We start from the raw sequence: 144179 nt of genomic DNA, 5'->3' as shown, positions 1-144179 counted from the left end.
CAAAGCTATGGTTTTTCCAGTAGTCATGTATGGATGTAAGAACTGGACCATAAAGAAAGCTGAACATCGAAGAATTGATGCTTTTGAACTGTAGTGTTGGAGAAGACTCTTGAGAGTCCCTTGCTTGGACTGCAAGGAGATCCAATCAGTCCATCCTAAAAGAAATCAGTCCTGAATATTCTTTGGAAAGACTGATGCTGAAGCTGAAACTCCAATACTCTGGCCACCTGGTGTGAAGAACTGAATCATTGGAAAAGACCTTGAAGCTGGGAAAGATTGAAGGCAGGAGGAGAAGGGGACAACAAAGGATGAAATGGTTGGATGGCATCACCGACTCAATGGACATGAGTTTGAGTAAGCTCTGGGAGTTGGTGATGGACAGAGAAGCCTGGCCTGGTGCAGTCCATGGGGTCTCAAAGAGTTGGACACAACGGAGTGACTAAACTGTACTAATATGACTAAAGCAAAGGTGTTCTGCAGAATGTTATTATAGTTCCTAATCAGTTCCTATCAAAAGGGAAGTTATTCTCAGTGAGTCTGACCCAATCAAGTGAGCCTTCGACAAGAGGGCCCAGGACTTTTCTGAAGTGAGAGATTTGTAACAAGAAAGATGATGTGGCACACTTGAAGATTGAAATAGCCACACTGTGAACTGCTTATGCTGCTGCTGCTAAGTCACTTCAGTAGTGTCTGACACTGTGTGACCCCATAGATGGCAGCCCACCAGGCTCCCCTGTCACTGGGATTCTCCAGGCAAGAACAATGGAATGGGTTGCCATTTTCTGCCTATAAAGAGAGCCAAATGGAAAGACCTCTAGAAGCTGAGAGCAATTCCTGGTGGTCAGACTGCAAGGAACAGAAACTTCATTCCTATACCTCTAGGAACTGAATTCTGCTAACAAACTAAAATCTCTTGGGAACAGACTCTTTTCCAGCCAAGCCACCAGGTGGAAGGCAGCTTGGCTAATACATTGATTTGAGCTGGGGAATCCTGTTCCAATGAAGTGACATCATAATAAATGTGTGTTTAAGGCACTAAGTTTGTGGTGATGTATTATTCAACAATACGAAACTAATGCATTGCATTACCAAAATACCTTTATCAAAATTATTAAGAATTGTATTACAAAATCATAGATAACCATTGAAAACTAACACTTTTCTTAATATACATTGGCAGATCTCAAGTTTACTAGATTAGTGAATTATCCCTAAAAAGTTTATTTTTAAAGGTTCTGTTGAACTCAGTTAATTTATTATTTTTGAATTTGTGGCCTATGCTCACTTGATAAATGTGCCTAGTTTTTAATTTTATGTTTTCTTATCAGATTTGAAAATATAAATTTGGACCAGCCACAAAAAATTAATAGAGAAGGCTTTCTTTTTTTCAACCTTACTATATTTACTTGTATAAGATAGAAATCATCTGTTTTATGAAAATTTGGTGAGTTTATAAAAAGTTTATTTAAAAGTTTTATAAAAGTTTATAAAAGTATGTCCTTTCATAATGGGCATGCATATCAAATGATCATGTTGTACACCTTAAATGCATTACAATTTTGGTTGTTAATTATGCCTCAGTCATGTTATAAAAGTAATACAATAAACACTCCTCAAATTTGGGAAACATGGATAAGCAAAAATAAGAAAATAAAGTCGCTGGTCACGCCAACACTGAATTTAGCCATGATAGCACTTCAGTGTATTTCCTTCAGGTCTCTTATGTAATTTACCATTCACTTATTTTAAAACTATCCATGCACATTTAAGTGATGCTGAGCACAGTGTGAGGAGCAGGGATATCCTGGAACAAGACAAGCATGGTCCCCTTCTGGCAGAAGTCACAGTTTGATGATAGAGGCAGACTCTGAACAGGGTCCACAGGTGCAGCCATGCTGGGACTGCAGGTCCAGGAAGCATGGAGTGTAGGGATGTGATGTGACTGAAAGTCCAGGGAAAAGTTGGAATTAAATTTGAGACTGAAGAGGAGATGTTGGCTGGGGGAGAGGGAAAGAACACTCCACACGGAAGTGAGTGTGTGAAGGCACTAGAGTGGGGAAAAGGATACGCTTGTGAAGACAGAACAATATTCAGATATAGCAGACCACATAAAGTAAGGAGGAGGGGGCATGAGATGAGTTTGGAGACCTTGGCAGGACTTTGGTGGCTCTTTAAGCTGGTGCAGTTCCTTGTGCAGCAGTTATCTGGATACATGGGAATGTTTACTACATCCCTCTGAATCACACAGATTGAGGGGATGTGATGCATCTGATAAGAGGTGATGGTGTTCCAGTGAGTAACCATGAGACTGGGTTAAATTGGTGTCCATGCTGGGGGTTAGGGGGATGTTTCTTAGAGGGTGAAAGAAATTTTAATTACATGTTCAATTTCTTCAGGATAATTTTATCTAATCAACTTTCCCTTTTTATTTGTGCTAGTTTGTTGTTGTTGTTCAGTTGCCAATTGTGTCTGACTCTTTGTGACTCCATGGACTGCAGCACACCGGGCCTCCCTCTCCCTAACCATCTCCAGGAGTTTGCCCAGGTTCATATGCGGTGACACATCTAATCATCTCATCCTCTGTCAACCTCTTCTCCTGCTTTCCATCTTTCCCAGCATCAGTGTCTTTTCCAATACGTCAGTTCTTTGCATCAAGTGCCCAAAGTATTGGAGCTTCAGCATCAATCCTTCCAAAGAGTATTCAGGGTTGATTTCCTTTAAGATAAATTGGCTTGATCTTCTTGCTGTCCAAAGGACTCTAAAGAGGGTTCTCCAGCACCACAGTTCAAAAGCATTAATTCTTCCACAACTCTGCCTTCTTTATTGTCCAGTGTCCAGCTCTCACATTTGTACATGACTACTAGGAAAATTAAAGCTTTGACTATACAACCTTTGTTGGCAAAGCGATGTCTATGCTTTTTAACACAATGTCTAAGTTTGTCATAGCTTTCCTGCCAAGAAGCAATCGTCTTCTAATTTCATGGCTGCAGTCACCATCCACAGTGGTTTTAGAGCCCAAGAAGAGGAAATTTGTCACTGCTTCCACATTTTCTCTTCTATTTGCCATGAAGTGATGGAACCAGATGCCATGATCTTGGTTTTTTTTTTTTTTTTTTTTTTTTTTTTTAATACTGAGTTTTAACCCAGCCTTTTCACTCTCCTCTTTCACCCTATCAACAGGCTCTTTAATTCCTTTCCACTCTCTACCATTCAGTTCAGATCAGTTGCTGTATCATACACATGTCTGAGGTTGTTGCTATTTCTCCAGGCAATCTTGATTCCAGCTTGTACTTCTAGCTCAGCATTTCTCATGATGTGCTCTGTGTATAAGTTAAATAAATAGACTGACAATAAACCACCTTGTCATACTCCTTTCTTAATCCTGAACCAGTCAGTTGCTCCATACAGTGTTTTAACTGTAGCTTCTTGGTCAGCATACAAGTTTCTCAGGAAACAGGTAAGATGGTCTAGTTCCATCTCTGTCCACAGTTTGCTAGGATCCACACAGTCAAAGATTTTAGCATATTCAATGAAATAGAGGGAGATGTTTTTCTGGAATTCCTTTGATTTCTCTATGATCCAGCAAATGTTGGCAATTTGATCTCTGGTTCTTCTGCCTTTTGTAAACCTATCTTGGACTGAAGTTCTTGGTTCTCATAACATGTAAACCTAGTATATAGGATTTTGAGCATAACCTTACTAGCATGGGACATGAGTTTTTTACTTTATTGCTGTATTTTTAAAATATTCTAATTACTTTAAAAGCAATATATCTTGTTTATTTTTTTAATTCTGTATTTATTTCTTGTCTCTCCTTTTTCTTGTTAATATTTTTAGAAACTTTCTTATATATATAGTTTTATAATTAAATTTATTTATCTTTAATTGAAGGATAATTGCTTTACAATATTGTGTTGGCTTCTGCCAAACATCAATATGAATCAGCCGTAGGACTTACGTCCCTTTCCTTTTGAACCTCCTCCCACCTCCCTCCCCATCCCATCCCTCTAGGTTGTTACAGAGCACAGATTTGAGTTTCCTAAGTCCTACAACAAATTCCCATTAGCTATCTATTTTACATATAGTAATGTATATGTTTCCATGTTACTCTCTCCATACATCCCATTCTCAGTTTTCATTTCTTGTGTAGCCTTATGAGATTTTGAAAGTTTATGAAAACCATTGAGAAGTTTGCTAGTGTTTTTTGGTTTCAGAAATAATTTAATAATTGTGTTTTCATTAGCATTCTAATGCTTAAAATAATTCATTTGTGAAGCTAAGTGGACCTATCCCTTTATTTTATGAAGGTTTGTTTATTAAGATTCAATTTCTTTACCAGGTAATACAACTAGATTGTCTCCTCCACTGTGTCAGCTTTGGCAAGCTCTATTTTTCTAATAATTGGTCCATTTTGTCTAAATTTAAAATTTACTAGCAGAGTGTTGACATTCTCTGATGACCTTTCTTAATGTCTCTTTGATCTGGAGATATTCTCAACCTGATATTTAGTTTACTAAATTTTTCTTTAATCATGTTCATTATTTTTCCCAACCTACGTTCTTTCTCTGAATTATTAAATCATAATAACCAGTGTTTCTACATGGCTTCTTTTTATGACTTGTTACTTCAACATACAAAAATCTTCCCTTGTTTTGCTGGGGATACATATTGTATTTTTTAAAATTTGTAATCTATTTCTTCTTTCATTTATTCTTCATCATGTGACTTTTAGTATTCGATTTATTTATTTTGCTTTTATCATAGTTTTATTCCTTGGATAGGAACATTCCTCCCTGGCAGATTTAGTAAAGCTGCATGAGAAAGAACAAGTTTTAAGAAGGGGAAACTGATGTGCACTGAAACCTAAATAAAACCAGAGACACAACTGTGCTATGATTGTGACTCCCCTTCCCCTCATATCAGCAAGAATATGTGATATTCACTTTAAGCTCTAAAGAAAGCAGCTCTGGGAAGTGACAGTTTCTTTTCTTATAATCTGCCTGTCCTGGAAGTGTGAAGCAGGTGAGTAAATATAGGTGGAGGGGATCCTTGAAGCTGGTTGTTTTTGCTTATTCCTTACCCCAGCAGGTCATTAGCACTGCTCAGAACATCTTTCTAGGTAACTTGCCTCACATGTGTGAGCAACAGCAGCAACAACAAAGGAGCCCCTAAGGCTTCCCTGGTGGCTCAGAGGTAAAGAACCTGCCTGTTATGCAGAAGATCGCTTGCTATGCAGGAGACACAGGTTCAATCCCTGGGTTAAGAAGATCCCCTGGAGAAGGAAATGGCAACCCACTCCAATATTCTTGCCTGAGAAATCCCATGGACAGAGGAGCCTGGTCGGCTACAGTCCATGGGGTCACAAAGAGTCAGGCATGACTCAGCGACTAAACCACCACCAGGGCTACATGGGGCAGAAAGAAATATTACTCCAGCAAAATTCCTGAACGTGGGTACTTGTCCATACCTCACCCAAAAGATCTAATCAGAACTGCCTCCTAGATCCCAGACAGTCCCCACAACTCCTAGTTTAGTTCTCACATTCATACTGTTCATCTATCCAGAGTTTTAAGTCATTTCTGATCTTTCTCTTCCTCCCTTCCTTCCTTTCTTCTTTTTCTAATCCAAGAATAGAGTATAAATTTAAGAAACATTCAGAAGAAAAAAAAAATTTATATACGAAAGAAATGAGGTTTTGCATTGCAAAACAATAGAGAAATATTGGCTACCTATTGAATGTAATGTAAACAGTCTACTCACAGCTAAGATAGTCTTCATAAGTAAGTACCACAAAAGGATATTTTTACAGTGAAAGAATTCTGCTATCCATATATTTTAGAATATCTGAAATTATAGAATATCAGAAATTACTGAAAAATTATATATTTAACATTTTGCTTTATATAACTCTTGGTTCAAAGGAAAAAAAAAAAAAACTATAACCCTAAGAAAAGCAGAAGGAAATGAACACACAAATATAAGTTAAAAAAAATGATACATTCAAAAACATAAGTACAGGACAATAGATAAACTAACCCAATAACAAGTTGTTTTTTTTTTAATCTATAAATTAGTTGATCATCTGGCAGTGATCATTAGAAATTAGGAAAAATAAACACAAATCAATTTTTGAGTCTTAAAAAGAGAACAATAACAACAAAAAAAGAAATTGGCAGCAAGCTATACATGGTGTACTGCTTAAAGTCTAGGAATATGTGTGCATATCTTCCAAATTACCTGGTTAGTGTCTGGCTCCGTCTCTTTTCCAGGTTGAACATTTTTACATTCTGATTTTTCCACATCCATTAAACAGAGATTCTAGCTGGATATGTTTGTCTTTTAAAATTGTTTGCTGTTACTCTTATACAGAAAGTGTTGAATTACTCTATTTTTAATTCTGGGAATAAACCATTTTGGTAATGGTTTATTTGGTAAATTATCAATTGGTTTATTTGGTAATATAACAATCTTTTTTAAATTTCATTTGTTATTGTATTTATGTCTTTCATTTGTGTCATAATCTACAGTTTTAAAATCTATATTCTCTGGGTTTTTTTCTACTTTTTGTTTGGCTAGTTGGTTTTGGAGCTGAGCAATAATAGTTAGGATTTTAGGTATATTTTTTACATTTTGTGCTCTAGAAATTTGAAGTAGCACAAGAATTATTGACTATCCTAGGCTTTAGAAATATAAAATTGGACCTCAGATCTGTGGATTGAATTCTTAGGTGATTTTTCAAAATCTACCATGTTTCTTAAATATCTAGTGTCTCAGTTCTTGCTTGGAACAATTCGAGCTCTTATCCCCAAATACTTGAGCAGAATTGCATTTGATAATTTTGGCTATTTTTTTCCTAAATTATTCTTAAAAAAATATTTTTGTAATTTGTTTCTAAAATTGCATGAAGTTTATTGAGATATAATTTATGTAAAATAAAATGTGCAAGTATGCAGATCAAATTCTGACAGGTATATATGTCTGTGTAACCAGTACTCAAGTCATTTCATCACCCCCAAGACTTTCCTTATAACATTTGCAGTTAGTCCCCACTGCTGCCAGGTTACCACTGTCCTGGTTTATATCACTGTAAATCAGATTCACATGGAATATGTGTGCATGTTCTCAGTATAATAGTTTTGTGCTTTATTCATGTTATTGCATGTAATGATAAAATTAATTGCTTTAATTGCTGAGTACAATGCCAGCAACTGGAATTGCTGAGTTCCAATGTAATGTTGGAAACACATCATAATTTGTTCATCTGTGCTCCTGTTAAAAGATAATTGAATTGTTTCTGGGTTTTAGATATTATGAATAAATCTGCCATGAATATTAATGGGCATGTCCTTTGGTGGACATGTGTGTTTATTTTTCTTGATAAATACATAGGAGTAGAATTGTTGGATCATAGAGTAGATGCATTCAAAAAAAAAAAAAACCTACCCACAAAGGGACACAAAAAAACTTTTGGAGGTGATAGATGTCTGCTACATTGATTGTTATAGTAATCTCACAGATGTTTACATATGTCCAAACTCATCAGATTGTGTATATAAAACATGTGCAGTTTTTTGCATATAAACTGTAACTCAATAAAGTTATTATTTTTAAAAAAGAAAGTGCCAATCAATTTCCTAGAGTGATTTTACCTTTTTACATCTAATCAGCCAATCTTGCCCCAAGAGCCTGGCAGGGAGGCTGGCAGGCTACAGACCATGGGATCACAAAGAGTCAGACATGACTGAGTGACTAAGCAGCAGCAGCAGTCCAATGTAGGAGTTCCAGTTGTCCCACATCTTTTCTAACACCTAGTACTGAGTTGTCAATCTTATCAATTTTAGCCATTTGAATCTTTATACAGTAGCATTGAGTTGTGAGTTAACTTACATTTCTTAATGTCTAATTACAATAAGTACCAATTTAATGTGCCTATGGGATTTTTTTTTCTTCTTTTTTGAAATGCTTGTTCAAGAGATATGCCCACATATTTTTTAATTGGGTTGTTTGTTTTTATCAGCATATATTTTCCAAAACTTCTCCTTAGTGCTTACAGTTAAAAGTTTATTATTTCATGCTAGTAAGTGTGAATTCTAATAAACAATTCATCATGGTGATTAATAACAACCATATCTCATTTAATAGATATCACAAATAGTTGTTAAATTTCAAAACTCCATTTTTTTGTGCAAACAAAACATAATTATAAGAAGTAAAGGAATAAAAAATCGAGAATATTAGCCTCAATAAACAGCCAACATCATGCTTAAATGTGAAACTCTTGAAAATACACTTCACAAATCCTGCTATATAGTACACTGCTAATGATTGTGAATGGTCAAACTTTTAGAAAAATTTGACATTTTTTCTCACCTATGATCCTTAAAATGATCATACCATTGCTAACAAAATTTCACTTACAGAAATGTTTAGATATTCATGCAGAGCTCTAAAAATAATTTTATTATAATATCATTTATAACTGAATAAATTAAAGCAACTTAAATGTCCAGTATAGGATAGAAGTTAAATGTAACAAACTAAAGCAAAGTGATATTAGGCAAGCTTTCCAAATCATATTTTAATAACATGAGAGAATGTATAAATGCTGTATAAAATAAGACTCATTTTTGAAGTGTGAGAAATAAAAAAACATTCAAAGAATAAAGAAATTATATCTTATAGTTTTAACCAGAGATGAGATCATAACAAGAATTCTTTCCAACTGCATGGGAAAATAGATTTGTGATATTTGGACAGAGGAGCCTGGTGGGCTACAGTCCATGGGGTTTCAAAGAGTCAAACAAGACTGAATGACTTTCACTTTCATATGCTGCCAAATGTTATCCAGATTCTCACACCTCCAGTCCTGGAAGCTATACTTTCATAATACCTTAACACACTATTACTCAGTCCTCAATACTTAATTAAAATAATTTATATTAAACTTTGTCTGTTGACATAACTAGCATGGTTTCTTTATCTTGACTAGATCCTACCTGGTGGAGTGGGTAAAAATGTGAGTCCCTTCAGACGCAATCCATGATTGCCTACCAGCTTTGGAACTGTCCTGCAGCCAGTCAGCTGTCGCCAGCAGTAAGCTCCCCTTTCTGTCTCCTCTCCACCAAACGACACATTTGACATATTAGCCATGCATTTCTTTGGTTTCTAGCTGGAAAAGTACATCCTAAAATTATTGGCCATTTATTTGTTGTCTTAATGTATAATATTTCATGTCCTTTAACTCATTCTTTCTCATATTTTCTTTATTTTATTCTGGTTCTCTTCTATTTCTCAGGTTGAACCCTTGTATTTTAAAGTATATTTTAACAGCCTGATTTTAATTTTTCATTAAATCAACTTCTGATTTTTTAAAAATTTTTTAAGGCAAATTGCCCACTGTCTGATAAAGTCCTAATTGTGGAAACACTGTCTTCTTTGGTTCCATGTTTCTAGTTTTGTTTCTCAGGTAACATCCTTTGCCAGGCTTACCTCTTTCCTCTTTTGCTCAGTTCCTTCAATTCTCCTGTGAACTTGATTTTGCCCCCATGTGGCCTGCCCTTTCTCTTCAGCACTTGGAGACGCGCTGCCGCTCCCCCAACCCCCGCTCCAGCCCCCCGCCCCCCCGCCTGCTCCCCCGGCCCCGTTCCCCCTCCACCGCCGCCCCCCCCCCCACCGCCGCAGCACTTGGCATACCCAGGCTGCATGCTCACCTGGGGGCAGGTGAAGATGAGGGGTGAGCGAGGGTCTGTTCTGATATCTTCCCTTTGATCACATATTGCAAAACAGTTCCTCATTTAAAAAATATTTATTAAGTAGCAGATATGGTTTTTATACTGGAGACAATAGAGTGAAGAGAGAAACAATAAACAAATACACGTGTGTGTATCTCATTTTGCCACACAGAGTATTTTATATGTATTTCTGTGAGGTAGAAGTGCTGTGATCAAGAATGCATGTAACTGATTGCAGAGTAATGAGCATAAAATTTCAATAGAAACACGTAGAAAAATCCCAATGCCCACTGAAAGGAAAATGGAGAAAATTACAGTATTTTCAATGAAACATCAGCAACAGTAAATGTAAATGAACTGCAGCTGGGCACAGTAAAGGAAAGTTTCACAATATATAAGTGAGTGGGAGAGTTAAGTTCAAAATGATTACATAGTGCATACCATTTTTATGAAGCTTATATATATATATATATATATGTATTTTGTTGTTGTTGTTGTTACAGACTAAACACAGGATTCAGTATGCTTGTTACCTCTGGTGGGAGTTGCAGAACAGAGGAGAACTGCATATTCAGATATAAGTTGTCAGTAGTCTCAATCTATGTTGGGTGGTAACTTCAGGATGCTAAGTAAGGGACAGAAAAAGTGAGAAAGAGAAGAAGGAAACGTTCTAAAAATTATTTCACAAGGAAAAAGTTCTTTTCTCCCTGAAAAAAAATCAGTTCAAAACCCTACAGGCGGGGCTGGTGGAGGTAAGTTTCCCTAGAGGGCTGGAGAGACAGGGCACAATAATGGACCAGGAGGAGACTCAGAGTGTCCTGAAGGGGGCAGATCCATGTGTGGGCATTATAGATGAAATGTTTATGTCCCCAAGCCCTAATTCATACAATGAAGCCTAACTTCCAGTGTGCCTGCATCTTAAGCTGGGACCACTTTGAAGGCCATAAGAGTAGGGCCCCCTGATTCAATAGGATGAGGGTCCTTCCAAGAAGACTTGTGAATGTGTGAAGATCATAAAGTCAAGACAAGAGAGAAGAGCTGCTCCAGATCAAAGTGGACTAACAAGTCAGTTCTTTGCATCAGGTGGCCAAAGTATTGGAGTTTCAGATTCAGCATCAGTGGTTCCAGTGAATATTCAGGAATGATTTCCTTTAGGATTGACTGGTTTGATCTCCTTGCAGTCCAAAGACTCTTAAGAGTCTTCTCCAACATCACAGTTTAAAAGTGTCAATTCTTCGGTGCTCAGCCTACTTTGTGGTCCAACTTTCACATCCACATATGACTTCTGGAAAAACCATAGCTTTGACTATATGTGCCTTTATCAGCAAATTAATGTCACTGCTTTTTAATATTCTGTCTAGGTTGGTAACAGCTTTTCTTCCAAGGAGCAAGTGTCTTTTAATTTTATGGCTGCAGTCACAATCTGCAGTGACTTTGGAGCCCAAGATAATAAAATCACACACTGTTTCCATTGCTTCCCCATCTATTTGCCATGAAGTGATGGGACTGGATGCCATCATCTTCGTTTTGGAATGTTGAGTTTTAAGCCAACGGTTTCACTCTCCTCTTTCACCTTCATCAAGAGGCTCTTTAGTTCCTCTCCACTTTCTGCCATAAGGTAGTGTCATCTGCCTATATGAGGTTATCGATATTTCTCCCTGCAATCTTGATTCCAGCTTGTGCTTCAGCCAGTCCAGCCTTTCACATGATGTACTCTGCAGAGAGGTTAAATAAGCAGGGTGACAATATACAGACTTGAAGTACTCCTTTCCCAATTTGGAACCAGTCCATTGTTTCATGTCCAGTTCTAACTGTTGCTGTTTGACCTGCATAAAAGTTTCTCAGGTAGCAGGTCAGGTAGTGTGGTATTCTCATCCCTTTAAGAATTTTCCGCAGTTTGTTGTGATCCACACAGCCAAAGGCTTTAGTGTAGTCAATGAAGCAGAAGTAGATATTTTTCTGGAATTCTCTTGCTTTTTTCTATGATCCAATGGATGTTTGCAATTTGGTCTCTGGTTCCTCTGATTTTTCTAAATCCAATTTGAACATCTGGAATTTCTTGACTCATGGAATGTTGAAGCCTAGCTTGGAGAATTTTGAGCATGTCTTTGCTAGCATGGGAAATGAGTGCAATTGTGCAGTAGTTTGAACATTCTTTTGGAATTCCAGCTGAGCTATTTCAAATCCTAAAAGATGATGCTCTTAAAGTGCTGCACTCAGTATTCCAGATTTGGAAACTCAGGAGTGGCCACAGGGCTAAAAAAGGTCAGTTTTCATCCCAGTCCCAAAGAAAGGTGCCAAAGAATGTTCAAATGGACATAGTGTATCATTACTTTAGATGGGTGTTTGTGGTCGTTCAGGAGAATAATCTTTGCTTGTAGCAAATATACAGCACAGTGTTCAGGAGTCATAGGCTTCAGGTCAGCAGAGTATTCTCTTATATTTCAGGAAAAATATTATGCGTCCTGTTCCTGAAAATTTTTGGCAAATTTAAAGTTCTTTCAAAGTAAACAAATTTTTCAAAAGAAAGGAAAAAGAGAACTTTCCTGTGGTTAAGACTCTGCACTTCCACTGCAGGGGGCACTGGTTTGATCTCAGTCAAAGAAATAAAATAAATAAATTTCAGTGGGAATATATTTTAAAGAGAGAGAGAGAGAAACGGGAAATAATGATGGCAAGGATAGACCAAGATATACTTCTATAAAACTGTAACAAAACAAATAACAAAAAATAGCTGGGGGAATGTGGTATCAGAGGAAGATTATCTTAAGATGGGTATCAAGTATATCTAATGTGTTTGTAATCTACTCCGTGATACTGCAGAGGATGAAAATGTACCATTGAGCAAAGAAGAGTAGACTGGCTTTTGAATAGATTAGAAGAATGGGATTCAAGCATGAGAGCTGGAGTTACTAATACCTAAAATTAATCTACTGAAAGAAAGACAAGACAAAATTTATCAGTCTAGAGGAAGATAAGTATGTAGATTTAATCGCATTTCTTCTACTTTGTCAGTGGCATATAAACTTGTTATGGAAGTGAGAAAGGATAAAGTAAGTTGATTATGACATGGATAATAGAATATAACCTGGACACAAGGAGAAATAAAGAGGTAATTAGGAAGATGGGCCAATAAAAGGTAATGAGGTTAACAGATTGGAGGCTTTGATGGGGGTAAGTATTAGAGAGGCTGTGCTGAAAAACAGATGCAGGAAATTTAGGGATGAATATTTAAAGAGTGGGAAATCTGAAAATGAGATTCCCATCCTACTAAGTTATCTTTCATAATAATATCAGAAATAACAGAGTTCAATTATCTTAGAGCTGGAGATGTATCAGTATCAGAGATGCTGTGGATGAATAAGAATGAAAACATTTTGGGGACAATATTAGGTATTATGGACAGGATTATGGAGATGATGAATCTTAGGAACATCATTCAGGAAGACACTAGGATACAGGAAAATCAAGTCACTCACATTTTTTGGTATTCATGTTTTAGTTAAATATATAAGTATGGGATTTATAAATCATAAAATGAGTATTTTTAAAGTCACAGCCAGTAAATTTTAAAAACTACGTTTGAATCAGTTCTAATGAGGTGGATGAAACTGGAGCCTATTATACAGAGTGAAGTAAGTCAGAAAGAAAAACACCAATACAGTATATTAACGCATATATATGGAATTTAGAAAGATGGTAACAATAACCCTGTATACGAGACAGCAAAAGAGACACTCATGTATAGAACAGTCTTTTGGACTCTGTGGGAGAGGGAGAGGGTGGGATGATTTGGGAGAATGGCACTGAAACATGTATAATATCATATATGAAATGAGTCGCCAGTCCAGGTTCGATGCACGATATTGGATGCTTGGGGCTGGTGCACTGGGACAACCCAGAGGGATGGTATGGGGAGGGAGGAGGGAGGAGGGTTCAGGATGGGGAACACATGTATACCTGTGGTGGATTCATTTTGATACATGGCAAAACCAATACAATATTGTAAATTTAAAAGATAAAATAAAATTAAATTAAATTTAAAAAATAAATCAGAAAAAAAAACTATACAATGATAGAAATATATTCTGCCATCTTTCTTCCTTTAATTACTTGTCCTTACTAGGAATAGATTTATCTTACTAAGAAAAATCTATATCTTGCATAACGATTGCTGAAGACAGGTAAATAAAAATGAAGACAAATATTCATTCTGATAATGCTTATTTTGAGCCATTTAAAAATATATTTGCTAGTCAAAGTGAAAAGTGAAAGTCACTCAGTCATATCTGATTCTTTGCTACCCCATGGACTATAGCGTCCATGGAATTCTCCAGGCCAGACTACTGGAGTGGGTAGCCTTTCCCTTCTCCAGGGGATCTTCCCAACCCAGGGATTGAACCAGGGTCTCCTGAATTGCAGGTGGACTCTTTATCAACTGAGCTATCAAGGAAGTCACTTGTTATTCAAAATTTAGGGCTATTTTATCATTTCAGAAATAGGTGGAAATCTTTATAACAATGTGAGATCTCAAAGTCTGCATTCAATGATAAATAGTAACGAGAGAGCATGTTTGATGAAATAGCTTAGGTCTCTTTCTGTCACTGTTTTGCTTTTATTAGAGAATACACATCATCAACTGGGGACCTTTCTGGCCTGTGAAGTAAGTGCAAAGGGAAGGAGAGATAATTATTTTTTCAAAGAGCTGTGACTATATGTAAGTGGCTTAAAACATGAGTATTTCATCTATTGTTTCAAAATAATTAAATCACAAAACATTAATGGTGAAATATGTACATTTTAATGAGTTTCAGAGTGCTTGTTTACTCCAGACTAATCTTTAATGTATTCTAAAACTTTCTTCTTTTCTCTTAGTCATGGTTCATTAAATGTTGTTCACAGTTTCCATAGAACTTTGCATATCTCTCTTTCTTTTATTTTAGAGCTGAAATAGATTTTTTTAATTTCCATTTGTTCTATTATGCTTTAGAATGTCAGCAAAAAGAGGTGTAAAGGATACTTTTATAGGTCATTATTTTTCTAAATTAAATGTATAACTTTTAAGTCCTAAGTTCACAGATTTATAGGGTATATTCAACAGTTAGAAAGATGAATGAAGTTCTGTGCATTTGTGTGGTGGTTTTCAGGTTTAGGACCCATCAAAATCACTCTGGAGACAAAGATTGAAAATAAAAGCCTGGAAATCAAAGCAATATTCTTTAAAATTGATAGATTTAACTTAATAAAAATAAAGAATGGCCCAATCCAAGCAACAAATTCTTAGCTTCATAAAATATAAATATTCATTGCCTTTTAAATATATGATGCATAGCTTACATGCAGGAAAACATGAAATCTTAATTACAATTTATGAATTTTGACAAATATATACACATTTAACCAACACAAGATATAGGGCATTTCCATCATCACAAATGATTTATCAAGCTCTCTCCCATCAAAGTCCCCACCTCAAGAAGAGAAAATTATCATTGATTTCTATCATAGATTAATCTTTTCTCTACTGAATTATATATAAGCAGAATCATTCATTATTAAGTTATTATGTCTAATCTATTTTGCTGAACATTATAGCAATGTGGTTCATTCATGTAAGTTTGAGTAGTAGAAGTTTGCTCTTTTTTATTGTGCAACATTAATGCACAACATTAAAAACAAATAAGATCATGGCATCCTGTCTCTTCACTTCATGGCATCTGGCCTCATTACTTCATGGCAATGAAAGGGGGATACAGTGACAGATTTTATTTGCTTGGGCTCAAAAATCACTGCAGATGGTGACTACAGCCATGCAATTAAAGGATGCTTTCTCCTTGGAAGGAATGCTGTGGCAAACCCAGACAGTGTATCAAAAAGCAGAGACATCACTTTGCTGACAAAGGTCTATATAGTCAAAAGTATGTGTTTTTCCAATAGTCATGTATAGATGTGAGTTGGACCATAAAGAAGGCTGAGTGCCAAAGAATTGATGCTTTCAAATTGCGGTGTTGGAGAAGACTCTTCAGAGTCCCTCCCTTGGACTGCAAGGAAACTGAACCAGGCGATCCTAAAGGAAATCTGCCCTGAATATTCATTGGATGGACTGATGCTGAAGCTAAAGTCCCAGTAGTTTGGCCACCTGATGTGAAAAGCTGACTCACTAGGAAAGACCCTGATGCTGGGAAAGACTGAAGGCCAAAGAAGAAGTGGTCAGCAGAGGATGGGATGGTTAGATAAGATCACCAACTCAATGTACACGAATGTGAGCAAACTCTGGGAGGTAGTGGAGACAGGGAAGTCTGGCATGCTGCAGTCCAAGGGGTCACAAAGAGTAGGACACGACTTCATGACTGAATAACAACAATTCAATTATAAGAATATAGCACAAATAATGATATCCCAAGCTCTACATTAAGGACACTTGGATTGTTTCATATTTGGAGTTCTTAAGAATAAAGCTGCTATGAGCATTCTAATTCAAGCACTTCTGGGTGTATAACAAAGAGTAAGACTGCTGAATCACTTTGTTGTTCAGTCGCTCAGTTGTGTTTGACTCTTTGCAACCCCATGGACTGGAGTACTCTAGGCTTCCCTGTCCTCCACTATCTCCTAGAGTTTCCTCAAATTCATGTCCATTGGGTTGGTGATGCTATCTAACCATTTCATCTTCTGCAGCTCCCTTCTCCTTTTGCCTTCAATCTTACCCAGCATTAAGGTATTTTCCAGTGAGTTGGCTCTTCACATCAGGTGGCCAAAGTATTGGAGCTTCAGCTTCAGCATCAGTGCTTCCAATGAATATTCAGAACTGATTTCCTTTGGGATTGACTTGTTCAAGCTCCTTGCAGTCCAAAGGACTCTCAAGCATTTTCTCGAGAACCCGAATTTGAAAGTCTCAGTTCTTCAGTGCTCAGCCTTATGATCCAAATCTCATATTTGTATATGATTACTGGAATAACTATAGCTTTGACTATACAGACCTTTGTCAACAAAGATATGTCTCTGCTTTTTAATAAGCTTTCTAAGTTCGTCATAGTATTCCTATTCCTAAAAGGAGCAAGCATCTTTTAATTTCATGGCTATAGTCACCATCCACAGAGATTTGGAAGCCCAAGAACTTCCCCTTCTTTTTGCCTTGAAGTGATGGAATCAGATGCCATGATCTTAGTTTTTTGAGTGCTGAGTTTCAAACCAGCTTTTTCACTCTCCTCTTTCACCCTCATCAGGAGACCTTCTACTTCCTCTTCATTTTCTGCCATCAGAATGATATCACCTGCACATCTGAGATTGTTATTTCTCCCAGGAATTTTGATTGCTGCTTGTGATTCATCCAGCCCAGCATTCCACATGATATACTCTGTATATGAGTTAAATAAGCAGGCTGACAATATAAAGCCTTGTCATAATCCTTTCCCAGTTTGGAACCAGTCAGTTATTTCATGTCTGGTTCTAATTGTTGCTTCTGGATCCACATACAAGTTTCTCAGGAGACAGGTAAGTCAGTTTGGTACTATCTCTTTCTTAAAATATCCTCTTATTATTGGTTTGTCTGTAACATCTATAGTGATGTATCTATTTCATTTTTATATTGAAAATTTACATTTTCTTTTCTGTTTCTTATCTACCAGTCTTACTATGGATTTATTAATTTTATTGAATTCTTAAAAAAAAAAAAAAAACACTTCAGTTTCTTGAGTTGCTTTATTGTATGTCTCCTTTCTATTTTATTGACTTTTTTCCCTCATAGTTTTATATTTGATTTCAGTTTGATGATTCATCTACTGCCTTTTAATAGCTTCTTAGAATGAAAGCGTGAAAGTTTAGATCATTGATTTTCAACATTTTTTTTTCTTATATAGGTATTTAGAGCCATAAATGTCCTTGCAAGCATTGCTTCTGATATATCCCATAAGTTTGATATGCCTTGTTTATGTTTAACTTTTCACTTTAAAATATTTAAGAATTATAATTGTGATTACTTGAGTACACTATGAAAGTTATGAGTACACTATGTTAGTTGCTCAGTCATGTCTGACTCTTTGGCACCCCATTGACTGTACCTTGGCAGATTCCACTGTCCATGGAATTCTCCAGGCAAGAATATTGGAGTGGGTAGTCATTCCCTTCTCCACAAGATCTTCCTGACCCAGGGATCAAACCCAGGTCTCCCACATTGCAGGCCGATTCTTTATCCACTGAGCCACCAGGGGAACCCTGAGTACACTACAGGTTATTGAAGTTTGTTGCTTTATTTTCTACATTCTGGGGATTTTCTAATTATCCTTTGTTGTTGTTGTTGTTAATTTCTAGTTTAATTCCACTGTAATCAAGGATTATAATCTTTATTTTCTTATTCCTTCAAAATATGTTAGAACTTGCTTAATGGCTCTAAACAAAATTTTTTTGTTTTTTTTTTTAGGGGGAGGGTGAAGAATCTATGTGTCTTGGAAGATTGGTACTGACATATATTCACAACTAGGTATAAAATAGATAACTAGTGAGAACCTAACATATAGGACAGGGAATTCTACTCAGTGCTCTTGGTAACCTACATGGGAAGGAAATCGAAAAAAGAGAGGATATATGTATACATGTGGCTGATTCACTTTGTTGTACAGCAAGAAACTAACACAAAATTGTAAAGCAATTATATCCCTATCCCAATAAAACTGTATTAAAAAAAAACCAATAACAAACAAAAATGACAAAGTTTGAAAATAATGGCATGTCAAAAGTTATACTTGGTAGATGCAAAATAAAATTTTAGAGATGTAACAATTATAATATTAGACTATTTCTCAACATACAATGATTTAAGCAGATTCAAAAAGGATAAATGGAGGTATTTAATAATAATAAATATTCTTGTGCACTAGAAACACATTAATTGTAAAAATTTAAATACCTAATAAAAGCAATTTTAAAAAATCTATGTGCCTTAATGTATTTTAAAATAATTGTGAATACTACATTTGTACAAAGTGGTATTCTGTGTGTCAGGTAGGTCAAATTGTTGATCAATATGTAAATTGTGTTGTTCTAATCTTCTGCATTTTTTACTGACTTTGAGGTTGTTTTTTCTGTTATTAAGGGAGTGAGTTAAAATCTATAGCCATGATGATGAATTTATCCCTTGCTCTTTTTCTCTCAAACCTTTCGTTGCATATATTTGATATAATTAAATGCATATAAATTTATTACTTTTTTCTTCTTTTATCATTCTAAAATCTTCTTCTTTATTTCTAGAAATATTACTTACTATAAAGTCTAACTTCTCCAATAGTAAAACGACTGATATAGTAAGGTACCTGTGAAGCTCTGGTCACAACTGTCACAAATTGCTAACTACCTAACTCTGTTTTTACCCTGTTTTGTATGTGTTTCTATCTAAAGACCCCTTATGTAAAATATATTGTTGGTTCATTAACATTGAACTTTTGGGCAATAGCACTATGACATATGTCTGAAAGATGCTCATCTTAATTTCTCCAAAAGGCACATCACAGCCTTTTTTACCATTATGAGCATGAAACATCACTTCAATACTACTTTGGGGGGTCACTTAAATACGAAAATTCGCACACACACACACACACAAAACCCCACACAAAAATGGAAAATATGTAGCCCTATCAATAACCTCAGATATGCAGATGAGACCACCCTTATGGCAGAAAGTGAAGAGGAACTAAAAAGCCTCTTGAAGAAAGTGAAAGTGGAGAGTGAAAATGTTGGCTTAAAGCTCAACATTCAGAAAACGAAGATCATGGCATCTGGTCCCATCACTTCATGGGAAATAGGTGGGGAAACAGTGTCAGACTTTATTTTGGGGGGCTCCAAAATCATTGCAGATGGTGACTGCAGCCATGAAATTAAAAGACGCTTATTCCTTGAAAGGAAAGTTATGACCAACCTAGATAGCATATTCAAAAGCAAAGACATTACTTTGCCAACAAAGTTTGGTCTAGTCAAGGCTATGGTTTTTCCTGTGGTCATGTATGGATGTGAGAGTTGGACTGTGAAGATGGCTGAGCGCTGAGAAATTGATGCTTTTGAACTGTGGTGTTGGAGAAGACGTTTAAGAGTCCCTTGGACTGCAATGAGATCCAACCAGTCCATTCTGAAGGAGATCAGCCCTGGGATTTCTTTGGAAGAAATGATGCTAAAGCTGAAACTCCAGTATTTTGGCCACCTCATGTGAAGAGTTGACTCATTGGAAAAGACTCTGATGCTAGGAGGGATTGGGGGCAGGAGGAGAAGGGGATGACAGAGGGTGAGATGGCATCACCAACTCGATGGATGTGAGTCTGAGTGAACTCCAGGAGTTGGTGATGGACAGGGAGGCCTGGCCTGCTGTGATAAATGGGGTCACAAAGAGTCGGACACAACTGAGCACCTGAACTAAATTGAACTGAAGTATACTGCAAAAAGGACATATTTACAGTACAAGATCTGAAACAAGAAGGCAGAATGTCACCTTCTTCAACCTTGTCTGGAATCCTGTGTGTCAGGGGGTGCAGGTTTTTCACTGCTGTACAGAGAATTCAAGTTTATACATGACTTGAAAGCATGGGATCATTGATTTCAGTGTTACAAATAAATTGTAATGAGTAGATGAACTTTGAATATATGAATAATGAGGATCAAGTATATATCTTTTTTGTCCTTTCAAGTTAAATCTGTGTCCTAATATCTAAAATGTATCTCTTTTAAACAACAATGGTTGAGCTATGTTTGTTTTTTTAATATTGATCCTGATAATCTTTACCTTCTAATTGGAAACTTTAACCATTTAAAATTAATGTAGTAATTACATTAACTTTCAGATATAATTTTTGAGTCCATAATCTTTCTACTTTCTAATTGCTTTACATGTTTTATGTTCCCTTATTTTACCTTTCTTGCCTTCTTTTGGAATATTTATTACTCATATTACCTACATTTTAGCTATACATTTCTAAAACTTAATGTAATAGTTCCCTATATAGTACAATATTAGTTCTTTACCTGTTAGACTGTACCTTAAATGACTCTTTTAAAAACTTTCCAAGTAATGTAAGAACCTTATAACAGGATGGGGTCCTAAGATGGCAGAGGAGTAGGATGGGGAGACCACTTTCTCCCCCACAAATTCATCGAAAGACATTTGAACGCTGAGCAAATACCACAAAACAACTTCTGAATGCTGACAGAGGACACCAGGCACCCAGAAAGGCAGCCCATTGTCTTCGAAAGAAGGCAGAACAAAATATGAAAGCTAAAAAGAGAGACAAAAGAATTAGGGATGAAGACCAGTCCCAGGGAGGGATTTTCCAAACACCAGAAAGGAGAAGTTTCCAAACACTAGAAAACCCTCTCAATAGTGGGTCTGTGGGAACTTTTGGAATCTTACAGGGCAACATAACTGGAAGGGAAAAAATAAATAAAACTCACAGATTATGCGTCTAACTGCAGCTCCCAATGGAGAAGTAGCCCCGATGCTCACGTTCACCTTAAGCAAGCCAAGGACTGAACAAGGAGGCGCCAGCTGCATTGTTTAGGGTACGGACCAGGCCTGAATGCCCTGAAGGCAATCTGAGGGAGCTAACGTGAGATAGCAACCCAAACCGTGGGATAGCCAGAGAGAGAAAAAAAAGAGAGAGAGAGAGAGAGAGAACTTTCCTTCAAAAAGTGCTCATCTAAGGCACTGCTGGCACTCTCAGAGAATAAAGGACTGAGCGAATAACAGAGGAAAGCTAGCCAGCAGTGGGCTGGCCCATCCCCTGCCAGAGGCAGGGAGGCAGGCTGGTGAGAGCCAGAGCCAGAGCGCAAGGGGCAAACTCGGCCCCAGAGATGGCATCCTCTACCAAACTGCGAGCAGGCTCCCAGTTTCTAACCAAGTCTTCCTGGGATCCTGAACGGTTGACATCTGCCAGGAGGGTTGCAGCCAGAGATCAGCTCCCCAGAGGAGACACATGGCATGCCTGAGATGGTGCTCCCATTGCACACCCAGGAAACTGAGCATCTGGGACAGGGGAGGTTATAAGATACACCGCCTACTTGGGGAGAGTGCGCTCGCCAAGCACCTGGTTGCTTGAGCTGCTCTTACCAGGGAAGGACACAAAACGCAAGCCCAACTGAGTCTGTGCCTTTGTGGAGTACCCAAGAACCTGAACCTGAGCAGCTTAGACCTGAGAAGCACACACAATTCCAGGGCCCACCTTAGACATTTCCCCTGAAGATCAACCTGGAGCCTGAGTAGTATAGACCGGAAAAGCACACATGCTGTGAGTGGGGACAAAGCCAGTGTGGCTCAGACACTGTGAGCACTCCCCATAGATGTCAGTGATATTTGTTTTCAGTGCTCCTCCCTCCCTGCAGCACAATTGAACAAGTGAGCCTAAGTAAATGACCACCTTCTCCCCCTTGTGTCAGGGCAGAAGCTAGATACTGAAGAGACTTGCTAATAGCAGAAGCCAAAATAAACAAATAAGAGGGAACTGCTTTGGAAGTGACAGATGCAACAGATTAAAACCCTGTAGTTAGAACTGGGTGCACTGGAAGGGAGCTATAGTCCTTGAGAAGAAGTATAAGCTGGAACAAGGAACTATCTGAAACTGAACTGACCCCACATTGCCCTCAACAGCTCCAGAGAAGTTCCTAGATATATTTTACTATTATCACTTTTTTAAAATTTTTAAGTTCTTTATTGTTCCTTTAATTTTCATTTTTAAAACCTACTATTACCTTGCCCAAAAAAAGACCCTATTTTTAAAGCAAATTTCATATACTTTTTTATAACTTTTGCAATTTTGCTTTTTTTTTTTTTTTTTTTTTAATATTGTAGTTTAACTTCTACTCTAGATTTTTAATCTTTGCTTTTTGGTATTTGTTATCAATTCTGTACCTTTAAGAATCCAATATTCAGTGCCCATTTTACTTAGGAGTGTGATTACTGGCTTGATTGCTCTCTCCCCTTTTGACTCTCCTTTTTCTACCCCAGGTTACCTCTATCTCCTCCCTCCTCCTTCTCTTCTCTACTTAACACTGTGAATCTCTTAGGGTGTTATATGCTGTGGGGAACACCTAGGGAACTGATCACAGGCTAGATTGGTCTTGCTCCATTTGATTCCCCCTCCTCTCCTCCTGGCCACCTCTATCTCCTTCCTCCCTCTTCTCTTTTCTATGGAACTCCATGAACCTCTCTGAGTGTTCCAGACTGTGGAGAGTAAATAGGGAATTGATTACTGGCTAGACTGGACTCTCCCATTTTGACTCCCCCTCTTCTCCTCCTGGTCCCCTCTATCTCCCTCCTCCCTCTTCTCTTCTCCACGTAACTGTGAATCTCTCTGGGTATCCCTCACTGTGAAGAATCTTTTCACCATTAACCTAGAAGTTTTATCATCAGTGCTGTATAGATGGAGAAGTCTTGAGGCTACTGTAAGAATAAGACTGAAAGCCAGAGACAAGAGGCTTAAATCCAAAACTTGATAACACCAGAAAACTCCTAACTCAAAGGAACATTAATCAACAAGAGCCCATCCAAAAGCCTCCATACCTACACTGAAACTAAGCTCCACCCAAGAGCCAACAAGTTTCAGAGCAAGACATACCAAGCTAATTCTCCAACAACGCAGAAACATAGCCCTGGGCATTAAAATACAGGGGGTCAAAAGTCACACCAAACCCACAGACACCTCAAAACTCAGTACTGGACATTTCATTGCACTCCAGAGAAAAGAGATCCAGCTCCACCCAGCAGAACACCGAGGCAAGCTTCCCTAACCAGGAAACCTTGACAAGTCACTTGTCCAACCCCACCCACAGTGAGGAACCTCCACAATAAAGAGGAACCACAAACTTCCAGCATACAGGAAGGCCACCCCAAACACAGCAACCTAAACAAGACAAAAAGGTAGAGAAATATTCAGCAGGTAAACGAACATGATAAAATCCCACCAAACCAAACAAAAAAGGAGGAGATTGGGAGTCTACCTGAAAAAGAATTCAGAATAAAGATAGCAAAAATGATTCAAAATCTTGAAAACAAAATGGAGTTACAAATAAATAGTCTGGAGACAAGGTTTGAGAAGATGCAAGAAAAGTTTAACAAGGACGTAGAAGAAATAAGAGTCAATCAATAATGAATATGCAATAACTGAGATCAAAAGCACTCTGGAGGGAACCAACAGTAGAATAACTGAAGCAGAAGATAGGATAAGTGAGGTGGAAGATAGAATGGTGGAAATAAATGAAGCAGAGAGGAAAAAAAGAATTAAAAGAAATGAGGACAACCTCAGAGACCTCTGGGACAATGTTAAATGCTCCAACATTCGAATCTTAGGAGTCCCAGAAGAAGAAGACAAAAAGAAAGGCCATGAGAAAATACTTGAGGAGATAATAGTTGAAAACTTCCCTAAAATGGAGAAGGAAATAGCCACCCAAGTCCAAGAAACCCAGAGAGTCCCAAACAGGATAAACCCAAAGTGAAACATCCCAAGACACATATTAATCAAATTAATGAAGATCAAACACAAAGAACAAATATTAAAAACAGCAAGGGAAAAACAACAAATAACTCACAAGGGGATCCCCATAAGGATAACAGCTGATCTTTCAATAGGAACTCTTCAAGCCAGAAGGGAATGGCTAAGTTGCTTCAGCCGTGTCCTACTCTGTGTGACCCCATAGACAGCAGCCCACCAGGCTCCCCCATCCCTGGGATTCTCCAGGCAAGAATACTGGAGTGGGTTGCCATTTCCTTCTCTAATGCGTGAAAGTGAAAAGTGAAAGGGAAGTTGCTCAGTCGTGTTCGATGCTCAGCGACCCCATGGACTGCAGCCCACCAGGCTCCTCTGTCCATGGGATTTTCCAGGCAAGAGTACTGGAGTGGGGAGTCAGTGCCTTCTCCGGAAGGGAATGGCAGGACATACTTAAAGTGATGAAAGAGAAAAATCTACAACCCAGATTACTGTACCCAGCAAGGATCTCATTCAAAAAAGAAGGAGAAATCAAAAGCCTTACAGACAAGCAAAAGCTCAGAGAATTCAACAACCACCAAACCAGCTCTTCAACAAATGCTAAAGGATCTTTTCTAGACAGGAAACACAGAAAAGATTTATAAACTTGAACCCAAAACAACAAGTAAACGGCAAAGGGATCAGACTTATTAATAATTACCTTAAATGTAAATGGGTTGAATGCCCCAACCAAAAGACAAAGACTGGCTGAATGGATACAAAAACAAGATCTCTATATATGCTGTCTACAAAATACCTACCTCAAACCTAGGGACACACATAGACTGAAAGTGAAGGACTTGAAAAAGATATTTCACACAAATGGAGACCAAAAGAAAGCAGGAGTAGCAATATTCATATCAGATAAAATAGACTTTGAAATAAAGGCTGTGAAAAGAGACAAAGAAGGATACTATATAATGATCAAAGGATCAATCCAAGAATAAGATATAACAATTATAAATATATATGCACCCAACATAGGAGCACCACAATATGTAAGACAAATGCTAACAAGTATGAAAGGGGAAATTAACAGTAACACAATAATAGTGGGAGACTTTAATACCTCACTCATACCTATGGATAGATCAACTAAACAGAACATTAGCAAGGAAACACAAACTTTAAATGATAGAATGGGCCAGGTAGACCTAATTGATATCTATAGGACATTTCACCACAAAACAATGAATTTCACCTTATTCTCAAGTGCATGTGGAAACTTCTCCAGGAATGATCACATCCTGGGCCATAAATCTACCCTTGGTAAATTAAAAAAAAAACTGAAATCCTCTCAAGTATCTTTTCTGATCACAATGTGGTAAGATTGGAAGTCAACTACAGGAAAAAAAAAAAAAAAAACTATTAAAAATGCAAATATATGGAGGCTAAATAACACACTTCTGAATTACCAACAAATCACAGAGGAAATCAAAAAAGAAATCAAAATATGCATAGAAACAAATGAAACTGTAAACACAACAATCCAAAACCTATGGGATTCAGTAAAAGTAGTGCTAAGGGAAAGGTTCTGGAGAAGGCAATGGCAACCCACTCCAGTATTCTTGCCTGGAAAATCCCATGGATGGAGGAGCCTTGTTGGCTGCAGTCCATGGGGTCGCTAAGAGTCAGACACAACTGAGTGACTTCACTTTCACTTTTCACTTTCATGCATTGGAGAAGGAAATGGCAACCCACTCCTGTGTTCTTGCCTGGAGAATCCCAGGGATGGGGGAGCCTGGTGGGCTGCCATCTATGGGGTCACACAGGGTCAGACGTGACTGAAGTGACTTCGCAGCAGCAGCAAGGGGAAGTTTCATAGCAATACAAGCCTACCTCAAGAAACAGGAGAGAAATCCTAAAAATAACCTAACTGTACACCTAAAGCAGCTAGAAAAAGAAGAAATGAAGCATCCCAGGGTTACTAGAAGGAAAGAAATCATAAAAATAAGGGCAGAAAGAAATGCAAAAAAAAAAAAAAGAGAGAGAGAGAGAGAGAAAGAGAGACCATAGCCAAAATCAACAAAGCTAAAAGCTGATTCTTTGAAAAGATAAATAAAATAGACAAACCATTAGCTGGACTCATCAAGAAACAAAGGGAGAAGAATCAAATCAACAAAATTAGAAATGAAAATGGAGAAATCACAACAGACAACATAGAAATACAAAGGATCATAAGAGACTACTAGCAGCAACTATATGGCAATAAAATGGACAACTTGGAAGAAAAGGACAAATATTTAGAAAAGTATAACTTTCCAAAACTGAACCAGGAAGAAATGATAGACTATTTTAATAGACTATTTTAAGATAGATGGGTCTATATTAATAGACATATCGCAAAAATCGAAACTGTAATCAGAAATCTTCCAACAAACAAAAGTGCAGGCCCAGAAGTCTTCACAGCTGAATTCTACCAAAAATTTAGAGAAGAGCTAACACCTATAATACTCAAATTCTTCCAGAAAATTGCAGAAGAAGGTAAACTTCTAAACTCATTCTATGAGGCCACCATCACCCTAATACAAAAACCTGACAAAGATGCCACAAAAAAAGAAAACTACAGGTCAATATCACTGATGAACACAGATGCAAAAATCCTTAAATAAATTCTAGCACACAGAATTCAGCAACATATTAAAAACATCATACATCATGACCAAGTGGGCTTTATCCCAGGGATGCAAGGATTCTTCAGTATTTACAAATCAATCAATGTGATACACCACATTAACAAATTGAAAGATAAAAACCATATGATTCTCTCAATAGATACAGAGAAAGCCTTTGACAAAATTCAACATCCATTTATGATAAAAACCCTCCAGAAAGCAGGCATAGAAGGAACATTCAGTTCAATTCAGTTCAGTTCAGTCTCTCAGTCATGTCCGACTCTTTGTGACCCCATGAACCACAGCACCCCAGGCCTCCCTGTCCATCATCAACTCCCGGAATCTACCCAAACCCATGTCCATTGTGTCAGTGATGCCATCCAACCATCACATCCTCTGTCATCCCCTTCTCCTCCTGCCCTCAATCTTTCCCAGCATCAGGGCATTTTCAAATGAGTCAGCTCTCCACATCAGGTGGCCAATTTATTGGAGTTTCAGCTTCAATATCAGTCCCTCCAATGAACACCCAGACTAATCTCCTTTAGGATGGACTGTTTGGATCTCCTTGCAGTCCATGGGACTCTCAAGAGTCTTCTCCAACACCACAGTTCAAAAGCATCAATTCTTCTGCACTCAGCTTTCTTTATAGTCCAACTTTCACATCCATACATGACTACTGGAAAAACCATAGCCTTGACTAGATGGACCTTTGTTGGGGTACTTCAACATAATAAAAGCCATATATGCTAAACCTGCAGCAAACATTATCCTCAATGGTGAAAAATTAAAAGCATTTCCCTTGAAGTCAGGAATAAGACAAGGATGACCACTGTCACCACTACTATTCAACATAGATTTGGAAGTTTTGGTCATAGCAATCAGAGCAGAAAAAGAAATAAAAAGAATCCAGATTGGAAAAGAAGTAAAACTCATTGTTCGCAGATGACATGATCCTCTACATAGAAAACCCTAAAAACTCCACCAGAAAAGTATTAGAGCTAATCAATGAATATAGTAAAGTAGCATATATAAAATTAACACGCAGAAATACCTTGCATTCCTATACTCTAACAATGAGAAAACAGAAAGAGAAATTAAGGAAACAATTCCATTCACCATTGCAATGAAAATAATAAAATACTTAGGAATAAATCTCCCTAAAGAAGCAAAAGATCTATATGTAAAAAACTATAAAACACTGATGAAAGTAATAAAAAAAAAATGACACAAATAGATGGAGAAATATACGATGTTCATTGATTGGAAGAATCAATATAGTGAAAATGAGTATACTACCCCAAGCAATTGATAGATTCAATGCTATCCCTATCAAGCTACCGATGGTATTTTTCAGATAACTTGAACAAATAATTTCACAATTTGTATGGAAATACAGAACAACCTCGAATAGCCAAAGCAATCTTGAGAAAGAATGGAACTGGTGGAAACAACCTGTCTGACTTCAGGCTGTACTACAAAGCTACAGTCATCAAGACAGTATGGTACTGGCACAAAGACAGAAACATAGATCAATGGAACAAAATAGAAAGCCCAGAGATAAATCCACCCACCTATGGACACCTTATCTTTGACAAAAGAGGCAAGAATATACAATGGAGAAAATACAATTTTTTTTAACAAGTGGTGCTGGAAAAACTGGTCAGCCATGTGTAAAAGTGTGAAACTAGAACATTTTCTAACACCATACACAAAAATAAACTAAAAATGGATTAAAGATCTAAATATAAGACCAGAAACTATAAAATTCCTAGAGGAAAACATAAGCAAAACACTCTCTGATGTAAATCACAGCAGGATCCTCTATGACCCATCTCACAGAGTAGTGGAAATAAAAGCAAAAATAAACAAATGGGACCTAATTAAACTTAAAAGCTTTTGCGCAACGAAGGAAACTATAACCAAGGTGAAAAGACAGCCTTCAGAATGAGAGAAAATAATAGCAAGTGAAGCAACTGACAAATAATTAATCTCAAAAATATACAAGCAACTCCTGAAGCTCAATTCCAGAAGAATAAGCAACCCAATAAAAAAATGGGCCAAAGAAATAAACAGACATGTCTCCAAGGAAGACATACAGATGGCTAACAAACACATGAAAAGATGCTCAACATCACTCATTATCAGAAAAGTGCAAATCAAAACCACAATGAGGTACCATCTCAAGCTAGTCAGAACTGGTGCTATCAAAAAGTCTACAAGCAATAAATGCTGGAGAGGGTGCAGAGAAAAAGGACCCCTTACACTGTTGGTGGGAATGCAAACCACTACAGCCACTATGGAGAACAGTGTGGAGATTCCTTTAAAAAACTGGAAATAGAACTGCCATATGACCCAGCAATCCCACTGCTGGGCATACACACCAAGGAAACCAGAATTGAAAGAGACACGTGTACCCCAATGTTCATTGCAGCATTGTTTATAATAGCCAGGACATGGAAACAACCTAGATGTCCATCAGCAGGTGAATGGATAAGAAAGCTGTGGTACATATACACAATGGAGTATTACTCAGCCATTAAAAAGAACACATTTGAATCAGTTCTAATGAGGTGGATGAAACTGGAGCCTATTATATAGAGCAAAGTAAGTCAGAAAGAAAAACACCAATATAGTATATTAATGCATATATATGGAATTTAGAAAGATTGTAACTATGACCATATATGTGAGACAGTAAAAGAGACAGAGATGTAAAGAACAGTCTTTTGGACTCTGTGGGAGAAGGCGAGGATGGGATGATTTGAGAGAATAGCATTGAAACATGTATATTATCATATGTGAAATAGATTGCCAATCTAGGTTTGATGCATGAGACAGGGTGCTCAGGGCTGGTGCACTGGGATGACCCTGAGGGATGGGATGGGAAAGGAGGTGGGAGGAAGGGTCAGGATGCGGAACACATGTACACTTATGGCTGATTCATGTGAATGTATGGCAAAAACCACCACAATACTGTAAAGCAATTAGCTTCCAATTAAATTAAAAGAACCTTATAATAGTTCTAAAGAATAGGCTTCTGAAATATTTTAACACTACAAGCCCCCAGAACTTTGCAAAGTCATCTACATTCCTTTCTTAATTAGGTTCCCCATCATCACCATGTTGAAGAATGATTGGATATTTACAATAAAGCTTTGTTTTAAGGAAATCAACTGAGAATTGTATTGTGTCTAGCTTAAATTGTATTATGCAGCTCCTACCACAGGACTTGCCATTTACTTTTCTTATTGTTCAACATTGTTTAATCAAAGGTGAGGTAAACATTACTATTACATAAAGCCTAAAAAGTAATCTTATACAAAGCTTAAAAAGCTCTTTTAAAACGTACCCTCATTGCCTAAGTAAATTACAAAATATTGTATATTGTTGATCAGTTAATATAAATAAATTGAAATAATGTATTGTATAATTTTACTGTCAGCTGAGATTTTTTAATGTTTTATTGTTATAGGTGATTTACAATATTATAGTTTTTGCAAGTGTATAGCATAGTGATTCAAAATTTTTATAGAAATAAGTCCATAACCTTATGGTTAATTAATCTACAGTAAAGAAGATAAGAATATACAATGGAGAAAACAGTCTCTTCAATAAGTCATGCTGGGAAAACTGGACAACTATATGCTAAAGAATGAAATTAGAACAATTTCTCATACCATATAGGAAAAAAAAAAAAGACACTCAAAATCAATTAAAGACCTAAATGTAAGATCTGAAACCATAAAATCCCTAGACGATAACAAGCTGAACACTCTTTGACATAAATTATATCAATATTTTTAGGGTGATCTATCTCTTAAGGCAAAGGAAACAAACACAAAAATAAACAAACAGACCCTAATTAAACTTAAAAATTTTACACAGTGAAGAATGTCATCAGCAAAACAGAAAGATAACCCACTGAATGGGAGAAGATATTTACAAATAATATGTCTACTAAGTGGTTAATATACAAATTATACAAAGAGCTCAAATAACTCAATATCAAAAATAAACAATCCAATTTAAAAGTAGGCATAAAACCTGAATAGACATTTTTCCAAAGAAGATAATCAGCTCATTGCTGTCATTGCTGTAACTATCATCAAAAAATTTACGATAAATCCTGGAGAGTGTGTGGAGAAAAAAGGAATTCTCCAACACTGTTGGTGGGAATGTAAATTGATAGCCACCATGGAGAACAGTATGGAGGTTCCTCAGGGAGAAAATGAATCAGCAATTCCACTCTTGCATATATAGCCAAAGAAAAGAAAAATTCTAACTCAAAAAAAATATATGTACTCCAATGTTTGTGGCAGCATTATTTATAGCGATCATCATTAGATATAGATATGCATATATAGATATGCAATTAGTTTAGCTTTGCAAATTATTTTTATGCTGAAAGCTTCTTCTATCCTGTGCAATAAAAACTTTTTTAATCTTGATACTTAAAAACAGATCTAAACTACATGGTGAGGAATTACAAAAAAGTAGAGTGAGAGAGATGCAGAAATGTATACCTAGTTAGTAGTTACTGATTTTTAACACATAATTTGTAATCCCTAATTTTATAAAAAATTTTGTTTATATTATTACTATTTTCTCCATTTTTGCAGAGCTTTTTACATATTATCCTCAAACATATTGCATATGCATTTTAATCATGAGAGGATTAAATCCCATCATACTAAATTCTAAAATACATTACAAAAATGAAAAGTCACTATTAACCTTAAGCATCTGAAAAGAATCATTGTTAAACTTTTAGGGATTTATTAATCCAGTAATATTCATTCAGTCTACTCATTTCAAATGAGTTAATATGTATATTCATTCTATTTTATATTATTATGGATATGGATTAAAAAAGTTATAAAAAGATATGTTCAACATAATAATACTTAAGAATATCCAAAAAGGATAATTAAATTACATTCTGGGTACATACATGTATGGAAAATATATTGAAATAAATAAAAATTATAACTCTAAAATAGTAGTTAACTAAGGAAAGGCAGAAATAAAAGTGGCCTGATGATACAGGGTCTTTGAACTTTGTAACATTTCTTGGATTAAATGAAGAGCAAGTTGCAGCAAGTATGATAAAGTATGCTTTGTTAGGCTGACAAGTGTGCTGTTGCTTTTATTATTATTTTCTGGATGATTCTATTTTTATCCTTAAAATATATATTAAGCATATAAAAAAGAACCAGATGCTAATCATACTTAACAATTCTGTGTTTTCTACTTGCTAATTCAACAATTTTCCTCCTTAAAATTCCATCCCTCCCCCCACTTTCATGCAATTTTATTTTTGACAACTTCTTTCTTTGAATGTTGATTTTTTTTTAATTTTCTTGATTAGTAATAAAAATGTTTAAATTGAGAAAAATCTTTCTCAGTACAGTTTTAGAAAACTCCATGTGTTTTGGCATAAAGTATTCTTACTATTATAAATATGTAGAAATATACTTAAACAAATACCTTACAACTTTTGGATCATTTAGTAAACACTGATTATTTCCTAATATCATTGTTCCAAATTCTTTATTATACATTCATATATTTCACATTACTTAATATTCTAAAGAACACATTTTTAAAAAACCCAAAATAATAGAACCTTAAATCTGTTCCAAATGTGAAAAATTCATGGAGAACTCTAATGTAAATATTTAAGTTGTACAATTTTTGTAACCCTCATCATTTTTTACAATATTAAACATTTTTTACAACATTACAAAAAGTCAGAGCACAAAAGTCAGTGGAATCCTGTGAAGACAGTAAAACTGACTCATTAAAAGAATAGTAAAATACAGGTGGGAATTTTTATTTATTTATTTAAATTTTTTTTGAATTTTTTTTATTTAAAAACAAATTTCAATTTCACTATCATATTCTTATTACAGTCAGGTTTCCTTCAGCACAATTGTTTCTAGACTACCATAAGTAGGCAAGATCAGTTTTCCAAGTAAAACAGAAGACAGAAAATTAAATTATATAGCATCTTCCAGTTTGTTGTTAGCTCTCTAAGAAGACTCTTGAAGTACTTCTTTTAAGGTATTTGACTTTTTTATATGTTTAAATCATCCTGTAACTGTTAACATATTCTCCACAATACCTCTCTCCCATAAAAACAATTGGAAAAACCTCACTGACTGTGGGGTTCCCAGGTGGCACTAGTGGTAAAGAACTCACATGCCAAAGCAGGAGATATAAGAGATGCAGATTCAGTCCCTGAGTCAGGAAGATTCCCTGGAGGAGGATGTAGCAACCTATTCCAGTATTCTTGCCTGGAGAATCCCACGGACAGAGGAGCCTGGCAGGCTATGGAAAGAGTTAGACACGACTGAAGCAACACAGCACATACTAAACAAATTTGTTAATAAACAAACAAACTTCATATAACTTACTTCTAACCCACTGAAAGGAAAATAAGTCTAAAAATTGAAGAGAGGAGTCAAAATGAATTATATAGTTTATTGTATAAATTCGTCAATAATAGGGTACTATCAATAATATTTAATTTTCAGAATCAAAAGAATATACACTTTAGATATTTCCAACAAAGAGATACCTAATAGTTGACTCCACATGTGGACTACAGTCTATTTGGGGTTTCCTATAGTCTTAGCTTTCTACTCACTGCTCAATTCCATTCATTCTGCAAACAATGTTGAGAGTCTGCTGTAGCCATTGAGCTAGGTGCAGTGAATTCAGTTTTTAATAAGAGACATGTGGTTGATGCCCGCTTGGGTCTTATACTCTAGTATGAAAGAAAAGTATTAACTAAATCTATGTGCTAAGTCACTTTAGTTGTCCCCAACTCTTTGTGACCCTGTGGACCATAGTCCACTAGGATCCTCTGTCCATGGGATTCTCCAGGCAAGCATACTGGAGTGGATTGCCATTTCCTCCTCCAGGGAACCTTCCCAACCAAAGGATCAAAACTGCATCCATTACATCTCCTGCATTGGCCGGGGAGTTCTTTACCACTACAGCCACCTAGGAAATATGAAGAAAAACATTAGATCTACTAAATGAATAATTGCTTATCTGACATTGCAATAGACTCTGGAAACACATGGGACACAGAGTGTTTATAACAAGAAATATAAATTGGGCCACACAAATCAGCCCCAAGTGTCAGTAAAGAAAGCAATCATACAATTATGGGACAGTTATATCTGTCAGATTTATCTGCAAACAAATTGAATAAACAGAAAACTAGCAAAAATATTGGGACATCTATAAGGGAAATTTGGGACTTCTATAGAAAACCTATGGAGATATCCCCAAAATTCCAACTCATAAAAGAATACAGAGCTTGAGATATATAACAAGGGAAATGAACAATTTTAATGTTGTTACACTCTGTACAATTTAAATGACAAATTAAAGAAATGGGTGAAACATAAAAAACTATAGTATAAGACAACATAGCCTGAGATGAAAACAAGAGTAGCCTGTGATAACATTGAACATCAAAGCAGAATTGAAGATCTCACTAGGAACTGAGGACAGCCTACAAGGCATTTCAGAAAACTGAGTTAGTAATTCCAATTGGATCTTAAGAAGCTATTCAAAATGCAGCAGAAAAATCAGAAAAGAATACAATGAAAGAAGAGATAATAGATAGGGCAGACAGAAGAAGAGTGATAAACTATGTAAAAGGAACAAATCAAGTGGGTCTGAATTAATAATCAAAGTTAATAATGAAAATTTAGTTGAAGAAAAATGATGTAGGGTAAAATGGCCCATCAAATTCAAGATAACAAAATAGAGTGTACAAGTATTCTCTGTATACTCTTTCAATCTTTCTGTAAATCTAAATCTATTCTAAAATAAAAAGTTTATTTAAAAATACATGAAAAGACATTACTTTCAAAAATTATATATCCATTGGTACATGAAAAGATGTTACTTTCAAAAATTATATATCCATTGTAAAAATTCAGAGAATTATTGACAGACACAAAAATGAATTTAACCACTAGTAATTTTCTTTTCTTTTAAATTATTTTGTTATCTTGCATTCTGAAGGCTGTCTTTTCACCTTGCTTATAGCTTCCTTTGTTGTGCATTCCTATACTCTAACAATGAGAAAACAGGAAGAAAAATTAAGGACACAATTCCATTCACCATTGCAATGAAAAGAATAAAATACTAAGGAATATATCTATTTAAAGAAACAAAAGAACTACATATAGAAAACTATTAAAAAAAAAAAAACAGGTGAAAGAAATCAAAGAGGACACAAATAGATGGAGAAATATACCATATTCATTGATTGGAAGAATCAATATAGTGAAAATGAGTATACTGCCCAAAGCAATCTATAAATTCAGTGCACTCTATCAAGCTACCAAAAATACTTTTCACAGAACTAGATTAAATAATTTCACAGTTTGTATGGAAATACAAAAAAACCTTGAACACCCAAAGCAATCTTGAGAAAGAAGAATGGAACTGGAGGAATCAACCTGCCTGACTTCAGGCTCTACTACAAAGCCACAGTCATCAAGACAGTATGGTACTGGCACAAAGACAGAAATATAGATCAATGGAACAAAATAGAAAGCCCAGACATAAATCCAGGCACCTATGGACACCCTATCTTTGACAAATGAGGTAAGAATATACAATGGAGAAAAGACAATCTCTTTAACAAGTGGTTCTGGGAAAACTGGTCAATGACTTGTAAAAAAATGAAACTAGGACACTTTATAACACCATACGCAAAAATAAACTCAAAATGGATTAAAGATCTAAATCTAAGACCAGAAACAATTAAACTCCTAGAGGAAAGCATAGGCAAAACACTCTCTGACATAAATCACAGCAGGATCCTCTATGACCCACCTCCCAGAATATTGGAAATAAAAGCAAAAATAAACAAATGGGACCTAATTAAATTAAAAGCTTTTGCACAACAAAGGAAACTATAAGCAAGGTGAAAAGACAACCTTCAGAATGGGAGAAAATAATAGCAAACAAAGCAACTGACAAAGAATTAATCTCAAAAATATACAAGCAACTCCTACACCTCAATTCCAGAAAAATAAATGACCCAATCAAAAAATGGGCCAAAGAACTAAGCAGACATTTCTCCAAAGAGGACATACAGATGGCTAACAAACACAGGAAAAGATGCTCAACATCACTCATTATCAGAGAAATGCAAATCAAAACCACAATGAGGTACCATTTCACGCCAGTCAGAATGGCTGCTATCCAAAGTCTACAAGCAATAAATGCTGGAGAGGGTGTGGAGAAAAGGGAACCCTCTTACACTGTTGGTGGGAATGCAAACTAGTACAGCCACTATGGAGAACACTGTGGAGATTCCTTAAAAAACTAGAAATAGAACTGCCATATGACCCAGCAATCCCACTGCTGGGCATACACACTGAGGAAACCAGAATTGAAAGAGATACGTGTACCCCAATGTTCATCGCAGCACTGTTTATAATAGCCAGGACATGGAAGCAACCTAATGTCCATCAGCAGATGAATGGATAAGAAAGCTGTGGTAAACATACACAATGGAATATTACTCAGCCATTAAAAAGAATACATTTGAATCAGTTCTAATGAGTTGGATGAAACTGGAGTCTATTATACAGAATGAAGTAAGCCAGAAAGAAAAACACTGATATAGTATACTAACGCATATATATGAAATTTAGAAAATGGTGATGATAACCTTGTATGCGAGGCGGCAAAAGAGACACAGACGTGTAGAACAGTCTTTTGGACTCTGTGGGAGAGGGCGAGGGTGTGATGGTTTGGGAGAATGACATTGAAACATGTATATTATCATATGTGAAATGGATCGCCAGTCCAGGTTCGATGCATGATACAGGGTGCTCAGGGCTGGTGCACTGGGATGACCCAGAGGGATGGGATGGGGAGGGAGGTGGGAGGGGTGTTCAGAATGGGAAACACATGTACACCCATGGAAGATTCATGTCAATGTATGGCAAAATCTATACAATATTGTAAAGTAATTAGCCTCCAAAAAATAGATAAATAAATAAATTTTAAATAAAGAAAAAACAAGTTCTTAGAGAAAGTGTGCTCATTGCTAGTGCAGCTAGGCCTTCTTAGATGATGAAAATGGAAATATAAATGAGTGTGCACTAACCATGTATATACACACATATATTTCTTTGGGTAATCAATTGCATCTTAATTATGTTACTCATGAGTGCATACTAATGTCTCCAACTCTAACCCATGACCACATGATTCTTCATGGTTTTCCTAGCCTCCTCTTATTGCTTGTCTGAAACTTCCCAATCCAACAGTGAAAGATTGGCTCCCAGTCACCTGCCACCTTGTTCACATGAATTCCAGTGTAATATCCAGTGGCTTATGAAATGTTAATTCATGCCCTCAGAAAAAACAACTCTGTTAGCTGGAACACAGTGCTTGAGATCATTTCCTCTCCACTTTAGACTTTTCTATAGACTCTACTCAATTCCAAAGTTACTGAGCTCAAAACCTTTCCCCCACTACATTCAGCAACTTTGTTTCACACAAATGTGATAGAGTTAGATCCCTTTGTTATATTCTGCATTTTATCTTTGAATCTGAAAACCTCAACCAAGGCTTTAAATGTACATATGCTAAAGGTTATAATATAAAGTTATAGTACAAAGGCTCATACTTTATACTATAAATTTCTATGAGTTCTGAAAAAATAATATTTTATATCCACCACTACAGTATCATACAATATAGTTGAAAGTGAAACTGAAGTTGCTCAGTCGTGTCTGACTCTTTGTGACCCCATGGACTGTAGCCTACCAGGCTCCTCTGTCCATGGGATTTTCCAGGCAATAAAATTGGAGTGGATTGCCATTTCCTTCTCCAGGGGATCTTCCCAACCCAGGGATCAAACCCGGGTCTCCAAACATTGTAGGCAGACGTCTGAGCCACCAGGGAAGTCACAATATAGTTACATTACTCTAAAAATGTAATGTTCATATATTCAACCTTCTCACCCTCTTTGAGCCCCTGGCAACCACTGTTTTGTTTACATAATAATATATAACTGGAATCAAACTGTATACAGTCTTTTCAACTTAATTTTTTATTTGATAATTGCATTTAAGATTCATTCATGTTGTCATATAAAGATTCATTCATGTTGATAGTTAATTCTCTTTCATTGCTTAAGAATATTCCGTTATAGGGATGTCCTATAGTTTATTTATTCATTCACCTAGGGTTCCAAATAGGAAAAGGAGTACGTCAAGGCTGTGTTTTGTCACCCTGCTTATTTAACTTCTATGCAGAGTATATCATGAGAAATGCTGGGCTGGAAGAAGCACAAGCTCGAATCAAGATTGCCGGGTGAAATATCAATAACCTCAGATATGCAGATGACACCACCCTTATGGCAGAAAGTGAAGAGGAACTCAAAAGCCTCTTGATTAAGGTGAAAGAGGAGAGTGAAAAAGTTGGCTTAAAATTCAACAGTCAGAAAACGAAGATCATGGCATCTGGTCCCATCACTTCATGGGAAATAGATGGGGAAACAGTGGAAACAGTGTCAGACTTTGTTTTTGGGAGCTCCAAAATCACTGCAGATGGTGACTGCAGCCATGAAATTAAAAGACACTCACTCCTTGGAAGAGAAGTTATGACCAATCTAGATAGCATATTGAAAAGCAGAGACATTACTTTGCCAACAAAGGTCCATCTAGTCAAGGCTATGGTTTTTCCTGTGGTCATGTATGGATGTGAGAGTTGGATTGTGAAGAAAGCTGAACACTGAAGAATTGATGCTTTTGAACTGTGGTGTTGGAGAAGACTCTTGTGAGTCCCTTGGACTGCAAGGAGATCCAACCAGTCCATTCTGAAGGAGATCAGCCCTGGGATTTCTTTGGAAGGAATGATGCTAAAGCTGAAACTCCAGTACTTAGGCCACCCACCTCATGCGAAGAGTTGACTCACTGGAAAAGACTCTGATGCTGGCAGGGATTAGGGGCAGGAGGAGAAGGGGACGACAGAGGGTGAGATGGCTGGATGGCATCACGGACTCAATGGACATGAGTATGAGTGAACTCTGGGAGTTGGTGATGGACAGGGAGGCCTGGAGTGCTGCGATTCATGGGGTCGCAAAGAGTCGGACACGACTGAGTGACTGAACTGAACTGATTGTAAGATATCGTAGTTGCATCTAGACAATATAAATGAAGCTTTATCAATAATTGTACATTCTGGTTTTTGTGTGGATATATTTATTCAAATAAGCTTTGTAAATATCTGGAAGCACTACTGCTTATCATAAATTAAGGCAATGATTAGCTCTGCAAAGAGCTGTAAGCATGTCTTGTAAAGTGGTTATACCATATTGCATTCCCACAAGCAATGAATGAGAGTTCTTATTGCTTTGCATCCTCATCAGTACTTGGCATTTTTAGATTTGGGGATTTTAGTTATTCCAATAGGTATTGTAGTTTTATATCTTCACTTCTCCAATGACACATACACTGAATACCTCATCACAAGCTGATCTTCATGTTTTCTCTGGAGATATCCTCTTTGAATATCCTCCCCCCCTCTTTGGTGAGGTATCTGTTCAAATATTTTGCTATATTTTAATATTGTTGTTTTCTTGCTGTTGATATTTAAGAGTTCTTGGTATGTTTGAGATCAAATATTGTAAGTTTCTTATCAAATATGTTTTTTAAGTATTGTCTTCAAGTCTGTAGCTTGTCTATTTATTCTCTTAACAATGTCTTTCACATGGCAGATATTTTTGAGTTTCATGAGTTCCAACATAACCATTTTTCTTTCATGAACTGTGGTTTTGGCATTGTATCTAAAAAAAAAAAAAAATCACCACAAAACCCAAAGTAATGTTGATTTTATCCTGTTTTCTTCTAGAAGTTATACAATTGTTTTTAACCTTACTTAGATACTTTACTCAGTATTTTAAGTTATAGAATGATCAGTAATACAGACATCACTTTCAGTTTTGCCAGCTATAATCAACATAATACAGAGAATTAGATGCTAAGAAATACCACAGTGCATGTATGCTCAGTCACTCAGTTGTATCCTATACTTTGCAACTTCATGGACTATAGCCTGCCAGGCTCAGAAGTTATACAGCTTTGCATTCTAGATTTGTGTCTATCATCCTTTCTTGAGATAAATTTTGTGAAAAGTGTACTATATATGTCTAGGTGCATTATTTTATCAGTACATACAGAAGTCCAAGTATTAAATCACTGCTTGTTGAATACTGTATTGCCTCTATTGAGTGGTCCTTGTGCTTTTGTCTCTTCATTTTTTTTAAATTTATTTATTTAAATTGGAGGCTAATTACTTTACAGTATTGTATTGGTTTTGCCATACATCAACATGAATCCACCACAGGTGTACACGTGTTCCCCATCCTGAACACCACTCCCACCTCCCTCCCCATACCATCCCTCTGGGTCATCCCAGTGCACCAGCCCCAAGCATCCTGTATCCTGCATTGAACTTGGACTGACAATTCGTTTCTTATATGATATTACACGTTTCAATGCCATTCTCCCAAATCATCCCACCCTTACAGCACAAAGTAAGCCAGAAAGAAAAACACCAATACAGTATACTAACGCATATATGGAGAAGGCAATGGCACTCCACTCCAGTACTCTTGCCTGGAAAATACCACAGATGGAGGCGCCTGGTAGGCGGCAGTTCATAGGGTCGCTAAGAGTCAGACACGATGAGCGACTTCCCTTTCACTTTTCACTTTCATGCACTGGAGAAGGAAATGGCAACCCACTCCAGTATTCTTGCCTGGAGAATCCCAGGGGCGGGGGAGCCTGATGGGCTGCCATCTATGGGGTCGCACAGAGTCGGACATGACCGAAGTGACTTAGCAGCAGCAACAACGCATATATATGGGATTTAGAAAGGTGGTAACAATAACCCTGTATGTGAGACAGCAAAAGAGACACAGATGTATAGGACAGTCTCTTTATGCATTTTTAATCACTGATATGGACACATTCCCAAAGTCTCTTGAAGTAGGGATAATGGATTTAGATTAGTTTCATTATTTAACAAGCAATTATTTATCTCAGGCATTGAACAAAGATATATCCAGCTAGGTATATAACGTTTTACTGAATTTTATTTGCTATTCCTTCCCAGGGACATTTTTATTGTTAGACACCAAGTACTGAAGAAAAAACATTGAGCAAAATAACTCAAATTCTACATAAACAGAGCTAATAGCCTGTCAGGAAAAGCAAAATTTTAAAGAAACAATTGTCAAACAGTATGATAAGCTTTATAAGAGAAATAGAGAGTGATTAAAAATCATAGGACAAGGGTATTCTAGTATGAAAGGATCTGGAGTGCATTAGTTTTATGTTGAGTTAGAGTCACAGGCTAGGGGTGGGGACTAGGAATGTCAGGGATACGGGTGGGGAAGATACTGTTCAGAGGGAGAACATTGTGTGCTGACAAAGCACGGTTCATCACCAAGTATGAGAAGAAACACAAAATTTAAATGTGTCAGTGACAAGAGATAAGACTAAAGTGGTAGGCAGGAATCTGGTAGTAGAAATAACCCTAAGACTGCAGCAATTATTCCAGTGATCACGTTGAAACACTGACAATATCTGATTTACCCTTTCAGAAAATCCTTATTACTACAGAGTGGAAAAGACACGGGGTAGTGAAGAGTGGAAGGAGACAACCACATTCAAAAGTTTATGTGATTCAGGTAAGTGATTATAGTGCCCTGGTGTTGAAACTAAGAACTGAAATTCAAGTAATTCAAGCAGGTAAAATCAGCAGCACTTGTAGCTCAGTGAACAAAGGGAAAGGAAGAAAAAAAAAAAAAAAAAGCAAGATGACTTGGAGATCTTTTAATTGCAGAATGATTTACAGTATAAGGCCATTCCTGACTTAGAAAACAAAATAGGTACAAATTTGGGAAGATGTGAGCTTGGTGTGCTGGGAGATATTTTCAATAATCAGGTAATCCTAGATCTCAGTAGACATGCTTTAGATAAAATTATAGTCCTGGGAGTTGCCTATAGTGTAATGAGACTGAAAGAGCTGAAGTTGTTAAGAATTAGGTAAAGAATGAACAGAAGGTGGAATAGGACAAAGTGCTTAGCAGTACAGATCAGGGTGGAAAAGGGGGCCTTGAAAAAAAGGTTCACTTCAGTTCAATTCAGTCTCTCAGTCATGTCTGACTCTTTGCGACCCCATGGACTGCAGCATGCCAGGCTTCCCTGTCCATCACCAACTCCCAGAGCTTACTCAAACCCATGTCCACTGAGTCAGTGATGTCATCCAACCATTTCATCATCTATCATCCCCTTCTCCATCCTTCAATCTTTCCCAGCATCAGGGTCTTTTCAAATGAGTCATTCTTTGCATCAAGTGGCCAAATTATTGGAGTTTCAGCTTCAGTATCAGTCCTTCCAATGAATATTAAGGACTGATTTTCTTTAGGATTGACTGGTTTGATCTCCTTGCAGTCCAAGGGACTCTCAGGAGTCTTCTCCAACACCACAATTCAAAAGCATTGATTATTCAGCTCTCAGCTTTCTTTATAGTCCAACTCTAACATCCATACATGGCTACTGGAAAAACCATAGCTCTGACTAGATGGACCTTTGTTGGCAAAGTGATGCCTCTGTTTTTTAATATGCTGTCTAGGTTTGTTATATCTTTTCCTCCGAGGGACAGCCATCTTTTAATTTCATGGCTGCAGTCAGCATCTGCAGTGATTTGGAGTCCAAGAAAAGAAAGTGTGTCACTGTTTCCCCATTGTTTCCTCATCGATTTGCTGTGAATTGATGGGACCAGATGCCATAATCTTAGTTTTCTGAATGTTGAGTTTTAAGCCAACTTTTTCACTCTCTTCTTTCACTTTCATCAAGAGGCTCTTTAGTTCTTCTTCACTTTCTGCCATAAGTGTGGTGTCATCCACATATCTGAGGTTATTGATATTTCTCCTGGCAATCTTGATTCTAGCTTGTGCTTCTTCCAGCCCAGCATTTTTCATGTTGTACTCTGCATATAAGTTCAATAAGCAGGGTGTCAATATACAGCCTTGATGTACTCTGTTCCTGATTTGGAACCAGTCTGCTGTTCCATGTCCAGTTCTAACTGTTGCTTCTTGACCTTAACACAGATTTTCAGGAGGCAGGTCAGGTGGTCTGGTATTTCCATCTCTTTCAGAATTTTCCACAGTTTATTGTGATCCACATAGTCAAACACTTTGGCATAGTCAATAAAGCGGAATTAGATGTTTTTCTGGAACTCCCTTGCTTTTCCATGATCCAACAGCTGTTGGCAAATGAAATTAAGCAGAACACTGAAGGATCCTCATAGATATTTCTTGTTTGAACCAAAAGTTCTCTTCAGCCTTCCCTTAGCTCCAAAGAGTAGACTTATCTGTCTCCTCAGTTGTGTCTGACTCTTTGTGACCCCATGGATGCAGCCCATCAGACTCTTCTGTTCATGGGATTCCCCCATGCAAGAATTCTAATGTGGGTTGCCATTTCCTCCTCCAGGGGATCTTTCTGACTCAAGAATGGAACTCATGTCTCTGTGTCTCCTGCATTGGCAGGCAGATTCTTTGCCTGCCTGGGGAACCCAAAGCACCTTAAGCAGTTACTGATTAGGGAAGTGAGGGAATTCAGAAACAAAGGCAAACAGTCCAGCAAGAAAACAAATGGTAGCTTAAACAATACTCAGTGATAAAACAGTCCGAGTTCTTCCTCAAGGGATAAACAACAATCTGATGCATATCTTTAAGTTGTTCTGCAGAAACTAAGAAGACTCCTATCCAGGTAAACTTGGGTAGGAGACTTGGTGACTGTCTGCTGAGCACAAACACTAGACCCCAGACTGGTTGGAACCAGATGGTTGAGGATTTAAGATTCCTGTCACCTCATCAGTAGTCAAGCACAAGATAGTCATGCACCTTGCATCCCTCACCCCAAATATTGCCTTAAAAAATGGTTCCCTGGAAACTCTCAATGTCTTTTGATTTGGGGTAAGAAATCAAGCATATTGAAAAGCAGAGACATTACTTTGCCAACAAAGGCCCATCTAGTCAAGGCTATGGTTTTTCCAGTGGTCATGTATGGATGTGAGAGTTGGACTGTGAGCAAAGCTGAATGCTGAAGAATTGATGCTTTTGAACTGTAGTGTTGGAGAAGACTCTTGTGAGTCCCTTGGACTGCAAGGAGATCCAACCAGTCCATTCTGAAGGAGATCAGTCCTGGGTGTTCTTTGGAAGGAATGCTAAAGCTGAAACTCCAGTACTTTGGCCACCTCATGTGAAGAGTTGACTCATTGGAAAAGACTCTAATGCTGGGAGGGATTAGGGGCAGGAGGAGAAGGGGACGACAGAGGATGAAATGACTGGATGGCATCACTGACTAGATGGACATGGGTCTGGGTGAATGCCGGGAGTTGGTGATGGACAGGGAGGCCTACCATGCTGCGATTCATGGGGTCGCAGGGAGTCAGACACAACTGAGCGACTGAACTGAACTGAATTGAACTGAAGAAATCAAGAGAAAGATGTTCAGAAATCAGGGGGAAAGACCATCTGTGAAGAATGGGGTAGTCTTCAGAATGAAATGATGTTAAGAAGTCAAAATATAAGATAAGGCATGGAAAATGTCTAGGAGTTTTATTTTCCAAGAGTCATTGCAGTGAAATAATTTCAGGGATTTTTTTGTTGGCAAAATCCAGATTACACTGGATTAAATAGTGAATGAAAGTGGGTATAAGTCATCTTTTTCATGTGCACATAGATGGGTTTGTTGCACTGGAGCTTGCTGCACTTCATAGAAGTTCTTATAAATAAAATATATTACAAATAGGAGAGAGAGCTCATGAGGATGGTCTGGGAATAATGTGATTCCATTAGAGTGTATGTGCTGTAAAGAGTAGAAAATCAGGAAAAGCAGACCTAGAGGAATGTGCATTGCCCATAACAAATCCTCTGCCCATCCTCCTATTTGCCCTGTGTCTTTGCCTTTCTTCTATGCTGCTGTCTGGAATGCAGATATGGTTGTGTTGAACCATGAGGACAAAAGGTACATTCTGCTTTTCTGAGGCTCCCAAGAGTAGAAAGCCTGATGGGCACTGAACCACTGATATCCACTCACCATATTGTCTACAGGACAGAGTTGAAGTTCAATCTTGCTTAAGAGTATTGTTATTTGTTTGCTTTTTATCACTCTGAGCAAAACTTATGTCCTGTTTAAATAATTAACTTCAATCCTGCAGGAAGATTGTGTATATGATGACAGAAAATTGGGTGAACTTTTCTTATGATTGAGAGATTCTATTTAATATTTGGAGTGAGAGTAGCGTGTTCGCACATCATAAAAGAGGAGCTCTGAAGCTGATGGTTGAAGAAGCTGGCAAAAGTCTGAAATAGTAGCTGTGGGGAATGGGAGTAAACCAAATAGGAAAATAATAGATTTGCTATTACTTCAGTGAAAATAACAGAGTTACAGGCTTCACTGAGGGGCTGTTTGAAGCTGGTGAAAATGAATGTTTAATGATGTCAGTTTAATGGTAATGATTTTGAATTTCTTGTTAACTTTTCATTAAAGGGAACTACAGAAAACATAAATGTTTAAATCAATAAATTATCACACTGAGAATACACATAAAACCAGTTCCCAGGACAAAAAACAGATATGACCAGCCCTCTTCGAGTCTCTCTCTACAATTTCAATATTGACTTCAGCTCTGTTTTTTTATTTTTTTAATTGTATTGAATAGTACAATACAGTACATTATTGTTCTGTTTCTGACTTCTTGTGCTCAATATGTGCATGAGGTGTGTCAATTTTGTTGTTTATAGCTGTTTGTCAATTTTCTTTGATGTTTGCTATATGAATACACAATTTATCTATTCTACTGTAGATAAACATCTGGTTTATTTCTAGTTTTGAGTTATTAAAAGTAGTGCTATTGTAAATATGCTTGTACAAGTTTCTTAGAACACATTTATCCACATTCCTATTTTAATATTAGCATAGCTACAACTAAAAAAAAGTTGATGTTGTCAAGTGTTGGCTACTCATAAAGCAGCATAGGAAAGCTCATGCTGTTTAGTAGGAGCAGTAGCAAAATAGTGCTACTATTCTTAAACAGATTGATATGTCTATTAAATCTGTTAAGATGTGCTTAACACTACCAACTGTAATTTCTCTCCTACATATATATATGTACAATATAAATGTATGTATATCTTCATTCTTTCAAATTATAAATCACTAGAAAAACCTTTTTATCACAGAATTCTCTGGGTCTCCTTAAAGAAACTTCCTTACATACCAATACCTTGAGACCTAAAATGCCACCATAGTTCGCTAGTTTAGTAACTTATTGAAATCATGTCATAAATGGAATCTTGGATCTGGTGAAGCTATTAACCAATCCTATGACTATTTCCCTTGTTTCTGAATGAACATTAAACTAGACATACTCAGAAACTTGCAGAATTTTTATATTGGCATCTTTATATAACAAGTTAGGCCAAGACTAGTTAAAGTGATAGCATACTGAATCTAAGTTTGAGAGGGAAGGCAGGGAAGACTGGAGAAAATGATGTATGTGGAAGGGTCAGAAGAGGAATTTTGGATAGATTTTGCAAGATAGTTGACCAACCAACATTGTTGGGATAGTGAAGTAAAATGATTGAAAGAATAAGAGGTTTTGGTAAGTGATGATATGCCAGAATTTATTATTTCCAAGGTACAACTCTTCTAGAAAATGACATAGTTCATAATGAGACAATGAAATCAGGTAATTTTGGTAGGGTAAACAATATTTTTATTTTATATGAAACTACAGGTATGAGATACCAGTATTTGGAAAGCACCATCCAAATGAAGGTTGAAGTAACTAAGGGATGAGAGGATAAGGATAGGTCATAGGTTAGAGATTAAGAGATGAAGTGCTGAATCCTCAATAAATTAAGAAGGTTGGTGTACCTCTTCCATGGAGAATATAGCATGCTGGGACAAGCATGTTAGGTTTAATATAGTCATCTGGCCAAAAAGGATATAAGAAAGAGTGCCAGCTGCAGTTTCCCTTTACTCTTATATTTACCACCCTTTCCCCTGTTGCATTCCTTCCCTGTATTTCACTGCTGCAGTGCACCCTTTATGCATGTATGCATACTCACATGCATGCTCACACACACACACACACACAGCCCTCTACTCTCAAAATGGAGTTACGAATGCATATTTCATGATTTAGTAAACCTGTCCTCCCAATACAGAACAAATTCCAGGAAATTCTAAAGACCTCCTTTATCTGTTTTTTTTTTCTTTCTTAAGTTGCAAGTATTTTTTCAAAGTACAGTTTCCTGTACTCATATTTATTTAAACCCAAAGCCTTTTTGCTCTTTCTTAGCAATTATCAAGAGTAATTGATAATTCAGTCTAGCCATTGGGGGCTACTCCCACAGGGCCTATGGGTCTGTCCAAAGAGAATATAAGATGATTTTTACTCTGAGAATTTATACCACTCTGACTTCGAATCAAAATTTCCATTTGTCCAACCTCAAAAACAAAAAAACAAACAAACAAATAAAAACCTCACTACAAAATCCAATCCTTTTAAATAAGTCTTACCTTGTCTCTTTCTGGTTCAGGATAGCAGAGTAGAAGGATGTGCGCTCATCTCCTCTTATGAGAACATCAAAATCACAACTAGCTATAGAACAAACATCAACAGGAGGACACTTGAATCCCATGTGCGAAAACAAAGAAGAAGCCCCAGTGAGATGGTAGGAGGGGCAAAATCACGATTAAAAAAATCCCCATACCCACTGGGTGGGTGACCCACACACTGGAGAAAAATAATACCAAAGAAATTTTCCTACAGTTGTGAAGATTCTGAGCCCCATGTCAAGCTTCCCAATCTGAGAAGCCAACAAAGGGACCAGGAATCTCCAGGGAGTCTGACCTTGAAAGCCAGTGTGATTTGATTATAGGACTTCCACAGGATCGGCAAACAGAGGCTCCAACTTGGAGAGCACAGACTAAATCTTACATGTGCCAAGACCCAGAGAAAAGGAGCAGCAACCCTACAGGAGACTGAACCAAATCTACCTGCTAGTGTTACAGGGTCTCCTGTGGAGGCATGGCTTGTCAGGGACTCAGCACAGGGATGAGGGAACTGACAGCAGCAGTCATGGAGGACCCCCTTTGGTATAAGTACTCTTGGAATTCACCATTAACCCTACTAAAGACCCTATGGATCCCAGGGCTGGGTCCATCTAAAGCCAAATAACTAACAGAGAGGGAGCACAACCCCATCCATCAGAAGATAATTAGATTAAAGCTTTACTGAGAAAGGCCCTGTCCACCAAAGCAAGAGCCCGTTTTTCCTACCCTGTCCCTCCCATCAGGAAGTTTACAGAAGCCTCTTAGCCTCATCCATCAGAGGGTAGACAGAAGAAGCAAGAAGAACCACAATTCCACTGTGGCTATGAAAAAAAAAAAAATTACAGAAAGTTAATCAGGATGAAAATGTAGACAGTTATGTCCAGGATGAAGGAACAATATAAACCCCCAGAAAAAACATCTAAATGAAAAACAACTAAATAAACCAACCTTTCAGAAAAAGAATTAAGAATAATGATAGTGAGTGAAGATGATACAGGATTTCAGAAATAGAATGGAGACGATGCAAGAAATATTTACCAAAGGCCTAAAAACAAATAGAAATGAATGATTACACTAGAAAGAATCAATAGCAGAATAACTGACACAGAAGAAAAAATAAGTGACCTGGAGGACAGAATGGTGGAAATCACTGCCACAAAACAGAATATATAAAAAAATGAATGGAGAAAAAAGAGAAGATAGCCTAAGAGACCTGTAGTGCTAGAGAAGTCTCTTGAGAGTCCCTTGGACAGCAAGAAAGCCAAACCAGTTAGTCATAAAGGAAATCAACCCTGAATATTTATTGGAAGGACTGGTGCTGAAGCAGAAGCTCCAATACATTGGCCACCTGAAATGCAGAGTTGACTCATTGAAAAAGACCCTGATGATGAGAAAAATTGAGAGCAAGATGAGAAGGGGGAGACAGAGGATGAGATGGCTGGATGGCTGTCACTGATTCAATGGACTTGAGTTTGATAGTGAAGGGCAGGGAAGTCTGGTGTGCTGCAGTTCCTGGGTGGTTCGGGGCAGGGGGTCACAGAGAGTCAGACACAACTTAGCAACTGAACAGCAAAAGACCTCTGGGGCAACATTAAACCACAAACATTCATTATCTGTTCAGTTGCTCAGGTGTGTCTGAATCCTTGTGGCTCTGTGGACTGCAGCATGCCAGGCTTCCCTGTCCATCACCAACTCCCAGAGCTTGCTCAAACTCACGTCCATCGAGTCAGTTTTGCCATCCAACCAGCTTATCCTCTGTCATCCCCTTCTTCTCCTGCCTTCAATCTTTCCCAGTATCAGGGTCTTTTCCAATGAGTCAGTTCTTCTCATCAGCTGGCCAAATTATTGGAGTTTCAGCTTCAGCATCAGTCCTTCCAATGAACATTCAGGACTGATTTCCTTTAGGATTGACTCTTTGATCTCTTTTCAGTCCAAGGGACTCTCAAGAGTCTCCTTCAACACCACAGTTCAAAAGCATCAATTCATCAGCATTCAGCTTTCTTTATAGTCCAACTCTCAATCTATTCATGACTACTGGAAAAACCATAGCTTTGACTAGACTGACCTTCATCAGGAATGTCTCTGCTTTTTAATATGCTGTCTAGGTTGGTCATAGCTTTTCTTCCAAGGAGCAAGAATCTTTTAATTTCATGGCTGCAGTCCCCATCTGCAGTGATGTTGGAGCCGAAGAAAAGAAAGTCTCTCACTGTTTCCATTGTTTCCCCATCTATTTGCCATGAAGTAATGGGACTGGATGCCATGATTTTAGTTTTTTGAATGTTGAATTTTAACCCAATTTTTTCACTCTCCTCTTTCACTTTCACCAAGAGGCACTTCAGTACTTGTTCACTTTCTGCCATAAGGGTGGTGTCATCTGCATATCTGAGGTTATTGATATTTCTCCTGGCAATCTTGATTCTAGCTTGTGCTTCATCCCTCCCAGAATTTTGCTTGATATACTCTGCATATTAGTTAAATAAGCAGAGTGACAATATACATTCTTGATGTACTCCTTTCCCAATTCAGAACCAGTCTCTTGTTCCATGTCTGGTTCCAACTTTTCCATGCTTCTTGACCTGCATACAGATTTCTCAGGAGGCAGGCCTGCGAAAGTGGTCTAGTATTTCCAACTCTTTAAGAATTTTCCACATTTTTTGTGACCCACACAGTCAAATGCTTTGGCATAGTCAATAAAGCAGAAGTAGATGTGTTTGTGTGTGTGTGTGTGTGTGTGTGTGTGTGTGTGTAATGTTATAGGGAACTCAGAAGGTGGAGAAAGAAAGGACCCAAGACAACATTTGAAGAGATAATAGATGAAAACTTCCTAACATGGCAAGGGAATACTCAACCAAATCCAGAAAGCACAGAGAATCCCAGGCAGGATAAACCCAAGGAGGAACAGCCCAAAATGCATAGTAATCAAACTGTCAAAAATTAAAGACAAGAATAAAATATTAAAAGCTACAAGGGAAAAATGACAATGTACAAGGCAACGCCTACCTGATTTCTCAACAGAAACTCTCCAATTCAGAAAGGAATGGCACAATATAGTCAAGGTGATGAAAGGGAAGAACCTACAACTAAGAGTACTCTACCCAACAAGCCTCATTCAAATTTGATGGAGAAATTAAAGGTTTTCCAGACAAGCAAAAGTTAAGAGAATTCAGCAATACCAAACCAGTTTTGCAATAAATGCTAAATGAACTTCTCTAGGCAGGAAACACAAGAGAAGGAAAAGACCTACAGAAAATAAACCCAAAACAATTAATATAATGGTAATAGGGTCATACATATCAATAATTACCTTAAATGTAAATGGGTTAAAATCACCAGCCAAAAGACATAGATTTGCAGGTGGATGAAAACATGTGACTACATGCACTTCCACTTACCACATCAGTCTGCTGGACCCCTCAAGTTGTATGTAATTATTTTATATTGTAATTATATATTTTTATATTAGGTTAATAATGTTCCCATTGTGACTTGCAATTATAACTGTTATTATTATTATTTTTTGGTCTGGCTATTGATGTAAAAACTGATATCTTTTACTACTGTGATCATGTAACTATTACTCACTTAATACCATTGTATCATGATTTGTCAACAGAAAAATAATAGAATTCTATATCACCAAGACTACCATTTAATAGAAAAACCTGTAATCGCTTTTCAAAATCCCCATGCATATAAGAATTATCTTGGAATATTTTGAAAAACACAAATACCCAGGTATTGCTTTTTTCTCCAAAGCTCCAAATATGTTTCTAATGAGCAATCATGTTTAAAAACAACTGGCTTTTAGTATATCGATCTTTTACTTTTACCTAGATTGTTTCACTTTTTCTATTTCATATTCAGTGCTCCCATTTCATTTAGTTTATGTTTTCCAATATCTCCATCTGTTCTTTTTTTATATATTCTTTCTCAAGCCTTTATCAAGCATAGTAGAAAAGCCTATATATAAATATATATATATATATATGCATATATAGTATGTATAAAGGGTTAGAAAACTTAAAAAAAATAAAGAAGTATTAGTATTTCATCTCGTATCTTGCAAGTTACACAGTCACAATCCTGAAGCTGATATAAATCTAAAAGCCTCATTTTCCTCTTTAACTAGAATGGTCATATCATTTATCATACAGAAGGAGCTGGTTTCTTAAAACAAAAGTATGTGCTGTAAACAATTATGGTGAGACAACTGACAAGAACCAAGACCATTCCAGTGTGGTCATTATGTCTTTAACCATCATAGGACTTCTGGGACACTCCCTTAAAAGGCTTTGGGTTGAATTGGGAAGACACAGAGTTATTATGATGACAGTGATCCCTTATTTAACTCACTGAACCCTTTCTACTACAGCTAGACTGATTCCAATTAAGTTTATTGCTATAAAGATCTATTAATAATCACATTAACATATCTGGCTTGGTTTGCTGAAATTTCACACATACTGGAGTCATGCCAAAGCCCTTTCCCTAGTATAACTCTATGGTATAACAGGGCTAAACCAATTCTAGATCTCTGAACTGTTGTCTTGGCACCTCCTAATACACATCTCATGAATACAGGGTTTTATTTAGCTTTGATGTTTTGAACTCCAGTGTTTCTCTCAGACTTCAGGATCTTTATTTCAGAAATACAGTTATAATTTACCACTGCTTGCCTTTGGAGAAGCTGATAAGACTCCCATACTTTCCTCCTAACAACTCATTGTAAGATTTAACTAGACTTTCTTTTTCATTCATTCTGATTTTCATGAAAAGGTTCACAAGTCAAAATTAGGGATAAATGACAATAAAATAATAATTAGCTTTTACTGAGACTTTACTGTACAGTGGTCCTCAATATTTTTAGCATCAGGGACTGGTTTTGTGGAAGCCAATTTTTCCACAGATGGTGGCGCAAGGTTAGGGGGAGATTTGGGATGATTCAGTGCATTACATTTATTGAGTGCTTAACTTCTATTATTATTACATCAGCTTCTCCTCAGATCATCAGGCATTATGCCCTGGAGTTTAGGGACCCCTATTTTCCTCACAAGATATAAAACCCTATTTATGGGGAAACTGCATAATATCTAGGGAGGATGTCACTTGCTTGAGGATATAGCGATAAATACTGAGGAGAAACTTGAACTCAGTCTGCAATAGTAAATAATTAGGAGATGTATACTTAAAAATGTAAAGCTAGTTAAATGTCTATAAATTTATTTATTTTCTTGAAAGATTTTCTACAGCACCTTATAAGTTATTATTTATTTTATAAATATAGGCAAAGAACCATGGAAATTACAAACTCTACCAAAAATTACTGGTTTTCCTGTATTTTGGGTTTCTTTACCCAAATAATTACCCATTGTACAAAAATAGATTAGAAAGTAGTTATTCATGCCTAATCAACCTCACATGATTTTTAATGTATAAAAAGCATATGTTAAAATTAATAAATATCTCAAAAGCTGCATTTTGACTTTGAAATAAGAAATAGTCTGGAAATAGCAGATTTAGTTACAAGATCCTCAGCTTTCCTTACCTCATGGTTTCTAGTCATAGATATCTTACTATGGGATGGACATATACTATTCATGTTAACTTTTTTTCTAACGAAGAACTTAACAGAAAAAAACTTGTGGGTATAAGAGTCAATGAGTTTTGGGAAGGGCAAATAGGGGTGGGGGATTAAGTACAAACTACTTTGGGGAACTTCCCTGGTGGTCCAGTAACCTTGAAATGCAGGGGATACAAGTTTGATCCTTGGTCTGGGAAGTAAGATCCGACATGGCACAGAGCAACTAAGCCCACACAATGCAACTACTGAATTGGTGCCCCACACCTAGAGAGTCTGCACTGGAAGGAAAGATCCCACGTGATACAACTAAGACATGACATGCCCTAATTAATTAATTAAAAACTATTATGTGTAGAATAAATAAGCTACAAGGATATATTGTACAACACAAGGAATACAGCCAATAGTTTATAATAATTATAAGTGGAGTATAAGCTTTAAAACTGTAAATTACTTTGCTGTACACCTGTAATTTATATAATAATGTACATCAACTATCACAATCTTAAGAAAAGGGTCCATAGGTTTGTAGAGGACATCTAAGCAGATCATGATATTAACTTTTACCAAAAATGTGACACTTCCTTTGCTGTTTCCAGGGGCCACCGCCAGGCCAGATGTTACATTTTCAAAATGATATAACATGACCTCATGAATAATTAAGAGTTCTTACTTCATAAACTTCAATTCCAAAGTTACATAGAGCTCCACAGAATAATTTAGATCTAGGTAATTTATAGTTTAGTCATGTACAGAAAGAAAAGATAAAGGGAGAAATGTCATGCAGAAATTTTAAATGAACAGTTGTATGATGGACAATTAGAGTCTATATAGGCCATCTGGCTCTATGATATTGCTGTTCATTTCCAACAACCATCAATAACCTCACTCTCAGAATCATTTATAAGATGAGATATGAAACAACAAGTTGTATAGAGAAGATTTAAAGACTCAATTCAAAGATTCAAAGATTTCAGAGTCTGAAAATACAAATGACTTGTGCACTCATGCCTAGGAAAGAGTTTGAGTGGAGTTGATTTTATTTTCAATGCTGACTTTTTCAGTATAAATAGAACCAAGAGTATGAAAAACAAACTTTTGTTTGTTCGTTTGTCTTAAAATGTTTAATTCTCTACTAAGAGCTAAGAGCCTAAAGAAATAAAGCCTTGACTTGGTTTTGTGTGTGTGTGTGTGTGTGTGATACAACTGACTATCACTAGCAGCCCTAATCCCTCATATGTAGAATGGTTTGGATTCATTCCTTACTGAGTTCCATTCTGGTTCTGAAATTCACTTATTTTGTGAAGATATGCTGTGTATATGTCTGGAAAGTATATTATTCATATTTTTTGTCATTATTGTGTGTCCTTGACTCTGTCAATCTTTGGAAATCTGACAATGTGGAGGATACTGGTAAACCCAGCATTACCAAACCTTCTAGAATTCAGAGGAAAATAAATTTTAAAAGCTCATCTTTAGTTGATAGAAGTTAATGTCTTTCTCTTTGACATTTATTAGTTGGAACAGATTCTTTGAATTGTCAGTATTACTTCCATATTTAAAGACTTTATTATTATTTAATTATTTAAATATTGCTGCTAAGTCGCTTCAGTCGTGTCCGATTCTGTGTGACCCCATAGACGGCAGCCCACCAGGCTTCCCTGTTCATGGGATTCTCCAGGCAAGAACACTGGAGTGGGTTGCCATTTCCTTCTCTAATGCATGAAAGTGAAAAGTGAAAGTGAAGTCACTCAGTCGTGTCCGACTCTAGCGACCCATGGACTGCAGCCTACCAGGCTCCTCCATCTATGGGATTTTCTAGGCAGAAGTACTGGAGTGGGATGCCATTGTCTTCTCCATTTAAACATTAACATTTATTAATAATTAATATTATTTAATATTTAATTCCTCTTATTTTCCCAAATGAGGAAAAATAATGCAGGCATGAGGTTACAAATGAAAATTTTCTTCAATACCCTGCAATATTCTCTCTTACTCAGTCTTGAGCTCCTCCAAAGAATGTGTTCAAGACCACGGAGGGAGGCTCTTTAGGGGCAGGAATGTAAAAGTGTGTTCACTCCACAGCACTGTGAGATGTCTGCAAGAGATGAGAGATGAAGATGAAGAGAAGAGAGATGAAGAGATGAAGTTTATGCCTCCACCTCCTAAGGGTGATCTTCCTATTCCAGAATTGGCTTTAATGATTATTTATAAATAAAATACATAATTTTGTGACTTCCACTTACTCAGAAAATGAAAAATGTTTACATTGGGCATTTAAGCCCCAACTTAGGAGAGATGATGGAAATGTAATATAAAATATCACTCTATCACAAGTCTATGACAGTGAAATGTAGTGATTTCCCATTAAGTCCAAGATGCAAAAATGCCTAAAATCCTTCCAAGGAGAAAGAAATGATTTAGTCTATAATCACCGAACTTGATGAGCCCCCTCTCCAGTCAACTCTTGGATGGATGGATGGCTCTGAAGGCATTTGTAAAGGCCTACAGACTCATAAGGGAACAGTGTTTGAAAGACAAAAGTTAAACAAGTTTGTTTTTGTTTTTTTTTATACACACACAGGATAAATTCCAATGAAAATAAGAAAGGAAGGAAGGAAAGGAAAAGAAAGAAAAATAAAAACCAAAGGAGGACAATGGAATGAATTCAAGCTGAGAAAGCAGCATATAAACATTTCTAGATAGCATATTCAAAAGCAGAGACATTGCTTTGCCAACAAAGGTCCATTTAGTCAAGGCTATGGTTTTTCCTGTGGTTATGTATGGATGTGAGAGTTGAACTGTGAAAAAGGCTGAGTGCCAAAGAATTGATGCTTTTGAACTGTGGTGTTGGAGAAGACTCTTGAGAGTCCCTTGGACTGCAAGGAGATCCAACCAGTCCATTCTGAAGGAGATCAGCCCTGGGATTTCTTTGGAAGGAATGATGCTAAAGCTGAAACTCCAGTACTTTGGCCACCTCATGCGAAGAGTTGACTCATTGGAAAAGACTCTGATGCTGGGAGGGATTGGGGGCAGGAGGAGAAGGGGACGACAGAGGATGAGATGGCTGGATGGCATCACTGACTTGATGGACGTGAGTCTGAGTGAACTCCGGGAGTTGGTGATGGACAGAGAGGCCTGGTGTGCTGCGATTCATGGGGTCGCAAAGAGTCGGACACGACTGAGCCACTGAACTGAACCGATTATAAATCTTAGGGTTAAATAGCTGTGACAATGTTCAGTCACTAAGTTTTGTCTGACTCTTTGTGAGCCTATGGACTGTAGCATGTCAGGCTCCTCTGTCCTCCACTATCTCCTGAAATTTGCACAAATTCATGTCCTCTGATGGGCTTCCCAGGTGGCACTAGTGGTAAAGAACCTGCCTGCCAATGCAGGAGACTTAAGAGCTCCCTGGGTTGGGAAGATTCCCCTGGAGGTGTGTATACCAACCCACTGCAGTATTCTTGCCTGGAGAATCCCATGGACAGTGGAACCTGGCAAGCTACAGTCCACAGGGTCATGAAGAGTTGGACAAGACTGAAATGACTTAGCACACACATGTCCATTGATATTTAAACTTTGAAAAGAAAAATAAAAGAGCAAAAGCTAATTCAAAGAGCAAGAACACAATAATAAAAACGAGATCATAATTTTTTGTAACATCTATTTCATAAGTATTTTCAAAGAAGAGATATGCAATTGTTTTATAAGATAAGGCATAGCAAAGAGCAGGAAATATCTCTCCCACAACTGGATGAAGACAGGTTTTCTTTCCTTGAAGTTGCTTCCAATCCTATAGGAGAATATAATGTTTTACAAGGACTTATTTAAAATAATGGGACTTAGAACTGTGTCATTTGGTATACTGGATATATTTGGGTTTTAATTTAATTTAATTTTATTTCAAAGTATTTATATAGAAACATTTTGTCTTTAATAAGGCAAATGTTCTAAAAGAGGTAATGCAGATGTCCTTGTGATGATGTACCAAGTATTAAGAAAACACTTTGGTCTCACTGGCAAGACTGAAAATAAAATATATATCAGGCAATTTTCATAAGGAAAAGAGCATAGATTTTTTCCCAATTTTATCTCCCTTCTTTCTTCATTTCTTACTTTTTCCTTTCTTCTTTCCTTCCTTTCCATCATTTTCCTTCTTTTACTGCTTAAATGCTTATAACTTTCTATTTAAAGAAGCTTGATAGTTTGTCCTATAAAAACGTTTCTCACTCTACTTTTCAAATTTTCAACTTATTTGTATTGTACTTCTGCAGTTACATTGACCAAGTTACCCTTAAAAAGAGCTGACATGCTTTGCTAAATTAATTCAGAACTTCCTTTGCTTAAAATGGGCACCCTTTTCTTTATATTAGAAACAGTTCTAACCACAGATAACCTTCAAGTCAGGTCATTTCCATGACATATTAATCTCATGTTTATGTGAAATATTAAAAGAAAGCTAAAACCTTGTGATTAAACACTGCACACATCTTGTTAGACATATAATTTAAAGCTGGAGGTGACTAACCTCTGAGGATCGAATATCTTCATACTTTTACTTTTCAGATAATACTGTACTGAGTAGCTGGATTAATTTGGATTTTTTTTTTCTATATTGTGAATACATTCTCCATAAGAGAGTGTTTCGATGTAAAATGATTTATTTTCTTGAAAAGACATCCTTCAGAATTCTTTGCTCAAGAGGAAGGATAAGGAATCATGTTAGCCTAAACATGAACAAATATAAAACGTCCCTCATGACTTTCTCCAAGTCTTACAGTCTGCCAAACCACAGTGAAAAATAAATATATCTCCAGAAAATAATATTGTTCTGAAGTTACTGTGCCTTAATTTTCTGAACATTTAAGTTACTGCTGTATCCGACAGTATTTTTTTTTTTTTTTCTGGTCTGTGAAGGAATTAGCCACCTACATATTTTTAGCAATAAAATGAAAATACATATACGGCATTGGTTTCCTGACAGCATTGTTAACACTTAGTCATATTTCCAAATAATACTGAAAATCTGTGGTAGAGATGCATGGAAGTAACAGTGAGAATAAAATACCTGGCACTGTGTTTAAAGGGCAAATAATTTTAATTTTATTAAGAAGATTTAAATTCACTGCCTAACGGTGGACAGTCTTTAAAGAGACAGATATTGCTTTTAGATTCTTAATAACAGAATACACATCTCAAATCTTCTCCATGGAAGACATCGTAAAGCTTACTGTACTTTTTCTTCCTAAAACAGTATTTGTTATTAATAGAATCTCAGGGAACAATAAATCGTTACTATGTTAGCCAAAAGAAAAAATAAAAATAGACCATGAAATAAAGACCCTAATGGTATTTGAGACCCCTCCCCCACCGCCAAAATACACGTCAGATGGAGGCTGGGAAAGCAAAGTAGTATATGAATTAGCAAAAACAAATAAATGAAAGCGTAAAAGTGGTACGACTTTTCTTTCTGGAAAATTCCCTCAATACGTGACTTTTTGTACTTTTCATCTCTTCCATTCACCAGCAAGAGTGATACGGTCCCTGCAGGAGCCGCTTCTCTTCCGCGCGAGGTTGCTCAGCAATAAATCCGTGTGAAATAATAGCTTGCGCTCTTCCTAGTTAGAGCAGTTAATAACTGGTTAAGCGACATCTCCCTCCAATGGCTGTTTTCGTCGCCCCGGCGCAGTGTCTTCGCCTAGTCCCGTCCCTCTCCTTCCCGGCGAGCCCCATCCTCCCGCCCGCGGCCCCGGCCCCGTCCTCGTAGCCCCGCCGCAGTCCGCGCGCCGGGACTCACTGAGGCGGGAGAGGATCAGTTGGCCGGAAGCAGCGCCTGGGGACGGACCGCTGCCGCCGCTCTCCGGAACTCAGGCGTAGACCGAACGCGGCCCGGCGCGCACGGAGTTAACGGCGCCGCGGCGCGAAGAGCGGAGAGGGCGCGAGTCCTCGAGGCCCCCGCCCCGCGCCGTCCCCGCGTCCCGCGCCCCGCGCCCCGCACCCCGCACCGCGGGCTGACGCCGGACCCGCCGCAGGAAGCGGAAGGCGGGCAGCCGAGCGGCGAGCACTACTCCGCGCCGAGGTCCGGGTGTGTAAGCGCAGCCCGCCAGAGCCGAGCCCAGTATCCAGCCCTCGACCGCGCCGCCAACTCCCAGTCCCCGCTCCGGGTCCCCAGAGCAGTCCAAGCAGGCGAGGGGCGGGATGTTCGCAGCTCCACACCCTGGGCGCTGAGACCAAGCCTGCCGGACAGTGGCATTCCTTTCTTGTGAAGCTTTTTGGCTGTTGGATACACCCATGTGACCTCCCCCCCCCACCCCGCCAACCTTACACTTTTTGGAATGATGGGGATCTTTTTGGCATATGTTGGATTTGTTTTCTTTTCCGTTTTATATGTACAGCAAGGGCTTTCTTCTCAAGGTAAGTCTGTGCTCACTGGCAAGTATACATTTGCTCGCGGTGTGTGTGTGTGTGTGTGTGTGTGTGTGTGTGTGTGTGTGTGTCTTTGCGTTCAAAGAACGGCCAGGCAGATGTAGTCAGGTTCTTAGCAAGTAACAATGAATAGTGTTCTGTTTGGCATTTTTCTTTAAAGTTTATTAATAGTAGCCCAGCTAGATTTGAGAGAAAATACAGTTGGTTACTGACAACGAGGTGGGTTCCTCGGTGAGCACAAACACAGAGCTATGAGTGTGTGTGTGTGTGTGTTCCCTCTATGTGCATGCACAGGGTAACGACTCTTGCATACATTATTTTCGCAAACAGAGCTGAGCATGGGGGTCTCTCCATGGCGAGCCCTCCTCTATGTAGGCAGTATGGGTTTAGAGTTTCGTTTTTCTGTGTCCGTGTGACTTCGTTTGCGTGTGTGTTTATCAAAGGACAGACTCCTCTGAGGACCCATAAAAAGGCACGACTTGCATTACAAGCAGCAGCAGCCTGCTGAATCCAGTTGTTCAGGACTTCGCAGGCTGCAGTGATCATTTCAGCACCATGAACAGATCACATCTCTGCTGCCAGAAGACTGCATCACTTCTGCAGACAGAAATGCCATCAACGGAAAAGTCCTTTTAAGATCAGAATGTCTTCTTAACATCTCCCGTTTCCTCTAAGTATAAATACAGTTCTATTTCAGTAGAGATCATGTTGGGATTTTATAAATTTTTAAAAGAGACACTGATGGCGCCTTGCTTTAAAAAGTGGGGGCAAAGTGCATCCACCCTAAATCGACCCTGCAGCCCCCCAGTCCTCCTCCCCATGAGTACGCATTGTAGCTGTACACTTCCTTAAGCTACAAATCTGTCCTAGACTTTTAAGGAATCATCAGCCTTTCTCAGAGTGTCTCTTAGACAAGATAAGAAAAACCATCCAACGCATTCTGTGTTAGGGAAGTGCCTTTGGGAGAGAGGAAACATATTTTTGTGAGTTTCACCATAGCTCCATGAATCTTGCAAACTAGCAGTATCAAGATTTGTAATGAAAAGGCTAAAAAAAAAATCTCTAGTGACTTTATAACAATCTTTAATCTGAACCAAGCCCAGGTGTGTGATTCTTACATCCCATGATGTATGACAATTTACAATACAAAAGCTTGTTGGGAACAGATATGAAGGTTAATTTGGAAAGAAAGAAAGAAATATACACAGCTTAAAAAAGTGTGCAACTTGTTTCAATGCTGTAGCCCTCCAATCACAACTGCTAATGTGTTGTGATATATATCAGGAATGTAAATTTTGACAGATAATCGTGATCTTTTCTCTATTTCATGGAACATCCAGTTAGTCACAGATTGTTCAGAAACCTGGACATAAGAGGCTCTCTTCATGTACCAGCTTGACAGATATGTGTAAAATGTACTTCCCTGAATCCCTCAGTAAGTTTTGGGGAATACTGCAGTCTGACAAAAGGTATTTGTATCTAACTATGAGCAGCCTGGCTAGCAGAGGGGAGTTATTGGAAAGCTTGTTAACCTTTCTATTATCTGGATTTGATCAACAACAAAATGATTTAGGCTTGATACCAAAAATAAGACAAGAAAGAGGCCAAGGAAAACGGTGGAGGGAGCCTCTGGGATATCATAGAGGGTTTTTTTTTTTTTTTTTTTTTTTTTAAAGACCCAGGAAAATGTAGTGAGCTCACAAGAGATGCTGTCAAGAGTGGAGTGCGTATTCCAAAAGGGTGCGTTTGTTTTGCAGCAAAATTTACCGAGTTTCCGCGGAATGTGACAGCAACCGAGGGGCAGAATGTGGAGATGTCCTGCGCTTTCCAGAGCGGCTCTGCCTCGGTGTACCTGGAGATCCAGTGGTGGTTCCTGCGGGGGCCGGAGGACCTGGAGCCTGGGGCCGATGTGGCCGGGGCACAGGTAGCAGAGTTGCGTCGCCCGAATTGCCTGCTTCGTGTCCGGCCCACTCACTGACTTAGACTCCTGAGTGTCCAGCCGGAATCTCTGCCAAGATGGTGTTGGGGCGCCCCTGGGAACACCCGTGGCTCACCTGGCGGCAAGGATGACGCCTAGGGATGCCAGGGGTGAACCCTGTCCTGGCGACACGGCGTTAAAACCAAGGGAAAGCAGGTTGTCTAGTCTTTCCCGGTTAAGAACTGGGAATAGACTCCTCCTTTTAGCACTGGACATTGTCAGCAGCCCTAGATGGCACTGCTGCGTCGATACATCCCCGGACACTCGCTATCCCTTCAGTATGGTGGGATGGGGACAAATTCTGTCGGTTTTTCCATCACCCCCACCCCCACCCCCTTGCGTTTTTACCATCTCTGCCAGACGCAGAGGGAAGGAGCGGGGAGAGAGATGGAGAGGAGGGGGAGACTGAACAGGAGGAGAGACAGAGGAGGGGGAATGGAAGGGGATAGAGGAGGTGGGAAGAGACCGAGGAGGGAGGATGGAGATGGGGAAAGGAGAGACGGGGTGACGGAAAAAAGGGAATGGGGAGTGACGGAGGAACCCCAGTGGAGAGGGGGTGGGGAGGGGAGGAGAGGAGAGGGGGCGGGTAGAGAAACGAGGGTCTGAACAGAGAAGGAGGTAGTTCTGCAAAAGAGGCTGCAGATGTGCGGGGGTGAGTGAAGGTCTGTAGGAGTGACAGCAGGGAATGACAGAATGCAGTCACCGAGATCCCAGGTCTCCCATCCCCCGCAGACGCCCGCACCCCGGGCACTGACCCGAATGCAGCTTCTCGAGTTTGCCAGTCCCAGTCCCCAGAGTCCGAGCACGCCCTCGAAGATTCCTCACCCCCCGCCCCACCCCCAGAGTTCCCTGTCCCCTAATCCCCGCTCCCGCTCCCGAGTCCCCAAGCACAGCCACAGGGATTGGTCCCCTGGTGGGTAGGGCAGCGCCCCTCCCTCCGGGTTTGCGCTGCGGAGGGCTCCGGCTGGGCGAGGTCTGAGCATCCGTATGCCCCGCTCCCCGTTCCTCCCCACAGGCTGAGCTGCTGCCAGACCGGGACCCTGACGGAGATGGGACCAAGATCAGCGTGAGTGTCAATGCAACTGCTGCACTCGGGCCGGGGCACCAGTTAGTGAATTTCGGTTTTCAAAAATGTTTATACTTACCGTTCCCAATAGAGGAAATTTGCACACGCAGGACAAGAGCCCTCTGGCTCTGTCTTACCTTACCTCACTGGGTACAAACACATTGAAGCAGATTTAGAATTCATACAATAAAATTATTTATCATAATGGTATAAATATTTGAAAAATTACTTGGGAATCATTTTTCACCCAAAGAGGAATGTGACACTTTCTTGCTTTTATTAACTATAACAGTAAAAGGCAGCAATACTAATAATTTATTTATACCAATAATTATCCTTCAATAGCAAGTAAAAGATGAAAATCTTCCCAGGCAGAAAAAAAAATTAAAGCGTCCAACAGGGAGTTGAAGTTGTAATTAAAATAACTCAACTTTAAATGGCATTGGCATTTCTAATGCCAGTGTTCAAAATCATGTAATATAAGACCAAAAGCCAATATAAATATAAAAGCATTGTTAGAGGAGGTTAACCTGTTGAAAATACAGAGATGTGTTTCTACTCTGCTGGTTATTACTGCTCATAATTGTCTGAAATTAGAAAGAAAATTTACTATACCTCAGAGGAAGCCATCTAGAATCACTTTATACTAATAGAATTATTTAGTTTGTTGATAATTAGTAAACAACTTTCCATTACTAGAAGTAATATGTGTATAAGGAATCTGAAAATCACATTTTAAAAGGAAATTTATTCTGAGGCTATTTTAAGCACATATAAAGTAATAGAATATTGGGGTTACATCATAGTAATGTAAAAATATGCTAATAAAATCAAATTCTCTAATCTAAATATATAATCTCAGCATGGAAGAAAATATCAAAAATAAGATACAAACCAGAAACTCCCAATTTCTTTTCATAAACTCACTGACTTTTTAGATTCTTTCAATTTAATTATTCTTATATCACAGAATCTGTTGTTTTCCAACAGTGCTAGAAAAGCTTTATTGGTAAGATCAGTAATTAATGATGTTTTTCTTAAATGTTCATTTATATATACACATATAATTAGATAGATTGTTTATTTCCTATTCATCTTTCATTTTTCACCCATACCCCAATCCTCCAAAGACAGGTGGTAAAGCAGCCTCACACATTTTGAGCTAGAGAAACATGCAGTTAGTTGCATAGTCATGCACACAACTGCTAACAGCATTATCAATGCCCAGAGTTCATACAATCTAGTCAACTGGAAAGAGCTCTAAACACAGAGGTAGGAAGCAGTGTGTTCCCAGTTCACCTGGTATGTGACCTTGAACATAGATCCTAAGCCAGCAGTTAATTTTAATTCCCAGGTGAGTTTTTACAAAATACAGTATGAGCTTTGCCCTGGAAAGATGCAGAGTGTTTCTGCATTAATCCAAATGAGAGTATTTTCTGAACCTCCTCAGATGATTCTAGTGTATAGTCAACATTGACAAGCACTGACCCCAACCCCCTAAGCCTCAGTATATTATAAAATGGAATAATAACAATATATAAGCACTCTGACTACCCCAACATTATCAGGACACCCAGTTGAAAATATATTTGAAACTACTATTTCCCATTAGTTTTACAGTCTTAATAATATTTGTATGTAATTTTCATGTACATAAATGCATACTTACGGTTATGGTTCAGATGTTGAAAACTGTTTATATATACAGTTCTATATGTAAAAACCAGATGAACACTTCCCAGATTTTCTAAATTATTTATGACTGTTTGAAAGTGTAATGCCCAGTACAGGAATAACTTTTTGCCTTCTCACTTCTCTTCTTTGTCTTTTGAAATTAATTTGGAAATTATCCAAATCCAGATCTTGAGTGTCATATGAAGTCCATCGTTGTCAGTCATGGATAATATGATAATATGATGTATATCAAATCTACCTCTTCTGATAAAAATGCTTATAGATCTATTGCATATTATGTAGAATTTTGTATATTATATATTACCATATATATATTGGTGTTAATCTGGTATAAACAATATCAGAAGTGAGAGTCAGTTTCTATTTTGAAAATCAAAGCAGTGTTTAATTAATGGCATCTCAAGTTCCAACAGCACACAGACCCTGTGGTAGCAGGGGCATATATTCCGAGTCATAGGATTTCAGGTGATATTCATTTGCTCCCTGAGTCTTGCCACCCCATGACTATAGGTCAGACTGCACCAACAGCTGGAGTAAAAACTTTACTATCCAAGTCTATTTTGCCAGTCTGTTTAGTAATCATCCTGAAGTGGGGATTAAAAGCACATTCCCACTTAAACTCAGCTGTGACCAACAGCATGTTTTTGTGATCTCTCAGAGTGGTAGGTAGCCTACAGTGAAGAAGAGAGGCTTTGTAAACTATGCACACATTAGGTTCTGCTTCATTCAGTTGAGCTCACCTGGCAGAGGCCAGTCCCCTGATGGGATCATGGTAGAGCTGGTACCAAATGCCAACCATGTGGCTTATGGAATCTGGTTCAGCTGGACTAAACTCATGTTTCCATGATCTTGTGAATCTAGGTGTTAATAGAATAAGATAAATAAGATCTTCTAATTAGACTGCTGAGGAAATAAAAAGCTTTCTGACTGTGGCTGTGAGGCCATTAAGACCTTTTAATTTTCCAACCTTAGCAAGCTCAGGACAAGATATGGAAACCAAATCACTTGATGTAGCACTTTGTTTTTTTACCTACAATTTTTCAGACAGTGAAAGTCCAAGGCAATGACATCTCTCACAAGCTTCAGATTTCCAAAGTGAGGAAAAAGGATGAAGGCTTATATGAGTGCAGGGTGACCGACGCCAATTATGGAGAGCTTCAGGAACACAAAGCCCAGGCCTACCTAAAAGTCAACGCCAACAGCCACGCCCGGAGGATGCAGGCCTTCGAGGCCTCACCCATGTGGCTGCAGGATATGAAACCTCGCAAGAATGTCTCCGTGGCAGCTCCCAGCAGTATGCACAGCTCTGCCAACCAGCGAGTGCCCTCCACTTCCAGCCCTCAAGAGGTAGCCAAAATCCCCAAACAAAGTCCACAATCAGGTATGGAAACCCATTTTACCACTCACAAACCCTCCACAGGAAGATGGGTCAGTGTAGACAGATTTATGTGTGATGGTTTCTCTAAAATTAGAGAGCAAGTTCAGTTAAAATGAGGATGAGCTATGAGAGCCAGAGGCTGACCTTTCCTGAAGGTGTGAATTGCCCCATTAGTTGCTGGCAGTGCCTCATGTCCAGGGAATCTGAGGGCTGGACTTCTTTTCCTTCTGTATTTACACACTATAAGCACAATAAATCATGTGCATTTGGTTGCATTGTAAATACATGTTCATTTTCTCTACAGATTTATGTGTTGATAATGACCCAAATTAAGAGACTTTCACTTCATCATCATGTAAATGAAAGAGACACACCACATTTTCAGAGACTCATAGCTTTAAGCAGGACCAGTTACCAAGGGCTTCTGTTTTGAAGGAGAAACTTCAGCTGCCTGTGATGAAAGTGATTATGGTAATAGGAGGAAGTAAGGCGGGGTGAAAGGCAGAAAGTGGTACAGTGATAAGGCAGCTCCTGTCAATGTGGCTTCGATGCCAATTTAGAAGCTTAGTCACACATTTCCTAAGTCAGCTGTACAAGTTAAAGCTGTTCTGAATAGCATTAATTTATGCACTGATTCAGCCAATGGAAACTCACTGAAGTTTTAACCTTGGCATGGAATGAGCAGTACCTTACACTACCCTAGACTGTTCTGCATCCTGTTCAAATGCTTGATGCAGTATTATAGGATGAAGGGAGCATAAAATATTGAATTTCTCAGTTTTGAGTTTGTTTCTTTATAGTTTATCATTGAAGAATTATTGATACTACTATTGTAATAGAAAATTATATTGCTAACATTCAAATTCTTTTTAGCTACTAGATTTTTAAAATTTCATCATTTTATCAGGATGATTTATATATAAATAAACATTTAAATATATTTTTACATTTATATGTAAAAATTAAAAAATATGTACATATATATATATATATATATATATATATATATATTTATCAGTCACGTCCAACTCGAGACCTCATGGACTGTAGCCTGCCAGGCTCTTCTGTCCATGGAATATTCCAGGCAATAATACTGGAGTGGGTTGCTGTTTCTTCCCTTTCTCCAGGGGATCTTCCCAGCCCAGGGTTCAAATCTGTGTCTCCTGTGCCTCCTGCATTGGCAGGTAGATTCTTTACCACTGAGACATCTGGGAAGCCCATGTGTGTGCATGTGTATATCTTTAAATACTTATTTATAAACAATATTTTAAAAATAATATATCCCACCCTAGATTCCTCCTTAGGCTTCATATGCTAATGGAGACTATTTGTTGTGAGCTTGACTAAGGGTCCCTGTGATGTAGGTAAGCAGCTATCCCAGCATGTCTTGCTTACGGCACCTTATGCCATACTGAAAGGAGACAGCTTCTCTGAAGCCATATTTGTGTGACTTTGTCTCATTTTCTTCTTTATCATCTCTTTTGTCCCCCAAAGGAAAAAACCAAGTTAAAAAATATATACACATGTGTACACACACACATATACACACACATGCACACACACACACCTAATGGTAGAAATTTTTTTAGCCATTATTTGGTAAAGATGTTATACTTTTGGAGACATTGTCTTCGTCCCTTTCTCACTGTCAAAATAAGAACCTAAATGCTATATGCAAAATTTCAGAGGCCACACTCAGCAGACAATTTACAGCCTAACTGATGAGGACTCCAAATCATGGAACTGAAGTTATTAGCCTGCATAGAATATTCCAGGCTAGAAATCATAAATCCATTTTGTGGAATCAGATTACTTATCCCAGATGAAGGATTCTAAGCATAGGATGAAAAGTTCTATTTCTAAATTCTTTACATTTTGGATTGAATAATATACTCTAAAAAGATTCATTTTATTTTAATATCTTTTTCTTAGTCTGATTGGTGCTAAGTGGCAAAGGCTATACAAATCTAACAAATTTCAAAGAGAAATCACCACTCATTTTCCACCCATCATCAGCCTCACCCATTGCTTCTTCTAAAGGAACAGGGTGTACTGCTTATGCAAGCCTGTATCCATCCAAAGCTATTTCCATTAAAAATTATCAGCAGTAGCAAAGGTTAATCTGAAACACATTAAAAATTTTCATTTCTATTTTCTTCTATGATTGAATACTGGAAAATATTTTATATACATTTAACATTTTCTAACTTCTAGTGCAGAAGCTATGGTGGCCCAGCCACTCATTTTATTCATGTGTAAGTCTCTGTGCTTGCACAATTATTGCATAAGATACAGTTTTGGGGTTAAATATCTATATAATCTTTCCTCTAACACCCACATCCTGATTTGTAATTTCACTTTATGATTTTTCAGGTTATATTCAAATAAAGCTGATTTCAATACCCATGCTTCATTTATTCACTCTCCATCCTTTCGAGAACTTGTATGCCAAGCACAATGATACAAAAATGGAAGACATACTTCCATTCGTCAAAGAGTTAATCGTTTTTATATTTTCATTTGTGAGAAAACAAAATATTTGTAAATTACACTGACCATGCATCTTTGCTTTCCTGTTTTATTAAAGGCAAGATATGATGAAGACAAAATAATTGAAATCTTGCCTTTACAGACCAAGAGTTATATTAGCCTTTTGTTTTTTCACTTGATATAGGAAGGCATGTGTCATCCATGGTGTCTGTGACATTATAATACCAACCTGTTACCAAAAGCTGGGCTGTTGGCCTTTTATTTTCATCACAGTTTTTACTTAGTTGACTGAACTATTTATTTTGAAATACTCAGTTCCTAATTCATACTTCTTTCTGTCAAAGTAGTTCTGTCTCTCTTTGAAGGAAAAGTATTAGCTGAAAATAACTCTGAATATATATTATAACATTCAAATTACTCAATTTTCCTAGAGCAGAAATTTATGTTAAAAATATGGAAAAATAGTCTTTTATTATCTGTATATCACAAAATATATAGCTACTTTACCAGATATTTTTTTCAAAAGCTAATGCACATGTAACTATCCAATTGAGCTGTATCTTTATGGTGTTTATTTTTAATTCTTTTAATTCTACCTACATTTGATAATCCACAATTAGAACCAAAATACTGAAGAAAAATCATAAAGCAAATAAATAGAACTTGGCTTTTGCAGTTCCTTAGGTTTTTCTCTTCTCCAATCTTTGTAGCCATAACTAACATTTAGAATGTCTTAGGGTAACAAGTCCTGATTCTAGCATGAACTGGTTTAGTTCCATCTGCACTGAGAACCAGAGAAGGCAATGGCACCCCACTCCAGTACTCTTGCCTGGAAAATACCATGGACAGAGGAGCCTGGTAGGCTGCAGTCCATGGAGTCTTGAAGAGTCTGACACGACTGAGCGACTTCACTTTCACTTTTCATTTTCATGCATTGGAGAAGGAAACGGCAACCCATTCCAGTGTTCTTGCCTGGAGAACCCCAGGGACAGGGGAGTCTGGTGGGCTACCGTCTATGGGGTTGCACAGAGTCGGACAGGACTGAAGCGACTTAGCAGCAGCAGCAGCAGCACTGAGAACAGATCCCCAAGTACCTCAATAAACTACATCATTCTCTACTCATTTCTTTCTGTCTCATGGAGAACATCTACTTCATACAGAAGCCAAACCTCCCCTCCATCCACCACCACCCCAGTTTCCTACTTTTGTCCTTCCCCACCCAGTCTATACTCTCTTCTATGGATCCCCTCTCCACACATCCCCTTGCCAACAAGCCAATGAAGGTGTGAATGCAGCCTGGCCCAGTCCCACCCCAGCCTGGCAGCTACACCCCTAAAGGTCACACCCACAGCCCCACCCCTCAGCTGCTGGTGTCCTGAACTCCCCTCTGGCCCCTTCAAGTTGACTGTTAGCATTCCCCTTTCTCTCTGTGGACTTCTCCAACTAAATTCCTCTCTTAAATGTAGTTCTTTTCCCATTCTCAGTGTTCCAGTATCATCCATTTCTATGGTTTCAACTACTAAGTTTTCCTCAGAAAATTTCTCAGTCTGTTGCAAAAAAGAGAACCCCTTCCAGGGCCTGAGAGTGGGCTTTTGTATAACACTCTGAAATGAATTGTCTGAGGAGACACAAGTGCTGACAAAGCAAGAGACTTTATTGGGAAGGGGCACCTGGGTGGAGAGCAGTGAGGTATGAGAACCCAGGAGAAGGTCTGCCACATGACTTGCAGTCTTGGGCTTATGGTAATGGGGTTAGTTGCCGGCTTGTCTGTGGCCAATCATCCTGTTTGGCCCATATTTGGTGACTCGGGGTCCTTGCTGGTGGCTTGCACATCACTCAGCCAAGATGGGTTCCAGCGAGGAGGATTCTGGGAGGTGGTAGGACCTCATAGATTGGGCATCAGTTCAGATCAGATCAGTCGCTCAGTCGTGTCCGACTCTTTGTGACCCCATGAATCGCAGCACACCAGGCCTCCCTGTCCATCATCAACTCCTGGAGTTCACTCAGACTTATGTCCATCGAGTCAGTGATGCCATCCAGCCATCTCATCTCTGTCGTCCCCTTCTCCTCCTGTCCCCAATCCCTCCAGCATCAGAGTCTTTTCCAATGAGTCATTTGGCATATGAACTGATATCTCCTCTGTTCTTTTGACCTTTCCCAAATCCTTCCTGTCGGTGGTAGCTTGTTAGTTCCACATTCCTTACCAGAACTTCTGGTTGTAAGATAACTAATGCAAGTGATTACTGTTGTGCCTGACCAAGGCAGGTAGTTTTGGTCAGTGGTTCCCCTAACAAATTGACAGTCTGATCCTGACTTCCCTCTGGAGAGCCAGACCAGGGCTCCTGCTGTTCCCATTAACCCCACCACCACCGCCATGTCTGTTCTAGGATCCCTGTGCAGAGCAGAGCCCCTGCACAGTGGTTGACAGCAGCTGTTGACACATGTGCCTCTTGTGCCCACCCTGAGCCTGGACTGGACTGTGACTGCCGTGACAATGAGATAGGAAGGAGTAATACCTCACCAGCCAATTCCAGACCTTTCCTACAAGAGAATAGGCAGTCTCTGCTGTGGCCTTAGAGCCAGCCATTGAGCACCAAGTACAACTGCCTTGAAACATGGTGCTGACTGAAGACAGCCAGCCTTTGACTTGAGCCCCAGGTGACCATCCCACAGACCTGTGAGACATAATAATAAATTGTTGTCTTAAGGTACTAGGTTTTAGGGTGGCTTGTTTCATGGCAATAAATATTTAGATCAGATCCCTAAATATTCAAAAATTGAATTTATTATTTTAGCTTTCTCACCAAAAAAAAAAAAATATATATATATATATATATATATATATATATTCTTCCTCTGGTGTTCCCCAGTTCTCTTAATAACACCATCACAGGTAATGAGGAAATCTTGAATATGCTCATAATCTCAATATGTGGAACACGTCACAACAGAACATAAGTATTAAATAATTATCATTTCCAAAGCACCATCACAGATTTTCAAGGTCTCATTTCCAAGCTATTTCTCCTGATTTCCTAACCCTAAATTGCTCTTTTCTGAATGTTTTCAGATATTTCTTACCTCTGTGACTTTGAAAATGACGTTTTCTTTCCCTCTTTTTGGACTCTACTCAAATGCAGATTCTTTTATAAAACTTTCTCCTGTTGTCTTAGTCAGAATTGGCTGTTTCCTCATTCAGGTCTCCACAGCAACTTATTTACACTTACTTTGAAGTCCTCATTGTATCCTTTTCCCTGGGGCGTTCCTCCTTTCAGTTGTAGAAGTCCCATTTTCTGGGAAACCTGACACACAGACAAAATAGTAGTCACCCTAAAGATGAATTTTTGGCTACAACGATCACCCCTTCTTTTGCCTTCCTGTAAGTGTCTAGGACAAGTGGATGTCTTGTTTGGGGAGAAAATGAAGAGAGAGAGGGCAGATATAACTTTGTTTTTGTCTTCTTTGTTCTTATATTTGCATAAATCGATTACATTGCCTCTGTTTCAAAAACGATCAAGACTGCTAAACAGTGTTTTTCAAAGTGCAGATGTCCTGTGCCAGACTGACAAGGAAGCTTATTAAAAAGTTCATATCCCAGAACAAATGTCTTGAGTCTAGAAGCAGAAATACCCATTTTTATGTGCAGTTAATTATGAGAATCATTCTCTCTAAAAAGTTCTTATGAGTGAGAGAAAAAAAATCATTATGTACTATGAGATGTGTGTGCATGTGTGTGCAACTAAAAAATACACTTTTAGAAACTGGTCTTCTGTTATTGTTTTCTCCAGTATTGTTTTGGACTTTTGTGAAACTGTTCTCTTCAAGCTGGCACTCATAAGAAAACTGGCCATAGTTAAGGTGTAGTCATGTTTCCATGTGTGGTTGCTCAGCAGGAATACTGATTCTCTGAACTCAGAAATATGATTGTTATGTTTTCAACATGATGTGAACCTGAGCATTGAGAGGCAGCTGCTGCTCCAGCTGCTAGAATCCAAGGGCTCCGGAAGCTCCTCTCTGGCTTACAAATGCAGCAGCTTTCCAAAAGTGGTCAAATAGAGAAATGATCTTAAAACAGATTTCAGAGCTGGTGAGGGGAGGTAGATGAGGGGCTCAGTGTCTTTCTGGAGATTATTTTCCTGAGTTAAAATATGAGGAAATGATGCACGACATCCAGGTAGAGAGCCACATGTATAATCCAGACCTCAATGTTGATTTTGGTTTAATGATCTAACTTGGCTGCTTACACAGGTTAAATTAATTTGATCATTGTAATTCTATCAGTTAAATGGCTGCTATGTAAATCAAGCAGCCATGAATAAGATGAAAAATAGATTTGAGGCAATGCTTTGGATAATACAGGTCAAAGGATCTGCTGGAGCTATGTTTGAGTTTGAATTATGCAGAGTAAGAGTCTGTACTGGCTAAATTCTCCTGTAAACTATATTTAACTTAACTGGTTGAAATTCAGTAACTAGCTGGGTCTGTAAAACCAAGGCTCAATTTTGTGCTGTAAGAGTTTTTTCAATGCATGAACACTTAAGTGTTCTGCAAGGTTCGTTTGTGATTACTAGGGCTCTGTGATTGAGGAGCCATGAAGCAGAATTTGCCAGTGTTTTAAGATCTTGTCACGAATGATTTCATTCTCCTTAAGGTTTCAGGAAGCTGCCAGAGGAGCTTTATTTGGATAGATGACCAAAGGGTTGAGAAGGTGCTGGAAAGACCTCACTCTGTTGGTCAAAATAGAGAGAATTCTCAAGAAAGGCAAGGGCTCCTTCTTCCAAGGAACACTGCTGCCACCTATAGCCTGACAGGTGTATTCATTTCAGCTGCGCGTGCTCAGTTGCTCAGTCGTGTCTGACTGTGAGCCCATGGACTGTAGCCTGCCAGACTCCTCTGTCCATTGGATTTTCCAGCAAGAATACTGGAGTAGGTTGTCATTTCCTATTCCATGGGATCTTCCCGACCCAGGGATCGAACCGGCGTTTCCTGCGTCTCCGTCATTGGCAGGCAGCTTCTTTACATCTGTGCCAAAGAGGCAGAAATCCAGGGGAACATGCTTCTTAGACCAGCTGGTTCTCTCACCAGGGGAGGTGGTGGGCACAGTTATTAGACTGTTCTTGTCTCATGTCCATCACTCACAGCTGCATGTACCTCTGCTTCCTCAGTTATTAAATAGGAATGATCCTCATGGTTTTGAGAATTAAATGAAATTATGTACATAGAGACCATGTCACTGATCAACTCTCGATAAGTGACAAGTAGTTGGCTGTGTGTAGGTGATGAGCTAAAGAAGGGAGAATGGGTCTTCGTTCCTGACTACCTTTTATTCGTAATTTCAGAGCTTCCTTTTTTTCTTCTGTCACAGTGACGTTAATTAATGATAAATTGTCCACTACATAATCATACCACATTAGCCACCAACTGTCTTGACCAAGGTTATAACTAGATGGTTGACTTTATTGGTTACAAAATAATAAAATTCCAAAGGATTTTTAGGACTTTGAGCTGTGACCTGAATAAGTAATGTGTTTATGGAAGCTGAAGTTATACACACTGTGTGCTATTGTAATTAAATTCAAGCTTTCGGAAAAGACCCTCAGAAATTTTTTTAAATCACAAAATAACTATGGAAAGTGAAAATGAAAGTCTCTGAGTCATGTCCGACTCTTTGCAACCCCCACAGGTGCATCTGAAAACATAAACAAGAATATTATTAAAAGCTTTAAAAAGAGAGAAAAGCAAAATGGATTTAGAGCCTTATAATAAGAATGGCATAGTAGTAGTAGATAACATTGTTTCCTAGATACTGTGTTTGTTGAGTGAGCTGCATACAAATCTCCCTGAACCTCAGAGTCTTTATCTATAAAATTGAGGTAGTGACACATGTGCCCTAAATAACATTTTAGCATTGCGTCATGATATATTTTAAACATCTATCAGATTACCTGGCACATGAGTGAGGTCGTCACTTTTTGGTTCTCTGAAATAACCATGCATAAAGAGGGCAATAAAGCAACATAAATATAAACAGAGAAGGCTCTAAAATAGTAAAATACAATAATATCTTATGTATTAAAATATAATAATTAAAGGTGAATTTATTTAATAAACTTAAAAAAAGAGTACAATTTAGGCTACATATCCAAATGAACTTAAATTAAGAGCTGAGCAGAAAAGAGAAATTTGACACAGGAAGATTAGCATAAAATCAGAGGCCTGACGGTTTAACATTACTAAAGAAAGTTTAAAGTTACAAAATATACAAATGAAAATAACATTGTACTATAAATAATTTAAAACATTTGTTTGATTAAATCAAGTGTAACTAATAAGTGGTGTAACAGACAAGGAAATATTTGTGTCTAACACTCAGGGAAAGAAGGGAAAAATGTCCATTTTAGAAATGCAAATGATTATGTAATCCACTCTAAATGACTTAGAGATATCAAAAGTGATCATGTAATAGCATAGCATAGCAATATTGATAAGCTCAAAGCAAAGATATAAACCTAAATCAGTTCTCCATATGACAGCAATAACCAGATAGAAAATATTTGCAGCATAATATATAATCCTCAATAGTAAAAAGAAAAGGGTATAACATATCTAATTTTTTAAAGGAATAGCAAATAAATAGTATAAATATAAAAATGATTAGAACACTTTGTTAGAAGAGTTTAGGGTTGAATAAATGAGAAAATATGCTGTTTTGGGATGAACAATCTCAGTACTGGAAATATGTCAAGTTTTTCAAAAGTATTTGTAGATTCGTTGCATTCCCAGTCAAATCCATAGTCAATTTTGAAAATTTGACACATGTAATTTGGCAAAGATGTGGCTCAGCTGGTAAAGAATCTGCCTGCAATGTGGGAGACCTGGGTTCGATCCCTGGGTTGGGAGGATCCCCTGGAGAAGGGAAAGGCTACCCACTCCAGTATTCTAGCCTGGAGAATTGCATGGAGTGTATAGTCCATGGGGTTGTAAAGAGTCGGACACAACTGAGCAACTTTCACTTTCACTTAATAATCAATACATGCCAGGAAGGTTACAGTGACTCAGGTATTCTGCTGTATCATTGCTTGCAGGGTGAATTGATACTTCCTTTCTGGAGGGAAATTGGCAAGAAAGATTGGTCTCAGGGCTTGAGGCTGGCCCTGAGATGATGTTCTGGGAGGAAAATCCAAAGAGCTCAGGAAAGAGGCAGACCCAGATCTGTGAACAGGAATGCATATCACAGAGCTCTGCCCACAATGGGAAATACTCACAGGACCAATAGGCGAGAAGTGTCCCAGTGAGCATGGCAAAACCATACAATGGATAGTAAGCACCTTCTAGAATCATGTCTTCAAAGAAAGTTTAATGAAATTAGAAAAGAACCAATATATAATATAATGTGAAAAAATACAGGACAAAGAACTTTAAAGTGAAAACATAAAGAATACTAAATTTTAAGTCAATCTGAGATATTCACATAGAAAATAACAAGAAATAATATGAAAATGCCCATCAAATTATCTGATTATTTTGTTTGTATTGATAACATTTGTACACTGATAATTTATTATTTTTGTCATAAGGAAAAGATATTCGAGATTGCCCAAATTTAAAAATAAGCCAGTGTCAGACAGCTCTTGAGAGAGAAAACAAAGAAAATACATTGAACAAATAAACAAAAGCAAAGTAAAAGTTTTGTGTAATTGTGAAGCTTATGACAAAAAAACTCACATGTACACATATGTGTGTATGTATATTAAAAGCACTATGGTGAAAGTGGTGTCCCTAGAAATTGCTAGTAGCATTGAAATTAAGAGCATTATATCTAATTTCCTGGGAGCTGGTTGGAGAATCTGACCATCAAATTATTCTTATTTGTCTAAACATAATGGGTGTTATCTTGATAAATTTATATTGATAAAATAAATCAAGCACATATAAAGTCTTTAAATAAAATTTCATGCAGTTACTTTTCCTCTCTATAATATGACTAACTGAGCCCCCAATTTGGAAGGAGATCAAAGTGATGAGCAGAGGTATGGTCACCAGGGGTGCCAAGGAAAGTCAATACTCTGGGAGATTTTATACATATTAACCGTGTTTTATTTCATATGAATGCTTCAAAAAAGTCTGAGAGAGCATTTCTGTATGAATTCAGAATCCTATCTGCATTAAAAGATCCAATATAGGTTAAACTCTCAGTGCTTGAAATAAAGCAAATTGCAAAAGCTAGGGGCACCCTTAGGACACTGTCCTTACAGTAATGTAAGTGTGATGGGATCAGAACTCTGGCCCACAGGCCCTCAGCAAAGCCATCCCACCTTGGCACCAGTTGTCCTCATAGATTATTCTTGAGTTGAATGTGCTTCTTTAAGTGCTCAGACAAACATTTGTTAAGATGCAAATCAGTTTCTAGCCTCAGACAGAACTCCTGAGTAGCAGTCCTTCACCTACTCTCTGAGCAAACAGTGTATTGTATAAACCCTCTCAGTTTCAGTTCCTTAATCAGCAGAATGATTGTGTCAGCCTCCTGGGACCACAGTCAGAGGTAAAGAAATATTAGCTACTATTGTCCTAATCATCACCCTATATGCATCAGGATCAGTTCTTACTTGGATGAATCAATTACAGTGAAAATGTGCTGTTTTGAGATGCACTGTGGTCCTAGCAGGCGGAAGGCAGTTTCGCTTTTGTGCCCATTCTTGAGTTGCTGTAGAAAGTAGGAACCCCAAAAGCCTGCTGTAAACAAAAAAGTCTGGGACCTTCTGTTGTGAATGGGGTATCACTCCTGCACCCTGTCACCTAGACCTTTGTGTACATGGGCAGCTGTGCTTGTCTCCCTCAGCTACAAGAGGCCTCATAACTAGAAGAGAGGTGTAAATCTGCTCACTAAAGGAAAGCGGGAAAGGAAATTTAAACAGCTGCTGCCAACATGCCTGGGCAAAATAGGCGATTTATGTATTAGGTCAAAATGAAGCACATTTCTTTTAAAAAATGGATCTCTATAAGAAATTGGCACTAGTTCCATAGGAATCTAATAAAAAGATACTCTTTTCAAAAAATTATAGGATAAAATCATCCTATTATTTGACCCTTCCCCTTAAGTCGTGGTTTAGTATGTGAAAACCTGAATAAAAATTGCATTAAAAGATAGCTCAAATTTTCTCACAGCTACTTTCATATCGTAAAGCTGACACCTATAATAAAAAAGAGGTTAGTCAAGGCCTGTCTGTAACCTAGGCCTCTTCACAGGCAAAACAGTTATTTCAGTGTTGCTTCTTTTATTATTGGAAAATTTCCATTTTAAGTTTGTTCATGGGATAAGCATCACTAATATTCACTTTGAGAAAATTAAGATTCTGGAGCCAGATCAGAGAGCCACAGCAGGACATAAGTTGTGTCCTTTCTCTTTTCTTGCTCCTTTTAATCCCACTAGATACTCAAACAAGAAGAAGAACCCATGAGGATTATACCTAAATCTGTAGATCTGTGCCCTGAATTGCAACTCTTCCCCATATCAAAACCAAGAGTTGTCCTCACATAGGAAATTAATCCATCAAGACAATCCCAGCCCAGAGAAAGAGGATATTTAAAGAGCTGGCAAGATTTAGATGTGATAAATTATCTAGATAGTTGTCTCAATGTTCTACTTACTTCTCTGAATTAAATATCCATATCCCATATCTTTCCTGGTGGCCAGAAACTTTGGTTGTCTTTCTCTTCCCACCACTAATGGTGGTACTTTGAACATCAACTTAACTTTTCCTGGTTCCAGGCTATCAAATTTAGATTAAAAGTATAGAAAAGAGGTCATAGAAAGAAGAGGAGATGTAAGAATAAGGGTGGGACCACATCTCATTCAAATATTTAAATTAATTTGGAGGAAACTTTAAGATCTAAAAGACTATAATAGAAAATTTCAAAATAATATTATATCATCAGACATTTGGCATACTGTATGGCACAAAACAAACTTTATTAATGTTTAGGAAAACAAAGAAGCTGATGTTTTCATATCCAATACTTATCAGTTCAGTCTTAGGGAAAGTTTATGTTTTTCCCTAAAGCCAGTTGTATTTTCTCTGAAAAGATTATTGTACATTTAAATAATAGCTTCACATCTTAATCTCATATGTGGAGGCAGTGAGGCAAGGTTGCAATGCCTGAGGGGGTTTCAGAAAAAAGCGCATCCAGACTGTGAGTTGATCTGACTGCACTGCTGTGCCCTCATTTCTGTGCCTTTGTTTAATTATCTATTAACTGTGTAACCTAGGTTGAGTTATTATATGCCACTGAGTTACATTTTCCTAATCTGTGTGTTCACTGTATGGGCCTAATGAGAGGATAAACTAAGACAATATTTGTATGTCACATGTATATGTATTCCCTGACACATGGTAGGTGCTGAATCTTCCAGTTTGCTGCGAAGGAGAGGATGCTGCTTTGTTCAATCTGCCCAGTGTCTTCCACCCTCATGGCTGTAGATGGAGAGGGGTGAAAAAAAAAAAAGGCAGTTCAGAAGGAACCATCTAAAAAGGAAGGTGCAAAAAGGGAGCCAAGTCCTTCCATCTGGCAAACAGATGAGGGCCAGGCAGGCTTTCCAGTTCAGACGCTGTGCTGAGTTAATCAAGGCAGGAGGAAGGCAGTGACTGAAAATGTGGGTAAATGGTTCCTTCTCCACCTGATCCCCAAGGATTCCAAGGTCGCGACTCCGTGTTGTTGTGATAGGTTCTTATTTTGTCTTGTTTCTTATAAAAGAAGTAGATGGAATTTTCTGTTATTCTCTGAAATAATTGTTATGCATAGCGAAGATAAAATATCTGAAGCTTTTTTCTTTCCTATTTCTCATTGGCCAAACTCATTTGTCACAGACACAGTCTTGGGCAGCGGTCTTGTTTATCCACATCCCAGTGAGGGCAGTGTGATGCGCTATCACCAGAAACAAAAAGGACTGAAGAAGAAAGCTAAATTTTGCCTGTACTCATGAGACTTCTAAGAAGCCTTCTTAGACTTTTCCATTTACAAAATGGAGCAAATCCCTCTTCACCCTACCTTACAAAGGCATGAGAAATTGCACCTGAGAGAGCACTGAGGAATCTTTAAACATAAAAACAAATGAAAGGCATCATTATTGCACTGAAGTCAAAGGACATCATGAAATCACATTCTGAATCAGAGAAAAATCTTCAGATTCTGTTAGACTGCTCCTCATCGAAGCATGTTATCTGCACATTTTCTAGCCATAATTTAGATAATAGCATCTCCCTTTCTTCTTTACAGGGTATTTTGTGGTGGGGGCAAAAGTTTAAAGACTCAAGGCATTGCTTTACAATTTGAGAATATTAAAAAAATTCCTAAAATTTTATCCTTGCCTTTAATGAGTTTATAGTGTAATCGGTGGGGTAAGATACAAATATAATGAGTTATAAGTCAATGTGAGCCCTGTTAAGGCCATAAGAGAGGCAAAACCAGAATCACCAGGAAGATTAGAGGAGAAAGAGCTTACAGCTGCTCAGTGGGAACAGACACAGCAGAATACAGGTTATCTGAGGGGAAGAGTTGCTTAAATGAATGATCATTTTTAGGGAAAAACAGATCATCTTAGCTTGGTTTGAGCACAGAGCGAAAGGAAACCAAATAAAGCAAAACAGATGACCTAATACAATTTCTGGCCTCCTCATGAGAAAACATATATAAAACAATAAAATGCAAACAATTGTTATGCTCATTTTAGGAAACATCAAAGAAATAAATACATTTTTTGAGATTTCAGAAGTGAGTGGCTGCAGAGGAAATTAGAAGTCAGGACTCCTGATTGCAATCCTGAATCTCATCATTCCAAAACAATAACAACAATAGAGCATGAGTAGCCAAAGTTTGCACTTTATAAAAAAAGTATTGTTTTTTTAATTTTCTTTAGAATAAACCATAGCATGTTTGATAAGACAATAATGTTATATTCAGAATGTGTGCTTGTGTGTGATAAGTTGTTTTAGTTGTGGCTGACTCTTTGGGACCATAGCTTTCCAGGCTCCTCTGTCCATGGGATTTTCCAGGCACTGGAGTGTGTTGCCATGTCCTCCTCCAGGGGATCTTCCCCACCTAAGGATTGAACCCAGATCTCTTACGTCTCCTGCATTGGCTTTACCGCTAGTGCCACTTGGGAAGCCCTATATATTCAGAATAGTGTGCATCTAAATGAAATTGACTATGATGATTATTTTTTAAAATTACATAGGACACAGTATATCATTTTCGAGTCTCAGATTTCACTGTTGAAATCTTTGGGGTTACAAAGATGAATAAGCACATATCCCTTCTTTCCAGACATGAATAAAACCTTTAGAAAGAAGAGAGAAACAATCTGATTTGATGACAGAACAGATTTGTTCTAGAATTTACTGTATGGGGAAAAAAAACATAATTGGCTTGACAGAAATAGATTTCACTTAATGAACAATATGCTAGTAATGCAAGTGCCTAAAGTGGATGAATGATTACAATCTGAAAAAAACGTTATGTGTTGCAGTGGTTTATTGCATATCTGATGGCAATTCAAAATATTAACCTTAACATATTCTGTACAGTATATAATTGGGTTTGTTTGCAGTTATACTGCCCATGTAAATTTTGTTTTAATTTGCACATACTGGACACAGTATAATAGAAAATGTTGTGTCAGAATGGCAGCTGTTCCCTTCGAATCTCATCATTCTCAGGAATGATGGACATCTCCTGTGAAGGGTTGATTAGTTGAGAAAAGAGGCACATAATTCACAGTTTCAGCAAGTTTGAGCCAATCTGCAATGCTTATACTGAAAAGGAAACATTTCACAAAATACCATTTTTGAAGAATTAATCATTTTCCTTGGTTTTATTGTTTTTAGCATTTTTAAACCTTTATTCAGTATCATACATACTTTGTGTCAAATACTACTGGCAATTTAAGGAGTCATGTAATCATTTTGTTTCTTTCTTTCTTTTAATTACATGAATTTCTTTCTTTTAATTAAATGAATTCCTGTCAAAGAGTCTCCCTTCAAAGATAACAAGGGCACATATTTAATTTTGGCTCTGATGCAAGTGATTCTACATGGATTGTATCTATTTTCCTTGTATAATCTTTATATTTAGAGCCACACGTGGACTGTACCTTTACTTTTGCATTTTTAACATTTGTCACCCAGCTTGAGTGAAGCAACATGCTCCAGAGACCCACCACTGACCTTGGGTTTTGAGTCATAGATTTCTGTGTTAAGTACATGACTCACCGCCTAAACAAAGGCAAATCAATGGTGACACTTAAGTAACCTAACTAGAAACATTAGTGTGAGTCTGCTAAACCACCCCTTTAGAACCCTAAATATTTACTCTACAGTAACTTTTTGAGAGTGTGTGCTTTCACCTTAATTTCTATCACTACCAATGTGGAGCTGAAATATTCAAAAGATTGAATTTGCCTACCTTCACTCCCTTCAAACCCTTTTAACTTTTCTTGAATTAAAATAAAGGAAGAAAGAAAAGAAATGCTTTAAGGTCCATCACATTTTTGTTTTCTTATCAATAATGATAATTACTAGTAAAGGTATATCATTTACATTCATGGATAAAATATGTGAAGAAAAATGCAAAAGGACAATTTCATTCCCTCCCTTATGTAGTCTCAGAGAGCTGTCAAACATGTCCAGTTCTTGATAGTGCTAAATTTTCTTCAGATTTTAAGGATAAAAAGTTGAAAAAGCTCTTCCTCTAAAAGCAGATGCCCAAATGCACACGCTCCAGAACCTGTTCTCCTTGCCCTTGAGAAGCCTGCTGCCCTTGGTTTGGTTTTCACCTCCTGTGGTTTTACGCTTGCAGTGGTAGAACAGGGGATGTGTTTTTAGACACCCATTTAGGAACAACCAAATAACTATAGGGAATAATCCTCATAGAATTGCTTGAGAAAAAAAGTATCTGCATTTGTTCCTCTCAGTGTTCCCAACCATGAAATGGCATGGTTTGAAAACAGACAAAGCAAACAAGACCACTTCCTGGGACTGAAATACTTTGTATGTGTTGTTATTTGCAGTGCATGCCAAGACATTCATGGGCACCAGAGCCAAGCTGGCGAGCTAATTAAATATATATATGTATGTGTTTAAAACAGCCTAATAAGGAGCATTGGAAATCTTCGAGATGAGCGAATATCTTATAACTTCTTCCGCAGGTGCGAGGATAGCTACAAGCCATGGACTTTCTGTCCTGCTTCTTGTCTGTGGCTTTGTGAAGGGTGCTTTGCTTTAGTCTAAAGTGCTGACTTTTTTCCAATATCACTTTCTCTTCTTAAAGCAAAGAGCAAATCGCCTGTAAAATCTACGGAGCGGACAGCAAAGTTGACCCTAAACTCCAAGCACCACTCTGCACCCACTGTACTCTAATTACCTACACAAGGAGCGCCTGCTTTCCGAAGCATAAACGAAGAGGCTATCTCACGCTTTGTTCATAACATTTTCTTGGGCAAATCACTGATCTTTTATTTCAAGAGAATTAGTGTGAAGTGATAGAACATTTTCTAATAGCAAGATCTATATTTTTCCTTTTCTTTCGGCTACTCAAAGCATCATCTCATTGACTGCTCAGGGGTTGGCCTGACCGTCCTCGGTATAGTGAATATTTACCACAGACACCACTGATTTCCTGCTAAAGACCCATTATCTGCAGAAAGTAAGCAGAGATCAAAAGGCTACAGAACATAAACTATCATCAAACAAAACTCCTGGCTGGGGGCAAGAACAAAACTTTCAACACTGCAAGTCAACAACATTATTTTAAATAAGAAATAATAATTTAAATAAGAAATAAAAATTTTAAATAAGAAATAATAAGAGAATTTTTTTTTAAATTTTCCCCCTTTTCTTGGGCTTGTCTCCTTTTTCTTGATTGTAGTTCTTATTCCATGCTGGCAAATGCTGATTATGGCCAATCCCTGTAAATCCTGGGAGGTTTATATGAAGACATTTTAAGCAGTATATATTTCAGTGCATTTTAAGTCATTTTGCAATTCTTGTATACACAAATGACAAATTCTGTAATTGCTTATAGTATGTGTGATACAACTTCAAAGTAGATAGACTCTGAGCCTCATGCAAGCTGATTTTTATCATTCTCTATATAAATATATACAAATAAATATCTATATGTTGGACCATCAACTAACTTTCTTTTTGGATAAAACATTTGTTTTTCACTTACAATTCCTATATAGTGGGTATTTTGTAATGCATTGTTTCACTTCCACAGGCTTGACAGTTGCAGGTGGCTTCTGTTGCCCCCTGCTTCCTTCTGGAAAATGCATATTCAAAATTGTATTGGTCTCTGATAAATGAATTAATTTTGTTATGTGTATGCTGTGTTGGAATTTGCTATGTTCCTTTATATAAGGTGTTTATTGGGGTTTGAGGATCTTTTGACTGAGAATCTATGTGCTCTCGTTTTGACAGCCATTCCTGTATCATCATCATTTTTGTCAAAAAGCAATGTTGTTTCTATAAAATTTGCCTGGGAAGGGGATATGGGGAAGGTGAAGTGGTCATCATGAGTCCCTAAATTCATGAAAGAACACTTTTTGCTATGGCTAAAAAAATGTTGCTTCCTTTGATATGTATGAATTTTTCTAGCTTTGTTATTCTGTTACTTGCTAATTATATTTTAATGTCTGCTAATTAAAATTAAAATTTGGTTGTTGGCTAAATACAGTATGCAAAAGATGACTACAAATTCCCAACTAAAGAAGATAATGTGTTCGGTTTTCACTAGTTAAGTGAATTATAATTTTAAATATTTCATTCTTATTTTGGGGTTTATGACTATTTTATTTGGAACCTATTTTCTACTCTGGCAAAGAATGATAGGCAGAACTAGCATTGTGTTCCATATACACTATGGAATAGATATGGTTGAGTTAGAAATTACCTGAGTTTTCCTTCCAGAGAGATTCTTCCATTTTCATTCATAACAAACCAGAAGATCATCTCTATAAGACCAGCAGCACCAAGCCTAAGGTCCTAGACTGGAGCCTGAAGCAATGAATACCTCTGCTTTTCAAAGGTAAATGCATTGATTTTCTGCAATTCAGTTACAAGCAAGGTGATATTTTCATTATATCCCTAACATTATCTTCTGAGAAATTATGTTTCATGCTAAATCTTTTATTGACATTTTTTGTTCACTTGGCTTATTATTTCAGTCTAATGAGAAAAAAATAAAAGATTTGGTTGCACTATTTTATTAACTTAGAAATTTATTTTCTTTCAAGGTAAATGCTTAAAATGCATAAAATAACAAGATAAATATTATTTATTAAGTCTATCTGGACTTTAAAGTTTGTATACATTCAAGCATAAATAAGTATACATTTTCAAATTCAGTCAGACTGGGAAAATCCACCATGTAATTTACTTTACACAAAGTTCAGGTCATGAGATTGATCAGTTCTAAGGCAAGATGGACATGTATCTGTATCAGTGATCTTCACCATGCTCACTTGTAATAAAGAACATTATGCTGGTTGGAAAAACTCTCATTACACTCATTGCATGAGGGTACAAAATAACAGTTCTTTGTCAGTATGCTACCAAGAGTCTGACTTACTGACTTCTTTGAGCAAGAACATGGCATACAATCTATTTCTCCAAGCTGGAAATTTTAATGTGAATCTTAAATATTGGAACAAAAACTATAACAAAGAGATGTCTAGTTTTACCATATACTGTGTCCCTCTGGGACTAATTACTTGGTATGTAACTATGACTATAGAAGCAAATAAAGATTGAAAAATAAGTTATTTGACTTTCTCGACCTTGACATCCAAGGTTATATGATAAATATTTTTATAAGAATAAGTCACAAAAAGCTCAAATTGCTTACATGAATTTAAGTCAAATTCTTGAATTCTTTCTTAAAGATTTACAAACCGCTTACAAAAGAGGCAATGCAAATGAAAATGCTGGAACATAAAATAAGCAAAAATCATCTAAGGCAGGAGCTCTTAATCTGAGTTAGTAAGTAAAATTAGCAGAGTCCATGAACCCACTGAAATTATGTGCATATTTTTGCACATGTGTATTTGTTTAATGGAGATTGTCCTTCACATTCATTGATTCTGAAAGTGATTAGATTATGATTTGCTGACCTAAAAGGTTGGATACTTCTGAGCACCTTAAAGGACCTGCATGCATGTGTGCTAAGTTGCTTCAGTCATATCTGACTCTTTGTGATACAATGGACTGCCAGGCTCCTTTATCCATAGGATTCCCCAGGTAAGAATACTGGAGTGGGGTGCCATGCCCTCCTCCAGGGGATCTTCCCAACCAAGGATCGAACTCACCTCCTCTGATTTCTTCATTGCAGGCAGACTCTTTATTGCAGGGCCTACTTATTATAATTTTGAACTAGTTTACCTGAAAGTTCTTGGAAGCAGGACATGTTAAGGGAAATAGTGTATCTGTATTGGCAAAGAAAACATATATTTTTAAGTCCAGGAAATTTTTATTAAATTTATGATACACAGCATGGATGAATAGATATGGCATGATATCTGTTGAATTTTTAGGATCAATGTTAAAATCTCAAATATAACTTTACAAAATATACACAGAAGATACTATTCAAATAAGTGATTCTGGTATTGATCCTTTATAAAAGGCAAAATATTAAATTAATGGTAATTCTATGAGAAAAAATAATTGGAAAGGGCAAATGCAGTCTGTCTCAGATAACAAACTGTGATGACTGCATCTGGGAATTAAGGCTGTGAAGCTACAAAATATGTAGGTACATAATTTCAAATATTAAACCCAAATAACTTTAGTTTTAGAACTGCTTATTAATGAGGGAAGCAGTCTATTAAACAGGAAGTGTTGTAAACCTCAGAGTTTCAGGGATGAAGTAGATAAGATCCTTTCCTGTATCTAGAGAGAGACAATAAACATTCATAAACAAGAAATATAAGACATTGGTAAATTCTAAGAAGAAAAACTCAGTAGGTTTTTCTTAAGGAGTTTGACTAGGTGTGGTCAAGGGAGATTGCTCTGAGGAGGTGACATTTATGCAAAAGTTGAATGATGAGAGGCCAGTCAAGAGAGGATCTGAAAGAAGAGGCTTCAAAGAGAAGGAACTACTTGTGCAAAACTCCTGCTGTGAGTGAATCCAGGCTTGCAGGCTAGAGGGAGGGCTGAAGTGTGGGAAGTCAGGGGAATTCCCTGACAGGAGGTCAGAAAATCCCAGTGTGAGGTTTTATTCTGCTCTCTGGAGCCCATTTCTTTTGGGGTTAATTTTAGCTTGTAAACAAGACTTCTTTGGGAACAAAACAGTCCTTCAAGTAGTCAGTCAAGTTATACGTGTGTATAGAAGCTGCAGGGTTATATTAAGCATGACAAAATTGAACTCAACAGTTTGATGCTAATTTAAAATTGATGATTTTGAGGAGGAAACGGAAAGATTGAAAGATGATCAGAACTGCTTTTTGTGTAGCACTAATAATAACAATAATTACAAATGTTATTTGAATTAAAAGCGTGAGTATATAAATTGAAAGTGCAGACAGATTGAAAGAAATGAGACTCACTCCTAGGCACTTGTTGGTAAAATATTGTAATTTAAAACAGTAGAGGGAAGTGGAAAATCTACATGTGCATCAAAAAAAGAGTGATCAAAAAATTAGAAAATGGGAATTAAGAATTATCTATAATACAAATCTCAGAAGACAATAGATTAAAGAGTATAATGGTGAAAATATTGTAACAAAATAACTTTATACTTAGTTAAATTGTATTTTCATTGTTAAAGGAATAAAATTATTCTGAAATAGTCAAGGGTCAAAGAAAAATAGCATATATGTACTCTTCAATTCTCTAACCAAGATAGGAATCAAATATGATGTTAAAAATAAGTAGGCAAAAATAAATATAAATTTAAAAATAAATAAATATAAGCTGTCTACCATATAAGCGTCTACCATATGAAAGTGTTAAATCCAAAGAATCATTGAATATTTTATTGCATTTCACTGTATGTGAATGAAACTAAAGTTTCACAAAACAATATTTATCCTTATTTTGTGCATGCAATGAAATGCACTCTAGTATTTTCTGTGTTGTTCTGTTCCTGTTTTGTTAACACGTGCCATAAAATATTAAATTGATTCTACAAAACAAAGTTTGAAGAAAACAGTATCACAGGTGTACTTTATTCCAAAATTTGATACAAATGATGAGCTAATTAAATAACAGTAAATACTATGAAACAATAAATTGAGTTTCTGAACTCTTATTATGCTTCTTAAAAAATAAGAAGTTAGAGGTGATCCAAGGGGAAAAAAATAATAGTAATGTGGCATGAATCACGTTGGGGACAGGAGAGTGATTAGGCTGTTGTGTCTGTGGTCTTCCTGTTCTGTTTTAGGTTCCTATCTTTTTCTTTTCTGGTTTATCATCATCTGAAACCCCTTCCTATATTTGAGATATCCCCCACTCCTAGTCACAACTGATGTGGTCCTCCCAGGAGATGTTTCCTTCTTCAAAGCTGAGAAGTACCTTGGAGAGTGGCATGCTAGCACATGGAAATCCACTCGCAGCCATCTCCAGAGATCAAGGGAATGATGGAGGACATGCGAGCAGTGATATTTAACCACTAGAGGAAAGGCATGTGTGGTGACCAAAACAAGAAGTGACTCCAGGAAGATAATGAGAACCATCTGACCCGATTTTGAATAGTTGGTTGATTGTGAGATCTCCAGGAAGGAACCAGAAGCACAGCCTTCTTAAGCACTTAAGTAAGTGAAGTTGCTCAGTCATGTCCGACTTTGCGACCCCATGGACTGTAGCCTACCAGGTTCCTCTGTCCATGGGATTTTCCAGCAATAGTACTGGAGTGGATTGCCATTTCCTTCTCCAGGGGATCTTCCTGACCCAGGGATCAAACCTGGATCTCCTGCATTGTAGACAGACGCTTTACTGTCTGAGCCACCAGCGAAGTTGAGCGCTTACTGGAAAACAAATTGGCAGAGCACCAAGTTAAAAGTGTAGTTATTTTCTACTTTACTGCAATTAGAATAAAGGGATTTTTTTTTTTTTTTTAACATGGAAGGGATGAAAATACTCCTTTACTGGTCTTGCCTCAAAGTTACATTGATTCTCCAGGTCTGGGCCTCAGTTAGCCCCCTCACCAGCCCCTCAGATATCCTGTTGGCTGTGCTACTGTGATGGCAGCATGTTGATGAGATCTGGAGCTCAGGAAGAAACAGCACCCTGGAGGCCATAATAATATACCCTATGTAGGGCAACGATGGCTTCAAGTGTACCTTTAAACATGCAAGGAAGTACTAATCTCAATCTTCCACAAAGTATTTCAGTAAAATGGAAAAATATGGCTTGCTCTCAACTCATTTTATAAGACAAGCATTACCTTGCTAGAAAACCCAACAGTGGCAGGGAGAGAAAGGGCCATTACAGGCTCTAATGAATGTGGATTCAAAAGTCATCCATAGAATAAAAACAAATTCATCAATATATAATACATCATATGGAATGAACATAGCTTATGTCAGGAATGCAAAGTTGAAAAAGCCAACAATGGTCTTGGATTGCTGTCCTCAGAAACCTAAATAAGACCAAGATTCAGGTCTAATTGATTTGTCTGGGGGACTCTTGAATCATGATTAGAAGAGGAGGAGGTAAGACAAAGAAGGAAAGGCAGGCTGTGTCATCAAGTCAGCTACCACTGTGGGAACCAGAGGTCAATCCGACAGGGAAATGAAGCAAGTGGTATAAGGCGCACCTCAGCGTTACCCTCATCCAAAGGAGAAGCTGGAATAAATATCAGACCTGCCAGCAATCAGTTGAGTGTGGCTGCCCCTAGTGGAGAAAGAAGGTAAATGGGGTTCATTTCCAGGCCCTTGAAGCTTGCTTTGTGCACAAGCAGAACAGCCTCTGCACCTTTTATCACAATCTTCAGGAAAAGGACTGCAAGTACTGGCAATGAGAAATGTGCTTGAATACACTGAAGTGCTGAGGTTCATCTGATATGGACCACAGCAGCTCCTGCTGCAGCAGTAACAGAACAAAAGAGAAAAGATGCATTTATCTCAGTAGATGAAAGGCGTTTGATGAAATTCAACATCTGTTTATGATTTAAAACTCTCAGAACACTAGGAATAAAAAAGCCCTTCCTTACCCTAGGAATGAGTATTTTCAAAACCTTTGTAGCAAACATCATACTCAATTATGACCCTGAATATTTTCCCTTTATAGTCAGAAATGGGAAGCCGATATGTATCTACCAGTCAAGACTGTTCTTAGAACCATTTTAATGATCCACAATTGGGAAGAACACAAAAGACCACTATAGTGGTATGTGGGTATGTGTTTAGTCGTGTCCAACCCTTTGTGACCCCATGGACTGACTGTAACCTGCCAGGTTCCTCTGTCTATGGAATTTTACAGGCAAGAATACTGGAGTGGTTTGCCATTTCCTACGCCAGGGAATCTTCCCAACCCAGGGATCGAACCCGCCTCTCTTGTGTCTCCTGCACTGGCAAGTGGATTCTTTACCACTGCACCACCTGGGAAGCCCATTAAAAGGATATACTGGACAACAAATGAATCAACCAGGGCTATTTACAGCATTATGGGTGAATCTTAAAACCGTAATTGATACTTGATCGATTGAAGACGTAAGGGGATACATACAGCAGGAAGTTCATACAAAATTCAAGAATAAGTAAAGTTGTATCACTGTTTGAAATATACTGGAACATTCCCTCGAGAATGGAGAGATTTGTCACACTTTGTCCCTCCCAACACTAAGAAAGAGCTCATGTTTCATGGGCCTGTTTGGATTTTGAAAACAACACACTCAACAGTCTGGTGTGCTCTAATTAACCTATTCAGTGACCTGAAAGTTCGCCAGATTTGAGTGTAAGCCAGAGGAAGAGTGTACATTTACCTGGTCCAGGCCATGATAGAAGCAGCCTTGCCCATCACCCCTTATAGCCCTGTAGGGCCCACAGGGTTTAAAGTGTCTCATTAGTTTCAGGACTTTCTTTGGGGCCTGCTAAAAATCTTTCTAGGAGAATTATTATTAATGCCATCAGAATTTTGTAAGAAAGCCATCCTTTCTGCAGCAAGTCACTACTTTTAAGAAACCATTTACCACTGTTTCTTAGTAGAGATTAAATTAATTTGGAACACCAAGCAGTTAAACAGTCTATCAGGACTTACTGGTTTCTATAAAGTCCAGGATACCACACTAGCTCCATCAAGCAGAAGTAAGACAATATCTAAGAAGGTCTGAAAGGTACAAATAACCACATAAAAATGTCACACCCTTAGTTTCCCTATTTCCGACATGCCATCAATACTCTATCAACCCATGTTATAGTGTCCTGAACAATTAGTTCCCCATAAACAAAAAAGTTTAAATTTGACTTTGAATAATTTTTCCAGAAAATTCTCTTCTTTTAAGATATTTAGAGAACAAACAAAATTTGAAATATCCAAGAGCAGATCCCTGACAATAAAATATATGTATAAAATACATATATATATGCATGTTTTATATATATTATGAATACAGTATATGATAACAACAACCTTCATAATCAACTGGGGAAAGTTTTATAAACAATCTTGAAATAACTGATCAACTCTTTAGACAAAATTTCAAGCAAATTAAAGTGAGGAAATAATAAATTAGGGCAATATAGGACAAAATTTATGTAGGTAAAAATTCAAAATCAAAAGAAGAAATAAGGGAAAAAAGACTTCAACTTATATGACATGCCCAAATCAATATTCTTTCCATGTTTTTCATCTTAAATTAGTAAGCAAAGGAAAAACAATTCAAAATTGTTTTGAAATTTTTCAAGAGAAATATAAATAGCCAATATACATGAAAATACTCAATCTCACTAAAGCAAAAGAAAATGATAGCAAGATCAATACTTTGTAAACTTAAATCTGAATTTGAGAAAAATGGATATTCTTAAATGTTTTATTATAAAACAAGAAATTGTATAAATTATATCCTCAACCCAAGAAGGTAAAAATTACTATTTGAATAAACCACAAAAGATTAGAAGAAATAAAAAAGATAAACACAAAAATAATTAACAATATAGTAAAAATAACTTAAAGAACAGATAGTTTGATAGATTCAAAAAACCTGGAGGAAAATAAAATGTTAAGACTTATAACAAAAGGTAAGACACTAAAAGTAACCCAAGACTATAACATATATGCCTATGATAACCCATAGTAGGTTCAGAGGCATAAAAATCTCCAACTGGTGACTGGTAACCTCAACCTCCAATTCAAGGAAAGCACTGTCTGTCAACTGATGGAGGCATACTTCCCTGAAGAACCAAAATTGCCAAATGAGCAGATGTGGAAAGGGACAGAAAGCAAAACTTCTGTCAGTGGGTAATTAGGTTTAACAGTACGAAGAGCCACTCTCACTTCCAGCCTTGGCTCCTGGACCCCCATAATCTGGCTTTGGGAAATTATCACCATGTATCAGATGTTGATTCAAACCATACATTATTTTTCTGGGTATTGATACCTACTGGGTTTCCCAGGTGGCTCAGTGGTAAACAATCCACCTGCAGTGCAAGAGATACAAGAGACATGGGTTCAGTCCCTGGGTCAGGAAGATCCCCTGGAGAAGGAAATGGCAACCCACTCCAATATTCTTGCCTGGATAATTCCATGAACAGAGGAGCCTTGTGCACTACAGTCCATGGGATCACAAAGAGTCCAACATGACTGAGCAACTGAGCATGCACACATTGATACCAATTAGGGTATAACTGAGTCTTCAACAGACCCTGTCTTTGTCTACTTATGTTGTTTCTTGGCGATGAGGTATGTGGTAACATCAGTGAATTCTATGGGTGTATATCCTTTGGGATACTTCTGCTGTGGAATGATTCCTTAATCAAAGTCAGTGTTGGGATGATAGTGCCAAAGGAAGAAAACCCATGCACAGACTGTTTGTATATTCTACACAGAATAAATGGTATCCTTTCTGTAATGGAAAGAATCCAGTGTAATCAGCCTTCTACTGTTTAGGTTTTCCTGGGAATGGTGCCATGTCAGGGGTTCAACACTGGTTTCTACTATAGGCAAGTTGGGCCCTTGGCAGAGTGGCAGCCAGAACCGTCTTTGTGTGTGGAAGCCCCATTCACTGAACCCAAGAGTATGTGTTAATATAAGATGAAATAAGGCAATATAAGATTATAGTATATCTAAGAAAATAATGATGACCTCTACAGATGATATATATTTGATAAAGTTCAAAATTCTTAAAAAAAATTGTGAATTTGAATAGCTAATTTTGTGTAATTTTTGATGATACAAAAAACGGAAAGAATACTATATATAATTTGCAGGTAAATAATTATCTGCCGAAAAAGCATAAGAGGGTATACTGATATATTTTAGGGCTAGTGTGTGACTAGTTGCTCAGTCATGTCTGGCTCTTTGTGACCCCATGGACTGTCATCCACTAGGGTCCTTCAGGCTAGAATACTGGAGTGGGTTGCTGTTTCCCTTCTCCAGTGGATCTTCCTGACCCAGGAATTGAACCTGCGTCTCCTGAATTGCAGGCAGATTCTTTACCATCTGAGCCACTAGGGAAGCCCCAAAACCAGAGCACCCAAACAGAGACATGAACCCTGGACCCTAAGATTAAACATCTGATGCTCTACCGACTGAACTTTCTGAGCTTAGGGCTAGTGGTTAACCATAATAGATACATGTTAATATACTTAGACAGCATGTACTTTGCTCTATGCCAGATAGAAAAACATAGTGGAAAATTATTTTAAGCTTAATCTTGGAGAAGGAATGAGGGAAAATAGCCAAAGAAAATATTTAAAGAGTAATGAATGGAGAGTTAACCTCCCAGATAATGAAAGCATGATAATTAAAATAATGTGGTTTGGGTCCAAATATTGACAGGAAGATAAGTGGAACATAATGAATGTTCCAGAAAGTACTCAAGTGTGTATAAAAATAATACATGATAAAGGCAATATGAACAAGCAACTGGGAAAGTGAAATTATTTAATCAGTAATCACAATTTTATTGAAAGGTGGTTGCATATTCACTTTTCACCATGAATTAGTGAATATTAGACAATTAAATTGTGGATTAGACAATCATATGGGAAAAAAGAAAAAAACTGATGAAAGAGTTAAGCATAAAGGAACAGAAATAAGCAATTATACAGGAAAGTAATCAATAGATAAAATACATAGAAATATAAAATTTCTGTAATATAACTTTTGGAAAGTAACAATTTGGAAAGAAAAACAGGCAAAAAATAAACAGGATGATTATATCCTTAATATTTATGCAGATCATATATATGGAAGAAAGGCAGGAATACCCAGTTAGAAAATTGGCTAATGACACAAATAACTGTTGGACAAAGAAAAAATATTTTAAAATTAATTTTATTGGAGTTTAGTTGATTTACAATGTGTTAGTTTCTGCTGTGCAGCAAAGTGACTCAGTTATGCACATACATGTATTCACTCTTTTTTAGATTATTTTCCCACATAGGCTATTCAAGAATATTGAGTAGAGTTCCCTGAGCTATAACAGTGGATTTTTATTAGTTTTCTATTTTGTATATAGTAGTGTGTATGTGTCAATCCCAGTTCCCAGTTTATCCCCCATTGTTTCCCCTTTGGTAACCATAAATTTGTTTTATATGTCTGTGACTCTATTTCTGTTTTGTAAATATGTTTATTTTTACCATTTTTTAGATTCCATAGATAAGCAATGTCATACAATATTTGGCTTTCTCTAAAGAATAAAACAAGTGATGTGGAGGAAATTGAAGTTATAAGAGAAGAGTTTTTATAAAGCTATGCAAACATGGGAGAAATATAAACATTATGTACCTTTCTATTGACTCAGTACTTTGTAGACATATTTCCTAAATGTTTGTTGGCATATAGTATTGTGGAGAAAATGTTAAAAGCCATAATAAATCTTATCTCTGGGTTGGTCAGCTGCTTTTCCCCCAGAAGCTTTTAGGACTTAAAAATATCTTTAAATGTTAAATTTGTTGTGGAAATATTTCTTTCTTATGTAAATTATCTCATCATCATTAATTTGAATATAGTCGTTTTTGTTGCTGGAAGATATAGGCTTTGAAAACTTTTGGTCAGAAAAGCCACTTTTAGCTTAAAGTCTGAGCTTGTGACAGATCCCAAAGTGTGCAAATAACCCTACTTGCCAAACTACTAGGAACTTGTCTGACAGTGAACAGTTTGTAGACAGTCCTCTTTAGCCTGTTTTTACACAAGTGTCCAAAAGTGATTTGCCCAGGTCCTGGCACATAGTAGATAAAAAATAAATGTATCTTTCTATTGTTATTTTTTATGACAAAGTCATATGGTTCAGATTTCCATTTCTGTTGTGTCAACGTCAGCTTATTTCTGATAAGTAGGTAAACCTACATCTAGGGAAGTGCAATAAAAATGATAAAAATGGAGATTCAAGTCAACATCTAGCTAAAAAGAACAAGGAAGCAGTACCGCCGCTGCCTGGCTTCATGACTGACCATAGAGCTGCCGCTGCCTAAGCAGGGTGGGGCTGGTGAAGGAACAGACAAGTAAACCAATGGAGCAGAACAGAGGGCTAAACACAGACATGCACAAATATAGTCAATGACCTTTGACAACAAAGCAATGACAGTTCAATGGAGAAAAGGTAGTCTTTTCAATAAATGAAACTGGACAGCACCTGAAGAACAATAAATACTGGCACTGGTCTTAATACCTTTCATAAAAATTAACTCAAGGTGTATCTAAATGAAAGAGCTGACTGTGAAACATAAAACTATAAAACTCATAGAAAAATAGAAAATCTAGATGATTTAGTGGAGAATTTTTAGATATAATACAAAACATACTCTATGAGAGAAAAATTGATGTCAAATTTTACTAAAATTAAAAACGTCTGTGAAAGATTTTTTTAAATAATATAAAGATAAACCATAGGCTAGGAAAAAATACTTATAAAACACATTTCTGATAAAGGACTTGTATCCAAAATATACATTAAATGCTAAGACAATAATAAAACAGTTAACCCATTTTTAAAAATATACAAAAGATCTGAGTAGACACCTTACTGAAGAAAAATATACTGATGGAAACTAAGCATATGAAAATGTGCTCAATATTATAACTCATTAAGGAATTCAAAATTAAATGAGATACCATTATACACCTATTGAACAGTTGAAATTCAAAATTTTAACTATATATTCAAAATTTTGATTAACAATATACCAAAAGCTAGGGAGGATGTGGAGCAACAGAAACTCATTCATTGCTTGTGGAAATACAAAATGGTTACAGCCACTTTGGAAGGCAGTGTGACAATTTCTTGCATAGTTAAATATAGTCTTACCATGTAGTTCAGCAATTACACTCCTAAGTATTTACACAGATGAGTTGAAACCTTATGTCTCCATGAAAACCTACACATAAAAGTTTATGGCAGCTTTATTTATAATGGTCAAAAACTGGAAGTGACCAAGATGTCCTTTGAAAAGTGAATGGCTAAAGAACTGTGACAATATTCATGAAATGAGCTGTAATTCAGTGACAAAAAGAAATTTGAATCAAGCCATGAATAGATACAGAGAAAACTTAAATGCATATTTCTAAGTGAAAGAAAAGACTGTAGCATACTGTATGATTCCAAATATATGACATCCAGAAAGGCAAAACTATGAAGACAGTAAACAATCAGTGGTTGCCAGGAACTTAGTGGGAAGAAGGAAAGAAGATGGATGAAAGTACAGGGGTGGAAGTACAGTGAAGCTATTCTGTATTATACCCTACTACTGGTTAAGTGACATAGTGCATTTGTTAAAATCTGACCATTATATCTACTACTGCGGGCAGGAATCCCTCAGAAGAAATGGAGTAGCCATCGTGGTCAACAAGAGAGTCCGAAATGCAGTACTTGGATGCAATCTCAAAAACGACAGAATGATCTCTGTTCATTTCCAAGGCAAACCATTCAATATCACAGTAATCCAAGTCTATGCCCCAACCAATAATGCTGAAGAAGCTGAAGCTGAATGATTCTATGAAGACTTACAAGACCTTTCAGAACTAACACCTAAAAATGATGTCCTTTTCATTATAGGCGACTGGAATGCAAAAGTAGGAAGTCAAGAAACACCTGGAGTAACAGACAAATTTGGCCTTGGAATATGGAATGAAGCAGGGCAAAGACTAATAGAGTTTTGCCAAGAAAATGCACTGGTCATAACAAACACCCTCTTCCAACAACACAAGAGAAGATTCTACACATGGACATCACCAGATGGTCAACACCAAAATCAGATTGATTATATTCTTTGAAACTAAAAATGGAGAAGCTCTATACAGTCAGAAAAAACAAGACCAGGAGCTGACTGTGGCTCAGATCATGAACTCCTTATTGCCAAATTCAGACTTGAATTGAAGAAAGTAGGGAAAACCACTAGACCATTCAGGTATGACCTAAATCAAATCCCTTATGATTATACAGTGGAAGTGAGAAATAGATTTAAGGGCCTAGATCTGATAAATAGAGTGCCTGGTGAACTATGGAATGAGGTTTGTGACATTGTACAAGAGACAGGGATCAAGACTATCCCCATGGAAAAGAAATGCAAAAAACCAAAATGGCTGTCTGGGGAGGCTTTACAAATAGCTGTGAAAAGAAGAGAAGTGAAAAGCAAAGGAGAAAGGAAAGATATAAGCATCTGAATGCAGAATTCCAAAGAATAGCAAGAAGAGATAAGAAAGCCTTCTTCAGCGATCAATGCAAATAAATAGAGGAAAACAACAGAATGGGAAACACTAGAGATAGCTTCAAGAAAATTAGAGATACCAAGGGAACATTTCATGCAAAGATGGGCTCGATAAAGGACAGAAATTATATGGACCTAACAAAAGCAGAAGATATTAAGAAGAGATGGCAAGAATACACAGAAGAACTGTACAAAAAAGATCTTCACGACCCAGAGAATCACGATGGTGTGATCACTGACCTAGAGCCAGACATCCTGGAATGTGAAGTCAAGTAGGCCTTAGAAAGCATCACTACAAACAAAGCTAGTGGAGGTGATGGAATTCCAGTTGAGCTATTTCACATCCTGAAAGATGATGCTGTGAAAGTGCTGCATTCAATATACCAGCAAATTTGGAAAACTTAGCAATGGCCACAGGACTGGAAAAGGTCAGTTTTCATTCCAATCCCAAAGAAAGGCAGTGCCAAAGAATGCTCAAACTACTGCACAATTGCACTCATCTGACATGCTAGTAATGTAATGCTCAAAATTCTCCAAGCCAGGCTTCAGCAATATGTGAACTGTGAACTTCCTGATGTTCAAGCTGGTTTTAGAAAAGGTAAAGAAACTAGAGATCAAATTGCCAACATCCGCTGGATCATGGAAAAAAGCAAGAGAGTTCCAGAAAAACATCTATTTCTGCTTTATTGACTATGCCAAAGCCTTTGACTGTGTGCATCACAATAAACTGGAAAATTCTGAAAGAGATGGGAATACCAGACCACCTGACCTGCCTCTTGAGAAACCTATATGCAGGTCAGGAAGCAATGGTTAGAACTGGACATGGAACAACAGACTAGTTCCAAATAGGAAAAGGAGTACATCAAGGCTGTATATTGTCATCTTGCTTGTTTAACTTCTATGCAGAGTACATCATGAGAAACGCTGGGCTGGAAGAAGCACAAGCTGGAATCAAGATTGCCAGCAGAAATATCAATAACCTCAGATATGCAGATGACACCACCCTTCTGGCAGAAAGTGAAGAGGAACTAAAAAGCCTCCTGATGAAAGTGAAAGAGGAGAGTGAAAAAGTTGGCTTAAAGCTCAACATTCAGAAAACGAAGATTATGGCAACCGGTCCCATCACTTCCTGGGAAATAGATGGGGAAACAGTGGAAACAGTGTCAGGGTTTATTTTGGGGGGCTCCCAAATCACTGCAGATGGTGACTGCAGCCATGAAATTAAACGATGCTTACTCCTTGGAAGGAAAGTTATGACCAACCTAGAGAGCATATTCAAAAGCAGAGACATTACTTTGCCAACAAAGGTCCGTCTAGTCAAGGCTATGGTTTTTCCAGTGGTCGTGTATGGATGTGAAAGTTGGACTGTGAAGAAAGCTGAGCACTGAAGAATTGATGCTTTTGAACTGTGGTGTTGGAGAAGACTCTTGAGAGTCCCTTGGACTGCAAGGAGATCCTACCAGTCCATTCTAAAGGAGATAAATCCTGGGTGTTCTTTGGAAGGAATGATGCTAAAGCTGAAACTCCAATACTTTGGCCACCTCATGCGAAGAGTTGACTTATTGGAAAAGACTCTGATGCTTGGAGGGATTGGGGGCAGGAGGAGAAGGGGACGACAGAGGATGAGATGACTGGATGGCATCACTGACTCGATGGACATGAGTTTGGGTGGACTCCAGGAGATGGTGATGGACAGGGAGGCCTGGCGTGTTGCAATTCATGGGGTGGCAAAGAGTCAGACAGGACTGAGCGACTGAACTGAACTGAACTGAAAAGACAAAGAAGGGGAAAGCCCGCAAGTATAGAACAAAGGAAGGTCAAAGAAGGGTCCGAGGACCGGAATGAAGACTTCAGGTAGATCAGCATTCCTGGCTGAGCCCAATTTGCATAGGGCAGGCCGAGGGGGAAGAAAACATATAAAAGAAGGAGCCAAGCACTCTCTGTCTCTCTCTCGCTCCCATGTGCGGAAACACACTGGCACGCTCCTCCACCCTCTTCTCTTCTTTGAGGATGGATTCTCCTGCAATCTTCTAAATAAAATTGAGCTGTAACACGGATTTGCCTAAGAGCTATAACATGGTCCGTTCGAGACCTGAGAGCTATAACATGGTCTGTCCAAGACCCGAGAGCTGTGACACGCCGAGGGGGCTTTAATGTCCATCACTCCAAATCTTTGTTGTAATGAGACAAAGAACCGAGGAGCATACACTCACCTGACACAGGGGTACAGATCTCACCCTATTTCTCAAAGGTTGTTGCTGAACAAAAAGACGCTTGACCTCCAGAGGAGAAGAATTCGATCCGGGGCCAGAGACAAGGCTTGATCGCTCAGAGATTTTGTGTAATAAAGTTCTATTAAAGTATAAAGGAGATAGAGAGAGCTTCTGTCATAGGCGTCAGAAGGGGGCAGAAAGAGTACTCCCCTGCTAGTCTTCAGCTGGATGTTATATAGTCACTAGCAGTCTGTTAATTAAAGAAAGGAATGTCTTAAAACTCAGAATGACACCAGGCCCCTCATCTATAAGATGCATTTTGGAATAATCTTGGCACTAGATGATTCATCCCAGGCCATAAAATGATTGACTTGAATCTTGTAGAAGGGCAGATTACCATACAAATAGTTTCATTTACATAGATTACGGGAAAAATATCTGAGTATAACACATTGGTTTGCCAAGTAGGTTCTGAGCCATTAGGCGGAACCAACTTGAAGACAGAGTTTGGGGTAAATGCATAGTACATTAACATAGCTTAAGACAAACATTTCCATAAGAAAAATGCATTGGTTAACTCAAGGTTTGAGAATAGTTAACTTCAGGGGAAACCAGGTGTCATTATGGCAACACAGTATTTTAAGAGAAACCTCCTTTTAAATTTGAGTAGAGAAGGAAAAACTACAGCTAGTTTGTTTCCTCCTGCCACTTAAGAGAGATAAAAATGTCTGACACTTGCAGGGTATTTTCTCCGTTTGGAGACCCCTGGCTTTCCTGCCTGTTACCCTATCATTTCTAAAGTATCTTTCTCCAAATGACACCTACCCATCCTGTGCTTTTCTAGAAGTGGTAGGTGCTATGGGAACATGTTATACATCCATGATTATAGTCTGCATGTTCCTCACAACTAAAAATGCTGTAGGTCGGTGATGAATTACATGCCCAGAGAAGTATTCCAACAAAGTAAATGTAAATATAAAAATAATCATAATAAAATAAAATTTCACTCTGTTTTCATCAATTTTATCCCACATCTTGTCACTGTTCCCTCTTTGTTGGCTTGCCTTCTCCATTTTCTGCTCATCACATTCAATATTTTAAGCTTGTTAGTATGTAAGGTGTTATTGTTACTTAGTGTGTTTCATTTCATTAATAGGTATCTCTGTGAAAGACACAGACTTCAGAAAATTTAAATAATGAGGACAAGATTGTGCAGGTGGGAAAAGACAGGACTCTAAGACACTTTGCTTCCTAAACTGGTGTCGTTTCTCTCATACATGTTCCTTTCAACAAAAATGATGCCTTCTACCAAAGAAGTAGCATGCCCGTGATGAGCCACTTAACCTCCCTGGCCCCCAATTTCCTCATCTGTCAGTGAGAATTATGAATCCTACACTGACTATCTCATATGGTGCCTGCAAGAAGAAAGTAAGATAATGTATGTGAAGAAATTTCTGAAGTGCTAATAAAAAATTAAAAGTGTCATTTTATTATCTCCACATGGAAGACAGCTGAAGAACACTGGGATTTAAAATACCAGATTTGATCTCTTACTACTTGTGTTACCATGACAAATAGTGAAAGTCATTTGGACCTAATGCTTTTTCCAACTATGACTCAAAAATATGAGCTAAATGATCACACAGGTCCCCACTATTCACTGAATCAAGGTTTGGATTAAACCGATGTCTGATTCATGGTTTCCCAATTTCCAGTACCCTTTAAGATTTTGAAATAAGTACCAGATTTGCAAAAAGAAAAAAAAAAAAGCAATTAAGAATTCTTAGAAACAATTTTCTAAGGGCACAATGCCTTAGGATTTTGAGTAAGAAAACCAGCTGTGCCTACATTATACTGCAGTCACCATCTTTGTGTGTTTGTCGCTCAGTTGTCTGACTCTTTGCGACTCCATGGACTGTAGCCCACCAGGCATCTCTCTGCATGGAATTCTCCTGGCAAGAATAATGGACTGGGTAGCCAGTCCCTTCTTCAGGGGAATCTTTCAGACCCAGGGATCAAACCCTGGTCTCCTGCACTGCAGGCAGATTCTTTACAGCCTGAGCCACTAGGGAAGCATGCAGAAAGTTCCCAAATAGTGCCAGTGAAGAGTGGTGAAAACAAATTCAATTTTTAAAGACTCAGGTTGGCCATTAATGTAGTTCCAGAATTGTGAGTATTTCACATTAACCAAGCATCAACAAAGCTGGATTTAGAAGTGCCCTCAAAGGTCCACCACACTCACAGAGCAAGCCCCAATGTTCCATGCTCCCTTGTAGATGCAACAGCTGAGCCCTGAGCAGAAGTGGTAGGTAGGTCCTCCACTGAGTGGTGGCTGCTGTGAGGTGGTTAGAGAATCTGCTCCCTGAGCCAAAGGACTCTGTCAGGACAAGATAGAGTTCAGAAGTCCTAGTGAAAATAAATAAGAGAAAACTTCATTTAAAATGGAGTCAGGAGGCCAAAGAGTCGGACAGGACTGAGCAACTGAACTGAACTGAGGAGGCCCCAAAGAGGACTCTCATGCAGGTACAGCCATGCAGCCTGCGTAACCAAGCAGAAAGGACAACAGTAGGGAAGTCTATTTGTGTAGAATTCTTTGTGTAGAATTCTCTTCTCAAGTTCTTGTCCCTGTTGGTAAGAATTTACTTTTTGATCTGCTACAAGGAGAACATTTTTCACATGGGAATTTCATCTCCTACTTTTAAGAAAAGGAAGGAAGGGCCCTCCCTACCCCAACAATAGTGCACTAGCCACCCTTGCAGCCAAGGAGAACCTGCCCCAACCTTGAACTCATTCTCCTCCAGTGAACTTTTATCCAAAGCAACTCTCCCCAGGTTCCTCCTAAAACCTAATAAGCATTGACTTTCCTTTTGTCTCTTTGTGAGAAAGCAGATAGATAAGTCCCTGGGCTGATCAGCTGGAATTTGTCAGGCTGAGCAAATTGGAACTTGTCTCTCTCTCATATTTCAAGGAAAAATAGCGGGAGCAGAGAGGATCTGAGTCCTGCTGGAGTAAAAGACAAGATGATCATATCTATAATTCTTGAGGTCAAGGAGACCTCCTTGAATAAACACTTGCAGAAAGGTTTCTCAGGGGTGAGAAAGGGAGAGAGTACTACCCCATACTATGTGCTATTAATCTCCTAGAGACCTTCCCACTGGAATCCATCTTAGCTAAAAGATATGCATGTATATCAGAAGGGCCCTGGGTCAGATAAGATATGGGAAATGAAGCAAGATGGTTGGCCAAAGGAAAAAAGACCCAGAAGATGCTCCCATATAACCAATTTAAACTACCCTTTTAGGGATCCTCATTAGACGATGTACACTCTTGTCTGGATGGGTAGTTCTGCTTGTCTTCTGTCAAATTCTGTGCCTATTTTACTATTTCAGTCTTCTTGTAAAACTTTTTTTCAGAGAAGTCTAGAGCAAGGGATCTGCTACTAGCCACCAGTCCCTGGTGGTCTTATGGTTAGGATTCCTGGTTTTTACCCAGACAGCCCAGGTTCAATTCTCAGGCAGGAAATTAAGATCTGACTTCAAGTTGCCACATGCTGCTGTCACCCTGAGCTCATTTGGACTTGCCTTTGGTTCATAAAATCTTGCTTGTCCTGATTCCTAGGTGAACACATTTTGCTCTTTCTACTGGTTGTTTTATCCTTAATGTCAACAGTTACAGTCTGGGAACTTTGGGTTTTCATCTCTGCCACCATCTCTTCTGTATCAGTAAACAATCCAGGTGGTAGGGAAAGATGGTCCCATTTCAATCCAGCAGAATCACACAAGATCAATCCCTGGACATCAGTGCAAAGTCATTTCCTGTCCAGGAACTGAGATGGGAAGGACCAGGGTGGATTTCAGAAGGGCTAAGACCAATCTCAGTGAAAGTGAAGTCGCTGGGTAGTGTCTAGCTCTTTGTGGCCCCATGGACTGTAGATTACCATGCCCCCTGTCTGTGGGATTTTCCAGGCAAGAGTACTGGAGTGGGTTGCCATTTCCTTCTCCAGAAGATCTTCCCAACCCAGGGATCGAACCTGGGTCTCCTGCATTATAGGCAGACACTTTACCATCTGAGCCACTAGGGAAGTCAGTACCCAAGAGCAAATCCTAGTCCTTGACAGAGCACAATTCACATTTTGCAAAAGGTGAAAACCTCGTGTGTACAAGATTAAGATACAAATGAACTGAAAACAGTGGACTTTATTAAAGACAGTTCATATTGATCACAAAAATCAATCAGATACATGTCACAGATATTTTAAAAATAAATATTATAAAGTCTCAGATTGTTTATAACCATTGCTAACAGTCTACTCTAAAACAAATGAACCCAAATATGGGGGAAATAATCTTTATATTAGTTGAACTGAAATATAATCAAAATAGTATTTTGATATATAAAAGGACATTTAAGGGTTTGTGGAGAAGGAAATGGATACCCACTCCAGTGTTCTTTCCTGGAGAACCTCAGGGATGGAGAGCCTGGTAGGCTGCCGTCTATGGGGTCACACAGAGTCGGACACGACTGAAGCGACTTAGCAGTAGTATCATGGAAAAGTTATTGAAAAAATATCAAGACATGAAATTTTATGAAAAATGCAATGATGATAACTAATATCATCAATATTTACAATGTGCCAAGCACATTTCTAAGATATTTACATATGTTAACTTCATTCTCATAAACATATGAAGTAGGCAATTTTTCCCAGTTTCTGGATAAGGAATCCTAGGATCAAAGAGTTTAAGTAACATGCAAATTACTCAGTGTCCCAGAGAGAGTACACCACATAGTCGAGATCTAAAACAAAGTGCTTGGTTTCAGGTTCTTTACTTATAATGACTATGCTACATTAGCAACAACATACACACACATAATTAATACTGGACTCATATAAACCAAAATATGACTGGTCATTGCACTATTTAAGGTCATTTATAGATCATCTTTTCAACTTAATAACTTTTTTTCTTTTTCTGCTTACATGTCCAGTTGCTCCATTCCATCCCAAAGAAAAAGAAAAGCAAGAAGGCAAAGTGAGTTTATGAAGAGACCTTACAAATAGCTAAAGAGAGAAGTGAAAAACAAGGGAGAAAGGTAAAAGTATACCCAACTAAACACAGATTTCCAAAGAACAGCACAGACAGACAAAAAGGCCTTCTTCAATGAACAGTGTATAAAACTAGAATAGAACAACAGAAAGAGAAAGACTGGAGATCTCTTCAGGAAAATTGGAGATGTCAAGGGAACATTTTGCACAAGTGCCAAGTTGCTCAGTCGTGTCTGACTCTTTGCGACCCTATGGATGGCAGCCCGCCAAGCTCCTTTCTCCAGGGGCATTCTCCAGGCAAGAACACTGGAGTGAGTTGCCATGCCCTTCTTAAGGAGATCTTCCCAACCCAGGGATCCAACCTGCGTCTCTTATGTCTCCTGCATTGGTGAGTTCTTTACCACTAGTGCCACCTGGTAAGCCCGTGCATAAGGAAACAGTCAAAATAAGGTCTTCCAAGGGAAGAAGCTGGAGCAACGAGAGGTGCCCATTCACTAAGGAAAGTCACAGTAAGGAACCTGAACTCCTTTCCTATTTGAAAAGAAGAGCCAGTAGAGAAAGCAGAAAGCAGAAAGCAGAAATGAAGACATTGAATTCCTATCACTATGGCTGCAGTGTGGAGGGAGGCAAGTCAGGAAGCTGCTGGAGTAATCCAGGACATAGAGGTCTTGGATTTCAGATGAGGGAGACATGTTTACAGATTTGAGAAGCACTATGGAAATAAATTTCACATGGCATGCTAATTTTACTGTAGAAAATGAGTGTAATGTAACAGTCTCTGACTTTTGTAATAGTCTTATTTGGATATTGGGCTTACACTGTCATTGATCTATTGTGGGCATAACTTGTGAATTTGGAGGCTGAGCAGAGAACATTTGCAAGTAAGGGAATTTTTAGTGTATCTGGACCTCTCTTGGGAGTTGTGAATTTAAAATAGGTGCAAGCATGGATTTGGGGACATATCCCACCTATTCAGGTGAAGACTTGCCATTTATAGGCCTGAATTGTAAAACTGCTACATTGTTATTTCCCTAGTGCTATTCCAGTGTTTATGTTCAATAGAGTTCAACTCTGCAACCGTATGGACTATAGCCCATGAGACTCTCTGTCCATGGGATTTTTCAGGCAAGAGTACTGGAGTGGGTTGCCATTTCCAAAGATGGACATAATAAAGGACATAAATGGTAGAGACCTACCTAACAGACACTGAGGAGATCAAGAAGAGATGGAAAGGATACATGGAAGAATTATATTAAAAAGATCCAGGTGAACCAAATGACTATGATGCTGTGGTCAGCCATCCAGAGCCAGACATTCTGGAGAGTGAAGTCAAGTGGGCCTTAGGAAGCACTGCTATTAATAAAGCTAGGGGATTGACAAATTTCAGAATTATTCAAAACCCTAAAGGGTGATGTTGCATTCAATATAACAGCAAATCTGGAAGACCCAGCAGTGGCCACAGGACTGGAAAATGTCAATCCTCATCCCAATTCCCAAGAAGCATAGTACTAAAGAATGTGCTAACCATCAGACAGTTTCACTCATCTCCTATGCTAGTAATGTCATGCTTAAAATCTTGCATGCTAGGCTTCAGCATTATGCAAACCTAGAACTTCCAGATGTCCAAACTGGATTTAGAAAAGGAAGAGGAATCAGAGATCAAATTGCCAACATTCACTGGACCATAGAGAAAGCTAAGGATTTCCAAAAAAACATCTATCTCTGTTTCACTGACTACACCAAAGCCTTTGACTGTGTGGATCATAATAAACTATGGAAAGCTCTTAAAGAGATGGGAATACCAGACCATCTTACCTGTCTCCTGACAAAACCTGTATGAAGGTCAAGAAGCAACAGTTAGAACCCTGTATGGAACAACTGATTGGTTAAAGATTGAGAAAAAAGTATGACAGGGATGTCTACTGTCACCCTCTTTGTTTTATTTATATGATGAGCACATCATGAGAAACACCAGGATGAATGAGTTACAAGCTGGAATCAAGATAGACAGAAGAAAAACATCAGCAACCTCAGATATGTGAATGATACCACTCTAATCGCAGAAAGTGAAGAGGAACTAAAAAGCACCTTGATGAGGGTGAAGGAAGAAAGTGAAAGAGCCCGTTTAAAACTAAATATTAAAAAAACTAAGATCATGGCATCCGGCCCCATACTTCATGTCAAATAGAAGTTGAAAAGGTAGAAGTAGTGACAGACTTCCTCTTCTTGAGCTCTAAAATCACTGCAAATAATGACTGCAGCCATGAAATCAGAAGACATTTGCTTCTTGTCAGGAAAGCTATGACAAACCTAGACGGTGTGTTGAAAAGCAGACACATTGCCGACAAAGGTCCGTATAGTCAAGGCTATGGTCTTCCCAGTGGTCACATACAGTTGTGAGAGCTGCACTGTAAAGAAGGCAGAGCACCAAAGAGTAGATGCCTTTGAATTGTGGTACTGGAAAAGACTCCTGAATCCCTTGGACAGCAAGGTGATCAAACCAGTCAATCTTAAGAGAAATCAACCCTGAATACTCATTGGAAGGACTGATGCTGAAAGTACTTTGGTCATCTGATGTTAACAGCTGACTCATTGGAAAAGTCATTGATGCTGGGAAAGATTGAGGGCAGAAGGAAAAGAGGGCATCAGAGGTTGAGATGGCTGGATGGCATCACTGAGGCAATGGACATGAACTTGGGCAAACTTCGGGAGATGGTGACGGACAGGGAGGCCTGGTGTGCTGCAGTCATGAGGTTGCAAAGAGTCAGACAGGACTGGGCAACTGAATAACAATAGCCAGTTGCTCCAGCACTATGTATTTTTGCAATTATTTTATTTATTTTAATTGGAGGTTAATTACTTTACAATATTGTAGTGGGTTTTGCCATACATTGACATGAATCAGCCATGGGTGTACATCTGCTCCCCATCCTGAAACCCCCTCCCACCTCCCTCCCGATACCATCCCTCAGGATCATCCCAGTGCACTGACCCTGAGCACCCTGTCTCATGCCTCGAACCTGGACTGGCAATCTATTTCACATATGATAATATATATGTTTCAATGTTATTCTCTCAAATCATCCCACCCTCACCCTCTCCCACAGAGTCCAAAAGACTGTTCCTTACATCTGTGTCTCTTTTGCTGTCTCACATATAGGGTCATTGTTACCATCTTTCTATATATATTCCATATATATGCATTAGTATACTATATTGTTGTTTTTCTTTCTGGCTTACTTCACTCTGTTAATAGGCTCCAGTTTTATCCACCTCATTAGAACTGATTCAAATGCATTCTTTTTAATGGCTGAGTAATATTCTGTTGTGTATATGTACCACGGCTTGCTTATCCATTCATCTGCCAATGGACATCTAGGTTGCCTCCATGTCCTGGCTATTGTAAACAGTGCTGTAATGAACATTGGGGTACATGTGTCTCTTTCAATTCTGGTTTCCTCGGTGTGTATGCCCAGCAGTGGGATTGCTGGGTCATTTGGCAGTTCTATTTCCAGTTTTTTAAGGAATCTCCACACTGTTCTCCATAGTGGCTGTACTGGTTTGCATTCCCACCAACAGTGTGAGAGGGTTCCCTTTTCTCCACACTCTCTCCAGCATTTATTGTTTGTGGACTTTTTGATAGCAGCCATTGTGACTGGTGTGAGATGGTGTCTCACTGTGGTTTTGATTTGCATTTCTCTGAAAATGAGTGATATTGAGCATCTTTTCATGTTTTGTTAGCCATCTGTATGTCTTCTTTGGAGAAATGTCTGTTTAGTTCTTTGGCCCATTTTTTATATTGGGTTGTTTATTTTTCTGGAATTGAGCAGCAGGAACTGCTTGTATATTTTTGAGATTAATTCTTTGTCAGTTGCTTCATTTGCTATTATTTTATCACATTCTCAAGGCTGTCTTTTCACCTTGCCTGTAGTTTCCTCCATTGGGCAAAAGATTTTAAGTTTAATTAGGTCCCACTTGTTTATTTTTGCTTTTATTTCCATTACTCTATGAGGTGGGGTCATAGAGGATCTTGCTGTGATTTATATCAGAGAGTGTTTTGCCTATGATTTCCTCTAGGAGTTTTATAGTTTTTGGTCTTACGTTTAGATCTTTAATCCATTTTGAGTTTATTTTTGTGTATGGTGTTAGAAAGTGTTCTAGTTTCATTCTTTTACAAGTAGTTGACCAGTTTTCCCAGCACCACTTGTTAAAGAGATTGTCTTTTCTCCATTGTATATTCTTGCCTCCTTTGTCAAAATTAAGGTGCCCATAGGTGTGTGGATTTGTCTCTAGGCTTTCTATTTTGTTCCATGGATCTATATTTTTGTCTTTGCAGCACTATGTATTAAAAAGGTTATCCCTTTTCTATTGAATTGCTTTCAATTAAGTGTGTTTTTTTCTTCTTTTTTAAAAAAATCCATTGGAATATAGTTGATTTACAATGTTGTGTTAGTTTTTGGTGTACAGAAGTGTGAATCAGTTATATATATATATATATATATATATATATATTTCCACTCTTTTTTAAGATTCTTTTCCCATATAAGCCATTAGAAAGTATTGAGTATAGACAGTTCCCTGTGCTATACAGTAGGTCCTTATCACTTATCTATTTTATATATAGCAAAGATAGAGAGTTCATCTGCCAATGCATAAGATGCAAGAGATATGGGTTCTTCCTGGGTTGAGAAGATCCTCTGGAGGAGGAAATGGCAACCCACTTCAGTGTTCTTGCTTGGAAGCCTAGGAGGAGGAGGAGCCTAGGCCAACTACAGTCCACAGGGTCACAAAGATTTAGACATGACTAGAGAGACAGACAGTGTGTTATGTCAACCCTAATAAGTGTATCCTTTCATGTAGCTTTTTCAGTAGGTATTCTATTGATATATGCATAACTTATCACAGTCTACTAGTGCTACCTTTTCACCAATTAGAGTGAAATATAATAATTTTTATTTCATTTTTATTTATTCTATTTATTTTTATGGAAATATAGTTGAGTAGTAAGCTTTAATTATAAAAAGGAAACTGCTACTTCTAAAATTTACACGTAAAATTGCTTTAAAAAAATGCTATCATACACCTACACAGAAGTCAGTGATAGAATGAATGTATATGATATAAAAGATGCCATCTGTTTAATTGTGTAGCCAAATCAAAGTGAATTTTATTTATGTCAAAGGAGTGTATTGGCTCAAAGCTGAGCTGTCACCAAGTTGACTCAACTTAGGGAACATGTCTCCCATTCTTTTTATTTAGGATTTCTTTATATTTTTAGTTGTATTTTAATGGTCTAAAATAAATGTGTATGTATATATTTTAAATAGCAGGAAGATTGTGGTAAATAATGCTTTTAAACCACATAGGGTATAAAGGTAAAACTATTCATAGCATTCAAGCAAATGGAATCAAGAACACCTCAAAGAAGTAAACTATGCAAAATTTATTCAAGATCATACATTAATCTTAGTTAGTTTAATACTCACCCCTTCAGACTCATTGCTTAGGCAGTTTAACAGAGACCAAATGTTATGAGCCTAGGCTCAGGCATCCACACTTTGGTGTCAGTTTAATCCCCACTATTGACCGCTTGGTCTGGTAACGTTTTTAACCCCTGTGTCTCAGTTTCCTCATCCAAAAGTGAGAATAAGAATGGCACCTACCTCATATGGTTTTGCAAAAATTAAATCAAATACGAAGTTCAATTGTTATGTAGTAAGTGGTAAGTCATCATTGCAGATGATGACTGCAGCCACGAAATTAGAAGACAGCTGGCTTCTTGGAAGAAAAGCTATGACAAACCTAGACATTGTATTAAAAAGCAAAAGCATCACTTTTCCAACAAAGGTCCATATAGCCAAAGCTATGGTTTTTCCTGTAGTCATGTATGGATGTGAGAGTCGGACCATAAAGAAGGCTGAGTGCTTTCTTTGATGTTTTTGAATTGTGCTGGAGAAGACTCTTGAGGTTCCCTTGGACCACAAGATCAAACCAGTCAATCCTAAAGGAAGTCAAGTCTGAGTATGCATTGGAAGGACTGATGCTAAAGCTGAAGCTCCAATACTTTGGCCACCTGATGCAAAGAGCTGACTCATTGGAAAAGACCTTGATGCAAGGAAAGATTGAGGGCAAAAAGGGAAGACAGTGACAGAGAGTGAGATGGTTAGATAGCATCACCAAATCAATGGACATGAACTTCAGCAAATTCCGAGAGGTAGTGGAGGACAGAGCCTGGTGTGCTGTAGTCTATGTAGTCACAAAGAGTCAGACACCACTTAGCAACTGAACAGCAACAAGTGTTAAGAAGTGCCAGCTGCTATTCTTATTTATGGAATTAAATAACAAACAATTAGATAGGCTGCAATATGCCTTCCTGACAGTGTTTCTTTATAAAAGGATAACTCTTGTGAACATAGGAGAAAGTGATTTAGATGAAACTGAAAAGTCTAGCTACTCAAAATGTGTTCCTTAGATAGCAGCACCTTCATCATCTAGGACTTTGTTAGAAACTCAGACTCCACATACTGCCCCCAATCATAATCAGAATCTGAATTTTAGCAAGAATTTTTGGAGGATTTGATTGCCTGTCAGCAGCACTCTGCACAGAAGAAGATGCCTAAGATCAGAGACCTCGATCCCATGCATCTTTTATTTCCTGGTATCATCTCTAGGCCTGTGACTTCAGGAGCCCCAGCTTCCTTCAGTGAAACATTTCCTTGGTCTAGCTAAGACAATCACCTGTCACTGATTCTTTATAGCTCAATTTCAATTCTAATGCTAAAGAATATATCTGCCAGATAAGCATATCGGTTCAGTCACTTAGTTGTGTCCGATTCTTTGCCACCCCATGGACTGTAGCATGCCAGGCTTCTCTGTCATCACCAACTTCTGGAGCTTACCCAAACTCATGTCCATCGAGTCGGTGATGCCATCCAACCATCTCATCCTCTGTCGTCCAATGGAATAGAGAGTCCAGAAATAGCCCCCACACACATTGTCAACTGGTTTTGGACAAGGATACAAAAAACACACAATAGGGGGAAAAAATAGTCCTTTAAACAACTGGTGTTGGAAAACTGGATATCTGCATGTAAAAAACATTAAATTGAACTCTGATCTTATACCACACACAAAACCAACTTAAAATGGACTTTTAAAGACTTAAATATAAGAACTGAAACTGTAAAACTCCTAAAGAAAAGCATAGGGGAAAATCTACTTTACTTAGTCTTGGTAACGCTTTCTTGGATATGACACCAAAATGACAAGCAACAAAAGCAAAAGTAGGCAAGTGAGGCATTAAACTAAATAGCTATTGCACAGCAAAAGAAACAATCAACAGAATGAAAAGGTAAGCTGTAGAATGGGGAAAAAATATTCGCAAACTATATATCTGTCAGGGATTAACATCCAAAATATGGGTGGAACTCCTCAATGATAAATAAATAACCCAATTTTAAAAAGGCAAATGATGTGAATATAAATTTCTCAAAAGACATACAAATTGTCAATACATACATGAAAAGATGCTCAAAGTCACTAATCCTCAGGGAAATACAAATCAAAACCACAGTAAGATATCACCTCACATTTCTTAGGATGGCTCTTATCAAAATAATAATAACAATGTGTTGACAATGTTGTGGAAAAATTGGAGCCTACCATTGGTAGAAATGTGAAATGGTGTAGCAGGTATAAGAAACAGTATGGAGGTTCCTCAATAAATTAAAAATAAAACTATCACATGATTCAGCACTCCCACTGACAAATTAATGGATAAAGAAAATTATATATATATATATATATATATATATATATATATATATACACACATATATGCAATGGATACATACATACACAACACACATACATATTGGAGAAGGCAATGGCAATCCACTCCAGTACTCTAGCCTGGAAAATCCCATGGATGGTATAAACACATGTAATACATATGCAGTGAAATATTATTCAGTCTTAAAATTGAAAAAAGTTCTGCCATTTGCAACAAGGATGAACCTGAAGGACATTATGCTAAATGGAATAAGCCAAACACAGAATGATAAATATTTTAAGATTTCACTTATATGAGAAGTCTAAAATGGTCAAATTCATAAAAGCAGAGAATACAACCATGATTGCCAAAGGCTGGGGAGTAGGGAAAGGTATGAAGGTATAATTACACAAGGTGTGTTCTAGAGATTTGCTGTACAATGCAGAGACTGTAGTGAACAGCACAGTGGTGTTTACTTCAAAATTTGTTCACAGGCTAAATCTCATGTTAGGTGCTCTTTCCACATACAAAACAGCAAAACAAAACATAAAAGACAAAAGGAAATTTTGGAAAGGGTTACAAGATAGCACTAAGTCGCATCTGTAGCCTACCAGGCTACAGCTCTGTCCATGGGATTCTCTAGGCAAGAATATTGGAGTGGGTTGTCATTTCCTTCTCCAGGGAAACTTCCCAACCCAGGAATTGAACCCAGGTCTCCTGCATTGTAGGCAGATGCTTTACTGACTGATCTATATGGGAAGCCTTAGATATATCTATATCTTGACTGAGTCAATAGTGTGATGGGTATTTAACTGTGTCAAAACACCAAATTGTACACATTAAATATATGCAGTTCTATGCATATCAATTATACCTTAACAAAGCTATTTTTAAAAATGAAAATATCTGAAACAATATGGTATACCAAACTTTGATTCCGTTTTTTTTTTTTTTTTTCTATTGCAAATTGCTTCTATTAGAACCTGACTGAACTCCTACTCTTTCTGAAAATGATCACTAGCCACCATAAGGGCACAGTGTGCCCTACTGAATTATTCTGTCAACTGGAAATTACCAATTGACCTGTGGATCCCTTTTTAATAAGAGCATCCCTGCTAGTATCGATTTATACAGAGCATTATTTCCTGTTGCAATATGAGTAGTAATAATTTTTCCTTGGAGGCACCTTAGGTTTTTAAGAGTTCCTATAACAAATAAGATTTTAACAAGGCAGGAGTGATTTTATGTGATTGGAAGCTGTTTGTCATGCACTGCTGATTTGTTTAATTGAACAGGATCTAGAAGACTTCAGTATTACAAATAAGAATCAGTATCAACTCTTGAACATGTATCTGAAACCAGAAATGGAACCTGAGGTGATGGAAACTTTGCGGCAGTTTAAAATTCATGAATAGAAAAGGCACCCAATTTTAGTTTGGAGTCATTTAGGACTCCTCAATGACATCTTCAATAGCCAAAACAATACTAAAATCTTGCACTTTCCTAGCAAATATTTAACATATATATGGGTTTACTGTTGTGTGCACACACGCGCTGTTGTTAAATTCCTTGACTGATGTTCTGCTTCCTAACACAACTGTAATTTTCTGCTCTTACTCAATAGCCAACCTCTTTGGTGTCATTCTGGTTTCCCAACTACTTTGTTTACCTGTAAGAGACAGTTTCAATGAAATGAAGGAAAGCATATTTCTATTTAGGCAGATGCCTTGTAAATCTCAAGCTTTCAAAGAGAATATCAATTCTACCCACAAGCCATTATCTGTGATGTCATAGGATTGGTCCTCACTAGGAAACATAGATTAGATCTATCCATACTGTATGCCAAGGGCACACAGCCTTGAGCTGGTGACTACTCAGTATGTATCAGAAGCTTAGTTGAGACAATCCACAATTCAGGGGAAGGATTTCCATCTTCCTCTGAAGATATTTGCGCTCCATCTCTACGTCAAAAATACTCTGGGAGGGCGATATCTGGATGATGTCACATATGCCACAAGAATTCTTGCTTATTCTAGTTCACTTTAGAGCAGTAGCATATACATCTGAGTGTCAGTGTGAAAGAAGCTGTAAACATTAATAGAGCTTATATAAATGACACTGTCAAGGATAATTTTATGTACATCATGCAGTGATTATCCCTCTGAGGAAGTCCTCATTGATGCTCATAAAAGACTCATGTATCTTTTGGAAATTTTGTTTACTTTCAGAAAACTGAATTATGTAATTAACAGAGTTTACTTTTTCTTTGTCTGTTGAAAAGCTTATGGCTAACCCGATTCATTGAGTTTTGCCTCATTCCTGGTACCACTTTGTGTTCTCATGCTTGGTTTATTTTCTTTTTGTCACTTCCATTTTTAACATTTATCTTTTACTTCAATTTTAGTTTTCTCTGAAGGTGCTGTAAACCTTTGATGTAATTTGTGCAAATAAATAGTAGGGCCAAATGACTGCCATCAGGGAGTGAACTCTGTCCAAATACAGCTATTCATACTGTAAGGACACCTCCTTCTAAACAATCCAATTAAAACCCACCATCTGCATCCTATTGTGCAATTTAAATTCTTATTAAACAAACAACAGAGTGAAATTGCATTGATAAAACAACAGCCAACTTTGCTGACCACAAAGTGGCTTTTTCCTGAAATAAATAGGCAAATTGGAGTAAACAAACTTTATAGGGAGAAAAATAACCAATGCTTACTCACCTTCTCCATTTGTATAAATAAAAATAAATTTTATTTTAGAAAAAATGGCCTCTCTTTAATAATTCCCTAGAGTATTTGACTTCTAAAGATTCTTTCTTTTTTTAATAATTTTATTTCTTGATTTATTGTTGGCTGTGCTGGGTCTTCATTGGTGCACAAGCTTTTCTCTTGTTGCAGTGAACAAGCTTATCATTGCCATGGCTTCTCTTGTTGTGGAGCACAGGCATGTGGGTTTCAGTAATTGCAGCAGGAGGGCTCAGTAGTTGAGTCTCCCCAGCTTTAGAGCACAGGCTCAACAGTTTTTGGTGCACAGTCTTACCACTTGGGGAAAAAAAATACAAAACAAAAGCCTTGAGATGGGGGATTTAAATTATTCCCAGAAAACAAGTGAAAAAAATTTTTTTCTCCATCTTTGTTGAGATATAATTGACACGTAACATTGTATATGTGAAAGGCATATATTGTGAAGATTTGATGTATACATTTGTTGCAAAATGATTACCACAATAAGGTGAGTTAACAAGTCCATCACCTCACAAAGTTACCTTTTTTGTGTGTATGGTCTACTCTTTTAGAAACTTGCAAGTGTACAATACAGTATTATTAACTATAATCACTATTGTTCTGTTGCTCAGTCATGTCTGACTCTTTGTGACCACATGGACTGTAGCCCATCAGGCTTCTCTGTCCGTGGGATTTTCTAGGCAATAATACTGGAGTGGGTTGCCATTTGCTTCTCCAGGAGATTTTTCTGACCCAGGGATTGAACCCGCATCCCTTGGCAGGCAGATTCTTTATTACTGTACCACTTCTATATGCTATATATTAAATCTCCAGAACTTGTTCCCTTTTTACCTGGAAGTCTGTAAGTTTTAAAACAGCACATAAGAGCAAGTTGTGTTAGCTGCTGTTGTTCCAGGTACAAAGATAAGGAGTGAGAAATTACCATTGGACTAGGCATCTTGGAGTTCATAGATGACCTCAGGTGAGGTTTTGATGGAATAGTAGGAGTTCAAGCTTATTGGAATGGGTTCAAGAGAATATAAGATATTGTGAAGTGGAGAAAGGAAGTGCAGGAAATGTTTTCCCAACATTTTTCTAAATAAATGAACACAAAAGTAGGACATAGTTGGGGTGAGTAAATTTGTTTATTTATTTATTTTTTAAGCATGCATATATGATGATGGAGATGGTCCAGTAGTGAGGAAATCTAATGGTACAAAAAAAAAAAAAAAAAGATGCTTCAAGTGAACCTTTGAGTTGGAAAGAGGAGATAGAAATAACTACAGAAGCAGAAGAGCTGATTTGGGAAGTGTAGAGCATAGAGTGTAATAAAAGGAAAGGCAAAATATGAATATACAAATGTAGGTAGTTCAGTGTGGAACTGTGAGTGCTCTCATTCAATAAAAACAAGAAAAAAAGCCATCACATGTGCATCAAGAGAGGGAAAGAAACTTCTGTGAGAGAGGTCAAAAAGTTAAGGGAAATATGATGTGATTAGCAGGAGCCTCCAAAGCATTTTAAGCTTTTATGAGCCCCCAAAGTGCTGTTAAAGTGTGTTAGGCATGATGAATGTGAGACCAGTCGGTATCATTGAATACTTTTTTCTGGTTACTTTCCCTTCATGTTTAAGGTGTGGTGCTCATGGAGGACTGGGGTTAATTAGGTGTGAAATTTTGCCAGGAATAAAAAGAAATAGTGGCAAAGATATGGAAGTGTTTGCAGTGATGGACCAAGAATTCACAGATAGGAAAGAAAGGAAGTGAAGCACGAGTGGAGTTTGATATGGGTTAATTTATTGGAAGGCTCATTTGGATAGGAGTTGTTAAAAATGGGGTGCAGAGGGAGTGAGTTGGAATGATTTAAGGTGGTAGTCAGAAATTAAAATTAAGGTTATGAAGGGGCTGCAATTATTGGTAATGGCAACATCGAGAGTAAAAACCAGAGGGCTGATAGCAAAAGAGAACAGGTGTATTGGAAGTAGAAATCTCAGGATAAGAGGCCTGGGGGTACTGGAAACATTTTCTCTGGGAATACTGATGTAGCAAAATGTATGACTCATGAGTCGTTAGGAAAAGAGGTGACAAATTAGCAGCTAAAATATCCCAGAGATGAAGGATACCAAAAAACAAAAATGGCATATGATGTATTGAAAGAACCTGAGCTTCAAAGAATCTTGGGTTCTATGAGAGGGAAGGTGGGGTAGTGATCTGGAAACAGTAATGAGAAACATTAAGGACTTCTATTAGTTATTTATTGTTGTATAACAAATTAACTCAAAAGCTAAACGATTTGGGAGAATGACATTGAAACATGTAGAATATCATGTAAGAAACGAGTTGCCAGTCCAGGTTCGATGCGCGATACTGGATGCTTGGGGCTGGTGCACTGGGACGACCCAGAGGGATGGTGTGGGGAGGGAGGAGGGAGGAGGGTTCAGGATGGGGAACACATGTATGCCTGTGGCGGATTCATTTTGATATTTAGCAAAACTAATACAATTATGTAAAGTTTAAAAATAAAATAAAATTTAAAAAAAAATAAAATTAAATTTTAAAAAAAGCTAAAATAACAGCAATCATTTATTATCCTTTATAGTTTCTTCAAGTCAGTTCAGACAAGCCATAGAAACATTCAGTCTCTATGCTGCAAGGTCTGAAGCCCCACTCAGAAAGCATAAAGCCTAGGGCTGGAATTCGTGATGTTTCATTCCCTTCTAGCTGGGACCATTGGCTGAGCACAGGCACTTGCCTCTCTCCGTGGCCTGGATGTCCTCGAGGCATGGAGGCTGGGTTCCCAGGGGCAAGCAGCTGGAAGGGAAAGAGAGCCAGGCACCAGTTGCATTCCTGGAGCTCCACCTTAGAATTCATGTGACAATTTCTCTGCCACATCCTAGAGAATTACAAGGGTTCATCTGCAACCAAGAGAAAAGAATACAAAATGCCATATCCCAGTGAAAGAGTGTCAACATCATTACTGTATGAACAGTGTGTGGATAGAACTCATAATGATGTGGCCATCTTTGGAAAATATATTGTGCCACAGACAACCACCCTAACTCTAGCATCATTGTAGAAGTAGGGAAAGGAAACACCACAATTTAAGAGGGCTTCCCTGATGACTCAGATGGTAAAGGAATCTGCCTGCAATGCAGGAGACCTGGGTTCAGTCCCTGGGTCTGGAAGATCCCCTGGAGAAGGGAATGGCAACTCAATCCAGTATTTTTGCCTGGAGAATCCCATGGAGAAAGGAGCCTGGCAGGCTAGATCCATGTGGTCACAAAGAGTCAGACACGACTGATCAACCAACATTTTTACTTTCACAGGGGGAAAACAGCAAATGTAGATACTTTCAAGGAGTTAAAAGAGACAGTTGAAAATGTGCAACATTTTGCTGACTCTAGGTCCTGGAAGAATTTGTAAGGTTGAGGAAGATGAATGAATCACAGTAGGAGATGTATAGCCATACCTAGGTAAGAGTCCAGGTGATAAAGGGTGATCTATAAGATTTTGGGCTTCTTTTGGTAATGGAGATAAATAGAGATGTAGGGCAGGATGGGATTAATCCTGAGGGTGATGAATGCTGAAAGGGAGACAGGAATTAGTCTTATTAGGGAGAGATGGAACATATGGGTGGTGATCTAAGTCATGAACAGGCAGTTTTAAATCTTCCAGAGGGATGGCAGTACCAAGAGTACTTAATATCTAGTAATAAGTCACAATGAAAAAGAAAAAAAAATGATTAACTTAATCTATCTTATTAACAGATACTGTGAGGAAAATTGTATACTCATATATATAGCAAATGCTAGGAAAGTACTGGATAATATGACACTGACTTATAATAAAAAGAAAGAAAGCACGTAGAAAACTAGGAATCAAAGTGAATTTTTTAATCTGATAGTGTATCTGTTAAGATCCTCACCAATTAGCCTACTTAATATTAGAGTATTTAAGAAAGATGGTAATGATAACCCTACATGCAAGACAGTAAAAGAGACACAGATGTATAGAACAGTCTTTTGGGCTCTGTGGGAGAAGGCGAGGGTGGGATGATTTGAGAGAATAGCATTGAAATATGTATATTATCATATGTGAAATAGATCACCAGTCCAGGTTCAATGCATGAAACAGCATGCTCAGGGCTGGTGCACTGGGGTGACCCTGAGGGACAGGATGGGGAAGGAGGTGGGAGGAGGGTTGAGGATAGGGAACACATGTACATCCATGGCTGATTCATGTCAATGTATGGCAAAACCACTACAATATTGTAAAGTAATTAACCTCCAATTAAAATAAATAAAGACATACAGATGGCTAACAAACACATGAAAAGATGCTCAACATCACTCATTATCAGAGAAATGCAAATCAAAACCACTCTGAGGTACCATTTCACGCCAGTCAGAATGGCTGCAATCCAAAAGTCTACAAGCAATAAATGCTGGAGAGGATGTGGAGAAAAGGGAACCCTCTGACACTCTTGGTGGGAATGCAAACTAGTACAGCCACCATGGAGAACAGTGTGGAGATTCCTTAAAAAACTGGAAATAGAACTGCCGTATGACCCAGCAATCCCACTGCTGGGCATACATACTGAGGAAACCGGAACTGAAAGAGACACATGTACCCCAATGTTCATCGCAGCATTGTTTATGATAGCCAGGACATGGAAGTAACCTAGATGTCCATCAGTAGATGAATGGATAAGAAAGCTGTGGCACATATACACAATGGAGTATTACTCAGCCATTAAAAAGAATGCATTTGAATCAGTTCTAATGAGGTAGATGAAACTGGAGCCTATTATACAGACTGAAGCAAGCCAGAGAGAAAAACACCAATACAGTATACTAACGCATATATATGGAATTTAGAAAGAGGGTAACAATAACCCTGTATGCTGCTGCTGCTGCTGCCAAGTCGCTTCAGTCATGTCCGACTCTGTGTGACCCCATAAACGGCAGCCCACCAGGCTCCTCTGTCCATGGGATTCTCCAGGCAAGAACACTGGAGTGGGTTGCCATTTCCTCCTCCAATGCATGAAAGTGAAAAGTGAAAGTGAAGTCGCTCAGTCGTGTCCAACTCTTAGCGACCCCATGGACTGCAGCCTACAAGGCTCCTCTGTCCATGGGATTTTCCAGGCAAAAGTACTGGAGTGGGGTGCCATTGCCTTCTCCAATAACCCTGTATATGAGACAGCAAAAGAGACACTGATGTATAGAACAGTCTTTTGGACTCTGTGGGAGAGGGAGAGGGTGGGATGATTTGGGAGAATGACATTGAAACATGTATAATATCATATATGAAATGAGTCTCCAGTCCAGGTTCGATGCATGATACTGGATACTTGGGGCTGGTGCACTGGGACGACCCAGAGGAATGGTATGGGGAGGGAGGACGGTGGAGAGTTCAGGATGGGTAAAACGTGTATACCAGTGGTGGATTCATGTTGATATATGGCAAAACCAATACAATATTGTAAAGTTAAAAAATAAAATTAACAAAAAAATTAATTAATTAATTTAAAAAATAAATTTAAAAAATTCTTCCTTAAATTCAGGAAGAATTGAAAGACACATGTTAACATTGCTTAGTCATCAATAAAAATTTAGATATGAAAATAAATAAGAGGTTTAAAATTATAAAGAAAATTTCTATTGCAGATAATCACATATAATGTGATTGATTGCAAAGAAGATAAAAAAATACTCGAAAGAAAAATTATTAGAACAGCTATCACTAACTTTGGTATATTAAGGATCAATATGCAACATGATGTTATCATCACTTCATGGCAAATAGATGGGGAAACAGTGGAAACAGTGGCTGACTTTATTTTTCTGGGCTCCAAAATCACTGCAGATGGTGATTGAAGCCATGAAATTAAAAGATGCTTACTCCTTGGAAGGAAAGTTATGACCAACCTAGACAGCATATTCAAAAGCAGAGACATTACTTTGCCAACAAAGGTCCATCTAATCAAGGCTATGGTTTTTCCAGTGGTCATGTATGGATATGAGAGTTGGACTATACAGAAAGCTGACCACTGAATAATTGATTCTTTTGAACTGTGGTGTTGGAGAAGGCTCTTGAGAGTCCCTTGGACTGTAAGGAGATCCAACCAGTCCATCCTAAAGGAGATCAGTCCTGAGTGTTCACTGGAAGGACTGATGTTGAAGCTGAAACTCCAATACTTTGGCCACCTGATGTGAAGAGCTGACTCATTGGAAAAGACCCTGATGCTGGGAAAGATTGAGGGCAGGAGAAGAAGGGGATGAAAAACAGAGAATGAGATGGCTGGATGGCATCACTGACTCAATGGACATGGGTTTGGGTGGACTCCAGGAGTTGGTGATGGACAGAGAGGCCTGGCATGCTGTGGTTCACAGGGTCGCAAAGAGTCAGACACGACTGAGTGACTGAACTGAACTGATGCAACACTCAATAGCTTGTGTATGTATCAGCAGTAACCAGTTATAAAATGTACACTTAACAAAGTATATTTCCAAACAAAAAAAGGAATACCTAGGAATATTGAGGGGAGCCTAGTGGGCTGCCGTCTATGGGGTCGCACAGAGTTGAAAATGACTGAAGCGATTTAGCAGCAGCAGCAGGAATATTGGATACCTTTTATATCTAAAAGAATTGTAAAGATATTCAAGAAGAAATTATAAAACATTTTATTTCAAGGCATAAAGTAAGATCTTAAAATGTAGCGAGATCTATTCTGTGTTCGTGGATAGAAAGACTAAATATTGTAGAGACATCAGCACATCCCCAATTCATCTGTTCAAGTTGTCACAGAACTTGGCCAAATTGAAAATGGATGAAAATGTATCCATATAAAGAATCATGATTTTGGAATTTCAGAAATCAAGGATAAAGAGCAAATCTTAAAATCCCCCAGAAAGAAAACTGGTTGCTTTGCAAAGAAGTAGCAATCAGTTATGCATTTCACTTTTCAGCAGCACAGCAGAAGCCAGGGAACAATGTGGTGATGAGTTGAAAGTTGAAAAATTTCACAAGAAGAGGAAGGATGGGAGGGAACAGAAAGGGGAGGAAGAACTTCCTATCCACTACACCTCAGGAAGTTATTAGAGAACATACTTCACTAGAGAAAAGTAGAAAGGCCTCCAAAAATGGGAAATATGGCATTTGTAGGGAAAGAGGGGAGGAAGACCCCAGGATGGCAGCCATGAGACAGGCTGTAAATTTTGCTGCCAAGAGAGGGCCTCATGACCATTGTGCCTAAGTCAGTGGTTCTCAGAGAAGTGCACCAGGTCACCTGAAAACTTGTCACAAAGGCAAATTCTCAGGATTTTTCTCAGACCTCCAGGATCAGGCTCTTTGGGGTTGGGGGTCCAGCTGTCCATATTTTATCAAGTCCTCTTTGTGTTTCTAAAGCAACACAAGAGTGAGAAACAATGATCCAATATGCCCTAATACTCAGCTGTCTTTCAGACCACAACTGTTTCCCAAAATTCTGCTGCTGCTGCTGCTGCTAAGTCGCTTCAGTCGTGTCCGACTCTGCGAGACCCCATAGACGGCAGCCCACCAGGCTCCCCCGTCCCTGGGATTCTCCAGACAAGAACACTGGAGTGGGTTGCCGTTTCTTTCTCCAGTGCATGAAAGTGAAAAGTGAAAGTAAAGATGCTCAGTCGTATCCAACTCTTAGCGACCCCATGGACTGCAGCCTACTAGGCTCCTCTATGCATGGGATTTTCCAGGCAAGAGTACTGGAGTGGGTTGCCATTGCCTTCTCTGCAAAATTCTGCAGTAGGCACCAAATATGGATCTTTATTTTTAGTTTTATTTTGAAAATAGTGCATGTTCTGTGTTGACATCTTGGAAAATATAGAAAAGGATGAATGATAAAGAAAAAATTACCATTTTTCAATCTAGAAAAAATGTGTAGTAAATTTACATTTATCACATTACTTTACTTAAACATATATATGTATATGTGATTTAGTTTCCCTGGTGGCTCAAAACGTAAAGAATGCACCTGCAATGCAGGAGACCCCATTTCAATTCCTGGGTCAGAAAGATCTGCTGGAGAAGAGATGGGCTACCCACTCCAGTATTCTTGGGCTTCCCCAATGGCTCAGCTGCTAAAGAATCCTCCTGCAATATGGGAGACTTGGAGAACTGGGTTCAATCCTTGGGTTGAGAAAATCTCCTGGAGAAGGAAATGGCAACCCACTCCAGTATTCTTGCCTGGAGAATTCCATGGACAGAGGAGCCTGACAGGCTATGGTTGCAAAGAGTCAGACACAACTGAGTGATTAATTCACTTCTTTCATACTTGATTTATGTGGTATGTACAGTTTACATAATCTTTTCATTTAAGATTATGCAATGAGTATGTCCCATGTTATTAAAATATCTTCCCCAAATTTATTTTACTGGCTACATATTTCATAATATAGTGGTAGTGTGATTGATAAAATGTGCATCTATCAATGGAAACTGAAGGTTTCTCTAATTCATTGAGGAAATAAATAGCAATACAATAAATACCATCATACCTCTTCCTGCAGTTTTATGTCCCTTCTGTAAGTATGGGCCTTTCTGTCAGAGAGGCCATGCTATCACTCCCTACTTACTACTCACATGGACTTCTGTGTGTTAATTAACTACTGGGTATATTAACACTCTCCATATGGAATTGCAGTGAAGCTGGAGCAGTATAATATGAGCATAAAGAACTTGGTACTGAACCCATCTGAAACTTATGCTATTCATCTCAGGGAGACAGCAGTGAGTGGTGGCTTGAAGTAGGATCTTAATTATCTGCCCAATATTGGACCTGAGTAGCCTGTGTGAAAAACTCAGGAATCCTAACTGCTAGACCACCAGGAATTAGAGGTAAAGTTACCCTGGCTCTTGCTCCATTTGAAAAATAAATTCCTCAAGGAGGCAAAAACTGTAAAAACAGTACAAAGTTTATTATCAGAGGCATAGCATAACATATGGGAGAGCACACAGAGAAACAGTTTGTTTATTTACAAGAAAAGGGTGATGATTTAAATCACTTATATAGGAAAGTATTCCTGGAGTCTTTGCTTACTTTTGGCCAATTATTTCATTTCTTTGTCCAAACCTGACCTGCCCTAGGGACTCTCCCCAAAATGTGTGGGTGCTTTTTGCCAAGATGGATTCTGGCCCAGAGGTCTATGAAAGGCTTGACATCACCCATTATGAACCCAAGGAACCTGTCTGTGCCTGTGCAGTTGGGGAGTTTTCCTTGACCTCAAGAGTGGTCATCTTATTTCTTTACTTCTTCAGAGCTCAGCCTCTGCCATTAACGTTGTCCTTGAAGTGTCAGGGAAAACAAAGCTCCAATTTGGCTGCTTAACAAACTCTAGGGTTTGTCTATCTCCTTGAAAGAAAGTGTTAGTTGCTCACTTGTGTCCAACTCTTTGCGGCCCCATGGACTCTAGCCCTCCAGGCTCTTCTGTCCATGGGGATTCTCCAGGCAAGAATACTAAAGTGGGTTGCCATTCCCTTCTCCAGGGGATCCTCCTGACCCAGGGATCGAACCCAGGTCTCATGCACTGCAGGCAGATTCTTTACCGTCTAAGTTACTAGGGAAGTCCTACCTCACTAGAACTGACCCTTAATCCTGTTGGAGGAAAAAGTACATTGTCACAGCCATATGGAAGCAGCCCAGCCTAGTCCAGCAGAGCTGAACACGTATACAGTCTATACCCAACAATTTTGTCCCAACTCTCGCACAATGAGATAAGTACAGGAGTGTTCAAAGCAGCATTTCTTTACAATAGCAGGAAAACTAAAAATAGCTCAGTGTTCATCAGCTGAACAACAGGTAAACTGTGGTATTTTGATAGCAGGATATAGTTCAGTTGCTAAGTCGTGTCCAACTCTATGACCCCATGGATTGCAGGACACCAAGTTTTCCCTGTCCATAACTATCTCCTGTACTTTGCTCAAACTCATACTTGGTATTTTGATAATGGGATATTAAGCAGTAGTAAAAAGGAATATATTATAACTAAACACAACAGTATGGATGAAATTAAAAACTGAAGAGAATTTTTTTTAATGTACCATGTACTATTAAAAAATTTAATGCTAAAGGAAAATGAAGCTGCAATTGTAGCAATGGTATTATCAGCAGTAATATCCTGTTTCTTATTATTGGTTCTCATAAAGTCTTAAAACCAAATACACTAGGTCAGCACTTGGTTTAGTTAAGTCTTTTGCTTTCCCTTATAAAAAATTTATTTTATTGATCCATCATCTAACCACTGATTTAGGAGAGTGTTCATCACATTGTATCCCTCCAGCATAGTACATCCTCCATGACCACTTAACAGGCAAAAGGCACCACACTGGTTGAATGTGATTTTTTAAAACATTAACAGTCTTGAGTCTTTTTAAGTGGGCATAATCATTCTACTTCTTAGCACTAAATCTGCCCAAATACTTTGGTGACATTTTCAGCAAGTTAGGTAATTTAACTGACTTCTGAAAACAAACTACTAATTTTCCCATAGGGAGCATGTGTGTAGTCGGGGAGGTCATGGTAGGAGGATCATTCCAGGAAAGAATTCTGCTGCTGCTGCTAAGCTACTTCAGTCATCTCTGACTCTGTGTGACCCCATAGATGGCAGCCCACCAGGAAAGAATGAGAAGCACACTAATAACAGACATGTTAAATGTGCAGGATCTGAAAATGCTGATTTCTTTAATGCAGTCCCAGGGAGTATAAAATTTTAAGAGACAAGAATGGCCCACAAGGTTGGGGGCAGGCTCTTTTTCAACTATGGTAAGTGTTATAAACTTGGTTCATAAAATGTTCTATAACAAACACTTGATAAACTACATAACATTGAAAATTATTTAATTAATTAATTTGCACATCAGATTTTGTTTTAGAATGAAAACTGGTGGTAGTGAAGAGGACAAGTTGAGACATGAAAACAGGAAGTATCAGGCTGGTGAAGCCATTGGGAAAAAGAAGGTGCTTGTTGAAAAAAGCCAGTGTCCCTGGAGAAGTGAGCAGAATAAATCCAGGGCCACTTCAGAGGCAGAATCAACAGGATGGTGATTGACCAGATTCAGTGCTAAGTGACTGTTTAGCACTAAAGTTCTCACCTCAGTCAAGCGAAATGGGAATGTTGCCCTAATGATTAGAAAATATGAGAAAGGAAAGAGAAACACAGATGTGTATGTGGTTTTTATTTTTACTGCTGCTGCTAAGTCGCTTCAGTCGTGTCCGACTCTGTGCGACCCCATAGATGGCAGCCCACCAGGCTCCCCCATCCCTGGGATTCTCCAGGCAAGAACACTGGAGTGGGTTGCCATTTCCTTCTCCAATGCATGAAAGTGAAAAGTGAAAGTGAAGTCACTCAGTCATGTCTGACTCTTAGGGACCCCATAGACTGCAGCCTACCAGGCTCCTCTGCCCATGGGATTTTCCAGGCAAGAGTACTGGAGTGGGGTGCCATTGCCTTCTCTGACAATGGCACCCCACTCCAGTACTCTTGCCTGGAAATCCCATGGGCAGAGGAGCCCCTTTATTTGGAGGATTTTTGTTCCCATTTTCCAAGTTGTCCTACTTCTTTCTTAAATTCTGTAGTGCTCCTGACAATCTTTTCAAATATTGTTCTATGTCTGAAATTTACTTTTCTTACCCAAAATATGTTTCTTTTTTTTTTCTAGTGCTGGAAGTGCAACTGCTACACTTTATGTCTTCCTTTTGCTTCTCTCCATCATATTCCTTTTACCTGAGCACCCTGAGTTGTGTCCTAGAAGCAGACATCAATCAAAGTACGATTTAAATTCCCTTCATCAAGGGGCTTCGTCCAGTGACTTCCTCTCTGTCTGTCTTGCAGGTGGGCTCTGCTGATAGGGAGCAGCAGAAGAAGAGAGAAAGAGCAGAGAGGACTGGGGAAGGGGGTAATTTCCCAGGCTGCCCAATCACTCTCTCTATCTCCAGGCTGGTTCTGAGATTCTGGGAACTTCTCTGTCCCCTTCTCCCCTTGCTTCTTCAAGTCTAGAGGAGGGAGTGGAGCCCCCATCACCTACCATGAGCTCAGAACACTGCATTCTTGCTTTCGGTTTCACTATGGGATACTCTGCCCACATCTTTGTAAATAGTGCCTTGATTAAACTGCTGCCAAATTGCTCATATTTCGTGTAACATTTCTGTTTCCTGCTGGGATGTTAACAGAAACAGAAATTGGTACTTGAAATAGCTCTAGGAAACAGAATTTCAACATGAATTCTAGGATTGAGTTCCTCTCCTTGCATTAGGGAAAGGGGCAAGAGTAACTAACTGCATCTGGGGGATCATGATTATTCAAATTAAAGTAGATGCAATGAATGGCGAGTAGTTGGAATATCAGTTTGCTGTATCAGGCTCCAGGGTGATAACATGGGTTAAAAGATTATGCCATTAGGTGGGTTTTTTTCTGATCTACAAAAGAGCTTCTCCATTAGTGGAAATTTTGCCCCCCAAGGAACCTTTGGGCAATGTCTGGAGACAGTGACTGTCACAACTTGGGTGTCTAGAGGGTAGAAGCCAGTAATGATGCTAAACATCCTACCATGCAGAGAAAAGTTCCCACAACAAAGAATTAATCTGCCTCAAAATGTCAACAGTGAAGAAATTGATAAACTTACCCTAGGGAGGAATGGAAAGCAGTGAACATAAGATTGAGAACTTGACCAGAAATCACAAAGTCTCAATAACAGATCAAAAGAGATCTTCACCTCCTGGAGTTTTGGGGCAGGTAGGCCTGAAGACTAAGTCAGAGGTCTGATCATAAGGACTGCAGAGAAGTACTCAGCTCTGCAAAATCACATCCATACCAAGGTGAGGGTCCTGCTAAGGAAGTTGGTGGGGGTGGGTGGGTGGAGGGGCAGTGCTGAGACATGAGAAAGGAATATTTGTGCCAAAAGAGACATGGTAGGAAATTGGACTCTCAATTATTTCTGAATTCTTAGCCAACAGAGAGCACCATTTAACTTTCCAATAGGAAGCCAATCTTCCATCATATAAAAGCTTATGAATGACTTCACCTCAACCAGTAGCTCCACCAGTTGATGCCAGTTCTCCCCACAGCCCACCTGCCAGGTGCCTGCAGACAACAAAATCAGAGGCTCCAAAATCAACAGGACAAAGAAGTACAAGGCCTGCTCTGGAAGCAGATATATACTCCCCAAAAACCACAGGATTAAGTAAATCTCTACTGGCAGGAGCCTGGGAGCAAGTGGAAGGTAAAATTTAAGTGACCTTCAGACCAAGAAGGATGAGGCATGAGGTTTGAGCAGGCCCTAGTCAATAAGATGTCTCCTGTCTGTAGAATTTGGTTTTGAAACATTGTCTCAAGCACCTGGGGTGGTGTAAGCTGGGTTGGCTCAGTTGAGGCTGGAACTCGATCATTCTAGCAGAGATTTTCTCATTCTATCTAAATCACCTGGGGAACTTAGTAAAATTACAAAACTCTGTACAAAAATCTGCTTGGCTACTACTCTCCTCTACTGCTGCAGAGCAGCAGTTAAACATCAGTCAGGTCAGAAGAACTTGGAGCTTTCAACTTTCACAAAGCCTAGGTCACAACTAGATCAAGTGCATCAGGATATCTGGGGGTGGGACTCAGGATCAGTGTTTTCTGAATCTTCTCTTGTGATTCTAATATGAAGTCAAGATTCAGCCACTAGTTGAAGGATTATGAAGGCCTGGAGGAGGAAGCTTGTATTTTTGAGAAAGGACCCTGCCCTGTGGTTCCATAAATACATTGTGAATTTTCCCCATGCTGTCTAGAGTAATCTATCATCTTTAACCAGTATAATTATGCAGTAAGAATAAGAATATTAAAAGGAAGGTTTTTAGACACTAATTCTTACTTGATTCTCAGTCTTGGAGACCTATAACCCATGGACCAGTGACTCTGGACCACTAGCCAGATTGTACAGTTGAGGTTCAGTGAAAGATAAACCTTGACCTGAATTCTTCCCATAACAGGGCTAGTGAGACTATGGATGTTTCTCCAGACCCAGCAGATATAGCAAAATTAGAGTCAATGAGTCACCTAGAGAATATCCTTGTTTATTTCCTGACCAATGAAGCAAAGACTATAATAGTAGAAAAGGCCAGATGGAAGGACCTGAATCACTAACCTCCCTGAGAGGGTCAGTCACAATAAAATACCACCTCTCTAGAGAATCTAAGAGACAAATGTCCTCACCAAACACTTGAAAGAAGCTTAGGTCACCTATGACATCGCATTTATCTCACTTATTTTTTTGGTACAAAAACAAGATGGGTCATAGACTTCCTCTCACCAAAGATGGACACGGAGCCTTCAATATGACACCGCTCACTAGGACAGCCAAAGTGCCACCTGATGGCAAGTCTTCTTTGTCTTGTTGCCATCAGTTGACTTGTCTGCCATCAGTTCAGTTCAGTCACTCAGTCATGTCTGACTCTTTGTGACCCCATGGACCACAGCACACCAGGCTTCGCTGTCCATCACCAATTCCCGGAGTTTACTCAAACTCATGTCCATTGAGTTGGTGATGCCATCCAACCATTTCATCCTCTGTCATTCCCTTCTCCTCCTGCCTTCAATCTTTCCCAGCATCAGGGTCTTTTCCAAAACACCAGCTCTTTGCATCAGGTGGCCAAAATATTGGAGCTTCAGGTTCAGCATCAGTCCTTCCAATGAATATTCAAGATTGATTTCCTTTGGGATGGACTGGTTTGATCTCCTTGCAGTTCAAGGGACTCTCAAGAGCCTTCCTCAACACCACAGTTCAAAAGCATTAATTCTTTGGTGTTCAACTTTCTTTATGATCCAAGTCTCACATCCATACATGACTACTGGAAAAACCATAGCTTTGATTAGACCGACCTTTGTCAGCAAAGTAATCTCTCTGCTTTTTAATATGCTGTCTAGGTTTGTCATAGCTTTTCTTCAAAGGAGAGAGCATCTTTTAATTTCATGGCTGCAGTCACCATCTGCAGTGATTTTTGAGCCCAAGAAAATAAAATCTCTCACTGTTTCCACTGTTTTCACATCTATTTTCCATGAAGTGATGGGATCAGATGCCATGATCTGAGTTTTAAACCAGCTTTTTCACTCTCATCTTTCACTTTCCTCAAGAGATTCTTTAGTTCATCTCTGCTTTCTGCCATAAGGGTAGTATCATCTGCATATCTGAAGTTATTGATATTTCTCCCTGCAATCTTGATTTCAGTTTGTGCTTCATTGAGCCCAGCATTTTGCATGATGTACTCTGCATATGAGTTAAATAAGCAGGGAGATAATATACAGCCTTGAAATACTCCTTTCCCAATTTGGAACCAGTCTGTTGTTCCATGTTGGGTTCTAACTCTTGCTTCTCGACCTGCATACAGATTTCTCAGGAGGCATGTAAGGTGGTCTGGTATTCCCATCTCTTTTTAGCCCATACCTAATGGAAATTAGTCTTTCTTGTCTGCACTTCTGTCAATGCCACTATTTGCAAACTTACAGAGCATAATCATTCAATCAGCATATACTGCTTCTGATCAAGAAACTGATTTTGTGATGAAGTATGTGTGGCAATGCAATTCTGCTCCTTATTGCAGAAGTTGAATGTTCAGTCATTATACCAATTGCGAGACAGTATTCTGCTAGACAAGTACTGTCTTAAAGGATGCAGTATATTTGTTAACCAATGGCTAATATTTTGCCATATTATCCACTGTCAGGTCAGGAGCCAACTCATGGAGGTAGAAGTGGTACAAGTTACTAACAAAACCATTGATGAATGCTTCCTTTCAGCTGCAAAATCTCAGCCTGTCTGGATATAGAGGGAGTGGTGCTTTCACCAAGGAACATAGTCATGATTTCATGATTTGGAAGCTGAGGCTCATCCTTGGCCATTTTGGATCCCTCGTATCAACAAACCAACAGATACAGAAGGAGGCAACTCCATCATCAGATGTGGTTCATCCTGGTGGGATTGCTGTTACACCATGAGGGCAAGGAGGACTTGTATGAGAACTAGGAGACTCCTTATCACTAGAGAACTGAGGACATCCAAGGAAGATAAGACCTCTAAGACCTCCTGGCCCAACAAAGCAAAAATCTGGGTCATCCTACAAAGAAGTCACCTGGACCAGGTGTTGAAAGAATATAGAATAATTAGGAAGGAAGACAGTAGTGGTGCCAGTGTAGGCCTGTGACAGCTATATAACTGGGTACCATAACAGTTCATCTTCACATTGACCGTTTATTCCTTTTATTATCAGGCCTTTAGTTGGAGCTGATGGTCCAGGTTTCAGGTAGGAGTATGTCTGTCCAGATATCTCCAGTGACAGCCTGTTATCTGTAGGGTTTTCTGTTTCCCATGTTAAGGACACGGGTTGCTCACCTGGGTGAAGTACAAGCAGCACAGGCCAAGGGACCAAAGGAACAGACTGAATGGATATCTTCCATTTGCCCCCCCCCCCCCCCCCAGGTCTCCTGTCCACCTTCCCCTTGGTGCCAGAGTCCTAGGATGCTGACCAATTGCAGCTGAATATGTGACCTCTGACCTTCAGCTCAGTTCAGACAACAGAAGGATTTGCAGAAAGTTGGAAGGAGAAAGGAGGGCAAAGAGTGAGGTGGCCATTTACTCCCCTCTTTTCCTCGAGCCCCCTCAAGATTTCAAGGACTGACTTCCCCCAAGGTGAAGGGCCCTCTACACAGCCCTCCACATCTCCAGATCTGGCTAATTCCTTCCTGCATTTGTTCCATCAGGCCCAGTTCTCTAAGGAAAGGCATAAGCCTCTACCCTGCCCACATGTTTGTCACAAGTCTCTGCATTAAACGGTCATATGATTACTGAATTTGAGTGTGCCATCTGTTTTTGCCAGGACCCTGACTGATACAGTTCCTCTATTAATGAGATTTTTTTCTATGCTTTTTCCTTTAAAAAATTAAGAATTTTTAATGAAAAGAAAAGTTTCCAAGAAGAAAAAGAAAACTAATTTTGAATATTTTTTTGAATATTTTGGGATGATAAAATTCTAAATAGCCCTGATTTTTATTGAAGTCTACCAAATTGCACTGTAAATAGCATTGATTTGGAATTGTATGCCCCCAAATCAAGGTTATTTGCAAATCTATTTTGCCAAAATCAGAAACCAGGTTTGAGAGTCCCAATCCTCTTATTTAAGGGAAATATTGTAACAAACTGAGCATAATTGTAGAAGGAAAGTGTAGAAACATTTTCTTGCCTGCATAGATCTAATTTGCAAACCACAAACAATATTTAAGCCATTCATTTGTGCACATTTGCTTGGTTACTACAGTTGCTTCAATCAGGAGTATAGTCATCTCAGTGAGCAGTGCCCAGCTGAGGATGTTAATTCAGCTCCCAGTTCTCAGTAGCTGAGTCAGAATTTCTAAAGAATCTTTAACAAGCTACCCAAAGAAATTAGCACATTCTATTTCTCCTCAAAAATATTCAAGATCTGAATATAGGCAAAAACAAATACATCTCAGGATGGAATTTATAAAATAAAATAAGCATCAAAAGAACATGATGTTTAATAAGAACAGGACTGACATTATATCTATCATTTTACCAGGTAGCAATATACTTCAACAGTTTGTTCTTGGGATTACACATATGTAAAAACTATTTAATTACTGACAATATTGGGCTTCCTTGGTAGCTCAGACAGTAAAGAATCTGTCTGCAACGCAGGAGACCTGGGTTCTATCCCTGGGTTGGGAAGTTTCCCTGGAGGAGGGCAAAGCAACCAACTCTAGTATTCTTGCCTGGAGAATCCCTATGGACAGAGGAGCCTGGCAGGCTACAGTTCATGGAGTCACAAAGAGTTGGACATGACTGAGCAACTAAGCACAGAACTGACTATATTTCTTCTTAGTCATAATTTCAAGAGTGTTTTCCAAACATCTAGATATGAAAATGTTATTCTTTTAGACTCAGATTTAAGAAAGAACCCAAATTTTGGAACAAAATGATAGATGCCAAGTACCTACACAGCGCCAAGTGAGATAGATCCTGAACTCAGAGAAGGAGATGAGAGTTGTCAGTCATCAGGGCAAGAGTCCCTGCATGCACATGGAGCCAGTAAAGGAGTCAAAAGATGACCACTCTGACATACCAAAAACATTCCTTCCTGAAAGCTACAAGTGTAAGCTTGCTGCATATTAGAATCATTGGAGAGCTTTTAGAAATTTCCAGGCCTAGGTTGCACTCCATACAAATTAACTCAGAATGTCTGGAAGTAGGAGCTATTTGCCAGTAGGTCTTTTGTTCATTTGTTTCAGTTTCTTGTTTTTGTTTTCTTAATCCCAGGTGATTCCACAGTGCAACAAAATTTGGGAACGACTGCCCTAGGGCTTAAGGTAGCATAAGAACCAGGTATCACCCATCCTTAATAAGATTTAAGGGAAAATGTTTTACTGCAACTGATTGAATGAAGGGTGCTGCTGAGGAAGGCAAGAATGTCTTTGTATACTTGCAGATCATGCAAAGCCTGCCCCTTGGGAAGGGGTTTGCCTGGGGCTCATCTTGAAGAGGACCCAGCCCAGCAGGGCTTCTAGCCAGGGTTGAAGCCACCAAGGATAAAGAGGTTTTGCATTGCTGGATGCAGAGCTGAGTGGCTACCATAGACGTTCTGTAAAGTGGACCACTCAAAGCTTCCCATGAGTTAGCACAGGTGCTTTGGCTTCCCATCCTGTATCACAGCACTACAAGTGGGTAAGCTGTCCCCACCCCTCTACCTCTTCTTCTTCTACACCCTCTTCCTATTCTCTCAAAATCAGCAAGCAATGGAAAAGGGTCACAGAGCAGCTGGCAGAGAAGGAAGTGGACCTCCTACTCCTCCACATTGCTGGTGGAATGTGAAACACTGAGTCAGAATGTTGGAAAAACCTGAACTTGAAAGGAACTTCGTAGCTTTGATTAAGAGGTTTTAATTACTGAGAAGGGACTGTTCTTAGGACTAAAGATACAGAAAGGAATTTTATTATCTGAGAGTAATGTAAAGTTTGTAGTTCTTTCCAAGATTTCATCTGAATGGCAGGGAATAAAGATCCTGAAGTTGGGGGTTGAGAGACTGCCATCCCTTTTGGAGACAGCATCTTCTCTTATCTAGTTTACTGCCTTTGTCTCTGCATACTTACCTGTTTCTCTCTGTCTTCCCAAAGCAGTACTTTCCAAAATAACTATCTGCAGTGATGAAAAGGTTCTGTATCTGTCCTTCAACATGGCACTCGCTAGTCACAATTGGCTTCTGAGCACTTAAACAATGGTTAATGTGATTGAAAAACTGACATTAAAGTTAAGTAACTGCATGTGGCTGGTGACAACAGAATTGATATCACAGCCTTAGTGTCTACTCTCAAAACTGAAGCCAGAAAGGGCCTTTCCAAATTTAAGTCAAATCAGATGATGTGACTCTTCTGCTTATTATCTGTCAGTAGCTCTTGATTGTAATAGAATAAGATGCAAAACAACTTCTGGAACTTACAGCTTCCTACAGAACCTGGCCTCTCTGATCACATCTTTTGTTAATCTTACTTGTCTTACTCTGTCACTGCCCTCCCTTGTTCCAGCCACACTGGTCTTCTTGCTGTTCCTTGAACAAACTTACCAGACATATTCCCACATCAGAGCCTTTTCACTAACTGTTCCCTCCACCGGAAACATTCTTCACCCCAATGTCTACCTGGGCAGCACCTACACCTATTTCAAGTCTTTACTCCAATATTACATTCTCAATAAAAACTACCCTCATCCGTCAGCATTCTTGAACCCTTTTAATTATATTCCTTTTAACAATGTTTTCTTGTTTATGTTTTCCAAAACATTTATAATATTTTGATGTATCATATAATTTTATAACTCATTGTGTTTGCTTTATTGTCAGTCTTCTCCCATTGATAGTCTGGGATTGAGCCTCCTCAAGGTCAGAGATTTTTTGCTGTTTTGTTTACTGAAGCATTTAAAAAATCAAAATGTTCCAAGTACAATAATAGATGCTCTATCTAAAACTATTTGTTGATGAAGTGAATAAATGTTAAATTTTATAAGCTTTGTTTTATATGAATTTATCTATCTAATTGTGCCACTTTGTCATAGGGTAGATTTATTTATGATATCCTAAATTTGTCATCTGCTTAATCCCTGACACTTCCAAAATTGTGCTTCCCTTGTCATTTCTAGTGGGTTGCTTGTTTCTTCCTTCACTCTCTTTTTCTTAAGCTCTCCAGAGATTTGTCTTTTAATTATCTTTTCAGAAAATCAAAATTTGTTCTTTTCAATACTTCTATTTGATTTTTGCTTTCTATTTCATTAATTTCTGCTAAAATATTTTTTCATTCCTTGGATTATTCTATTGTCCTTATAGAGAGTATTAAACTAAATTTTAGAATTTTTTCTAATATAACATTTTACAAACTATAAATTTCTAACTATATCCTTAGCTGTATCACACATTTGAATAAAAGATATTCTGAATATCACTCAGATTTAAGAAATTTATATTTTTCTTCCTTCCTTTTTTTCTTTCTCTCATGAGATTTTAGGAAGTTCTAGTTGTCAGGAAACTTGAAGTTAATCTTTTGAAATTTGTTTTCCAGATTAATTTCACTATAGTCAGGGAATGATCCTATGTTTCCAATCCTTAGAAACATATTGAACATAGCTCTTTGGCCTTTATTTTGGTCATATTTTCATAAATGCTTTATGGTTTCTTGAAAATAATGTGCATTTCCAATTGTTTGGTATAATCTATATGTGTCCACCACAAAGCCATATTAATCATCCTAGGCTTATTTCTGTGTTCTTACTGATTTTTGGCTGCTTAGTAATTTGCCAGTTTCTAAGAGATGTATGTTAAAAATCAACTACACTTAAATTACATCTGTTAATATTGTCTCATAGTTTTTCCTATTTATATATTTTAAAGTCACTTTATCAGTTACATACATTATTATTTAGTAAACATTTTAATCCCTAGTAATGATTGCTGATTCAACATTACTTTTTAATTAAAATAACATCTAGTTTCTCTCATTCATATTTACATGGTATACTATTCCTCTGTCTATAACTCCCAGTCTTTTTTCCTTACTTTTTGGATGTGTTATTTAGAAAGGCTATGTATTAAGTGAAGTCACTCAGTAGTGTCCGACTCTTTGTGACCCTATTGACTGTAGCCTGCCAGGCTCCTCTGTCCACGGGATTTTCCAGGCAAGAATACTGGAATGGGTTGCCATTTCCTTCTCCGAGGAACCTTCCCAGACACAGGGATCGAACTCAGGTCCTCTGCATTGCAGGCAAACTCTTTACCATCTGAGCCACTAGGGAATCTCATGTTTTTAAATTGCTTTAACAATTTTTGCATTTTAGCTGGGGATTCTAGTTCACATGCATTTGCTATCACCAATCATGTGTTTGGATTACTTTGCTTTATTACATGCTTTATATTTGTCCCACTGTTTCTACACTCCCTCCTTTTTTGCTTTCTTTCATTTTGAGAATTTTTGTAATATTATCTCATCACTTCATATATTTTTTGTTTACACTACATAGTTTATTATTTTGGTTCTAACATTTTAGCTACTGTTATCCTAAAGTTAATCAATAGTTTTATCTTCCTCTTTCAAATTCAAGTATATAACAGATGTTTAACTACAATCACCTCCTTTCAGCTTCGCTACTATGTTATCAGCTAGTCATTATTCCCCTACTCTCTAACGTAGTTATTTTATTTTTGTTTAATAAAATTTATCAGTGTTTTTATGAACATCTTTGTTCATTATTCTGCTCTGCTCTTGAGACCTTTAAGGAGACTTTGTCTCTGAAATACATTCTCTAGAATTAACATTCAAAGTGGTCTGATGGTGAACTACAACTTTTGTTCTGAAAATGTCTTTGTTACCCCAGTTCTTGAAACACATTTGTATTCAGTGCATCAATTTGGCACAGTTGCTTTTCTTTACATAACAAAATATTACTTATTAATTTCTATTTTTGAGCTGTTGGATGGAAGTGGGCCACTCTTTTGTAGATAATTTCAATTGCTTTCTCAGCTGCTTTTAAGATTTTATTTTTCTTTGATATTCTGTAGTTTCAAATCAAAATAGTGATAAGAAGGATTTCACTTATAAACTCTTTTTTGAAGAGTTATGTATTCTGTCCCTGGGCCATTGTTTAATTTTAGAAAAAAGAAAGGAATGGCTTATTCATTTCATGAGATACCTTTTCAGCATCAGTGGATACTATCATATTTTTTCTCCTATAATTTATTGATGTAATTGGATTATTTGAATACATATTTTCATACTTAACTACTTTTTTATTTCTGTATTAAAGCCCACTTAACATAGTGTGTTTGTTACTTTTTTTTTCTTTTTTTTAAATTGTATTTTAATTTTAAACTTTACAATATTGTATTAGTTTTGCCAAATATCGAAATGAATCTGCCACAGGTATACCTGTGTTCCCCATCCTGAACCCTCCTCCCTCCTCCCTCCCCATACCCTCCCTCTGGGTCGTCCCAGTGCACCAGCCCCAAGCATCCAGTATCGTGCATCAAACCTGGACTGGTGACTCATTTCATACATGATATTATACATGTTTCAATGCCATTCTCCCAAATCTCCCCACCCTCTCCCATTTCTTCCATCAACATTTTATTCTAATTTTGGTAATTTATATTTTTCCATGAAATCATGTTATTATCTTGGTTTTCAAAGTTGTTGTTGTCTTCACTTAGATATATGAAGAGGATTTCGAAAATTGCCTAATTTTATATTGCCATTAATGTCAGTGTGTGGGCACTGAGTTAGATCTACTTTTATTTAGAGAAAGTGGAAGAACATGCTTATATTTCCAGTGTAGTGGGTCAAATTTATGCTCTTCCTTCCCCATTATATAATTTCATGTTACCACAAAATACTTAGGAAAAAGATTACTGTATTGACTATTTAAAAAAATAGAATAATATAGCAAATTGCCAAATCAGTCCTCCAGTTAGAAATTGCAATGTCAAAGAAAGTAAGTAGGAAAAAATATATGAATAAAAATATAGGCAAAAACATGAAAGTTATTAAACAAAATTGAAAGGGTTATATGACAGAGGTCTACAGTATATAGATGTTTCAACATTAGAAAACTAATATAATAGTTAAATTAGTGTCCATGAAAGCCATGTGTGATTGTCCTTAAAGATGGAGAGATGGTATGTATGGAGGTGAGGAATATAAGAAAATTAAATCATCATCTCTCCTAACAGGTAGGAAGCTGATAAAACTGTAAAGTGAATAGTTATTCAAGAGTACTATAAAGAGTTAAATGCTGCAAGAAACAGCTACATGTGTTAAATGCAGTTGTCACTGAGGAGCAGGAAGCAAGAATGGAAAGAAATGTTAGGAGTATTTTTATTCTGTTAAAAGCGTAGCAAGTCAATTTGACTTTAAAAAATATGTACAAGAATTGCAGTATTAAAAATTAAATGAAAAGATTCAAAAAATGGAGCTCAAAAAATGCTCCACATATGGAGCATAACCACAGTTATGTACTTATGTGTATACAAACACACTCATGCATTAAAAATGCTATCAGATAAATGCTGACATGCTCACAGTTTTATCACAGAGTAGTGGGATTATTGGCAAATATATTTTATCTTGTACTTTTTATATTTTGAAAATGTTCTCCACTACTTAAAGATAAATTTATATTTAGAAAAAGATATTTTAAATTAAATCTTCCTAATACATGCACCACTGTATTAAGTGCTAGGGATGCTGGGATATATAGCAGACAGACAACCACCAGCAAAAATGGTATCTAGGGTGATGTCTCCAGACAGTTGAGAGGACACTCACCTGCTCGCCACCTCTATCCAGACTTTCAATCCATTTGCTGTCTTGTCTTAGTCTTTTTTTCTTTGTCTTTTGTTACTCAAGGGGTAAGTGGAAGAGTTTACCAACTGTTGTCACTACTGAAATCATAGTAAAGGCAGAAAATTCTTGAGAACTGTTGCACATTACACACTTTCAAAATGTTCATATTTCTACCCATAAAGCTGTGCTGGCTACTCATATATTTTCTAAGACAACAATGTGTTATTTGTATGGGAAGCTCTTTTATGGTAATGTTAATTTTACATGAACTTCCCATGTTTTAATCACTTTATTCTTAAAAATATGTTCATCTAAATGATTGCTTTAATGTGAGATTCTTGTTGTATTTGATATTATTTCTTATTGGGTGTAAGATGCTTTTAGGTAAATGTCTTAAAATTCAAAGTCTTATAAGAAAATAAAAGATATGCAACAGAGAAACAATGGCTAATGGGCTGTGACTTGTCACAAATGGGTTCAAAGTTGCATAACAGAAATCTATCAGCAGATAGGATTATGCACCTGGACAAAGACTGATTGCTTACAGTTAAGACATGAGTTAATTTGAGACCATTTCAGTTTGTTTGCTTTTTTTCCCTGAATGACATGAATAATATGATACTCTACTGAAAACAATTGAACAAGACTGGTAAATGCAGAATGCTTCAGACCATGAAATCCCAGTTCGTCCAATCATAGATAAATTTATCATGCCTATAGAGAGGTTACTGTTGCCATAAGTCCTGTTCTTCCCTCTGTGATAACTAGTGAAAAAAAGAGGGTCATGTTTGTCAAGTAATCTACTCAAGAATGTGTTTTCAGAAAAATTTTTGAACCAGAGGATTCTTCTGTAATTTAATTTCTTTTCCTTTTCATACTCTTGACAAATGCCTTTACAAAGTCTCTTGACAAGAGATTTTATGCATATTTGGAAACATTTCTGCTATCATGGTGAATAGTTATATAAGAAACACAACAGGTCCACCCAAGGGGCAGGGTAAAATGAGCTATGATCCTGGCTGTAACACTACTGTATGTCAAGTGTGAGCTAATCCCTTGAAGAATGTGTTCTGAAATGTGCGGGTTGGATAGAGGATTTACACAAGGAGGCTGAAAGCCATTTCAGGGCAGCTTCAGAAGCCTGACACAAAATTGAGAAACAAAGTCAAAAAACAGGCTGCAGTTGGAAATCATAGATGTGATCACAGACTCGACAGAAAAGTGAGTGAGTCCAGGTAAAAACTCAGCTTTGCCCTCTTTCCAGATAGTTGGTCTCCAGTTGAATGCTCAAGTCTTTTTATTCCTCCTAAAAGCTCAGTAGTCACTGAAAATAGAAGTTGGCCTCAAAGTTAGATCTTTTCTCCCATCCTCTCTCTTTTCCAAAACAACTTGTTCCTGCAGGAGGCAAAATAGGTGGGAAACCTGTGAGGTTTGCTGTCACTAATTCTGAGTAAGGGGGAGAATGCTAGAAGGAGTGTGAATTGGGCCCTTGCCAGGACAAGAACATGGAGACAATAGGCTCAGGTGATGTATATACCAGGTGGCCGGAAAACCCTGTATTCTGAGGGCACCAATGATGGGAGAGAGATGGAAGGATTTGTGAAAGTCCTCCTCACAGGCTGAGTATCTTTGGAGGCCAGCTGGTTCAAAGAAAGTCATACCTGGAAATTCCCCTAGGTTTGTAATTTTATTATTGTTATTATTTCTTTATTTTCCTATATTAATAACATGTTAACAGTTCAAAATGTAAATATATTTTAAAAGTATTAGAAAGGCTGTAATTGCCCTTAATAAATACCCAGTATGGATGTTATCTCTTCACTGTCATCCCTGTTCCTGAGAAAGAAAAAATTTAGTGACCCAGGTCTGACACTCAGCTTGGCAAGAGCCTGAATGCTGCTAGTTTACTTCAATCCTGTCTGACTCTTTGCAGCCCTATGGGCTGTAGCTCTCCAGGCTCCTCTGTCCAAGGGAATCTCCAGGCAACAATACTGGAGTGGGCTGCTGTGCCCTTTGCTAGGGGATCTTCCTGACCCAGGGATGGAACCCAGGTACATAATTTAAGTTTCCTGCATTGGTAGGGGGGTTCTTTACCACTAGCACCACTTGGGAAACCCTGGCAAGAATCTACAACACCCCAAACACAGGTACTCCCACCTGGAGTCTCAAGACCTTGTTAGAATGTACCATTTCCAGGTCTAACACTTCTACTTTGTAAAGGGTCAGAGTTGTGACCCTCTTTTGCATAGCATTTATTAAAAAATGCATTTTTAGAGGAGTGATCTTTGGAGAAATTGTGGTTGTGGGAAGCCCAGAGCTGAGGGATGAGGGACATGGATGGAGAAACATGACCAAGACAACTTTTTCTAACTGATCCTGTCAGTTTCTGACCAGATCCTGTCTCTGGTCAGTTTCTAACCAGATCCTGTCTCTGGTCAGTTTCTAACCAGATCCTGTCTCTGGTCCAGATGGGACTTTTACAGACATGTCAGAAGAAGAAAAGAACAGTTCTAAACCACAGGTTGTTCACTTTGGTAACCCTGCATGCTTGTCATACCTATAAGTGGAGATGTTTCCTTTTAACCACAGTTACTATGCATTAAGTGTCTTATGTGAGGCAGGCACAGCTTTACATCCTTTCACTCCTGAATCTTCACAATAGCCCCATGAAGTAGGAGTTATCATTAACACTGTTATACAGATGGAGAGAGAAGACTAACTCTCTCAAGGTCACACAGATGGTATGTGATAAAGGTGGCACTCAGTTCCTGACAGCTCTACTTCAGAGCTCAAGTTCATAACCATTAAGTTATATACCCCATTTTCAGCCAATATATTCTGAGTATCCTCATATATTAGAAATTTAAAGTCCTATTTATGTTTTGTTTTGTTCCTATGATTAGCAACTAGATACTGAAGTTGGTGAAAACATAATTATGGTTTTGCATTGTTGAAATTTGCTATTTGACATTGGAATACATTTTTAAATGGTATGTATCAATTTAATACACATTTCTGACTTTATGTTTTTTTTGCTAATGACTTACTACGTGCTGATTATTTCATGTTTATTTTAGGCTAAGGAAATGATGTTAAACAAAAAGCAAATTTGAGTGATTTTCTTATTTGAGTTCAAAATGGGTCATAAAATAGCGGAGACAACTTGCAACATCAGCAATGCATTTGGCTCAGCAACTGTTAATGAATGTACAGTGAAGAGATGGTTCAATGTTTTGCAAAGGATACAAGAGCTTTGAGGATGAGGAATGCAGTGGCCAGCCATTAGAAGTTGACAACAACCAATTAAGAGCAATCATTGAAGCTGATCCTCTTAAAACTACATGAAGAATTCAATGTCCACCGTTCTACAGTCGTTAGGCATTTGAAGCAAATTGGAAAGGTGAAAAAAGCTCAGTAAGTGGGTGCCTCATCTGCTGACCACAAATCAAAAAAGCCATCATTCTGAAGGGTCATCTCTTATTCTACACAACAGTCAATAAGTTCTCGATAGGACTGTGATGTGTGATGAAAAGTGGATTGCACACAACAACCAGTGATGACCAGCTGGACCAAGAAGAAACTACAAAGCACTTCCTAAAAGCCAAGCTTGCACCAAAAAAAAAAAAAAAAAAAAAGAAAAAAAAAGTTCATGGTCACTGTTTGGTGGTCTGCTGCCCATCTGATCCACTATAACATCTGAGAAGTATGCTCAGCAAATAAATAAGATGCACTGAAAATTGCAATGCCTGAAGCTGGCATTGGCCAACGGAAAGGGCCCAATTCTTCTCCATAACAATGCCCAACTGCACGTTGCATAATCAGTGCTTCAAAAATTGAACAAATTGGGCTACAAAGTTTTGCCTCATCTGCCGTATTCATCTGACCTCTCTCCAACCAACTACTGTGTCTTCATCTAGACAACTTTTTTACAGGGAAAAATGCTTTCACAACAAGCAGAAGGCAGAAAATGCTTTCCAGGAATTTGTAGAATCCTGAAACACAGGTTTTTATGTTACAGGAATAAACAAACTTATTTCTCATTAGCAAAAATGTGTTGATTGTAATGGTTCCTGTTTTTAATTGTAAAGATATGTTTGAGCCTAGTTATAACCATTTAAATTCATGATCTGAAACCACAATTACTTTTGCACCAAGCTTCAATAAATATCTTTCACACATTGACCTAATCTCTAAATTATTAAGACAATTTATTTTTTAATTTACAGCAAAAAAAATTGTGTCTCAGATTGATAGTTTCTTCTCTTCTAGGGAAATGACATGTTCTCTACTTTCATTACAAATTTCAATTTTTTATTTCTATATCATGTGTCAATTGCTAGGATATTACTGGTTTACCTCTCCTTTTTGCATGAACACTTTACAAATTGTTATATAGTTTTTAACTTTTCACAATTTGGAGGCAAATATTTTTCCAAATGATTCTCTGCTTTCAATTTTTGGATGATTTTGTATACAGTTTTTATATTTTATTTAGCCAAAATAATATTTTCCTTAGTAATTCTTCCTTTGCTCTTATAAGTCTTTGTAAATCAAAGGAAAAATAGATAATCATTAATATTAACCCACAGTACACATAGTGTGGTCTGATGACCAATGTCAGTCTAAGATATGGTGGCTACCTGTCAGTAGTCAGTAACAGAAATTGAGAGGGGCTTCCCAGGTGGTGCTAGTGGTAAAGAACCCTGCTGCCAGTGCAGGAAACATAAGAGAAGCAGGTTCCATCCCTGGGTCAGGAAGATTCCCCTGGAGAAAGTCACGGCAACCCACTCCAGTATTCCTGCCTGGATAATCCCATGGACAGGGGAACCAGGTGGTCTACAGTCCATAGGGTCACAGTCCATAGGACTAAAGCAACTCAGCACCCAAGCATGCAACAGAAACTGAGAACCATTTAGAAACTTCTATAGAAATATGACAGAGTGTTTTCTGTCTATTGAGTCCAATACTTTAAAAACAGGGTTTACATTTTGTATTGTTTTAAATTCAATTTTTCTAATAATTCATTAAAGAATTGTCATTTTTCCCCATTTTTAGCACTTGAAAAAGGAGACAGCATAAAAAAGAGGTCTGCTTTTGTTTTATTTATGTACATGCATAATTTAAATACATAAGAAAGGTTATTTGATATATGTCATGTGCTCAGTCACTTCAGTTGTATCCAACTCTTTGTGACCTATGGAGGAGGCTGCCAGGCTCCTCTGTCCATGGGATTCTCCAGGCAAGAATACTGGATTGGGTTGCTCTGCCTTCCTCCAGGGGATCTTCCTGACCCAGGAAGCGAACCCACATCTACAGCATCTCCTGCATTGCAGGCAGGCTCTTTACCCACTGAGCCACCTCCAAAGCCCAATATATGTTACAGTATATACGTAAACATTATTTATTTAAAAAAATTCGGAGCAAAAAAATGGTGGACTGGGACACTGCAAGCTCTTGCTTCCTGACAGAAACATCAAAAAAAAACAACCAACAGTTGTCAGAACAAATTTTGTTGAAGCTGTAGAA

The 144179-nt window shown here is 38.0% G+C and overlaps 1 protein-coding gene and 1 non-coding gene across 5 annotated transcripts; one reads left to right on the top strand and one right to left on the bottom strand.

Moving 5' to 3' along the window:
• Nucleotides 1-58785: 58785 nt before the first annotated feature.
• Nucleotides 58786-84405, top strand: VSTM2A (V-set and transmembrane domain containing 2A). 4 transcript variants are annotated; one of them, XM_070787408.1, is made up of 5 exons: nucleotides 58786-59526; nucleotides 61296-61462; nucleotides 62532-62582; nucleotides 65322-65658; nucleotides 79011-80975. In XM_070787408.1, exons 1-5 carry the CDS (start codon nucleotides 59448-59450, stop codon nucleotides 79124-79126), a joined length of 750 nt encoding a protein of 249 aa, XP_070643509.1. In that variant the 5' UTR covers nucleotides 58786-59447; the 3' UTR covers nucleotides 79127-80975. The 4 variants fall into 4 exon arrangements, with proteins under 4 accessions (XP_070643509.1, XP_019815103.1, XP_070643511.1 ...); XM_019959544.2 differs by lacking the exon at nucleotides 79011-80975 and adding an exon at nucleotides 82346-82461 and having other exon boundaries at nucleotides 58798-59526; XM_070787410.1 differs by lacking the exon at nucleotides 79011-80975 and adding an exon at nucleotides 82208-82339 and having other exon boundaries at nucleotides 58803-59526.
• An 18820-nt stretch (nucleotides 84406-103225) lies between these two features.
• TRNAY-AUA (transfer RNA tyrosine (anticodon AUA)) lies at nucleotides 103226-103297 on the bottom strand. Its single transcript has one exon. It is a non-coding gene; the product is annotated as a tRNA-Tyr (tRNA).
• Nucleotides 103298-144179: the final 40882 nt, after the last annotated feature.

Source organism: Bos indicus, chromosome 4 (assembly GCF_029378745.1).
Source record: "Bos indicus isolate NIAB-ARS_2022 breed Sahiwal x Tharparkar chromosome 4, NIAB-ARS_B.indTharparkar_mat_pri_1.0, whole genome shotgun sequence".
In the NCBI taxonomy this organism is placed as follows: Eukaryota; Metazoa; Chordata; class Mammalia; order Artiodactyla; family Bovidae; genus Bos; species Bos indicus.
This window is presented reverse-complemented; position numbering and strand designations above follow the sequence as displayed.

Excerpts from the sequence above, each read along its gene's own strand:
- VSTM2A (XM_070787408.1), top strand. The coding sequence starts at position 59,448 with ATGATGGGGATCTTTTTGGCATATGTTGGATTTGTTTTCTTTTCCGTT. Across the intron at positions 59,527-61,295 it reads GCAAGGGCTTTCTTCTCAAG|CAAAATTTACCGAGTTTCCG; the intron begins GTAAGTCTGTGC and ends TTTGTTTTGCAG. Across the intron at positions 62,583-65,321 it reads GAGATGGGACCAAGATCAGC|ACAGTGAAAGTCCAAGGCAA; the intron begins GTGAGTGTCAAT and ends ACAATTTTTCAG.